The following is a 115,779-nucleotide window of genomic DNA, read 5'->3' as shown; positions in this document are numbered from 1 at the left end:
CAGCCTAGGAGACAGAGCAAGACTCTGTCTCAAAAAAAAACAAAAAAAAAGTAATGATTGAAAAGTTTTTTAAAACTACAAACCTACAGACCCAAGAAGTTTAACATATCTCAAACACAAGAAACACGAAGGAACTACACCAAGACGGAAAGCAAATTGCTTTATTTATTTATTTATTTATTTATTTTTTGAGATGGAGTCTTGCTCTGTCTCCCAGGCTGGAGTGCAATGGCATGATCTCAACTCAGCACAACCTCTGCCTCCTGGGTTCAGGTGATTCTCCTGCCTCAGCCTCCCACGCAGCTGGGATTACAGGCATGTGCCACCATGCCTGGACAATTTTTTGTATTTTTAGTAGAGACGGGATTTTGCCATGTTGGTCAGACTGGTCTCGAACTCCTGACTTCAGGTGATCTGCCCACCTTGGTCTCCCAAATGCTGGGATTACAGGCATAAGCCACTGTGTCTGGCCTCAAATTGCTTTAAATCAGTGAAAAACCTTAAAAGCAGCTACACACACACACACACACACACGAGACATTGTGTACAAAGGAACAAAGATGAGAATGATTGCAGGCTGGGTGCAGTGACTCACGCCTGTAATCCCAGCACTTTGGGAGGCTGAGGCCAGTGGATCATGAGGTCAGGAGATGGAGACCATCCTGACAAACATGGTGAAACCACGTCTCTACTAAAAATTAAAAAAAAATTAGCTGGGCATGGTGGCACATGCCTGTAATCCCAGCTAACTCGGGAGGCTGAGGCACGAGAATCGCTTGAACCTGGGAGGTGGAGGTTGCCATGAGCCAAGATCACACCACTGCACTCCAGCCTTGCAACAGAGTAAGACTCCTTCTTAAAAAAAAAAAAGAATGATTGCAGACATTTTTTCAGGAATAATGTGAGTCGGAACACGGTGGAATCACAGCTTTGAAGTGCTGAGGGAAAGGGAAAGTTCACTGACGCTGTCAGGCATCTACATTCACAAGCTCTGTGTCTGTGAATCCAACCAAGGGTCGAAATCCTCAGAACAGAAAATTCCTTCTGTACTGAAAAGCGCAGACTGCTCCTCCCTGTCATTGTTCCTGAAACAATATGGTATAACGAGTATTTATTTAGCACCAACGTTGCATCAGGTATTATAAGTAATCTCGATATGTATATATTTTAGAAACAGGGTCTCACTCTGTCTCCCAGACTGGAGCGCAGTAGTGCAGTTACAGCTCACTGCAGCCTCGACCTCCTGAGCTCAACCAATCCTCCTGCATGACTCTCCTGAGTAGCTGGGAGCACAGGCACACACAGCCATACCCTGCTAATTTTTATTTTATTTTATTTTTTGTAGACATGGGATCTTACTATGTTGCCCAGACTGGTCTTGAACTCCTGGCCTCAAGTGATCCTCCCACCTCAGCCTACCAAAATTACGGAGATTACAGGTGTGAGTCATCATGCTCACCCCTACAGATGATTTAAAGTGTATGGAAGAATGTGCATAGGTTATATGGAAACACGGTGACATTTTACATAAGGGGCTTGAACATTCATGGATTTTGGTATCCATGGGGGGTACTGGAACCCATCCCCCAGGGCTACTGAGGGATAACTGTAATTCTGTACCCAGCAAAGATATTTTTCAAAAACAAAGGCAAAATAAAGACTTTTTTGAACTTACAAAAGCCAAAATAATCCATCACTAGCCGACTTGCACTACAGGACATGTTCAGGAAGTCCTTCAGACAAAAGAAAGGTGAGACTGGATAGAAGTCGCGGTCTCCACAAAAGAATGAAGAGACTGGACGAGTTAAAGCTATTTATTATGAGCCTTAGCACAACCACTGCAATACAACAACAAAGAGTGATGGCTAATAAGTCGATAAAGGAGAGAAAATGGAATCAGACTCTCAAAGGGGCAGAAAGTGAGATATGATTGTGCCACTGCGCACCAGCCGGAACAACAGAGACTTCACCTCTAAAGTAAATAAATAAATGATACAAAATTTTAAAATGCAAGAGACAGGAAAAAGAAAAATAGAACAAAGAGCACATGGGACAAATAGAGAATAAATAGCAAGATAGCAGATTAAAATCCAACTTAAAAATCACATAAGATGTAAAAGGTTTAAACACGTCAATGAGAAAGCAGAGACCAGAATGGATAAAAGTCAGACCTTGGAGGCCGGGCGCGGCGGCTCACGCCTGTGATCTCAGCAGTCTGAGAGGCTGAGGCGGGCGGATCACGAGGTCGGGAGGTCGAGACCATCCTGGTTAACATGGTGAAACCCTGTCTCTACTGAAAAATATAAAAAATTAGCCAGGCATGGTGGTGGGTGCCTGTAGTCCCAGCTACTTGGGAGGCTGAGGCAGGAGAATGGTGTGAACCCAGGAGGCAGAGCTTGCAGTGAGCCGAGATCACACCACTGCACTCCAGCCTGGGTGACAGAGCAAGACTCCGTCTCAAAAAAAAAAAAAAAAAAAAAAAAAAAAAAAAACAGCCAGACCTTGAAGTGCCCGTAAGAAACTCATTTTAAAGAGACAAATAGTGAAAGGACGGAAAATGCATACCTCCCTAGCACTGTCGAAAGGCAGCTGGAATAGGCATATAAATACTAAAGTCAATTTCAAGGAGGCAGGTCTGAAAAAAAAAGAAAAAAAAATACTGAAGTAGATTTCAGAGCCAAGAATTTTGCCTGAGATACTGGTCATTTCACAGTGAAATAGGGGGCAGAACATTTTCCTAATTAAATGCATCTAATTAGAAAGCTTAAAAATACATGGAGCAGGGCCGGGCGCGGTGGCTCACTCCTGTAATCCCAGCACTTTGGGAGGCCGAGGCGGGTGGATCACTTGATGTCAGGAGTTCGAGACCAGCCTGGCCAACATGGTGAAACCCTGTCTCTACTAAAAATACAAAAATTGGCCAGGCGTGGTGGTGGGTCTCTGTAATCCCAACTATTCGGGAGGCTGAGGCAGGAGAATCGCTTGAACCTGGGAGGCAGAGGTTGCAGTGAGCGGAGATCGTACCACTGCACTCCAGCCTGGGCGACAGAACAAGACTCCATCTCAAAGAAAAAAAAAGAAAAAAAAGAAGCCGAAGGCTGGTTCTTTGAGAGAATCAATAAGATCTATCAACCTCTGGCCAGACTGAGAGCAGGAAAAAAGAGAAAAACAAATGACCAGAACCAGGAATAGGCAGTGACAGCACTAAAGATTCTAAATATATTGGACGCGTGGTGGCTCATGCCTATACTCCCAGCACTTTGGGAGGCCAGGGTGCACAGGTCACTTAAGCTCAGAAGTTTAAAACCAGCCTGGGCAACATGGCAAAACTCCATCTCCACAAAAAATACCAACAATTAGCCAGGAGTGGTGGTGCATGTCTGTGGTTCCAGCTACTTGGGAGGCTGAGGTGGGAAGATCACCTGAGCCCGGGAGGCGGAAGCTGCAGTGAGCTGTGATCGTGCCACTGCACTCCAGCCGAGGTGACACAGTGAGACCCTGTCTCACAAATAAAATGAAGAAAAAAGGCTTCTGTAAATATTGAAAATATATTAAGAGGCTGTTATGAACAACTTTATGGCAATAAAATCAACAACTTAGACAAAATGGGCAAATTCCTTAAAATACATAAATTACAAGAGCTCACTCAAGAATAAATAGATAACTTTGATTTCTCTCTATCTGTTGATAAAATTGAATTGGTAATTAAGGATCTTCTCACAGAGAAAACTCCCCTAACAGATGTGTTCATGAGTGAATCCTGCTAAACGTTTCAGGAAGCAGTAACACCAATTCTACCCAAACTCTTCCCAGAAACTGAACAGGAGGGGTACTTTCCAGTGCATTCTATGAAACAAACATAACTCATATCAAAACCAGACAAAACAAAACTACAGAGCAATATCTGACAGGAACAAAGATGCAAAAGTTATTTTTATTTTTATTTATTACTTTAAAAAAAATGTTTCAAGAGACAGGGTCTTGCTCTGTCACCCAGACTAGAGTGCAGTGGTGTGATCGTGGCTCACCTCAGCCTCAATCTCATGGGCTCAGGCGATCCTCCCACCTCAGCCTCCTCAGTAGCTGGGACCACAGGCATGTCAGAATACCTGGCAATTAAACAAATTTTTCTGTAGAGACAAGAGCCTTGCTATGTTGCCCAGTCTGATCTCAAATTCCTGGGCTCAAGCGATCCTTCCACCTCAGCCTCCCAAAGTGTTGGGATTACAGTTGTGAGCTACCGTGCCCAGGCTGGAGTTCAGTGGCATGATCTTGGCACACTGCAACCTCCTTTTCCTGGTTCCAGCGACTCTCCTGCCTCAGCCTCCCGAGTAGCTGGGACTACAGGCGCCCGCCACCATGGCTGGCTAATTTTTGTTTTTTTTTTTTTTTGAGATGGAGTCTCACTCTGTTGCCCAGGCTGGAGTGCCGTGGCCGGATCTCAGCTCACTGCAAGCTCCGCCTCCCGGGTTCACGCCATTCTCCTGCCTCAGCCTCCCGAGTAGCTGGGACTACAGGCGCCGCCACCTCGCCCGGCTAGTTTTTTGTATTTTTTTAGTAGAGACAGGGTTTCACCGTGTTAGCCAGGATGCTCTCGATCTCCTGACCTCATGATCCGCCCGTCTCGGCCTCCCAAAGTGCTGGGATTACAGGCTTGAGCCACCACGCCTGGCAATTTTTGTATTTTTAGTAGAGGCAGGGTTTCAGCATATTGACCAGGGTGATCCTGAACTCCTGACCTTGTGATCCGCCTGCCTTGGCCTCCCAAAGTGCTGGGATTACAGGCATGAGCCACCACACCCAGCCCAAAATTCTTTTAAAATAATGTTAGCCCTGTAATCCCTGCACTTTGGGAGGCTGAGATGGATGGATCATTGGAGGCCAGGAGTTCGAGACCAGCCTGGCCAACGTGGTGAAATCTTGTCTCTACAAAAAAATACAAAAATTAGCTGGACATGGTGGCAGGCACCTGTAATCCCAGCTACTGGGGAGGCTGAGGCAAAAAAATGCTTGAACCCAGGAGGCAGAAGTTGCAGTGAGCCAAGATCACATGACTGCACTCCAGCCTGGGCAACAGAGCGAGACTCTGTCTCAAATAAATAAACAAGTTTGCCAAGTGTGCCAGCAGGCACCTGTCATACCGGCTGCTCAGGAGACTGAGATGAAAAGATCTCCTGAGTCAGGGAGTTCAAGGCTGCAGCGTGCTGTGATAGCATCTGTGAATAGACACTGCACTTCGGCTTGGACAGCATAGTGAGACCTCACATCTAAAACCTTTTTTTAAGTTTCAAAGATTTTAGCATTACTTTTTTTTTTTTTGAGACAGAGTCTTGCACTGTTGTCCAAGCTGGAGTGCAATGGCATGATCTCATCTCACTGCAACCTCCGCCTCTTGGGTTCAAGCAATTCTCCTGCCTCAGCCTCCCGAGTAGCTGGGAGTGTGGGCACCCACCACCATGCCCAGCTAATTTTTTGTATTTTTAGTAGAGACGGGGTTTCACTATGTTGGCCAGGCTGGTCTTGAACTCCTGACCTTGTAATCCGCTGGCCTCAGGCTCCCGAAGTGCTGAGATTACAGGTGTGAGCCACTGCATCCGGCCAGCATTAAAATATTTTATGTTATGACTGTCATTGTCTGTTTTCTGTAGCTCAAAATGAATGACTAAGCCTGGGTAACTTATAAAGAAAAAGAAAGTGTTTGTTTTCAGTTCTGGAGGCTGGGAAGCTCAAGGTCGAGGGGGCACACCCGGTGAGAACTTCTTGGTGCTGGGGCTCTGCAGAGTCACGAGGTGGCACAGGTGTCCCACGGCGAGCGGGCCCACGAGGAATCTGTCAGCGGTGGCCCAGGTGCCCCACGGCGAGCGGGCCCACGAGGAATCTGTCAGCGGTGGCCCAGGTGCCCCACGGCGAGCGGGCCCACGAGGAATCTGTCAGCGGTGGCCCAGGTGTCCCACGGCGAGCGGGCCCACGAGGAATCTGTCAGCGGTGGCCCAGGTGTCCCACGGCGAGCGGGCCCACGAGGAATCTGTCAGTCTACACTTGGCACATGGCCCAGCAATGGCGGGCACTCATCCCAGAGAAATAAAATTTACATCTCCTCACACACTCACCCACAGATGTTCATAGCAGCTTTATTTGTAAGAGCCAAGAACTCGAAACAACCAATAGGTGAACAGTCAAACGAACGAACTCATCCTTACCACAGAGCTGTACTCGGCAATAAGAAGGACTGGGCACTGACACGCACAGCTCGGATGGGTCTTAAGGGCACGGAGCTGTGTGAAAAAAACACACAGTCTCAGAAGACCACATACAGTAGACGTCATGGGCTGAACCGTGAGGCCCCCCAGGTCATATATTCACGCCCTAGTCCCCAGTTCCCCAGTACCCCAGAATGTGGCTGTTTGTTTTTTGTTTTGTTTGTTTGTTTTTGAGATGGAGTCTCGCTCTGCCGCCCAGGCTGGAGTGCAGTGGCGCGATTCTCGGCTCACTGCAACCTCTACCTCCCAGGTTCAAGCGATTCTCCTGCCTCAGCCTCCCAAGTAGCTGGGATTACGGGCACCCGCCACCACACTCAGCTAATTTTTGTACTTTTAGTAGAGACGGGGTTTCACCACGTTGATCAGGCTGGTCTCGATCTCTTGACCTCGTGATCTACCCGCCTTGGCCTCTCGAAGTGCTGGGAGTACAGGCGTGAGCCACGGTGCCCGGCCTGTGGCAGTATTTGGAGACAGGGCCTTCAAAGAGGTGATTAAGTTAAAACGAGGACGTGAGGGTGAGACCTAATCTGATATGACTGGGGTCCTTGTTAGAAAGAGGCAGGAGGGATTCATTAAAAAGCCACGTGAGGATACAGTGGAAAGGCAGCCATCTGCGACCAGAAAGGGAGGCCTCGAGGAAGCCAGAGCTGCCACACTTAGAGCTTGCACTTCCAGCCTTCAGAACTGTGGGAAAATAAATTTCTCGTTTTTATTTTTTTTAATTAAAAACCTTTTTTATTTTTTTAAATATTTTTGAGGTGGAGTCTCCCTCTGTCACCCCGGCTGGAGGGCATTAGTGCGATCTTGGCTCACTGCAACTTCTGCCTCCCAGATTCGTGCAGTTCTCTTGCCTCAGCCTCCTGAGTAGCTGGGATTACAGGCGCCCGCCACCACACCCAGCTAATTTCTGTATTTTTAGTAGAGATGGGTTTTCACTATGTTGGCCAGGCTGCTCTCAAACTCCTGGCCTCAAGTGATCCACCCACCTTGGCCTCCCAAAGTGCTGGAATTACAGGCGTGAGCCACTGCGCCCGGCCACATTTCTTTTTAAAGCCACCCAGTGTGTGGTGGTTTGTTATGGCAGCCCCAGGAAACTTACACAGTATAATTCCATGTATACAATGGTATTGAAATAAAAAAATTATAGAAATTGATAACAAATTTATGGTTGCCAAGGGGAAGGAATGGGGGAGAGAAACATGGGTTGACCCTAAGGAGTAGCATGAAGGACTCTGTGGCTAGGGAGAGCTGGGTCTTGGCTGTGGCTGCGTGAATCTGCACATGTGGAAATGCCACAGAACTGGACACATGCAGCGTACCCATATCTGTTTCCAGGTGTTTTTTTTTTTTTTTCTGGAGATGGCGTCTTGCTCTGTCGCCCAGCCTGGAATTCAGTGGCGCAACCTCGGTTCACTGCAATCTCCGTCTCCCAGGTTCAAGCGATCCTCCTGCTTCAGCCTCCAGAGTAACTGGGATTACAAGCGTCTGCTACCACACTCGGCTAATTTTTGTATTTTTAGTAGAGATGGGGTTTTGCCATGTTGACAAGGCTGGTCTCTAACCCCTGACGTCAGGTGATCCACCCGCCTCGGCCTCCCAAAGTGCTGGGATTACAGGTGTGAGCCACCACGCTCACCCTCCAGTTTTGATATTGGGCTATAGTTATGTAAACTGTAACCACTGAGGGACACTGAGTGAGAGCTTCATGGGACCTCTCTGTACTATTTTTGCAACTTCCTGTGAATCTACAATTATTTCAAATTAAAAAATTTTTAATTCAGTTGTATTTCTATACAATAGCAACAATCAGAAACTGAATTTTTAAGAGATGGCATTTACCATGGTATTAAAAAAATATGAAAAAAGTTAGAAATAGGGCCAGGCACGGTGGTTCACGTCTGTAATCCCAGCACTTTGGGAGGCCAAGGTGGGTGGGTCACCAGAGGTCAGGAGTCGGAGACCAGCCTGACCAACATGGTGAAACCCCATCTATACTAAAAATACAAAAATTAGCCGAGGCTGGTGGCAGGCACCTGTAATTCCAGCTACTCAGGAGGCTGAAGCAGGAGAATTGCTTAAACCTGGGAGGCAGAGGTTACAGTGAGCCGAGATCGTGCCACTGCCGTCCAGCCTCAGTGACAAAGTGAGACTCAGTCTCAAAAAAAAAAAAAGCTTAGAAATAAATTTGACAGGCCGGGCGTGGTGGCTCAAGCCTGTAATCCCAGCACTTTGGGAGGCCGAGACGGGCGGATCACGAGTTCAGGAGATCGAGACCATCCTGGCTAACATGGTGAAACCCCGTCTCTACTAAAATACAAAAAAAAATTAGCCGGGCGAGGTGGCGGGCGCCTGTAGTCCCAGCTACTCGGGAGGCTGAGGCAGGAGAATGGCGTGAACCCGGGAGGCGGGGCTTGCAGTGAGCTGAGATCCGGCCACTGCACTCCAGCCTGGGCAACAGAGCCAGACTCCGTCTCAAAAAAAAAAAAAAAAAAGAAAAAGAAAGAAATTTGACAAAAGATGTAAAAGACCTGTACACTGATAACTACAAAATACTGTTGAAATAAATTAAAAAGATGGACAAATATAGAGTATACTATGTTCATGGATTAGAAGGTTTGATAGTGTTAAGATGTATGTTATTCCCAAAATTGATGTATGCAGTTCCAATAAAAATCCAGCAGTGTCTTAGTCCATTTGTGCTGTCATAACAATACACCTTAAGACTAGGTCACTTATAAACAACAGAAATGTATTGCTCCTAGTTCTGGAAGCTGGAAAGTTCCAGATCAAGGCACCAGCATATATGATGACTGGTTAGGGCCTGTTCTGCTCAGATGGTGCCTTCCTGTTGCACCCTCACGTACCAGAGAGAGAAAATCAGCTCCCTCAGGCCTGTTGTCAAAGGGCACTAATCCCATTCATGATGGCTCTCCCATCATGACCTAGTCACCTCCTAAAGATCCCTCTTCTTATTTTTTATTTTTGTTTTTGAGATGGAGTCTCAATTTATTGCCTAGGCTGGAGTGCAATGGTGTGATCTCGGCTCACTGCAACCTCCGCCTCCCAGGTTCAAGCAATTCTCCTGCCTCAGCCTCCTGAGTAGCTGGGATTACAGGCGCGTGCCACAACACCCGGCTAATTTTTTTGTACTTTTAGTAGAGACAGGGTTTCTCCATGTTGGTCAGGCTGGTCTCGAACTCCTAACCTCAGGTGATCCTCCCACCTCGGCTTCCCAAAGGGCTGGGATTACAGGCATGAGCCACCACGCCCAGCCATTGTTTTAAAGACCCCTTTTCTTTTTTTTTTTTTTGAGATGGAGTCTCGCTCTGTCGCCCAGGCTGGAGTGCAGTGGCGCGATCTTGGCTCACGGCAACCTCTGCCTCCAGGGTTCATGCCATTCTCCTGCCTCAGCCTCCTGAGTAGCTGGGACTACAGGCGCCCACCACCACGCCCGGCTAATTTTTTGTATTTTTAATAGAGACGGGGTTTCACCGTGTCAGCCAGGATGGTCTCGATCTCCTGAGCTTGTGATCTGCCTGCCTCGACCTCCCAAAGTGCTGGGATTACAGGCGTGAGCCACCGCGCCCGGCCTAGACCCCTCTTCTTAATGCCACCACAGTGGAGATTAGGTTTCAGTGTGAATCTTGGAGGGATACAAACTCAGACCATAGCAAGCAGGGTGTTTTTTTGTTTGATTTTTTTCTTTTTTTAATTCTTGGAAGGTTGCGCAGGGCAGGGTCACCAGACCGGCTGGCAACTGCTCCCCCTTCCTCCCATCCTCTTGTAGCTTCTTGGACTCCTGGGCCAGTTGCTGTTTCTGTGATGTGGAGTGATCAAAGCTGGTTCTGGGTTTTCTGGAGCTGGATCTTTGATTGCCTTTGATTTAAAAGCATTCGTGACCCCGTTTCCCTCAGGAAAGAGGCGCTGATAATTCATGCGAATGGCCACCAATGGGCAGAATTCACCAAGTGCCTCTGGAACCAAGGCTGCCATTGAACATTCTAGTAAAAGCGGGTGATGCTTTCGCCCAAGTGCCCTGGATAACCTGGGAAAAGAAAATGGTGAGTCAGTGCTTTATTTATTTTTAATTAATTAATTAATTTTTTTGAGGCAGAGTCTTGCTCTGTCACCCAGGCTGGAGTGCAGTGGTGTGATCTCGGCTCACTGCCACCTCCGCCTCCTGGGTTCACGCGATTCTCCTACCTCAGCCACCCGAGTAGCTGGGATTACAGGCACATGCCACGATGCCTGCCTATGTTTTGTATTTTTCTGGTAGAGACAGGGTTTCGCCATGTTGGCCACGCTGGTCTCGAGCTCCTGACCTCAAGTGATCTGCCCCCCTCGGCCTCCCAAAGTTCTGAGATTACAGATGTAAGTCACCGTGCCCAGCCTGAATTCTTTTTTCTTTTTTTTTTTTTTTAGATGGAGTCTCTGTCACCCAGGCTGGAGTACGGTGGCACGATCTCGGTTCACTGCAACATCCGCCTCCTAGGTTCAAGTGATTTTTCCGCCTCAGCCTCCCGAGTAGCTGGGATTACGGGCACGTGCCACCACGCTGGCTAATTTTTTTAGTAGAGACGGGGTTTGGGGTTTCATCATGTTAGCCAGGATGGTCTCGATCTCCTGACCTCGTGATCCACCCACCTCAGCCTCCCAAAGTGCTGGGATTACAGGCGCGAGCCACCGCGCCTGGCCTTTTTAATTAATTAATTTATTTATTTATTTATTTATTTATTTATTTTAAATAGAGACAAGGTCCATCGTGTTGCCCAGGCTGGTCTCCAGCAAGCTCAGGGGATTCACCTCCTCCCCAACAGGGCTCCCCCAGGCGTGAGCCACCGCGCCCGCCTTATTTATTTACTTGTCTGTATTTTAATCTCCAAGGTGGATTTATTTAAAGGTTTCACAACTATGTCCAGGTTTTAAGCTTATGGGAAGTAAATGGGGACACTTTTTTCCTAAGAAGAATTTCTTTAAAACCAAGCACATTGCTAAAGAACAACATTAGATCTGGCAAACAATAATTGGCAACAAAATAAGTTTATTATTCTGCCCAAGCCAGCCCCCCATGCTGTTTCTTAACCAAGATACAAACTAATTTTGCTGTAGCAAGTCTGGACCAATTTTATCAAAACATGTCTTTGGTTAGATGTCTAGTTTCCATTTAATGTTTTGAAAACTCATTTGACAGCCAGTCAAGTCCCTCATCCACACCAGCTCTGTGTTGCACAAGTGGCTTGAACATACCATGTCCTATTAGGAAGAGACTGAAGAGCTGGCTCATCTGTCGTCGCGCTGATGGCCCCAGCGCTGGGCAAACCCTGTTTGTTTGCGGAGAGCAGTGGCGCTGCGTCTCCACACTCACCTGCCCGAAGCCTTTTCTGCAGCACATCTGCCACTTCCCGAATTCTTTCATGATCGTTGCTGTCTACCAGCAAAAGAAGACCCTGGGTATTCTGGAAGTAATGCTTCCAGAGAGGCCTCATTATATCTTGGCCACCAACACCCCACACCGTGAAACAAGTGTTCTCTTCTTGAGTCAGAGTCTCGCTCTGTCAACCAGCCTGGAGCGCAACGGTGTGATCTCAGCTCACTGCAACCTCCACCTCCTGGGTTCAAGCAATTCTGCTGCCTTGGCCTCCCAAGTAGCTGGGATTACAGGAGCCCACCACCACACCTGGCTAATTTTTGTATATTTAATAGAGATGGGGTTCCACCGTATTGGCCAGGCTGGTCTTGAATTCCTGACCTCGTGATCTGCCTGCCTTGGCCTCCCAAAGTGCTGGGATTATAGGCTGAGCCGCCGCGCCCAGCCCAAAACAAGTGTTCTTATATTTTACTGCTTCCATGTTAAAACCAATGGCAAGAACTGTGGTGAGTACCTGCTCTAACTTCAGTTTATACACAATGTGAAGGCAGCATCCAATCAAACCATCCAAATGTGCACCTGCTTCTTGCTGAAGAGGTGGGAGAAGTGAGAGGAGATGGTGGGGACCATAGGTTCGTGGCACTTGTGATGGGCAGAAGCAGAGGGGTTGGGGGCGGCCCTGTACTTTCTTCTTGCATGCTTCCAGGCAAATTGAACAAGGGGGAAGAGAAAGAGCTGAGGAAGAAGGAGGGAGGCAGGGATGTCACTGGCCCATGTGCTGGTGAAGCTGTAGACAGGAATTAGCAGGACAAGGACCTGCTGGTGATGGACACAGCAGCTCCAGCTCTCGGTGCTTTAAATTCCTGGCTTGGAGTCTGAAAAGGAACCTGAAAGCCTCTATGACTGTCTTAAAATAAGTCCTTATCTCCTGTAGCCACGCGGCTGAGATTTCTGCAAAACAAACCTGAAGCCTAGTCTCCTGGACGATTTAATTACAGCATAATCTACAGTTTCGACTTTGCAGTGCCTCTTTTGTTAAATTTAAGGGAAGTTGGGAAAGAACTGGAACCTGATGTTGGAATGGGGGCATGTGGGAAGATCCCAGTGAAGCTGAGGACCACAAGCCCCGCAAGTCTGTCGGGATCTGCCCGTAAACTCCACAAGTCTTCTTTGAAGGCCCATGCGGCTCTTCCACCACTGCCTGGGGAGCTGAGACTCCTTTGCCTGAAGACCCTCAAGTGTCTTCCCTAGGGAGCTGCCCTGTAAGGCGCCACCATCCTGCCCAGGACCCACCATCACCTCTGTTTTCCTTCTAGACTTAGATCCAGACTGGAGTTCCAGCAGGCCCCAAAAGAGAAGGTGTGAAGTGTGGCCCACAAATGCTTCCCTACCAAAACCTGGGGAAAATACGTGCAAATGGATGTTGAGAGTGTGGGATCTGGGTGGAAGGAATATAAGCTTGCCTAAGTGAGACAGGGACTCAGATACGAGATTCTGGATTTGATGTGTTGGAGTGAACGGCTGGGAGTGACCACCCCTCCTGCCCCCACTTTCTTTTTTTTCTTTTTTTTTTTTTTTTTGAGACGGAGTCTCACTCTGTCGCCCAGGCTGGAGTGCAGTGGCCGGATCTCAGCTCACTGCAAGCTCCGCCTCCTGGGTTTACGCCATTCTCCTGCCTCAGCCTCCCGAGTAGCTGGGACTACAGGCGCCCGCCATCTCGCCCGGCTAGTTTTTTTGTATTTTTAGTAGAGACGGGGTTTCACCGTGTTAGCCAGGATGGTCTCGATCTCCTGACCTTGTGATCCGCCCGTCTCGGCCTCCCAAAGTGCTGGGATTACAGGCTTGAGCCACCGCGCCCGGCCTTCCCCCACTTTCTTGATCAATCACCGAAACTGTTGCCCCACAGGTAGCCTACCCTAAACTAAGTGAAATCCAGAACTTTCCTCGTATACTGGAGAGGACAGTGGAACGCTAGGATGGATTTGTCACGCAAGACCAGCTTGATGTCCTTGGGGCTTGGAGGTCACCCCTTCACCAGGATTCTGAGGAGTGAATTCACGGGGTAGCCCCACACCCTCACCCGGACCCTCACCCACACCCTCACCCGGACCTTCACCCGCACCTGCACCCTCACCCTCACCCGCACCCTCACCCACACTCGCACCCGATCTGTCACCCACACCTTCACCCGCACCCTCACCCACACTCGCACCCAATCTGTCACCTGCACCCACACCCGATCCCTCACCCACACCATCACCCGCACCCGCACCTCACCCTCACCCTCACCCACACCTTCACCCACACCCTCACCCTCACTCGCACCCTCACCCTCACCCGCACCCTCACCCTCACCCGCACCCTCACCCACACTCGCACCCGATCTGTCACCCGCACCCGCACCCGCACCCTCACCCTCACCTGCACCCTCACTCACCCCCCGGGAAGAGCTCCATGATCATTCTTTTCTGTAGGCCAAAAACTGCGGTGGGAACTGCTGCCATGCAGCTGGACTCCCAATGCAGTGGGGATGGTGGAGCTCCGGGCTGGCGGGAGCCATGCCACCGACGTGATTCCCAGCACAGCGGTGAGGGGCAGCAGAGGCGCAGTCATCTGACCCACATAGTTCCCGCGTTGCCTGATGGGTGCAGCTTCCCTACAACTGAAAAAAATGGACATCCTGCCAAAGGCGTCCCCGTTTTGTGCTGGCAGAAAGGCTGTAGGTTCGAGAGCAGGAGTCCTTCGCTCTGACTGGAAGCCCCAACACAGAGTTCCGGGCCCTCGGCCAAGTTCCAGACTCTGGACAGACCCAGGCCCCTGGAATGGAGGAGAGACTGCCGTCTCTCAGAGGAAGGGGCCCTGCTAAATGCCAAAAATACGCAGCTAATTTTCCCACCACCCCTTCCCAAATGGATCTTCCTCTGTTTATCAGGAGTCTGTGCAACGGGGATGGGAAATAATCAGGCCTTCTAGGAATTTCTAGACCCTGGATCTGAAAGGAGGCCCAGATGCCAGGCAGAGCTGTGGTTTACGGAGGCAGGTGATGGAGTTGGTTCAGGTTTTCCTCTGAGTAAGCCCACTGAGCCTCCCAGCCTCCTGTGGAACAGACGTACTCAGCCAGTGGCAGGGTCCCCACATGGGTACCCTGAGCCCATGAGTGAGGTCGGCTGGAAGCAGCAGAGCAGCCGGAGGAGGAGCAAACCCCAGGCCACAGCGTGCTCCTGGAGGGACCCTGATTTTGTCAAAATTTAGATGCAGAGAGAGAAAAAGATTAAGGAAAATACCAAAATAACGACAGCGGTGACTGCTGGGTCTGACGTTTTGGGCAGGCTTGGTTCTTCTCCCTTTTGCTGTGTCCCACAGGAAGACAGACCCAGCGTGTGGGGACCCGCACCCAGCCAGTCTCGCCCTGGCTCAGCCTGTTTACTGGCCCTGCCCTGCCACCGAGGGCTGAGCTCACTGTCCGTCTGGGCATGTCTGTTGTGGTCTTGTCTTTTCTGCCCTTCTAGTTAGGCCCCCCGAGCTCAGCCACAGCCACGGCCCCCACTGCCGCCTCCTCCCTGGGACTCACTGACGCCTGATGTGAGGGCTGGGCAGGGAAGGTGCTTGCTGCTTTGGGTGTTACCGCCTGTTGGAGGCCCCCGTGCCGAGTTCTCGAGTGAGATGGCTCTTTCCATTTTCCCCGACAGCTGCCTCGGCCTCCCTGCTGGAATAGGGAGCCACAGTTCAGTGACCCTGTGGTGCCTTGTGGGCCTGTGGGTGTGCCAGGGCTCCGGGGCCTGGGCCTTTCCCTGCTTCGTGTGACCGACCGGGCAGCGGATGAGCCCAGAGGCAGACTGGAGCTGAGTCTTCCTCGCCACTTTTCCGCTCAGTGAGCCCTTTGGCTGCACGGGTCACGGTCTGGAGCTGTTGGAGAAGACTGGTCAGCGCTGTTGCTCTCCCACCAGACACTTGGCCAAGGGGGCTGCACTGGTCTGCACGGGAACGTCCCACCAGCGTCTGCTCATGGCTGGGCTGTGGACCCGTAGGCTTGTTCAGAAGCCAAGCGCAGGCCAGGCGCCAGCTCACGGAGCCTGTCCCTGCAGCCACGCTGTGTGCAGGCACGTGGGGCACCATGTCTCCTCTATTGGCACTGCTGGGTCTGGGCCGCCAACCCCGCCTGCCCACCTGTGTCCTCAGCAGCAGCCCACGCCTGGCAGAGCCACCAGGCGCACTCTGTGCTGCAGCCCACGCCCGGCAGAGTCCGCGGGCGCACGCTCCGCTGCAGCCCCACGCCCGGCAGAGTCCGCGGGCGCACGCTCCGCTGCAGCCCCACGCCCGGCAGAGCCCACGCCCGGCAGAGTCCGCGGGCGCACGCTCCGCTGCGGCCTGGATGGGCTGGGGCTTCGGGGCTCACTCCTCAACCATGAGACCCCTTCACCACAGCTGAGGCTGTCGCGGTGGTCTCGGGCTCCCACTCTGAAAGCCCCAGGAGAGGGTCTGAAGGGGGCGAGTCCCTCCTCCCGACCTTCCTGCCCATCGTCTCCAGAGCTGCATGGCACTGAGTCCCCACAGGCAGCGAGAGAGTTGCCCTGTGACGGAAGGATGTGGGGACCCGCACCCAGCCAGTCTCACCCTGGGCTCAGCATGAGTTCAGGGAGGGGTCCAAAGGGCACTCCTGCCCACGCCCAGGCAAACCAGCAACAAGAAACTGGGTGGCCAGGGCGTCCGTGCACGACCCCAAACTTCTCGGCGTTAGAAAAAGGGTGATGAAGACCCGAGACAGAAACTTCCTGCGGCCGTTTATTCTACTGCGAGTAACAAAACCTATGTCGTTCCATGTTCTCATGTACAGTGATATAAGCCTCCGCAATATAAAATACAATTTACAGGAATCTCTATCAAGTAAACTAAAGAAACACACTTGATTTTTACATTTGTGTATTTAAATTAGAAAAATTGGCTTTATATGTTAAACAAACAAACAAACAAAACCTTCACATCGTACTAGATGTTGGAAAGTGACACCTACTTTAATGTAATTTAACCTATGGACACTTGGCTTTCAACACCAAACATCTCAAACTGATACGTTCTCAATGTTAACTTAAGAAATCTGTGCTATAAAGTGAAAAATCTGTAGTGACGTACAATGGAATAACAGACTCCAAAGGACAAGTGAAGTTCTTTAATTTTATATCTGTAAAAGTAACTTTATGAAAATATAAAAAATTATCAAAGTGTATTTGTACAAATAAATTAGCCAGATGTTTTTTACTTCACACTTCAGAAGTACTCAAAAAATACACAAGCAAGAGACTGTTTCACAGTGAACAGCTTCCTATCTCATTTGCAGTTCTTGAGCTAATAATCACTATTTCTCATCTCAGACTTTATACGAGTATTGTTCCACTTTCAAGGACAAACTTTTAAATGTATCATCTGACAAATACCAGTTTGAGGCTGACTGCACTTTTCTCGGGACACAGAACTGCTCAGAAGGTGAAACTGGACGAACAAAACGTTCCGATTATTCAGATCAAGGACTCCTCCCCGCCCCCAAAGTACACTTAATTGGTTTGTTACTTTTTTTTAGGCTGGTCAAACTTAACGTTTTTCAATAAATTGTTATTTAAAATGCAACAATTATACTAGGACAGATGTTGCTTTAAATCATGTTTTTGAAAAAATTGATAAGGTGACATACAAAAGCTGAGCTCGCTAAGAAATGTGTGTTTGTTTCCCAGCTGAAAATTGCAATTCAAATTTTATGACAAAAGAAAGATGCATTTGTAAGTTTTGTGTTTCTCAAGACTCCAGATACAAGCTACTAACGCTTCTCCCCAGCCGCAGGGTGGACGCCTGCGGGTCACACCCACACCGGCCTCCGGGACAGCGGCTAAGACCTGTAAAAGCAGCTTCTGGAAACACAAACAGATGAGATGTCAGTGAAGGTATGGCTCTAGGGTCCAATGAAATTCCCTTAAAATTTACAATAGTCAAGTTATTGGAAAAGGTAACTTTATGATCTGAAAAAGCAATATGCTCTGTAGGCAATTTCCCATTTCTTTAACTTTAAATGGAAATATTAAAGTTTAGTTTTTTTTAAAAAAGCATCAGAATTGTAAAGATGTGAAATCTAGTAAGAAACCATTTACACAAAATTACAGTAATTTTTAAGTCCAGAATATTCTATCCTGAATCTAAGATCGTGGCTATTTCAAAAGCTATTTGTTCAACGCATGTTACGAACGTGGCTTTAAAAAGGGTCTCTGCCCGGCCGGGGCGTCTAGGCCTGCGAGGCGGTACCGGCGGCGTCGGAGGCCCTCGAGGCCTCGGGCTTCGGGTCCCGAGCGCTCTCTTTGCTCTTGCTCCGGTCTTTGCGGTCGCGGCCCCGCTCCCTGTCCCTGGCCTTGTCTCGGTCCCGCTCTCTGCTCCGGGACCGGTCCCGGTCGCGCCTCCGGTCTCGCTCGCGCTCGCGGTTCCTGCTCCGCTCCCGGCTGCGGTCCCACTCCTTGCCCCGGTCGGCCTCGCGCTCTCGGTCACGGTTGGCGCTCCTCTCCCGGTTTCTGTCCCAGTCCCGGCTGGAGTCCTTGTCCCGGTGTCGGTCCCACTCCCGGGCCCGGTCCCAGTCCCGCTCTCGGCTCCAGTTTCGGCCGCGCTCGCGCTCTCTCCTCCTGTCCTCGGACGCCCGGCCCTGGGCGTCGGGCTCCTCCAGCGGCTTCTCTTTGGGGCCCGCGTCAAAGCGCTCCCTCTGCCTCCCTTCGAAAGTCTGGTTTCTGTATTCGTGGCCTTTGCCCTCTCGGAAGTCGGGCGATGCCCACTGTCCGTCGGCCTCGGGGCCCTGTCCGGGCGCACCGGAGGAGAGCGCGGAGGGCGGGCCGGCCTCCTCCCAGCGGTCCTTCCGGTGCTGCGGGGGGTGGCTGGGGAGCTCCAGCAGGGGCCTGGGGCCCGGCTTCATCACCTGCGGGGCTTGGCCCTGGAAGTGAAATCGCGACGGGGTCTGCTCGTTTTTTTCAGAAAAGGGCGCAGACCCCCGTAGTCCACCAAACTGCAGCGGTGCTGGCGCCCTTTGGTTTGTGAATCTTGGTGGTGAATGGACCCTCTGGTCTTCGAACTGCTGAGGCTGAACGCCCCTGGGACCTGGCATAAAGTTAGGGACCTGGCCTCTGGGTCCTTCGAACTGGTTGGGATGAGGGCCCCGGGTAGCTTCAAACTGACTAGGATGGGGCCCTCTTGGGCCCACGAAATGGCCAGGGGGTGGTCCTCTCTGACCTCCAAACTGAGAGGGAGGGGGGCCGCCTCGGGGGCCTTTCAGCTGGGACAGCAGCGGCCTTCTCTGGCCTCCGAACTGGAAAGGCGCGCCGCCTCTGCCTCCCAGAAACGGGGCTTGCTCTGTCCCTTCAAACTGGGCGGGGGTGCCCGAGACCTCGTTATACGGGGCGTCCTGGAACTCCCTCTTCTCCCCATGGGGATCCTTGCGTTCTTCAAATTGGGATGGTGCCACTCCTCGCGGTCCGCCAAGGTAAGAGGGTGAGGGGCCTCTGCTGTCCCCATAAGGAGGTGGCCCGTGTTGCCCCGAGAATAAGGAAGGGATGGGCCCCTTCTGGGCTCCAAATCTGGCTGGCGGAGGCCCTCGTGGCCCATCGTTAGAGGCGACACTCTCTTCTGGAAACGGAGGGGCTGGCCCCCTTGGTCCCGGGAAATTGGGGCCATGAAGTCCTGACATCCCCAAAGCATGAGGTCCAGGTTCACGCTGACCTTGAAACGGGGGCTGAGCGCCCCCCACTTTCTGTCCTGGTGTGGGGAGCGGGGTGGTGCCCTCGCCGGGTCTGGCCTGTGGCTCTCTGTCCCCCTCTGTTTCAACTGCAGGGCTGCTGCTCCTTCCAGCAGAAAGAAGACTTCTTGGGTCCTCATACTGAGCTGAGCCAAGAGCCTTGTCCTGCGACGCGAACCCCGGGCTGGTGAAAGGGTCCCGCTCACCGTCGTGCTGCAGCGGGAAGCTGGGCTGCAGGGCACCACAGGGTGGTGTGGGCAGCAGCACCCTCCGGGCAGGCCTGGCCGAGCTATCTCCAGCCATGGCAGGGCGGGTGCCCTCCCCAGGCTCTGCCTTCCAGTCGTCCTGCTCGGACCCCGCTGGGGGCTTTTCACCTGAAGCCCAGGGGGAAGAGGCTGGCTCCTTTTCCTCCAGGACTGGCACGGGTGCCTGGCCCACAAGGCTGCCCCTGCAAGCATCTCTCTCAGGCAGGGCACCCTGGGCACCACGTGCCGAAAGCCTGGAGAGAGGCTCCCCCTCCCCGTCACCGGTCTCGGCGGCCAGGCGCCTTGCCTGCCGTGGGTCTCTGTGGTTTGATGCCTGGCTGGCGGGGGGCAGGGAGGTGGGCTTGTCTGCAGGCTGCTGCTCTTGCTGGAACAGCTCCGCCTTGGGCAAGGATGACTTTGGTGGTGGAGACATCAAGGCGTCCGACACTGAGAAGTGGGCCATGGAGACCCCGACTGCGGCCCTCTGCTGCCTGAGAGCTTCTTCCTGCTCCTCCAGCTGTCTCTTCTGCTCCTCGATCTGTTTGTTCAGCTCTTCTAGCATCTTCTGTTGTTCCACCAAGGAGGGCGTGGCGGCCCCAGCCACCGGCTCAGCAGGCCTGTCCACGGAGTTCCTTCTCACGTCGGCACACATCCTGTTGGGCAAGTCATCAACGGTCACTTTTGCTTCTTCTAAGATGGTCTCATCCTCGGGGTCGTAGGCCACCTCTTCCCGCTCGGCTGCAGCTGCTTCAGGAGCCCTTTCCACCTCATGGCGCCGGCCTCGCTCCACAAGCTGAGTGTCGAAAGCCCTCTCGGGGTCATACTCCTCCTCGGGGTCGTATGGCCTGTCATCCTCCTCTTCCTCTAGAGCCTTATCTTTTGAGAACTGACCGAACTGCTGGACGATGGGATCTAACAGCGGAGGCGCCGGCACCCCGTCCTCTGCTGTGGTTTTGGGCTCCTGGGGGAGACCTGCGGTGGACCCAGGCGGCTCCCGGACAGAGGGGTCGAATGATTTCTTCTTTCCAAAGAGAGTCTGCAGGATGTGCTCCAGTGGTGACGCTGTTTTGGAAGCAGAGGAAGCGGCGGAGGAAGCTGCCGTGGAGGCTGCTGCTGCTGTTGTGGCTGCTGTGGCTGGGCTGGTGGCTGCAGGTTTGAGGGATGACAACACTTTTAGCACCGGCGGTTCTGGAAGAGGGGGCGGAGGGGGAGGCGACCCAGGGGGTGTGCTGCTGACAGCCGTGTCTGCAGAGTAGAGCTGATACTTGGAGGGTTTCTTTTCGGACTGCGGGGCTGTGGTTACTTTTGGATAGGCCGGAACGTCCACTTCTTCTTGTTGAAGTCGGGTTCGCTTTTCATCCATCTTGTCTAACTCTCCAGTGTTTGCGGGACGTTTTATTTTTTGGCAGATTACTAATCCAAGAATTATATTCGGACGTGGTGACTCAAGACCTGAAAAACAAAATATTTGCAAATTTTAGAATCTAAATCCAACTTTCACCCTTCAGAGGTGAATTTTATTAAGGGCTTTCATGGGGAACGTTTAACAGACAGAAATAAGCCATTCTGTGGCAAAATAAAATCAAGTGTCAAGATAGTTGCAAAAGCCTGGATGATTCTGCCCCAGGAACGCATCGTCCCAGGAATGCACCATCCCGAGAACGCACCAAGCCAGTCCTCCCGGAGCCATGTGAAGGGGGCGACTAACCCCTCGTCACCAACCACGGAACTGAAGGCCCAATTCACGAGGGAATTCATCCCAATCGTCGGAATTTGTTACATATTTTAAAGAAATTATCTGTAATGCTAGAGCAGAAGTGTGGAGGGGAGGGAGGCTGTGGTGGGAACCTACAGGGGTGGAAAGGGCATTGTCCCAGGTGCCCTTAACACAACAGCTCAGCTATGCTCTTCTTCCCCTCGTGCCACTGCCAGGAAGGTAACAGCCCTTTTTTTTTTTTTTTTTTGAGATGGAGTCTCGCTCTGTTGCCGCAACCTCGGCTCACTATAACCTCTGCCTCCCGGGTTCAAGCGAATTCTCCTGTCTCAGCCTCCTGAGTAGCTGGGATTACAGGCACACACCACCATGCCTTGCTAATTTTTGTGTGTTTAGTAGATAAGGGGTTTCACCATGTTGGCCAAGCTGGTCTTGAACTCCTGACCTCAGGTGATCCACCCGCCTCGGCCTCCCAAAGTGCTGGGCTTACAGGCATGAACCACCACACCTGGCCCCCTTTTTGTCTTTAACTTAGGAGTTGCAACACATAATTACTCTAAATATACTAATATTAAATGTTTGATTAGGTGCCAATTCAACTCAATTCAGAATTATCAATAAAGCACAAGCATGAGGTCATCCATTAGTCTCTGGTGTCAGAATTACAACTACACAGGAAAAACGGCATTAAATGAAATGGCTAAAATAAATGCTTTGGACTGGGCATGGTGGCTCACGCCTGTAATTCCAGTACTTTGGGAGGCCAAGGCAGGTGGATCATGAGGTCAAGAGTTCAAGACCAGCCTGGCCAACATGGTGAAACCCTGTCTCTACTAAGAATACAAAAATTGGGCCAGATGCGGTGGCTTACACCTGTAATCCCAGCACTTTGGGAGGCCAAGGTGGGCAGATCATGCGGTCAAGAGATCAAGACCATCCTGGCCAACATGGTGAAACCCTGTCTCTACTACAAATACAAAAATTAGCTGGGTATGGTGGTGCACACCTGTAGTCCCAGCTACTCAGGAGGCTGAGGCAGGAGAATCGCTTGAACCCGGGAGGCGGAGGCTGCAGTGAGCCAAGATCACGCCATTGCACTCCAGCCCGGGCAACAGAGTGAGACTCGGTCTCAAAAAAACAAAACAAAAAACAAAAAGTAGCCAGGCATGGTGGCGTGTGCGTGTAGTCCCAGCTACTCAGGACACTGAGGCAGGTGAATTGCTTGAACCTTGGAGGCGGAGATTGCAGTGAGCCGTGATCGTGCCACTGAACTCCAGCCTGGGTGACAGAGTGAGACTCCGTCTTGGAAAAAAAATAAATGTTTTAGGTTTAGAAAGAAATTCAGTGAGCATTCACATATCAAAGACTGCCTAAGGCTTGCGTCCTTGTAAACACAGGACACGGTGCTCACGTAAAGCCCAGAGGTGCTCAGCAAACGGGTGGCAAAGAGCAGAGCAGGTGAACGACGCGCACTGGGGATTTTAGGGCACAGTATTAGTTAAAAAAAAATTCTTCAAAGAGAACTATTCCCAACGTTGTAAGTTGTGGTAACTTAGATCAGGAGTACTAATATTCCAGTAACAACCCTCCCCACACTCATAATCAATCAAGAATGCCAAAGGGGAATAGAAAAACCCACATCCCAAAACAGCAGCTGAGGGAAAAATGATACACATGGGCAGAGCATTTCGGCAGCGTAACAATATATGAAACTAAACCGTAAAAACTCAATGTACAGATAATTTAACATTACTGTGGTATACAAAAGGTGCTCACGTTACAGCTTTTTTTCCCTTACAATGACAACCAGTACGATTTCCTGTGCCTCTGGTGATGTTAAAGAGCATCACAGATCGCTTCAGGTTGTTTGGACAGGCACCACCCTGTAGTTCTAAACACATTTGTTGTTAATCTCCCTAAATTCCACTGAGGAATTGATGGACAGGCTGAGCACAGAGGGTGGTGGGTGTCCATCTCGCCCTTCAGGGAGGAATACCAGGCCTGCCAGACTGAGTTGGGACCAGCTTGCTCATGGGATGCTCCCTCCCTCCTGGCGAGAGGGCCAAAGGCCTCTTCCTTCACAGGCTGCCTGGCAGAGCTGAGACTCGAGCGCGGCGAGAGGGGTGAGGTATCCCAGCACCTCACCTCCACCTCCTCTTCATTCTGTTCCCCGGATGGTAGCATGGTGCCAGTGAAAGGGCTGGGTGGGCACAGAAGGAGGGAAGCAGGAAAGCCAGCCAGGCCACACCGAAGGGCACAGCTGAGCTCTGCTGCTCAGCAAATACGAAGGGCAACCTGTCAAGTTCACGTTCTGATTAACATGAGTTAAACATATTTTTAAATAGTACTTCTCTCACCACAATAGCTATCTTTTTACTGAATAAGCTGTTACATAGCTTACTCAAATCCACTTTTCGGGTATGGACAGTTGTGAAATTGGCTATTATGGCCTTCCCGGACCATACATCTGCAGAGCCCACCATGCCCTGGTGGGAAGGGCACTGAGGCTCAGGCTGAGTTCCTGTAAGCCAGGCCCTCTCCCTGTGAACCTGACACGGGGAACAGACACAGGCCTGGGCTAGGCTTCGGGAGGGACCCCAGGCAGTAGGGCTTGTGGGGCCTCGTGTGGGGAAGTCACCTGGGGGAGCCTAGTGCTGACTCATTGACACAGAGGGGACATGCCGCCCAAGGGAGACTCTCAGCTTCTAAAGGGCTGTCAGGGTGGCGGAATGATGTACAAAATCACTGTTACGTAGTCCCGTCTTGTGGTGTGTCACTCCAACTCAAACTTTTAATGGCTAACTTGCTTGTTAATGAAAAAAATAATTAGTATATCCCAGCTCTGGCAAGATTCTTTAGTCTTGAAAACAGCAACCATCTGGAGATTGGCATCAAACACGCAGCTGGCACGTGTAAATGCTCCCAGCTCTTGGTGCTATCTGCAGACACTGGTGACTGAATAAAGCTGCAGAGTCAGATGGGTGTTCATTCTGAATTTCCCCGCCATTTAAAATTTAAATTGGGCTGTCCAAAAAGGCACACCCGTTGTGAAACAAACTTGTCACCCACTCCTGTTTGTTACTATGGTTGCATGAACATGTAAAACGTGGCCGGCACCCGCTCCTGTTTGTTACTACGGTCGCGTGAATATGTGAAGAGTGGCCAGCACCTTGGAAATCACTCTTCACGGAAGCAGCAGTGCCGTTCAGCTGACCGGACCTTGGGAGCCATCTTCCCTGGAGGAGAGGGTGCCTGGCAGTGCCTGACATGTCCAGCAGACCAGTAAGGTCAAAAGGTCACAGAGCCCCCACCTCAGGAGGGGCAATCAAGGTTGCCCAGGGGCTGTTCCCAGGCTCACCCCTCCCCTCGGCAACTGCCCCGTGGTGTGTGTGAACCCTGGGAGGGAGTGTGCCCCGGGAAGGTGCAGACTGGGGCCTGCGTGAAGCAGGCACCAGCCAGGCCGCAGGCAGCACAGGGCACGGCAGGCTTACCCACCCACCTCCCTCCTGAGGGCTACTGAGGCCCTCAGTTCATAAAGCAGGCGGCCAGGAGCAACCAGGGCCCGGGGCCCGGAGATGCAAGCTGTGGCTAAACGTGCCCCTGCACTTCCACTGAAGGGTACTGATCAGGCCTGAACAAGGGTGTGGACGTTCCCCCAACACCCTCTGAAAGGCCAGAGGGCGAAATGGTTTTCTTCTGGGCGTGTCATGTGCAAGCCAACGGGCCTTTTTAGCACCACGTCTGTGTCCTTTGCGTATTCACGAAGGAGGCGTCTGGACTCAGTGGTCAGAATCAGACCACACGCACAGGAAAAGAACGCAAGACACTGAAGACAAAGGGTGTATTCGAAAAGCTGTGTGGGCCAAGACCAAAACCAGGATCTGTGTCCAGGTGTGTCGGCAATAGGGACTGGGGGACAAGGCAGCTGACGAAGGGAACCACCTGCTTCGGAGGGTGCAGGAAGCGCCCTTGGTACTGAACCTGAGGCTGCAGGAAGACACGCCCTCTTACTAATGAACCACCTGAAACCTGACTCCTCCCAACCCCAAACTATCACAATGAGGCCTTTACCCCTAAACTCACCCACCGAGCACATCCTACTATCAGTTCTTAAAATGAAAACTCTCTCAATGGTCTGCTTCTGTCAAAACAAAATGTTCACACCTGCTGGAACAGAAACTGTGTGGAAGTTAATCAACAAGGGTTCTGAGTATGACTTGGATAGAAAGACTTGGCAATTAAGGTGGGAAGAAGTGACTTCCCCCAGCCCACCAAACACACCCACTCACACACACACAGACCCTCCCTCGTTCCAACTGGGAATCCCTACGACCTGCACAAAGCCGCTGGGTCCAGCACGCCTCAGGTGAGAGAGCGATGTCCATCTTCTTCTGGGTGCCGGGGTGCCGAGAAGGGCCCCAGGGCAGCACCAGCCTGCACCGCGTCAGCTCTAGCCCCTGCCAGGCGGGCTGCAGGGCTGGGGGCACCACCAGGGTGTGCTGCACTGGCTTATGGAAAGCAAAGGGGGGCCTAGGAGAGGTGACCAGGAGCCACCAAATGGTTCCAATTCAAACAAACAAGGACCAGTTTCCACGAAATATGTTTATTGATTTAGGAGGAGAAGGCAGTACATTCCATTCAATACTGATTACAATTTCCATGCAAAGCTACTGTTACATACACACATGAAAACTGAAGAAATGCTTACCTGACAATATTTCAAGTCAGAATTTCTCAGCTAATTTAGAAAGCAGTTAAAAGTAAATACAGAAGGACACTATGGATTCATTCTTCCCAGAAGAGCTTTCTAATGTATAAAGACCTCAGAGAAAAGAGCCCTTTCCATTGGAGCAGCTACAGAGGGCGGTGTTCCTCCGGCCCTGTACTTGGGGGGAACAGACTGTGCACCCATGTTTATGGACCGAGGTCACTCGACAGGCATTTCAGACCAAGGCTCCGAGGCCTGCGGCTTCACGTGGAAATGACGGGGGCTGGGCATGGTTTACAGGCAGGCATCTTGGCTGTGGTCCAGTCCTGTAAGGGCCCCACACAGAACCCTCCACGATGAGCTTTCAACCCGACTCATCTCCCTTCCATGAACAAGGCCCTGAGACAGGCCCAGACTCTGCCACCCCAAGTCCCTGCGGGGGGCCCTGTTGGTAGAGCTGGAACTGAGTGGGGTAAATATCTAGGTGGAGAAGGTCACCCGGACCCAGGCCTCCCAGTTGCCCCCCAGTGATGCTGAGTTACGGAGAGTGCCCCCACTGCAGGGCAGAGGGCAGAGGAAGAAAACCTGGTGTTTTTGTGGACAAATCATTAAGACATGCAAGGACAAATGTCCTCGGGGAGATCCAGCTACTGCTGTGAACTGCACGGCTCCCAAGGGTGCTGCAGGGGCAGCTCCACTCTCACTGCCCAAGAAGGGCCAAGTGTTGACGGGGCGGGTGACTTGGTTTCCCCTGAGGGCACAGCTGGGCACCTTCAGTCCTTCACTTGCTTAGATGTGAACAGCAAGCACCAACGGGGCTGGGACTAGACACCACGCTGTCAGAACCCATTAGGCCCCATGTGTGGGAGGCAGGACACCTGCAATTGTGTGGTATAAACTGAGGCACATGGATGAGTCGGTCACTCTTTTCTGCGTGAATCTCTACCCCCAACAGGACCTTCTCCTTAACACCCCCAGGGGAAGATGCTCCCACATCAGTGCCCTGATGCAGATGGGCAGCTCAAGGCTGGGGCGCCAGGTCTCCTTCAGGCCTGTGCTGCATGTGCTGCAGAGAACTGAGGCTCTGGAATGGCACTGGGCCCTGCAGACCCTCGCCCAGCACTTCCAGGGGCATGACTCTAGGCCACGCAGCACACACTCACCCCTGACCACAGCTCTGTGGAGTCACCACCATCAGTGCCCTCAGGTGTGGCCTGTGCTGTCCAAGGGCTTCTGGGCAGAGACTAACTCCATGAGGACAGGGTCCGCTGAGACAGGAAACGTGCCAAGACCTAGCCTTACACACACACACACACACACACACACACACACACGCACTACACATTTACACCACAAAGCCAGGACACACACGTACATGTTTTTATCTAGAAAACGCCAAGTCAAGTAATCAGTACGTGAAGTGGGCCAAGTACCCAATGGCCTGGCCCGGGGAAAAGGCTGTTTAGTGACCATGGAAGTGTGTGAAATTTCACACACACATATTCATGTCAACAAGGACATCAGGAGAATTCAACATTATACTGAAGCCTTAAGTTAAAACATTTCTGAAGTGTATGGAAAAGTTTCACTCGCTGTTACTTCTCTAAAGTCCCTTGCCCTGTGTTACTTTACCCAGACGCCTCTGCTCTTTATGGTGCATCAAAGTCCCCGGAGCGTTTGTGTGTCCCCGTCAGGCGGCGTTGTGGCCTCAGCGAGTGCCTTGGTGGGCGAGTGTGACGTTTCCCCAGCTGGTCGCGGAGCTGACAGTGTGGGTGGTTGGCACCATCGCACTCAACAGACAAGGTGAGTGACCCCAGCCCAGCCCTCCTTGTCCCGGTGCCATCCGGGAGGTGCCAGGAGACCTGTCCTCTCCCTCTGCCCCAGGGCTGCACCTGCCCAGCCAGCCCTTGCTGTGGGGAGAATGGGGGTGCCGCTCCTCTGGTGGCCTCCCTGGGCCCCATCACTGCCCAGTGTGGGGAACCCCATCCGAGGCCCTCCCTGGGCCCTGTCACTGCCCAGTGTGGGGAACCCTGTGCCCGGCATGTGCCAGGGCTCGCTCAACACCCTACAACCTGTGCTCACCTGACAGCTCCAAGTTTGGAGATGGAGTAGGGAGAGGAGCTCAAAAAAGGACGAAATATCGCTTCAATTTTTTTTTTTTTTTTTTTTTTTTTGAGACGGAGTCTCGCTCTGTCGCCGGGGCTGGAGCGCAGTGGCCGGATCTCAGCTCACTGCAAGCTCCGCCTCCCGGGTTCACGCCATTCTCCTGCCTCAGCCTCCTGTGTAGCTGGGACTACAGGCGCCCACCACCTCGCCCGGCTAGTTTTTTGTATTTTTTTAGTAGAGACGGGGTTTCACCGTGTTCGCCAGGATGGTCTCGATCTCCTGACCTCGTGATCCGCCCGTCTCGGCCTCCCAAAGTGCTGGGATTACAGGCTTGAGCCACTGCGCCCGGCCCGCTTCAATTTTTTTAAAAAGGGGAGGCTCGCTATCTATGAATTCACGTTTCTGTAAATAAAAAGTGCTCTTTTCACCCCAGCAGTGAGGCGCTGAGGCGCCGCAGTGTCTGCACTGACTGCACACACACTGCTGCTGCACTTGCAACTGACCAGGGGGTCTTCACAGGTGCCGGAGAGGTCAGCTTCTCGGTCTTCACCTCCAGGAGGGCCGGGCTTTTCCTCTCCCTGGTCACGTGGAGCTGGCCAGAGCTCTTCACAAGCATCACCTAGAACCTCTACTAGGGTCCTTTCTGCCACCCATTAGGTGGCATCTCTTTATCCCAAGTAGGATTTGAGGGGACACACTAAAGCACTTTGCTTTTAAAAATGTATCTGGCACTAAAATAATTTAATGCATCATGCCAGCAAATATTTAACCCTGAAATTACTGATACCAACCAATCCCTTTATGGACATACAATTCCACAACAGAGGCACAGGCTGAGCCCACTCCAGCTGTGAAATGGGCTCCAGTAGGAACATAGGCTGTGCCTGGGGTGACAGAAGCCTCGCCCAAGATGTGGAGTGGCCCCTACAGGACCCAGCTAGCTAGGGTGCGGCGTGAGGAGTGTGGGTGGGAGCACCCTGCACAGCTGTGGCAGGAACACCTGCCGAGGCCTGGTGACAGGGACAGAGGGCACTGAGGCACAGGGTCTAGACAGCACCTGCCTTTATGACGAAGCACTTAAGAGGACACTGTGTGATTCACGGACCCACTTTTAGAGAACACTGATCCTCTGAGGACTGCATGGCCAAGGAGACACTGCAGTTGGGCAGCGGATACTCATCCCTAACTGAAGTCACATCAGCTTTTGCTAAGGGGCTATGAAAGAGCTGGTCACTGACAGAGCATGTGGCCCCTGGAACCACCCTCAACCCTTGACAAAGAAGATATATTTTAGGCTATTTGTAAATAATCGTTTAAGTACAGTACTTCCCAAGGAATGTGCAAACACAAAGTAGCTGGCCAAAGATGAATGAAGCTATTACAATTTGAGCCACAGATTTGAAAGTAATTCTTTCTAGAAATAGTTTTCTATGTCATTATTTTTAAATCTCCTGGAAATCCATCCCTGTTAGAGAAGTTACCCCTGATAGAGCCACTTCCTGGTGTGTGCTGGCTCCTGAGTCTATCTGGAGGAAAGAACAAGGCAGCTGGGAGTGTCACCTCCCTTTCTGGCTGAGCCTCGGGCTCCCGGGCACTGCGTCTTCTCTGACCTGAGGCCAGGATGAGCTGGTTGCAAGCTGTGGGTTTTTCCCTCTCTAAAAAACTCTTCTAAGACAATTTATGCTGTGAATAGGGGGCACTTCTAGTGCCACAGTCCTACGCCCTCAAAGATCAATCCTATTGCTAACCACTGAGTCTGTGCTCCTAACTCCTGCTCCCAAAGAGCCCTGGGCTGGTCAGGACCCAGCGGGGCACGTCAGTGGGAAGAGGGGTGCAGGTGCAGGTGAGCCTCACCTCCACCCAGAAAGCCAGCGCTTACCTGGTCCCTCAAAGGGCAAGAGTTTGGATGGAACAGGGTCCTGGGCGCTCAGTGGGATCAGGTAGAGGTCCTTGACGTGCCTGTTGTTATTAGCTACAACACCAAAGCGGCCACGGCTGCTAAAATAGGAGTAGAGAGAGATATAGGCGACCTCCTCTTCCTCTGTGGCGGGGTGGAAGCGGATCAGACAGAGCTCCTGCAATGGAAGAGTGGGAAGCACTCATAAAGAAAATGCGGCTCAAGCATCACACGCCCGATTCACATCCTGCTTTCAACAGGAAACCTTGTAAAATCTCTCCTACTCACAGCCATGATCTCACAGAGCTCCTGTCTCAGTGAGGCAATTCACGTGACATGTAAGCCCAGCAGTGTCTGGAGCAGAGCTGGCTTTTCCTACATGCACGATGGCCCCGGTCACGAGGAACCAGCTGCATGATCTGCAATGGCTGGCTGTGCACCTCCCCAGAGGAGGGTTAAACTAGACGACAGGATCTAGCCCTTTTGTGAACCTGACGAAGACTAGAGCTTCCCCAGAGAAAACCACAGACACACACAGCTGTAGCTAAATCTCAGGGGTCCCAGAAAACCAAGACCGTTTAAGAGCCCGGGTTGAGTGCCCTGAGCCTGATCACCCCCGCAAAAGACACCACCTGCTCCTTCAATCATTAAAAAAACAAGAAAATAAAGCTTATATATTTCTTACTAAAATTTAACTGCACATACATTATAATAAATTAGAAACAACCTCCTACCACTGTATACTCAAACACCTTCACATAGTAATACAACTGTATAAACTTTTTTTTTTTTTGACAGTCTTGCTCTCCCAGGCTGGAGTGCAGTGGTGTGATCTCAGCTCACTGCAAAACTTAATTTTTAATATTCACCTGGAAATAGGCTAACATTTTAAGTGTTAACCCATCAAAATAAGAGGTTAAAAAAAGATGTGTTTAAATAAACACGATTTTCCATGGTTGCCGAATTTATACTATAAGCAGATACCTTAGACACAGAAGACTTGAGTTTGCCAACATAATCCCAAACTGTCTTCGGTGCAATCCTCCCACCAATGTGGATCGTGTCAGGCAAATCCTAAACAGAAAGCACTGGAGTAAATCACTTTGAACTGCAGTAGTCACAAAAAGATGAATGCAGTCATTTGAAGGCACATACTATCCAAGATTCAAGAAGACCACCACTATTCCAAGGAAAACAGTCATTCTTGTATTAAATGTTGTATTAAATCCAGGATTACAAGTTACCAAATCCGAAGGGGGGATGATGCCAACCTTCTGCCAAACAAGATTATGTTTAGAAATCACTGCCCAACACTTCTATGCTGTCTTTATGTACATACACAGAGAGTAACGATTCACGTATGAGCCAGGGTGACTCCTTGCATTAAAGTCATAAATTCCAGTGCTGTTTTCTGGTTAATTCTAGAACTACAAGGCCTGCCATGGGGTCATATGCGCCACCCCACAAGTGGCCAGGTGTGTGTAGAGCTGGCTCCGAACACCTGGCTGTGCTGGTGGCTGTGCGCACAGCCATCTGGTCAGTGCCCCAGCGAAACTGGTCACTGACAGGCCAGACTACAGGCTCACGTTTCTGACCCTTTCCAAACTGCTGAACCTGTGGACTCATCATAGCCATCACCACTTTGCATTTAGAGGCATTTCTGTAACCAGATAGTCAGTTGCAAGGGTGTCAGGCATTTCTGTTTCCCTCCTACTTCTTGAAAGTCATGTGTTTGACTCTAGTTTAGAAACTCCTATGAAAGACACACACACGCACACACATTTTCTTGGTTCTAACCTCACTGAGGTAATCAAAACACCCAGAGACAGGATACGCCTTAGTGACAAATTTTGCCACACTCTGCATGTTAATAAATCCTTTCCAAATGGTGCTGAGTCGAGACAAAAAGAGGGTCGTGTCTCCCTCTGGAGGGGACCGTGATTCTGAGGTGCTGTAAAACAAAACCATGAAAAAAAAGTCAATGTCCCTCTGTGTAATGAGAATTTCAAAAGTAGATTTTTTTTTTTTTTTTTTTTTTTTTTGAGACAGAGTCTTGCTGTGTCGCCCAGGCTGGAGTGCAGTGGCCGGATCTCAGCTCATTGCAAGCTCCGCCTCCCGGGTTTTTACGCCATTCTCCTGCCTCAGCCTCCCGAGTAGCTGGGACTACAGGCGCCCACCACTTCGCCCGGCTAGTTTTTTGTATTTTTTTTAGTAGAGACGGGGTTTCACCGTGTTAGCCAGGATGGTCTCGAACTCCTGACGTCGTGATCCGCCCGTCTCGGCCTCCCAAAGTGCTGGGATTACAGGCTTGAGCCACCGCGCCCGGCCTTTTTTTTTTTTTTGAGACAGGATCTCATTCTGTCGTGCAGGCTGGAGTGCAGTGGGGCAACACGGCTGGCTGCAGTCTCCACCTCCCAGGCTCAGGTGATCCTCCCACCTCAGCCTTTCAAGTAGCTGGGACTACAGGCGTGCATTATCTCGCCTGGCTAATTTTTGTCCTTTTTGTAGAGATGGGGTTTTGCCATGTTGCTCAGGCTGGTTTCAAACTCCTGGGCTCAGGCACACCTCCCACCTCTGCCCTGCAACATGCTGGGGTGACAGGTGTAAGCCACTGTGCCTGGCTTCAAGAGTACAAAGACTTTATATGTAAAAGCAAAAGTGAACTCTTGTAAGTTTTACGTTTTTGGTAGCTTACTTTTGCCAATTACTTACTTTAATTATAATGATACAGACATTTTGGTTAAAGAAAAATAAAGTGAATAGACAACAAAACTGGATGAGCACAAATCTAAATGTAAATTTCCAAGATCTCTACTTCCAAAAGGACAATAAGGCACCCTACAACTGGAACGTTCTAAAAGATGAGAGTGAAGTTGTATTCCAGCTTAAATTTCTGAGTTCAACTATTTAGTCACCAGTTATCTTTCCTTTTGTTAATCTAAAAAAAAGTCTGGCTTGTTCAGACCACACCTGAAGTACCCACCTGATATTTGGTGACGGAGGAACTGACAAGTATCTTGGGTCAGGAGATGAGGACGGCTTAGCTAGTATGGACTTGGGCACCATCACAGAAGGCAAGACAGGCTTTGGCGCGTCCTGTCTGGCTTCCACCACGTGGGTGCTGTCTGGGCGCGCTGCTGCGGAGGCCAGGGCTGTGCATGAACTGCTTGGAGCGGTCCTGGGGTCCCGGCCGGACACTGTGACGGTGGTGACCAACCCGCTCCCACAGGAGGCTGGGCAGGGGGACAGGTCTTCCAGCGGGGAGGGCTCGGGATGACCATCTCCTAGAGGCCCAGGGAAGTATGTTCTGTCCGCGTTTGGATGAGAAGCACTTTCCAGGCCTGGCTCAGAGGCAACTTCAGGCAGAGCCTCCGGCATCCCCTCATCAGCTGGATCAGGAGCTGGGTCAGGGGCAGAGCTGTCAGGTTTCGATTTTAAGTCTTCTTTCTTAACAGAAGCTGACAATTTTTGTTTTTTTGGAGCTGGCTCATCTTCTGCAGAGGGAACCTGGCCTGAAGAAGGCAAGGAAAGGCTCTGTGAGAAACCCAGCCGGCACACGACTGTTTCTCACACCAAGCCGAAAGCAACACTCTAAAGGCAGGGCAGGAAATCATTCTGGCCTTTCTGCATGTTTAAGCTTAGCTTAAGTGTAGTTGCTTTTAGAAGGATTCAGTGATATTTAACAAAATCAAGTTTAGTCTCAGCTTCAAGGCTCCATCCCCCAAACTGTGCTCACCTGTGCAAATTTTACAGTTGAGATCGAAGAGGTGTGCGCGGTGCTGACTGGTGGTGTCTTTCAACATGCAGCTGAAGACATCGAGGAGCGGCGCTGTGCTCTTCTCAGGGACAGCACGTGCTGACTCCTGCTGTTCCTAAAAGAAAAAGAAAAAAGGTGAGGTCATTTCTTCTCCAAACTCAGCTCCAAATTAACACCACCCAAGAAAAGTGGTCTCATGGGATTGAGACCCACGGGGGAGAAAAAAGGACCACCGAGTACAAGGACTGAGGAATGCCACAATGACATACACCGAATACAAGGACTGAGGAATGCCACAATGACATACACCTGCTGTAAGCTCAGTGTCCTGCCCAATAATTTAAGATAACCTCAAAACATATGGGATGGATTAATCTATCTTGGTGAACACAAAAGCTCCCAAATGCTTACCTCTGAATCTGACACTGGCGGAGAGTCCTCCAGATCGGGGATGGCCTCCTGCCTGGGGGCCGTCTTCTTGCTTTCATTGTGCAGTTTAGTTCTGGACTCCATCACCTGAAATGAAAAAGACACAACAGAGCTTAAGCCTTGTTTTCTAGGAGGAAAGCATTGCTCATGCAGCCGTCTATGAATTTGTTTCTGTTAAACTCGAGTCCCGGGTGCCTCCGCAGGTGCCCTCTGCACTCACAGATCTCGTCGGCCTCTCTTTCCACGTGGAAAGCTCTTTAGATACAAGTTCTTCTGGCTTCAGTCTCACGAGTTTTGCCAAAGAGATTTCCTCACGCAGAACACGGTGGAAGAGTCCCTATAAACAAATATTTTTCATTTACTCAAACACTATTCCTGTATCCGTCAGTACAGAGAGCTTATGGAGAACAGAGCTGCCCAGAAGTTTAGCGGGCATAGGACAAACGCCCTCAGGGCCCACTTGCGTGTGGCACTGGGCAGACCTCTCTAACTCCCCAGATGGCCTTGTGAGAGTGCGCCCTGGGTCATCCCTGCTGTGAGCAAATGGGGGCCCAGAGAGCACAAGTCATAAGGTTAAACAGTGGGTCTCACGGCCCATGCTGCACTGGCTCTGCTAAAAAAACAACACATAACACCTCACGAAAAACAATTACGTACACAAGGTGGACACAAGTCAAAAAGGTAGTGTCAGGGACAAAGGAAGGAAGAAATCATTTTTGTTTGTGGCTGTTCAATGGTGAGATGCAAAGTCAGGGTCTTTCAATATTCTAAAATTCTAAACAGGGAGGGGTTTGGAGGCCGATGGAGAGAGAACACCAGAAGGCTGTAAGCCTGGCGGCGAGAGGCCACCAGGCAGGCAGCCTATCCCTCCCAGCTGGAGTTTCTGGCCCTGTCGCATGGGCCGAGCACCGCCCACCCCACACTGCAGTGAGGAAGGACTGATTCCACAACCTGGGCATGAGCAGCCCCTGCTCCAAGTGGTGAGAACTCACTAAAGCAGCCCAAACCGTCAGGCTCACTCAGCTGGTGAGCAATATGAGAAAATAAGGTGGAAAAGGCTGTCTGAGGCCGTAATATGGACACCCTCATATACTGGGACAAAGAATTGGGACTTTGGCTGGGCACGGTGGCTCACACCTGTAATCCCAGCACTTTGGGAGGCCGAGGCAGGTGGATCACGAGGTCAAGAGATCGAGACCATCCCGGCTAACACGGTGAAACCCCATCTCTACTAAAAATATAAAAAACTAGCCAGGCAAGGTGGTGGGCGCCTGTAGTCCCAGCTACTTGGGAGGCTGAGGCAGGAGAATGGCGGGAACCTGGGAGGCGGAGCTTGCAGTGAGCTGAGATCCGGCCACTGCACTCCAGCCTGGGTGACAAGAGCGAGACTCCGTCTCAAAAAAAAAAAAAATTGGACTTTATTTTGGAGCCAGTGAAGCGACTGGCTTGTAATTTTAGAGGCAATGTTTAGAGGAGGCTAATCTGGTGATAAAACGTGGACTTCAGGGAAGCCAATAAGCAGACAGAACCCCAGTTAAGGCAGGGAAGGGAAGGACCTTCCAGGACCCTCAACACCAATAGGGCAATACATGGGCTGGCGGAAGGGTCACAAAGGAGGAGTTGTCTCAGCTTTCCTGGAAAGGACACAAACATCTCAAAATACTGTTTGGTTTATCCCTTTAGCATCCAGTGAACAGAACAGGAATACTCCAATGCACCGACACCATGCACACACCTGATTTTTAGGGTCCTTCAGGTTGAACATGATGCTGCGGTATTTACTCTTGTAGCGATTATCTGTAACTTGAAACAAGTTAAACATCTCCTTCTCAATATGGAGGGCGATTTTTCCTACTTCGTTTTCTGTCATGATCAGGTCATCGCTGTCATTGACTCTGAACAGAATAAAAAAAGGAACTACGTAAGACACCTGCGTATATTAAACCTTTTGAACAGTGAGGCAATCCTGCAGCCACACTGTAATGAAAGCCCTTCCATTTTAATGGGTAAGAAATCAAGCAGAACAGCCCACCTTTTCCACAAAATCTCTTTTAAGGAGCGTCTGATATTTTGCCGAATTTGTGAATTTGGCTGCGATGGGGCAGCACTCATAGCCCCGAGGCGTCCTGGGGCTGGCGAGGCCGTTGGAACAGAAGGTACCACTGGCTTCCTTACGGCTCCCACCAAGGCAGCAGAGCCGGGGAACTTCTTGGAGGCAGCTGCAGGTGCCGGTCCTGCCTGCCTGGCAACTGAAGCACCACTCGATGGGGTAGCGGAGAGCCATGGCCTCTTGGGAATGGTGCCCTTGAAACCTGAGGGTGGCTTTTTAACGGCTGGTGTGGCTGCTGCCACATTAGCAAAAGATTTCTTTGGCACGAGGTTTCTAGGTGCAGGCTGCTTGCCCACCGCAGAGCCCGGAGGGGCTGTTTTCTTTGAGGCTGCCGTGGCTGCCGCTTTCTCCTCGGACCTCCTGTCTTCCTTCGTGGCTACAAAGGAGAACACAGGCGCTGAGTGAGGGAGGACACCGCGGGGTGCTGTCACCTGACTCTAAACCTGTAAGTGCCCACCTGGCATTACTGAATAGGATACACATAGAGAAAAGGATTTGTAAAATCTTAACATTCAGAGGAGTGTAAGGGAAGACCGCCAGCAGCATTTATGACGGTGACTACATTTTATTTCAGAAAGAAAAATGCTTTATTACATCTTTTACCTTCAACCAGCAAACTCTGGTTATTAAAGGCTTGACTTGAGCACTAGCTAAGCTTCAAAACTGAAGGACAATCTCACACTATCAATTTTAAAAAGGCAGATTTAGAACAGCACATCATTAATTCAACTGCAAGCTTTTTTGTAAACTTCAGTGAAAAAGATCGTTTAGAAGGGTAAAACAGGTTCTCTTAGCCTGGTGGGTGGGGTTGACACATCTCACTTCATTGTCCTTCCAGACTGGAGTCCATTGGAGGTGATGCCATTAATAAAAATAAGGAAAGCTGGCATACACCTGCACCACGGGAAGAGCAGCCACACCTTTACACGAAGAGTGAGAAGCTGAGAACGCAGCAGTGCTGTTACAGGAGTGTTTCCATTCACAACCCTCACGCTGTAATTCCATTAAGTATTAATCCAAACAAGGATTATAATTAAAAGCTCAAAGATGTCAAACTCCCTCAACTTGCACAAAAAGCCTTCTATGCCAGTGGAGAATCAATCACTTTATAACCCCGTGTGAGACTGTCAGAGCGCAAAGGCCCGCGAGCAGGGGACAGACGGCGTGCCAGTGGACAGGGCTCACTGGGGTGCACCGCAAGACAGGGCAGGGATCCAGCTAGTGGGGACAAAGGAGTGAAGCGCCTGGGGAATAGGGGGCCCCCGTGAGGGCCCCAGGACAGCAGAGGCCGTCTCAGCTCCACGGCAAGTGCCTGGGAGCTACCTTGGGTGATCAAGTAAACAAGGCCCCTCCTAGGGAAAGGCTTTTCCAACGATCTGTGCAGCAGCAAGCCTCCCAAACTCCCAAAGGCCTAATGGGAGAACGTGACAGATGCTCTCAAGAGCGCTTCAGTTTTACCCAGGGATTGAAAACAAAACCGCGCTCCTCCACCGTCGTCTTACTGACTGCTTTCAATAAATGAGGGAAGTCTGAAAGCTCAGGAAAGAGCCAAGACTCTACAAATAGGCCTGATTCAACAGCCTGCCCCAGCTTGGTCCTGCAGGACGCCCTGCATGTGCTGCCAGGCTTGGCCATGTTGGCAGCGGGTGCCAGTCCTCCCCAGCAGCCAATCCATCAAGCAGCAGCCTCAGGGCTGTGAGTCTTCCCAACTTCCCAGATAAGTACAATTCCTTCCATGTTACAAAACTTGCAACAGTACGACATGGATCCAAAATATGGTGTCACTGTTAACAGATACCCCGACTTCCAAACAATGGTGTCACTGTTAACATATATTCACCCCGACTTTCAAGAGTTCCATGTGTTCTTTCCTAACCATCATTTTAATGGTAACTAAGTAAAGGCAAATCCTGTATTTTCATCTTAGAGCCCGTCGAACCTCATGGCCCCTGCCTACCCCTTGCTAGACGTGGTCCAGCCACAGGACGCCCTGCTTGGCAACGCTGCCAGGCCCTGCCTTGCTCACCCACAACTACACCCCAAAACACTCATTCCTGTTGGAGCTGGATCTTCAAAGTGCACTATAAAGCAATGGTAATGTCTAACAAAACAGGAACAAAGGTGACAGCTAGTTTTTACCTGTCCTGGAAACTTTGCTTTTAATTCTACATGTACTATTTCATCAGATCAGGTCTATACACCAAAGTAGTCACTACCTTAGTGTTTGCAAATCTGTTTGTAACAACTCAGTTTAACTCAGACTTAGCTCACAGGTCTGCAGCATCTTGCCTGCAGGGTTCCAATAGGTCAGTCAGGCTAAATAAAAATCAGTGGAGGCCCTTTTTCTTGGGGGAAGCAGTGAGGGGGTGGGGTGGGGATGGAATGAAAAGGCACAGCAGACCTAGGGCGCTGGAGGCACACAGGCAGGAAGCTGACACCAGGCAGGCACCCAGAACCAAGCCCTGGTCTCCAGAGGCGGCAAACACCTGCCAGGAAGCCAGCCCGAATCATGATTCAAACTGAAACCTCAAACCAATTCAGTGCCTGCACTAGAAAACTGTGGAGTGTTTTAATATCACGTTTAAAGAACTCTAAAAAGCTGGCTTAAGGCATTTCCAGAAACCTCAACAAAATGCCTTGGCTGTCACACAGAACGCCTGTGTGCTGTGACCTGAAAAATATCTTTAGTGATGTTTAACGTTCACCTTGTTTCAAGTTAGGGTTATATGCTAACTTTAAAAACATTAACTCCATTTCTCCAGATCCTAAGTGTTGGAATGAGATGTCCATGGCCACGCTCAGTGTCTCTGCTCGTGTAACTAGAGTACTGTCTCCCTCACTTAGGGAAAACCCAAGTTGAGACACGAATTTTAGGGCATTCCCAATACACGGGATTAAAACCACCCATTACTCAAGAGTGGGGACAGCAGATGAACGTAATTTATTTGAAAAGCAGGAGATACCTTTCCTTAACCATTGCTATTTTAGAAAATTAACTGCTCCCTTTGTCATCCCTCACCTGTGCTTTAAAGAGCATGGAAATGGGCAGTCAGGTGACTGAACGGCAGAATGTTCCAAGCTGGGCCTCCGGGAGCAGTGTCCTGCAACACACAAAGCCCCATTCCTGCTCGGAAGGGACATGTTCCATCCAGCGACTGCTCCAGGGACCCGAGCACACAGCCATTCCACACCAGGTGGGACAGCACGGCTGGTGCTCAACTTGAGTCAGCTGCTGACGAAATGGGGAAACTCACTTTTTAGTAGAGCTAAAATTCGATTTGCAAGTTCATCCAAATTCACTTTTAACTATTATGGTGTATAGCATTAGAGAGGGGCAAACAGCAACTCCAAGCAACCTGGGAAAAAACCCACTGCAGATAAACAGGGCCCTGTCAGGGCATGAGCCTCCCCTACACGCTGCTGGGTTCCCTGAGGGCAGCAGTGGTGGTGACCTGGTCACACCACACAGCACTGATGCCTGAGAGCTACCGGTTCCCTGCCCCTCCCCACACCTCTCTGCCCCTTGGTTGCAGCGCTGTCTCCTTTAGCTCCCATATTCTGGGGGCCTGCCTAGGCCACTGGCCCAGATGAAACTGTTGCTGCCGGGTCTGGGTTTCAGCCAACGGCAGAATGAAGCAGGTCGTCGTCGTGCACATGGATCAGCAGCACACTCTAATTGGCCAATTTCCCCCAAAGCAGAAGGCTGGCTGGTTTGGGTGCTACTGTGCCGCTGGCCACTGGGTGGCACCAGGGCCTGAGCAGAGACGGGGAGGAGAAAACCAGGCCCCCACTGGAGGATGGTGCTATTCGGCTCCTCTCTGTAGAACCCATCCAATTGCCCCAGTGGAAGTTTTAGCAGGACAGGGATTAAAATATGGGGCAAGAGACCCAAGTCTGCTCAGTTCTGGCCTGTGCAGAGGCCCACGTGTAGCGACCTTATGTGCTGGATGGCTCCTCACAGGGAAAGGAACTGGTTATAAAAATCACTAAAAGCCACCACTCGCCCTCGCGTAGGTGTTAACGACGAAGTGGCCTGCCCTGTCACAGTACTGCTGGCTGGTTCAGGGAAGCTGGGGCACTCAGACCTCCAACCGGCCTCCCGCGGTGTCCTGACGCCGTCCGCTACAGCTCTAAGGGCTGTTCCTATGCTATGCACCTGAAAATACACTCAAGAGACACAGGGAAGGACCCGTGGAAGTAAATTCTGTAAACTGTGACGTCAGGCCTATTTCCAGCCCTCAGTGAGGCGTGTGTACAACAAGGTTTTACACATTTTCCCGCTTTACCTGTTTCTTCACTACCAAGATTGCCCCCAGTGGGAACAATCAAGGTGACAGTGGCAAGAGAAAATGTTCTGCTTTTGCTCTTCTCAACGTGCTAAAATGTGTTCAAATGAATTAGCCTCTTACAAGTAGTTACTAGCTTGCTTTCATGTTGGGGGGAAATGGTTAATTCCCAAATAAAGCAGGCAGACTACATCCCAGACGCTCCTCAGAGGAGACCATCACTACAGCCAGGACACCCTTGCAGGGTCCACAGCTAGACTGCCATGCTTTGGAATACTCAAAGCTTTCCTTGGTCAGTTTTCTTACTAATACCCACTATTTGAGTGCCTTCCAACTTAATGGAGAGGTCATTCTCCTTAAGAAACTCGTGTGAGGGCCACGTAGACAGATGGACGTTCCACTCAACTGCAATTTCAGTTGTGCCCAGCTGCACATGGTGTGTGCCTGGCTGCCAAACCCATTTGGGAGCAGAGCTGCTGCTCTTCCCAAGATCTCCCACACCAGTAATTTAACCTTTATCTAAATTGTTTACTACTTAAACCAACATGTTAGGGGCAGGTTAAATTAGTCCACAACCCTCCCCCGTAATCCCTCCAGTCCCAAAGGGCCATACTCAGTATAAAGCCCCTAGCTGACAGCACCAAGCAGGTCAGTTGAGGATAAAGTCAGTTACCTTACGCTCTTCTTGCCGAACTCTTCCAGGTTTGCGGCAAATGAAAGTTGCCACAACCTTCGTTTAAATAAGTGCAAAAATTCTTGTCAATCTTCTAAGTTACTTCTCTAACTTTTAGAAGCTAAGAATATAACGTGTATGCTGATGTGTTAGCAGACAAAAAAAGAAAAAGAAACCCAGTATTATTCCACAACTTCATAGAAATCGACCTGAAACTTGGGTACCACACTGGAGGAATCGTAGCAGGTGTCTTCAGAGCTGACCTCTACACTCTGTGACACCGATAATGCCAAGGAGGCTTTCCTGAGCATTCATCTTTAGACTATCAGAGTAGATCCATAGCTCCAAAAGGTCCTATGAAGGTCACTGAAGAGGTGGTGAATTCAGGGGGACTGATCCTGCTGGAAACTTCCATCCCTGCACCCCACCTGCCCAAGGTGGGTGAAGCATAAGCACAAAGGGGGCAGCTGAGGGACCGACAGGGGCGCCACAGGGCGGTGACGACGTGGGGCTTCACCATGCAGGCTCACGGTTACGGAGGTGTGAAACCTTTCCCTGGTGTAATTTTCTCAACAGCAGGCTGCTTTTTAAGTTTATAAAAAGTAAAACACTTAAAAATACCAAAAGAATGTTACTACTGACAGCCCAAGAAACTTCCAGTTATATGGATAACAGAAAAAAACAACTCTCAGGCTATAGCCTTTCTCAGTCCAGATTCTGATTTTTCTAATTGGGAGGAAGAGATTGGTGGACACGTAGAGTCTGATGACTCTCTCAGCCTCATTTTATTGCCGCTGACAACTCTGGAGGAGACAGACAAAAAAGAGCTCACGGGACCAGTGAACAAGCCACCCTCCTCTCCCGGCTTTAAATTCCTGCAAAACACTCTAAGATTCTAGAATCCCCCATGTATTGTTTTATTATTGAAAACTGAAAATGGATCCTCTTAGGATTTCAGTGACATGTGCTTCTGGAGCTCACACCATGAGTTATCGTTGTGAACGGTGTTCTCCGTCCATTTCACACCACCAGGGCCATCTCTGTGGCAGCACGTGGGAACAAGAGGCAGTGCTTCCACCTGGGCACCATGCTTAACACAGCATCTGGATTTGGGTTTACAAACTGGCAAGGTTTTCCATTTTAACTCCAATGGTTAGATGAAATGAACTGTAGAATCTGCTTTGCAGTCAAAATCTGTTCAGATCCTCAGTGTTTAAGTCACTTAATGAGCCATTTAGGGAGTCCAAAATACTAGGAATTATACCCATAAATACCAGAATTCCATCTCAAAATTCTGGTCAGTCAGGTACATCTCAGAAAAAAATTTCCAACTGACTTCATGCCTGGACAATAATGGGAGGTGAACAGTGGAAATAAAGAGAAAAAAATGGAACAAGAATTTATAAAAACACAAAAGAAACATCATGATCTTTGAGAAGTTATGTGCCAAATGTTTACATAAGCTAAAGAAACTGTATATATAAGAAACAATTTTTAAAAACAAATGGGAGGAACAAGTTGAGGCTGTGAAGGACCTCCTGATACCTTAGTGGGGGGCATAGCCTCCTTCCAGCAGCAGCAGAACGTCTGTGCACACGAGACCTCGCCTGTTGCACAGGAGCCCCCAGGTCAACCAAGTACCATGGGAAGGACAGGAGGGTGCCTAGGTGCACTCTGGGGAGCAGCAGTGGCAGCTCCACCACGTGGGTCTTCTGACGGCATGTACGGTGAGGCAAGTGTGAATCAACTCATGGGACAGACCCACACCAGCCTCTCACTTCCAATCTCACCCCCTACCAGGGAGGGCGAGCTCTGTGGCCAGCAAGGGAGGTAGGGCGGGGGCCTCAAAGGCGGACAGTGGTGGCAGGCTCCCCAGTAGCTGTCGAGCCCGCGAAAGTGCAGAGGTTGTTTAGGAGACAGACAGAGACATGGTACCTGCTCTCACCAATGCCTCTAACTCTGCTCCAATCAATCACATTTTGGGAAGACGACATTTCTGGGATAACAAAACGAGCAGAAAGCTACTAGCTCAAAAGTGTGTCGTCCCCATTCACACCCTGTATAAATTCTGGAAATCCACCAATTTTAACTTGAGGTGATGTGTTGGGAAGGCTAACGGGCAATTTCCCCCACTTCCTGTCCCTGGAGCAAATCAGCTTCCCAGAGGAGCTGATCTGTGGCAAAGGAGGGAAGAAGGAGAAAAGGTCAGAGGACCCCGCTATGGGCAGAGCAGGAGCCTCCTGGTCGACCTCTCCCCACTCAAAGTGCAGGAGGCAGGCAGGAAGCAATAACCCAGGGCCGAGAGCCCCTCCTTTCCCCATCTTCCCACCAATGCTCCCTTCCCGCAATGTACTCGGACTCTTCCAGCTACACGTGTGGAGTCTCTGGCAGCTTTTCAATTCTGGTTGACACAGATGGAAATTAATCAAGCTGAAATTATCACTGTTCTACTGTAGAGGTGCTAGAAGCTGATGAACATTTGAGACATTTGCTAGCATAAAATTCTCAGCTCAAACAATGTAAGGTATCTCAAGATTCATTATAATGCAGCAATAGCATGGTTCAATTTATGTGCGGCTCAATTTCTTAGGTCTAGGCAGTTTACGTGATCAAAACGAATGACATATTTTTCTTCTTTTATTCAGTTATTCATGCTCAATAACTGCATATTTTTCGCCAGGCACAGTGGCTCACACCTCCAATTCTAGCACTTTGTGAGGCCGAGTTGGGCGGATCACATGAGGCCGGGAGTTCAAGACCAGTCTGGCCAACATAGTGAAACCCTATCTCTATTAAAAATACAAAAATTAGTCAGGCATGGTGTCAAGGGCCTGTAATCTCAGCTACTTGGGAGGCTGAGGCAGGAGAATCGTTTGAACCCGGAGGTGGAGGTTGCAGTGAGCCGAGATCGCGCCACTGTACTCCAGCCTGGGCGACAGAGCAAAACTAAGTCTCTCTCTTTCTCTCTCTCTCACACACACACACACACACACACACACACTGAGACACACACACACACACACACACAGAGACACACACACACACACACACACACACACACACACACACACACTGAGACACACACACACACACACACACACACACACACACACACACACACACACACACACACACACACACACACACACACACACAAAAGCCTATTTTTGTAAAGCACACCAGACCTAGTACAGGTCTGCCCACCTGCATAAGTGCCATCCCTTAGGGAATCTGCTCAAAGTCTGACGACGGGGAAAGCAGGGCACTCTGTGATCGTCTCTGAATTGAGGCTATTTAACCTTTCAGTGCTTTTTTAAAAAAGCACAAAATGCACTATAGACAGAAGGCATTAAAGAATGAACTGAAAATAGTTTTATAGCAGAAAACTGAGAAACAAGAAAACATTAAAGTTGCACCACAGAATCTGAGGTTTCAAAGATCTGTTTGAAATATCTTCGTCTCATTAATTCGAAATTTGGGGCAGGATATGATCTTAACACTCTAAACATTTGAGAGAGGAGGGCAAGAAAGCCAGTCACATGTAGAATACCAAGTCCAAGCCACGCGTCCTGCGGTCAGGACAGTGTTCTAGGTGTGAACTCACTTACCGTGGGGCCTATGAAGCAGCAATGCGTGGCCTTCGAAGTTCAAATGTGTTCATGCAGGTGTGTAGCATGTGAATCGGACATGAAAAAAAAAATCCCCTATCTGCCCAGTCAAAAATAAATGTACACCTGAAAAGCATACGTAAGTTGAGCATCAGATGCAACACTAACTTGCAAAGATTCCCACAACATAAAAAAGAAGTGATGCTTTCATGTGCTGGCTGTGGATAATGTGGAAAAACTGAAGCGTATACAGCGCCGTCGTCAAACAACTGATGGTGCAGACAGGGGTGGATGTGGAGTACTGGGCAGTGTGGCTATGCAATCAGACTGGCATGAAGAGAATACGAATACTTACCAGAGCCTGACAGTGAAAATAGAGATTAAAAAATCAATCATTAAGGTGAACATTCACCAGTGAGGTTTGTACAGCTTTGGAAAACAGTGACAGCAAGTCCCGACAGACTAGGGGTGGACACAGGGCAGCAGGAGGCATCCTGGACACGGGCTCTGCTTCCCGCTGATGGTGCAGCCGGTGTCTGTGATCAGCTTAACACACAGCTGCAACTCCCAGTCCTGGACAGGCCCAGGGGATGGCTATCCAGAAAGAACGGGAGGGGTCCAGGAGGCCAACCCCTAGGTGATACATACATTTATACAACAGTGACGGCGAGGGAGCAGCAGTCTTTTCTGGCTTTACTGCATTGTAATTGTGATCGCTCGCCCACGACGGCGTGCTGCTCTCACAAGCTGCTTCCTTCCCGAGTGCTTCACTCCGCGCAGGGACCACCACTGCCTTCTTCACTGTGGTCTCTTTTTTTTCTGGAGCTGGTCTCTTGTGCACAGAAGAGATTTTAATACCTGCCTGGATAATCAGTAAAACCCCAAATCATTAAGAAGGTAAGAAATTACATCTTCACTTCATTTCACTAAGAAATGAAGGTGGGGACCCAATGTCTTCTTGAGGCCATCTGAAGACCCTGCACCCATCCTGTGCCTGCTTGGCAGCCGTTCAACACACTTGCGTATCCAGTGGGCCCGCAGTGTCCCCGGGTAAAACTGAGGACTTCAGGCACTTGCGCTCCATGAAGGGCGCCTGGCATGGAGTCACCTGCAACCCTGATGAGGTGCCAGGTTGCCAAGATGACAGGCAGGAGGAGAAGCCACTGGACAGGCTGCCAAGACAGGAGGAGTGCGGCAATGAACCAAATGAGCCAAATGAGTGGAAAGGCCTGCGCGGGAGGCTGCCCAATGCCAAGGGTTCAAAAGGACCAGCCTTAAAAATTAAGTCATTCGAAGGCTAAGGAATCAATTTGAAAATAATCAAGAAAACTCCTCAAACAGTGCTAGTTATGCTTTGCCGGTCACAAACATAACAGGGGCAGTGACACAGCCACAGCCACCTGAGCCTCAGAAGGGGCTTCAAGTCTAAGACAAGAGTCTGTGATTTCTGAACATCCTTGATTCTTTCCAAATCACATGGAGTACAAACATGAGACAATTCTGAGAGCCGGGTCTTAAATGAAGCCCATGGCCTTGCCCCAAACCCACCTCCCACTCCTGCCTGCCTGCAAGTCTACGCTTTACAAACTCCACCGGGTGGTTACCGACTCTTCTCGCAAGACAGCAGGGTGTGTCCTGAAGTCTTATGCCCCCCGTGCAGTGCCACTGTCAGCATTTGCTTTACTGCACTTGTATTAACCCCTCAGCTAACGGGCAGAAAAGAGAAAACTGGTGGGAAGGTGGAAGACAAAGATCAAGGCGACACCACGTGTGCGCCTCCTACACCTGCCACCCCCACGCACGCGGTCGACAAACCAACAGGTCTGCAACAAATGCTCTCGCGCCCATGCATCCACCGCCCGGGCGGTGGTCCCGGTTCACTCACCTGAACACCACATTTTGGAAGACTGGGCTTCTCTGGCTTCATCTTCATCTTTTCTTTAGGCTTTGGCTTCTGTTCTTTACCTGAGCTTAGAAACTTCATTGTCGCTGCGGCATGTTTGAGGATACAGTCATTACTGCAGTACACGGAGTCGGGCTGCGCCACCTGACAGCACCCGGGGCCAATACATTTTGAGGCACCAGGCGTCTCTATCACCTGCAGAGCGAAACAGATGACTTCAAACAATGTACTTGCCAATTTTAAGCAGTTAAGTGTGTGTCTTGTAAAATCACCACTTATAGTACCAAGGCCAGAGTTTTAAAATGAGATACTAGTAGTACTTTTAATATGAAGAAACATTTATTTTGTTTATTCAAGCTATGAAAATCCCCTTGCTCCAGGTAAGGCATTCACACTGTCACTGCCTGTCATGCCCCGCAGGGGGCAGGAGTCTGAGGAGACCCCTGGACTCCCGCCCTCAGTTAGGTGCACCTCCGAGGGTGGGCGGGGCCCGCGGGGCCCACGGGACCTCACATCCACAAAGAGGCTCAGCTAGAGGACCCTCATGCAGGGCTTTTGCTCTAACTGGGATGACTGCAAGTCAAATGGGTCAAACTTAATCAGGTAAAAACCCTTAAAAGAGGAACTGGGTCTTTTGTGAAGAGAGAAAACTTCAGAGCTGGTTTTGAAGTAAGCTTCCCTGCTTTGAGAGGGTTACCTGTAGCTAGGATCTGAGGGCAAGGTTGCCAAGTAAAATACAGGATGCCAATGAAATCTGAATGTCAGATAAACAATGAGTAATTTTTCAGTGTAAGTATGCTCCCCAAGGCCGGGCGTGGTGGCTCACGCCTGTAATCCCAGCACTTTGGGAGGCCGAGACGGGCGGATCACGAGGTCAGAAGATCGAGACCATCCTGGCTAACAGGGTGAAACCCCGTCTCTACTAAAAATACAAAAAATTAGCCAGGTGTGGTGGCGGGCGCCTGTAGTCCCAGCTACTCGGAAGGCTGAGGCAGGAGAATGGCGTGAACCCGGGAGGCGGAGCTTGCAGTGAGCCCAGATCGCGCCACTGCACTCCAGCCTGGGGACAGAGCGAGACTCCATCTCAAAAAAAAAACAACAAAAAAAAAAACAAAAAAAGTATGCCCCCCAAATTGCATGACACATACTTTTTTTGTGTGAGACAGGGTCTTGCTCTGTTGCCCAGGCCGGAGAGCAGTGGTACAATCATAGCTCACTGCAGCCTTGATGTCCTGAGCTCAATTGATCCACCTCAGCCTTCCCAGTAGCTGGGACTACAGGCACATACCACCAGGCCCAGCTAATTATTTTTTTGTAGAGATGGGGGTCGCACTACATTGCCCAGGCTGGTCTTGAACTCTTGGCCTCAAGTGATCCTCCCATCTTGACTTCTCAAAGTGCTGGGATTACAGGTGTGAGCCACAACACCCAGACAGACACACTTATCTAGTAAAAACAGTGTGAGGGAATCCCCCGCCAAGCCTCTCGAGACCACAGCCCCCGCTGCACCGTGACTGCAGTCCTGTAAGACCTGAGCAGCAGGCCCAGGCTTCCTATGGAAATGGAGGCATAAACGTGGGCTCCTTCAAGCCAGGACTGCAGTCACTCACCACGCAGCAGGAGGACACTCACGTACCACAGGCAGCGCGACTGCTGCTGTTTACAGAGTCTGTCTCCATGATCAGGCCTCAGCACACATGAACGTGTCCTTCACACATACATAAGCAAAACCTTATTTCTCAAATTAAATATTTAACAGAATTGGTTTTCCTCCACAGAATCTCAGTTTAACTGAGAATACAATTTAGGTTTGTGCAGGGTTATGTCAAGCACATTGACAATTAAAAAAAAAAAATGTTGGGCGTGGTGGTGTGTGCTTGTAGTCCCAGCTACTTGGGAGGCTAAGGTGCGAGGATCACTCAAGCCCACTGCAGTGAGCTGGGACTGTGCCACTGAACTCCAGCCTGGGCAACAGAGCGAAGCCTCAACTGCACAAAAAATAGAATCAATACATTTAAAAAGAAAGACATAAAATCAGACTTTTCTCATGAATTCCCATTTCCACTCATCTCTGAATGCCTAGATGTGGTCCCTGACAGCGCTGCAGCATGAGCCTTCAGCCCTTCCATGCCTCCAGGGCACGCTCCTATGTGCACAGCCTGGCCTTCCCACATCCTCACGTTGCAGCTAACCCAGTGCAAGAGTGTGAAGGCAGAGATGCTTCTAGACACATCAATCTCCAATACCTGCCAGAGGACAGGTAGCTGGGTGGGGACATGTCCGGGACCCGGGAAGGCCCAGAGTGAAAACACACCAAGTCAGACCTGCCCTGTGGGGACTGGAATGGAGACTGCAAACACAAGACAGCATCAGAAGCCAACAGCGTGTGGGAAATGTCATAAACACCAGGGGGAGAGAATTAAGTCAACACAGCCACAAGACAAACCACACTCTCAACACAAACACCCCGCGGAGCCAGCACCAGAACCAGGAGGAAGCCGGAGATGGCAGGTGACCCAGGAGTACCGCCACTCCCATCGTTCAGAAACAATTCCACTAGTGCACACAAAACATATAAGCAACATCCAAATCCTCAAAGATGGGCTGATTTCAAAAATTAAGTCATTAATAGTAGAGGAGGTAGACAGGGTAATAATAAAAATAGAAAGGCCTCACCCAGGTGGAGTGAGGCAGGAACCCAGGAGAGGCACTGCCCCACATGGGTGCAGCTCCCGTCCTGGGAGGAATTCCTATTGAGAGCGAGAGCGAGGAAACCCATGAGGCCGACCGCTGAATGCTTGTCTCAGCGGACACTTACAGGTTGGAAGATCTTGAGTTTCTTCTTGCCACTTGGATTTGCAGCTTTCTCAATTCTACCCTTTATCCCTTGGTCTTCGCTAGACTTCTGCTCTATTGTTCCTATACTTGTACAATCGGTGCCATCAGCATCTCCAGGTCTCAATTTAGCTTCTTGCTGATCTGTGGTTTCTGAATTAGTCTCATCCTGCACTTGCAGAATGGTGCAGTTTGGGCAGATATAGTCTTCCCCATTCCTTTCCAAAAGCCTCCCTCGAGCCTCAGAAATGCCCACACAATCGCCATGAAACCATTCTTCACAGCGGTCACAGCAAATCATAAACCTGAAATTATAAAATAACGGTATTAGTAATGGGAAGTGACAAGCACTTTTCAACATATTAATAAGCCAATTGGTTTTAACATTATGAAAAAATGCAAATATACAAAGTAGAGAATAAGAACGTCCTCATGCCTTTCCCTTAACATTCAATCAAATTTGGTTCACCATTTTTTAAGAGTAGGGCATTTTAGGAGCGAACTCCAAGGCATTCCACCACAAATACCTCAGCAAGTCTCCCCTCAAAACTGCACCAATGCCTTTATCCCAGCACCAAGCCAACAGGCTGCCTATCACCATCTGACATCCAGTCCTAGCAGAGGTCTTTTGAGCTACCCCAAATGTTTGTACTAGGCTAGTTGCAGTCTGCACATGGCCCTCTGTTAAGTCTCCCAAGGGACAGTCTAGAGGAACGGTCTCAGACAGACAGTCGCCCGAGTGACAGACGCATTCTCCTCCGTGCCGTCTACACAGAGCCACTGGCTGCATGTGGCTCACGTGACTGGGGTGGGGAGCTATTCATCTCCTCACTTGACTGGAAACAGTCATGTGTGGCTGGTGGCAACCAGGGTGGAGAGGTGGCTCTAGGAAGTCCTTAGCCACTCTATGTTTCTTTTTTGACAATGAGTTGTTCATCGTTTCCAACTTAACAAATGGCTCATCCAGCCCAGCTCTATAGCCCTTTAAAATGAAAACAAATGGAAAATTCTGTTTGCAACCCTGGGATTTCTGTGGGAGCCGAGGCAGCGTGCCCACACATGACCTACCTGTTGTTGTGAGGCTGACGGCAAATGCAATATAGGGCATTGGGGTCATAACCCTCACATTCAGGCTTCGATCTGCCCGAGTCTCCAGGCTCCTCCTCTTTGACGTCCTGAGCCGCCTTTCCCTCCAACTTACTCTCTCTGTCGTCTTTCCCAGCCTGGGACGCAGTCCCCTGATCATTCTCGGGCTCCTGCTTACTGGGCAGGACACCCTCCACAGTGTCACTGGCCTCGGAGCCCACAGTTTCAGCAGGACCCTCCTCCCGGCGCTTCTTCCGCAGGCGACTCTGGATCCCTTTCAGGGGCCTCTCGGTGGGCTCCTGTTCCCGCTTCCTGCGAAGGCGATTCTGAAGCTCTTTCAAGGTCAGGCCATCGCTGTCACTATCGGAGGTGTCGTCATGGTCATCCCCTCCTTTCACCTTTTCAGAAGAGGCTGGTCGTTCCTTCACAGGCGTGGAAGCAGACTGGGTGCCGCTTCTGGTCTCAGAAGCACTTTCCACGCTGCCCTCGGAGGCTGTCTCAGCATCTGTGGCGGGACAGGACGTGGGCTCACCAGAATCCTCCAGGGAGACGGGCGCGCTCCTCCTGCCGCGGCGCCGCGCAATGGTCAGGAACTGCTCCACACGCTCAGTGCGCTTGGGCTGCCTCCCACTGCGCCGCAGGGACAGGCCCAGCTGCTGCTGTGGGGGCGGTGGCTCCAGTGGGTCAGCCTCTGCATCCCCTGCACCCTCTCGCTTGGCGATAGTGGTCCTTCGAAAACCCCATGTTTTCCTGAACTCTTTGCTGGTGGGTTTGATGGCCTTAGGTGCCTCCTCGTTGCTCGGGTCACCTTTGTCATCCATACCTAGTGGAAAAGTGTAAGCACATCGTGACTGACCAACCACCGAACAAAAGATGACATTGCCGCCAAACACAAAGCAAGTCCTTCCTAATGTGTGCTATGTGAGATGATTCGAGATGATTTGTAAAGATAATTTTAATAAACAACTAATGTTTAGACAAAAATACAGCTAGCAAATCAAATGTACAATTTCATCATTTAACTGCTTAGGAAAAGGCTTCACAAGCCAGGTAGCAGGGATAAATATGAAATAATGGACAGTACAGTGGGGTAGCTCAGAGGCGGCACGAGTTCCTCAGTACCTCTGCAGGCAGATGGGCTGCTCTGACCACAAGCACAGTGAACAAGACGCTGTGCCAGTTTGGACGTGGCCTGCAAGGGGATCCAAGTCTGTTCTGGACTTTGCAAGCATGGGCTGGCCACCACCATGCTGAAAAGAGGGTATGAAGAAGCTGAGCCCCGACTTTCAGCTCCCCAACCAGGGGCTGGGGCCAGGAAGGATGCTCTCACTATCTGGGACCCTGCGTGCCAGCCCTGCTGCCAAGGGAATGGCCCTCATTGACCCTCATGGGCACAACGTGAGAGAACTGCCCGACTCCCAACCCACAGACTGTGTCATATGAAACAAAGCTTGTCTTAGTCTACTGAGCTTTGGAGATATTGTTAGCAGCAACATACAACTGGGGCACTTAGAAAATATGGTCAAGGCGATCACTTTGAGACGGAGTCTTGCTCTGTCCCCAGGCTGGAGTGAGCCCCCATGCCAGGCCAATACATTACTTTTCTGTATTCTTTTTCACTTTCATTCTAATACATTATTAAAGAATCTTATTTGTGAAACTTTTAGGCTTGTTGAAACGACAAAAATCTGAAAAAGATAGTATATACTTTGATAATTCTTTTCCAAGCTGTCCAAGTTTTAATTATATGTAAATGCTAATGATGTCTCTGATTTTATGCCATGTTCCATCCTGGGGGAAGGACAGGCATAAAATGAAAGCCTTAAAAAATATACAAAATGGGGCCGGGCCTGGTGGCTCAAGCCTATTATCCCAGCACTTTGGGAGGCCGAGGCAGGTGGATCACTGGAGGTTAGGAGTTCGAGACCAGCCTGGCCAAGATGGTGAAACCCCATCCCTACTAAAAATACAAAAACGAGTCGGGCATGGTGGTGGGCGCCTGTAATCCCACATACTTGGGAGGCTGAGGCAGGAGAATCGCTTGCACCCGGGAGGCTGAGGTTGCAGTGAGCCGCGATCACGCCACTGCACTCCAGCCTGGGCGATAGAGCAAGACTCAGTCTCAAAAAAAAAAAAAAAAAAAAAAATACAAAATGGAAAATTACTTGCAACCTGTGTTGTTCTTTTTGCTTCCCTCTAAATGCTGTCACTTCTCATTTCCTGTGATGCTGCCTGGCCATGGCCTCCATGCTCTGTAAATGTGACCCACACCCCCAGGTCACTCCACAGAAGCCTTGGAGATAAGGGACCCATCACTTCTCTGCTCGCCTGAGCTGACCCCATTGTTAAAGGACACAGCTAAACTCGATCAGGGTGCCAGCAGCGACTCCAAGTCAGGGTGCAAACTCTGGAGGCTGCTGTGTGAGGGGGGCACTAGAGATGGTGGTAAACAGAAAGGGGGCTTCCTTCACCAGCCAGGTGACTCCAGGCAAGTCACAAGGAACTGCTCTGATCCAGGAGGCAACGCTGACCTCAAAGGTTAAGGGCAAAGCAGAGAATACTGCTTACAAATATATATGGTAGAGCAATTATTAAACCACATCAGTTAAAATGGCTTATTCATTCTCATTGGAAATTTTACATTTAGGGAAAGTTTTTCTGCTTGTGCAAGCCAAAATATTTGCAAGAAATGTGACAGTCATCTCAAAAGAGGGTCAAGCCCATGTTTTCATGCAACACTTGGAGTTTCTATTGAAGATGGAGTTTGAAGGGCTCGCACCAGCCTTTGCCCAGAAGGGCACAAAGCTGCAGTCCCCCCTGCCTCTGGGCCTATGAAGTTCCAACCCAGCTGAAAAGGGCTGGTGCCTCCATGCTGGTAGCTTTCTATGGGAAGAGCTCTAGTTTATAAAACTGGATTCTCATTAAAGAGAGAACAGACTATTTGCATATGACCTATGTACAACCTCTCAAGTATTTAAATCACCTCTAGAGTACATCATAGAAACAGTTGCTGTACTACACTGTTTCATAAAATTTTTATTTTTTATTGTTATTTATTGTTTGCCCCCCAAATATTTTCAATCGGCAGCTGGTGGAATCCATAGATGCAGAATCTGCTGCTACAGAGACTGCTGATACAAATGGCTGAGTGTATTTCAAATAAATACAAGTACTACATTCCATCAGTTTCTTTACAAATGCCACTTTATAAATAGCAAACACAGACTTATTCAGTTAAAATTTTGTTGCTACTGACAGTATTGATACCTTACCTGCTCCAACACTGAAAGCTTGGACACTTTTCCCTGAAATCCTAAATACAACCAAAAAACCCTGGCAGACGAAACCTCTTGGTCCAAGCAGACAGCCAGGCTCACAACAACACTGTTGTCAGCCACTGTTCACGAGTAACAGGCTTCGTATTTTCAACAACTCGGATTATCTAGAGGCTGTTCCCATGGAGTAAGCTCCTAAAAGAAAATAAGAAAATATTTTACATATCTTAAGTAAATTACGTACCAACAACAATTAAAAGGGAGCACTGAATTCTCGAGTAACCTATTATTTGAGTTATACTGTGTGACCCACAAAGACAGCTAGGGGGTTGAAAACAAGCATGCGAGCAGTGTCCTTAAGGACTTCTACCCAGGACAGCAGATGCTACCAACCCCCGAGAGAAAGGGGTTGGGGCAGCGCAAGAAGGAGTGGAGTCCTAGGCCTGCCCCAGAGAGACAGGCAGAGGCACAGCCAGACCAGGGCCAGAGATGAGTTGCCAAGCATCAGCTTCTTTTCCATTTGGAGCCTATGTCCGAGATGGACCCCACTCAATAAAATCCACCACAAAACAGAAGAACAAGAACAAAAAGTGAAAAGACTGAATAACGAAATTATATACGAATGTAATTATTGAAAATTCTTAATATCGTAGCTGTATTATTTTAATTAAAAACTCAAGAAAAATTTTAGAAGACTAATGTTTGACTTACTAAAATCAGCACGATACAGTTCACCACGTGTATTTAAAAAACACTTCTCCTGTATCCTCTTTCAAATAGTCATATCAAAACACTCAAAGGTTCCAGGTGCCTGGTTTCTAGCTAGCTCCCTGCCCCAAAGCCCACACTCCCAAGCCGAGCCCCCGCTCTCACCTCTTCCTCAGCCTCAAGACCAACTGCCTTCCCTCTGTGGTCTCCCTGGCAACCTCAGAACAAGGGACAAACATTCCAACTCCCCTCCTTGTAAAGGGACAGTGACAACTGGGCACAGTATTTCGCATCTGAGATCCCAGCTGCTTGGGAGGACTGCTTGAGCCCAGGAGTTCAAGACCAGCCCAGGCAACATGTCAGCATGTAGACACCATCTCTACAAAAAATAAGACAAGGATCACGTAGACATTCCCTCTGATGAGCCAAATGGCATCTTCATAGTCACTATCTCTTCAATGTGGTACAACCATCATACTCAAAACAACTACTTCAAGAATTCAGAAATGACTGTTCAGGAAACACTGGAAATAAACTTATATTTCGCAACACTGAGCATTTAATTTATTTTATTTCACTTTTTAAAGAGTTGGCATCTTGCTTCATTGCCCAGGCTGGAGTGCAGTGGCCCGATCATGGCTCACTACAGTCTCAAACTCCTGGGCTCAAGTGATCCTCCCAGCTTAGTCTCATGAGCAACTGGGACTATGGATGCGTGCCACTATGCCCAGCTAATTTTTGAAAAAATTTCTTTTAGAGACAGGGTTTTGCTATGTTATCCAGGCTGGTCCTGAACTCCTAGCCTCAAGCAATCCTCCTGCCTCAGCCTCCAGAGTTTTGGGGATTACAGGCACGAGCCACTGTGCCCAGCCAACACTGAACATTTATAAAAGCAAACAAATTAAGAAGTTCTCAGGAATGAAAACTGATTTCTAAAAATTCAATTTAAGTTAATCTGCAAAATAAACACGCTACTAGATTTGAGTTCTGAGTAATCAGAAAAACGTAGTTATTTCTGTTAAGTAGAATTCAATGAAGGATATACCTTCAGAAAAGATCAGATCACTTTCCATTTACAAAACTGATTTATTTTCATAATGTCTTCAATAAAGAAAACGTACTATAACATTTCAGTCAGCTTGTAAAATAAAAACATGTATATCAAGGCACAAGCAAAAAACACCGTGTTCTAACATAACTTGTGGGTGTGCGGAATTAGTGTGTGATTCTACACAGCACACAGCACATCGCAGAGGGAATGTGCTCAGAAAACTGCAACCACATTGTATCAGTAACGACTTTTCCCCAGAAAGAAAACTGTGTGTATCCTTGAAACTGGGAAGTGAACAAACGACACGTTAAAACAGAATGTACCAAATTTAGTATTTCTCTACATTTCTAACCACATCTTTTCCCCCAGCTGAAAACTGCTTCATTTCCTATTAACTGGAAGTAGCTGATGAGTGGTGATTCAAGCAGAGGACACACACTGATTTCCGAATGCTTGAGTGGTGGCTCTCAAACCTTTTGCCTCAAGACACCTTTACCCTTACAAGTTGAGAACACCAAAGAGCTGTTGTTTATGTGGAATATATTGCTATTTTCAAAATTCTAAATATGTATTAAAAACAAACCTATTAATACATTAACAGTATCTTTAATGAAAGTTACTTCTAAAACAAAAACGTACAGGAAGGGTGGCCCTGTTGTATATTTTTGCGAATCTCTGGCTTAACAGAAGATAGCTCCACGTTCATGTCTACTTCTGCCTTCAATCTGCTCCCACAGAGTGTTTCAGCTAAAACACGGCATCAAAATCTCGCCTCACGCAGACAAGTCTTTAGAATGGAGTATTGTAACCATGTTCACATAACTGTGGATGTGCACTGATACTACACCAACTCTCGCCAAGTAGCAGTTTCTTACTCGAAAATTGACTGCTGTGTTTACTCTGAACACGTCCTTGCACTCTGGACCCATGTGCATGCTGGTCACCTGGATGACACGGGTTCAAGTTGCAGACAGAGATTCTCAATGTCCACACATCTCATCAGATAGCATAAAACAAACATTTCTTTTCTCTGCTGCCCAGGCTGGAGTGCAGTGGTGCAAGCAAGGCTCACTGCAGCCTCAGCACCTCCCCCACCCACACTGCCACCAGGCTCAAGCGGTCTTCCCACCTCACCCTCCCCAGTAGCTGGGACTACAGGTCATGCCACCATGCCCGGTTAATGTTTACATTTTTTTTGTAGAGACAGGGTCTTACTATGTTGCTGATGCTGGTCTCGAACTCCTGGGATCAAGCATTTATCCACCTCCACCTTCCAGAGTACTGGGATTACAGGTGTGAGTCACCTCACCTGGCCGATAATGTCAGGTCCAATCTCCACGAAGACTTTAGTTACTAGAAAGCCATCAAGTTTACGATGGCAGATACAAGTTTTCTAAACTTCCAATTTTCACCCCAAAGCTCAAATTTTATCCTTAGCAACAAATACTGTTCGTTCTTTCTTTGAGACATCCTTCGTTTTGGACAAAACGCCTGCCACATGCCAAGTCTGAAAACTGTCCTCCGTCTGTTGTTCTGTCAGCTCCCAGCTCAATCCCCTAGGGCTGTGCGTGGACACTACCCACGTGGGGATGCAGCAGGAGCTTTATATGTGACTTGACATTTAATCACACAGAAAGTTAAAAAGATGTATGTTTGGGGGTTCCAAATGAATAAAATTAATATTTACTGCATCATCAGGGACATTATTTGGGAAAATTGGCATATTCTAAACATTTGGTGCCCATGCACGGTGCTGAAGAGGCTCCAATCTGCCCTGTGCCACTGGCGCAAATGTCAAACTCAACAGAACAGGCCTGTACTCTTAAATGACTATCATGCAGAAGTCATCTTCACCTCTTAGCCCCAGAAAAGTCTTCAAGGACTTCCCCCTCAGGGGTCCGTGGAACACAGAGAACTGTGGCAACATGCCATTTCTACCAGTTTAGGAGCACACTGGGTATGTGCAAAGCAATAATACATATCTATGCTTCAGACATCAGAAGAGACTTTAAACATTTCCCTCCACAAGTGTTCTATAACTACCTGTTAATCTCCCCTCAGATTCCCCAACTCACCAAAACAGGAAGCAGCCAAAAGTGAAATTTCTTAAAAACCAAATAAAAATATCCTCCCGAAAGGTCAGCTCTATGTTACTTTAAAAAGCCCAACTACAACTATTACAAAAGCATGGGTGTGCAACCACCGCAAATCTGTGCACTCAACTTGTACTACTCTAAAATCTGCTTGGAGTAATCAACTCAAGCATGCCCACTTCCAGGTTGGGGTGCAGCCACATGATCAGGGCGCACTGCAGCCTCCACCACACAAGTTCAAATGATCCTTCCAATCCTTCCGCCTCCACCTGAGGAGCTGGGACACCATAGATGTGAGCCACGGTGCCCAGCCCCCACCTAAAGATTTTCAGTTCCAAAAACCTGAGACTAGTTTCTGAGTAATTAATCTCCAAGACACTTTAACATATGACATATGACCATAATTAAGTTTCTATTTTCATAACATCACACCTCCAAGAAAAGAGCTCTGACTTCTAAGCAGAAAGATAAAACAAAAATGCATATTTTACCTCGCCTGGTGGCAAACATTCTGTTTCTTCAAACCTCATATTCCCCTGAAACAATACTCAAAACAATTTTAACCCACCAGTCAGAAATTATAACGCTACAGTAAAACCTCACTATTCTAAACTTCATTATTTTGTTAACTCTCACAGGGTAGAGGCCAAAGTTTCCGTTTATTTCTATTTTGCCTATTAAGGGCCTCCTGGCTCATCAATCTGTTTATTATGCAGATGAGGAGGGAAAGAGAAGACACTAACTAAAAGTTCTTTAAACTACCACAAATGAAGGAAAGATTACCCAATAAAAGACTCTTGATAGCTCAGTTTTCATTAATAGAACAGTCACTAGGAGGATATACCTAAAAACTAGACATCCCCAAATGCGATGTGTTCTCCAGTCACCAGCAGCAGCCGTTGCTGTACCACGACGGCCCACTCAAAGCTTCACCAGCTTGCAGCAGGAAACTGTGCCGCACTCACCAAACCGGGAGAGAGAGAGATCTGGGCCCACAAGGAAACGGAGAAGCCCAACTTTCATTTACTTCAGTATCTATGCAGACTCTGACTCAATTGCAGAGATTACATTTAAATCCTTCAGAAGGCAAATTCAAAGTTTTGCTGCTTACCAAGTAACACTGTCATTATAAAAATTATTCTGGGCCGGGTGCGGTGGCTCATGCCTGCACTTTGGGAGGCTGAGGCAGGTGGATCACCTGAGGTCAGGAGTTTGAGACCAGCCTGGCCAACATGATGAAACCCCCATCTCTACTAAAAACACAAAAATTAGCAGGGTGTGGTGGCGGGTGCCTGTAATCCCAGCTACTTGGGAGGCTGAGGTAGGAGAATCACTTAAACCGGGGAGGCGGGGGTTGCACTGAGCTGAGATTGTGCCACTGTACTCCAGCCTGGCCAACAAGAGCAAAACTCCCTCTCAAAAAAAAAAAGCAGCGGCCGGGCGCGGTGGCTCAAGCCTGTAATCCCAGCACTTTGGGAGGCCGAGACGGGCGGATCACGAGGTCAGGAGATCGAGACCATCCTGGCTAACATGGTGAAACCCCGTCTCTACTAAAAAAATACAAAAAAACTAGCCGGGCGAGGTGGCGGGCGCCTGTAGTCCCAGCTACTCGGAAGGCTGAGGCAGGAGAATGGCGTAAACCCAGGAGGCGGAGCTTGCAATGAGCTGAGATCCGGCCACTGCACTCCAGCCTGGGCGACAGAGCGAGACTCCGTCTCAAAAAAAAAAAAAAAAAAAAGCAGCAAGGGTGCCACAACACAGTATGTTTTTCACAAGGAAAATACAGAGAAAAATCCAGAAACAACCTATATTGTTGTTTTACATTTATTGGGTATTTGTGTTTTTATAGATACACGGGGACAAAAAGCAAAACTTGTTACTGAAAAACCTGCTGAGGACTAACGCTTTGGTCAGCCCTGGGCTACAGCCAGGCTGCCAAGCTCCCAAGCTCCCCGGTGTGAGCTTGCAACAATTCTGCCATTTCCCTCTATCCACTTTCTCGTGCAAAACACAGGCTTGTGACCTTGGTGGGCAACTCAGGTGGGAAATTTCAACTCTCCAAATGAATGCCAGGAACCAGACACAGTCACATAAAATCATTTATCGAGGTTAAGGAGAAGTGAGGTTTACTGTTCTCTAGTTAATGGCTGGACATAAAGTCTCCTAAACTACTACCTTTGATGGGCTCCTCTTGCCTCTCAGCAAAAAAGAAAATATGGTTTCAAACACTAAGATACAGCCCCAATTCTATATACCAGGATTCCGGCTGCCTAATAAAAGGTTACCGCCCGGGCCTTGGTGAGGACCACAAGGCACAGGTTCTTGTCCCCATGAAGAAATCCACCTCATGCCACATGTGTGGCAGTGTGAGCTCTCTGGAGACCATGCGGGATAGGGTGCGCTTCGGGAGGTCATCCCCGCAGGGTACTGCGTGGGCTGCTTCCCCTCAAGCGCATCTGTTTATTACGGGTTTAAATCACTGTTCCTTTATGTCTTCCTTGGTCCACACCCTTAGAGACCTGTGTAATTCCATGGCCCCAAGCACAGCCTACTCTTGCCTCCTACCCAACCCCTGATTTTCACTGCTGCAGGAGTTGCTGCTGAGGATTCAGCAAGCGGATGTGCAGGGCACTTTGAGGGAGAGGTGTGTACTGGAACAGCTTTACAGGTGACAGCGAAGACTGATTCCACACTTGCCCCAAGTGGCAAGCACGTGGTTGAACCACTAAAAACTGTTCAAAGACACAGCTTATCTTCCTAGAAGTCATCAATTTCCCCAAGTGTTTACAGCCAACTATTTTACAACTCCTAGAGAAGTGGTTCTCAAAAAGGGTGGTCCAGGGGTCCTTTTGGGAGGCCCCCAGGATCAAAGCAGTCTGCACAACACTAACATTCCGTGCTGTTTCCACAGTCACTCTGAGTATATGCTAGAGCATTTCAGAAGCTGAACGAAGATGACACCAAGTTTGAATTCGGAAGGAGATGTGCAAATCCAGCAGCTGTCAGTTAAGCCAAAGAGATTTGTGAAAACAAAACAAAACCATCTTTCTCATTAAATTGTTTTGGTCATTGAAAACAGGTTCCACAAAACGCTACTTATGTTAATATATAATGGTTTACAATTTTACTTATTTATTTTGAGATGGTGTCTTGCTCTCACCCAGGTTGGACTGCAGTGGCACCATCTTGGCTCACTGCAACCTCCGCCTCCTAGGTTCAAAGGATTCTCCTGCCTCAGTCTCCAGAATAGCTGGGATTACCGGCGTGTGCCACCACACCCAGTTATTTTTTGTGTGTTTTTAGTAAAGAAAGGGTTTCACCATGTTGGCCATGCTGGTCTTGAACTCCCGACCTCAGGTGATCCGCCCACTTTGGCCTCCCAAAGTGCTAGTATTACAGGCACCAGCCACCGTGCCAGGCTGGTTTACAATTTTAAATAGAAGGCACTTAAGCATTTAAATGACTCATTTTTAAATGTCAAACATGGTGACTATCAACAGATATAACAAAAGCTCTTTGGAGTCTTCCACGCTTTTTAGGAGTGTAAAGCAGTCCTGGGTCCAGCCAGTCTGGGATCCACTGACACAGAGCAGCGCCTTCCATTGCTGGAGCCAGAAAGGCTGCTCCCCGACTCACAAGAGCAACCCCGAGGCCGTTCCGGTTCAGTCAGGATCCTCATTGCAGTGACAGGTACTGCTTTCACATTCGGTTGTTCCAGACACCCCGTCTATTCTCATTCAGTTTCATGTGATTACTGACAAGGCCAAGTGAGATGATGTCCACCTAAGTTCAGGTGGAGAGAATGCGGTTTCTTCTTTGAAACCCCTTCTCTCACATGAATTTGCTTCTCAAATTGGAGCTGCAGCCAATTTTTTTGTTGTTGTTGAGATGGGGTCTCTGCCACCCAGGCTAGAGGGCAGTGGAGCGAATGATCAGGGCTCACTGCAGCCTCAATCTCCCTGGGCTCAGGTTATCCTTCTACCTCAGCCTCCCTGGTAGCTGCCGACTACAAGCATGCACTACAGTGCCCGGCTATTTGTATATATATAAATTTATAAATTAATGTTGTACATCTATATATTACATACATAATATAAATTATATGTAAATATATAAAAATACATAAATTATAAATAAGTTATACATATATGTATAAATTATATATATGAATATATATATATATATATTCCCCCCCCCCCCAACCAATAACAGGGTTTTGCCATGTTGCCCGGTCTGATCTCGAACTCCTGGGCTCAAGTGATCATCACGCCTCAGTCTTCCAAAGTGCGTCAGCCCTCACACCCAGCCTGGAATTCCAACTCATGAAGGTCACAGCCTAAGGGGCAAAATTACTGCTTGGGGACCTTGTAAACTCAAAAGTCAAGAATTAACTTTGTATTTCAGCTGGAATCTTCCTTTCTTTCCCCGGGATTGAGAGGCCAATGTCTAGTTCTGTTTTAGGGGGTAGGAGGACGGTCCCAGCTGAAGACAAAGAGGAGTTTTGACATAAAAGGGTTTTTTTTTTCTGTATCCATTTTTACATGTACAGCTGGATTCGACAGAGTCAAACATGTATGACAAGCAACTTCCCGGGCCCCCAATCACTGCTGCACGGGTAGGAAGAAGTGAGCAGACATGTGAAAGGGAAAACATTATCTTTTAGTTACAGTCTAGCAAATCCAAAGAGGCCAGGCTAGTGTCTACCTGGCCTGTGTCTCCAGGGTCTTGGGAGTATCTCTGGGGCCCACTCCCCTTGGTGCAGGTTCCGCGTTCCCAGTCCTGACAGCTGCAGCCAGCAGTGCCCACCCCCACCCAGACATTTACAAACAGGACAAGTCCTCAGTTAAGCAGATGGGAGGTTGGGGGGCTCAAGGGGGAACCTGTCTATGAATGCAGGGTTAGACCCCAGCTGCAAATGGTAACAGTGGCAGTGGGGCAGCAGGGGGGAAGGGGCCCACAGGGTACCAGGCAGTGCATCTGTCTACAAATGCAGGGGCCACAGGGTACCAGGCAGTGCATCTGTCTACAAATGCGGGGGCCACAGGGTACCAGGCAGTGCATCTGTCTACAAATGCAGGGCCCACAGTGTACCAGGCAGTGCTTCTAAGGGCTGCACTTTCCTGTCTGTGAAATGGGGATGGTAATGACCTCACAGCTTCCTACAAGGTTTTCTGAAGCGACATGTCAAGTGCCAAATCATCTGTGGCAAGTGTGCAACAGATGGTAGGTGTCACCTGAGAAAGTGACACAGCCTGTGCTGGCGAGGGTTTGGAGAAATGCCCTCTTAGGTGAGTCTATTTGTCCGACATATTTGCCAACAGCCCCATATGGGCTTGGCACAGGGAAGAGAGCAGGAGACATACTGTTTTCATGGAGGGCAGGGAGTGCTTCACGGTGACCCAGAAGAAATAAGCAGGAAGTACACACAAACTTACGAGGTTTTTTTTCTCAAAAAGGTGACAAACTGAATACAAACTAACACACTACTTTGAAAAATCAAGAAACATCTATAGAGTGAAATTCTTTTTTGGGGGGGGGTGGGGGTAGACAGAGTCTTGCTGTGTCACCCAGGCTGGAGAGCAGTAGCACAATCACAGCTCACTACAGCCTGGAACTCCTGGCTTCAAGAGATCCTCTGGCCTCAGCCTCCCAAAGTGCTGGAACTACAAGAGCGCATCTGCACGCTTGGCCTAAGGGAATTCTTTTTTTTTTTTTTTTTGAGACGGAGTCTGGCTCTGTCACCCCGGCTGGTGGGCAGTGGCCGGATCTCAGCTCACTGCAAGCTCCGCCTCCCGGGTTCACACCATTCTTCTGCCTCAGCCTCCGGAGTAGCTGGGACTACAGGCGCCCGCCACAATGCCTGGCTAGTTTTTTGTATTTTTTTTTTAAGTAGAGACGGGGTTTCACCTTGTTAGCCAGGATGGTCTCGATCTCCTGACCTCGTGATCTGCCCGCCTTGGCCTCCCAAAGTGCTGGGATTATAGGCTTGAGCCACCGCGCCCAGCCGGGAATTCTTTTTTTTTTTTGAGACAGTCTCACTGTCACCCAGGCTGGAGTGCAGTGGTGCGGTCTTGGCTTACTGCAACCTGGACCTCCCAGGTTCACGCGATTCTTCCACCTCGGCCTCTCAAGTAGCTGGGATTACAGGCAGGTGCCACCAAACCCAGCTAATTTTTGTATTTTTAATTAGAGACAGGGTTTCACCATGTTGGCCAGGCTGGTCTCGAACTTCTGACAAGTGTCTTGGCCTCCCAAAATGCTGGGACACCAGGCATGAGCCACCATGCCCGGCCGGGAATTCTTTAAGGGTGATGAATCATCACATGCACAGCCGTGAGAAAAACTCCCTGGCACGTGATTGAGAGCCGGGGACAAGCTGGCCAGGGCAGTGGCCACAGCCTCCAATACATCCCGTTCACCAGTGCAAAACAGCTGTAATGTGGAGCTTTTCAGGACAGTGCCCTTTCTGGTGTTTTTACTATTTTTACATAATGTTTAAGTTTCCCGTATGTGTATTATTTTTGTAACCAAACACATTAAGGTATCTTCATTTCGGAAAAAAAGTTGATCTTATTAAAAAGGTATATTAAATACCACTTAAATGTCTCTATCAGTATATGCAAAACAAAACCACGGCATCAAAATGTGATACCCAAGGAGAGAAATGCCTCCTTTACAATTTAACACACAATTATTACCACCTATTAAGTTTTATGGTCATGGTTACAGAATTCTTATCAAAATATGTACAATTACCTATTCACATAACAACTTACCCTCAAAATTACTACTCAAAAAATAAAATGAGGCCTACACAACACAGACTGTCTCACAGATGAGTGTCTACACATACATGAAATAAGCAAATCGGACTTTGTTCTTTGACCTCCTCTTTCCCAATTAGTACATTTCCATTAACTGTTTATCATAGAACCTTTGTAATGCAGTTAACGTACATCATTTGATAGTAGCCATAAAGAGGCTGATCTTAGTATCCACCACTGTAAGGGACCCCATCATTTAAATAAGAAAGGTAAGTGAGAAACTCTGTTTACAGAGAATTTCCTAGTGGTCTTCTAAGCCTGCCAGACAGAGATGAGACCTCTCAGGCAAGTGGAGAGTGCAGGGACCACGGATAGTAGGGAGTCACCTGTTAAACACATTCAATCTTTGCTCTTCAAGAGCCAAACAAGCCACTTGGTATCATGGGACAGGTATACAAAAAGGAAAAATGTGCCTTGTTTACAGAGATTCCAAACAATGAAGACGTGGCACAGCTTAAAAATAAACACCAAAAAGAAGCACCCCACTGGGCTCCACAGAACTGACCTTAAGAAATTATGACCCTAAGGCTGTAGAAAAACTCACAGTATCAACAGTAGAACCTGCCAACTTCACCGCGAAACAAAACGGGAGCCAATGCCCATTCCAATCATTCCCTCCTCACATGAAGAAACTCCACCACCCTTCAAGGCCCAACTGATGATACACACGTCCTAGACAAGCCATTGTGATGCTCACACATACACATGCAACATGGGCTGGGCTGTCTGGTAACCATGGGTACAGCTGGGCAGTCAATCACAAATTATCTTATTTGTGCCCTGTCTTCTCATCACAGCACAATTTGCTCTGCTTGACATAGTCTGAATTCAGCCACTTACTAATAAGGGTCAGCCTCTGGTGGAAAGCCTGAAGAAAATTCAAGATATACGCTTTTCCAAAACAAGATAAGCAGTATCGTACTCATGAAACTTGTTGAAACAAGTCTACAAGAACAGACACCTCCTCCCCATGTACACAGCAAGTAGGAAACCAAGTGTGCATCAGGCAGGGAGTTTCACAACAGGGCTGTGTCTGTCTTCCTGGGTGACACTTCTGAGATGTCTATACTGTATTTAAAATAGAAAAATAGTGGAATAGTCACAGACACACATACAGACACAAACAGCAACCCAAAGGGCCACTAACGAGCCCTAGGGTCCAGGGTAAATGGGTTGGCAACACCTGATTTAAAGGAAGGAGGTGGAATAATCTCTCAAGTTCCCCACTGAACTTGTCTCCAGGAGGACTGGGACAGGGGCCACCTTGGTCACTGCTGTATCCCTCGTGCTAACACAGTATGCAATGAATGTCCATTAATAAAACGACTGTATTTACTCCTTAAAACGCACTGCTAAGGACCTTTTCACTGCTGAGAACTGTATTTCAACCAAGTCATACGTGGCCCTAGGGAAACCATGCAAAACGAGGTATAGCTAGGCTATGTGAATATACCGAAAAGGCGTTCCCATCTGCCTTTCCCTTCTCTAAGTCCCTGAGTACACTAAGCTCAAATCTCATTCCATCAGCAGGCAGATGACATGGATATCGATGGCCCAGGCACAAGTTAAAGAGTATTTTCAATAACTGGTAACTCTGTAAGCTACTACTACCTATGGCCCAAACTCTAAACTTAAATATTAAGGTGCTTTATTCACAGCAGAAAAGCCGGCCCTGACCTCCACTGTCTCAGAACCGCGAGGAGGAGCCCCGGACGCCGCAGCGGAGGCAGTACGGGCACCCCACCCGCCGAGCGCGCAGGAACTGGCCTTTTCGGCTTCCAGGGTCACTGGAAGGCAAAATGTGTCACAGATACGGCCAGTACACACCAACGCAACAAACGATTTCACAAAAAAACTGAAAACCAGCGCGGGGAGGTAAGGACACATTCTTTAGGAAGCGAAACCCCGCTCTTCGCGCTTCCCGCAGCGCCAGCCGCCCCGCAGTGCCGGAATCCCCCGAAGGCACGCCAGAAGCTAAGCCGGCCACGGGGTGGCCGCACCCAAGGCCCGGGAGGAAGCGCCAAGGCTCCCGGGGATGCTTAGGGAAATCAGCTGCGCAGCCCCCCGAGCCCAGGGCCGCACTCGCCCAGGCCAGTCTTGCGCTCCTCCCCGCGAGCAGCCTCCCCGACTTCCACCCTCGAAACCGTTCCTGCCGCGACCACAGAGAGCTCGCCAGTCGCCTCAACCTCACGCAGCCCACCAGGGCCGGCGTCTGAGGCCCGCGCCCCCTGCCCGGGGCTGGTCTCACCGGCCCCGCCCGCCCGCTCGCCCCCTTCCGCGGCCGCCATCTTCTCGGCGGGAGCGGCCTGTGAGGGATCCGCGGCTCTCACCGGCCGGGCTCCGATGCCGGCCCCGTCCCGCTCCCAAGGGCGGCCCAAGAGGCAGCCGGCTCCTCTACCCGGCGCCCGGGACGCCACTTACCGCAGGCCGCAGGCCTGTAGGGTCTCGCAGCCATTTCCCCGAACGCCGCGGAGTGGGCGGCCGGCCACCGAGACGGCGCGGGGCTAGAGCGGCGCCCCCGCGCGGCAGGCGGAGGACGAGGCCGGCCACCGAGACGCTGCGGGGCTAGAGCGGCGCCCCAGGCTGGGAAGCCTAACCCCGTACTGCGCGCATGCGCCCGCCTTCCCTACCTGCACTTCGGGTGCGTCCTTTGGGTCTGCACTGACGATGACGTGGTTGCATCCTTTGTGGATGCCTTACTTCCCCGACCCCAAGGGTGAAAGCTGGAGCGCTGCCCTTGCGGGGATCCCTCGGAACAGCTCGGGCAGGGCAAAGGCGGAACGTGGATGCTAGCTCTGAGGGACTGCACTCCGCCAGGATTTCGCTCTTAAGACCGATAAACCCTTCAAGTCGGTGGGGATAGGAAGCTCCTGGGCTAAATTTTAAGAGGTGTGGGGGGCGGGGACAGAGGATAATGGAAGAAAAGGCCCAAGTTTTCTCTTTCAGATTGTATTTCTCAAACCGCAAGCCCCTGGGAGTGGCAGGGAGCGGCGGGGTCCAGGCGTGGGCGGGGTTTCTCTCCAACTTGAAGACCCTACCCAGCTGCCTCCCCACCCCAAGCTCGGCGCCAGAAACCAAGAGCGTGGGGTGCGGGGAGCCGAAGGAGCACAGCGAGGAAAGGAGGCGGGCACGCTGGACCTCTAGGCCCCAGGGACCTTGGCGGTGTCCCACCATGTCAATCCTACACTCAGAACTACTGACCAGTAGCTAGAACTCAGAAAGAATGCATGGATATGTTTGCCCACAGGGGTTGGAGGGAACGATTAGACATTTACAATCAGGAGAGGGGAAAGTGAGGTATGGTAGATGTTAACCTTCCATGTGGATTTTCTTCAATTCGCTCAATAGTAACTAGTGTGACACCCCATCACCTGTCTGTCCCCAGATACTGCAGGAAAGAGACTGGGAGGGGGCAGGAGGGGCAGCTGCTGCCTTGAGGCACCATGGGCACTGGCCACTTGCTCCGAGGGCAGGGACTTGTAGGGGGAGGTGGCCCCATTGCTTTCGCTTCTGTGAACCACTAGTGATAGGCTACCTGGAAGCATGCACCATCTAGCCTTTGGCGTCGGCCCTGGTCAAGAGCAAAAGGGGCCCAGAGTGCCGTAAAGCTGCCCCTAATACAGAGAGGCTTCTGCGATGCTTCCGTGGATGAACCAGGGGGCTTTGAGGCAGGTGTGCTTTTTAAAATACTACCTCTGAAGATTACAGGGTCTGCCAGTTTCTGAGGCGGACTTAGTTTTCTTCAAAGGAATACAACGCAGCTTGTTTCTGCTGGTGTGGCCCATTAGGACCACATTAATGGAATCTGGCAGGGATGGCCTTGACAGTCTTCCATCTTGAGTGTGTCTTCAGGTTGCAAAGAGGGGTTTTTGCCCTCAGACACGGGGTAGTGGGAAGCTTAGACGGGGTTGAGACCACCTTTAACAAGCACTGTGGTCTTGGGAGAGCTCTCTGTTAAAGGAGGGCTCACATGCTGAGGTCCAGGTGAAGACCACATGAGGCCTCCCTACAAGAGGCTCTCTCTGAATCCTACTGGTATGGGGGAACCTCAGCCCACTCTCTTTTGCTGAGGGTCTTTAAACCAGCCTCAATTTCTTTCTGCAAGACGGTGAGATTTTAAGAGATTTTAACTCTTGGGTGCAGTTTCAGGTTGGGCACTCGGGAGAGATAGATGGAAAGGCACTAAGGGAATAGAAAGAGTGGACAAGGCGGCTCAGGGACAAGAGAACCAAGAGAAAGAAAAAGGCAGGAATACATGAGTAAACGGAACGCTCACCGCAGTGCTCAGCGATACGCAGAATGCCTGCCTTCCTGCAAGTCCAGAGGATACTGGAACCTGCCTCTCGTTCTCATCTCCCCCGCCACCCAGAAGCTGGCTCAGCTGTGGAGGCCTGGCCAGACTATCCACTCTGGCCTTCCCCACCTACAAGGTGATGAAGTCAGCCTCTCCCAGCTTACCTGCCGTCACTACACCTGGGAGCTGCCCTCCCTGGTGAGAAAGGCATTTGGAGAATCTACAGTCTGGGTATTTGAATTTGAACTCCACTAGCAAAAGAATGCTTTTTCCTAACCGAATTTATGTAAAAATTAAAACCCAAAGGAGGAAACAAAGTCTTCAGTTGTTTCGATAAATTGTTCCTTAAATATTCCCAATCCACAAACAAAACCCCACAAGTAGCACCGATTTACAACAGGATGTGGCCCCGAAAGCAGGAAGGGGGCCAAGAGCGCTCCAGCAGGAAGTTTAATAGGTGGTCCATGGAAAAAAAAACACGATGGGTGCATCACAAATAGGTGTAGACAGTACACTTTTGTAACGTGTAGACACCAGTTTCTGCAACACACACGCCACGCAAAGTTTAAGGAAAGTTTTTGAAAGTACAATCCGGAAAACTCAGCAATTCTTTAAAAAAAAAAAAAAATTGCTTTCCGCGGTTATAAGCCTCCTCCATTGGGACTCGGGGTCCGCAGCAGAATACCCTGATCCCAAAATAAAAATACTATGACAAAAATACTCCAGCAGGCAGCCGGCTTTACTTGGTTTAAAGTCGGATTTCGCTTAGTGCCGTGAAAGCGAAGGAGCGCCAGCGCTTCCTGGCTGCGCACAGTTCTCTCGGCGGAGAGTTCCCGCCCTCTCCAAGAACCGGAAGCCGGACAGCGTCAGGACGTTTCATTCTTCTCACTTGGGATTCAGAGCCGCTAAGCACAGGGCCCCCGCCGAGGCCACCGGGCAGCGTCCAGGTCTCCCCTTTGCGAGGGGAGCAGCGGCGGAGGGGCACGGGGAGGGGCGACGGCGCGGCGCGCTTGGGCCTCGGCGCTGAGCTCCTCCTCTGCTCGCTCTGGAGGACGCCCGCAGGATTCTTGCAGACTTCCGCCGAGGCAGGATGGAGGCCTGCAGTGATGCATCCTGGGCCCGCGACCCGCGCGGCCGGAACATAGTTCTTTCTGGCCGGAGACCGACCTGGGCCTGAGTCGTGTCTGCGCCAGGCGCCCCACGCCGTGCTCCAGGGACTCAGTGCCCGGCGCGCTGGGGCTGTATCGCTAGCCACTTGGGGCAGGAAAAAGGAATCACAAAATACAACCCTCTCCTTTACCCAGGAGGAGAACGTGGATTCCCGGTGGCGGGGAATATATATGTGTGTGTGTGTATATATATGCATATGTGTGTGTGTATATATATGCATATATATATATGCCTACTGTTTTCTTATTGCTAACAACTTCAGCCACTGTGTGCTGTGTGTGTGGTGGTGGTGTTGTTTTGGAGAAACTGAATTTTCATTACTTTTACATTGTATAAGGCCAGCTAACTTTAACAGTTAACTTTAGATAAATCAAGTCACCAATGCTAAAAGGTGTCACAATCAGATCGGCCACTACTTCCCCTCAAAGCAAACAGTAAAGCACTGCCTTTGGCTCCTTTAAAGAATATTAGCCAGATTTGCCGGGCGCAGTGGCTTACGCCTGTAATCTCTGCACTTTGTGAGGCCGAGGCGGGCGGATCACCTGAGCTCCTGAGGTCAGGAGTTCAAGACCAGCCTGACCAACATGGTGAAACCCCATCTCTACTAAAAATAGAAAAATTAGCCGCGTGTGGTGGCGGCGCCTGTAATCCCAGCTACTCAGGAGGATAAGGCAGGAGAATTTCTTGAACTCACTGCACTCCAGCCTGGGAGACTCTGTCTCAAAACAAAACAAAAAAAACCAAACCAAACAAAACAAAACAAAAAAACCCAGATCTTTGTCTACCAAAGGGCAAATGCCACGTTTGTGCATCACTGAGCAACAGCACTGCCAGAAAAGGCAACTTCACTAGAATTCACCCACTCAGTGAATTCCGCTGAATGCTGTTTTGAGACAACCAACACAGAGGGGGAGTATGGAGGACAGTGGGTGGTAAGTTAAGGGGAACTGACAGGATGGAAAAGGGCCAGGAAACAAAAGAATTCAAGGAAAAACAGAAACAGAAGTTACACTTCGTGTTCCAACCCCGAAGACCTCTAGAAAGCCGTGGGATGTGATGGAGCTACATGTTCTATGCAGCATATGAGAATCATACCAATTTTCTGTCTTTTAGGCAAAAGAATAAATGTGAAATACGAAAAAGGGAGGGAAATGAGATGGGAGGAGGGCATCATCCCCCTTAAATGCTGTACCAAATTACTATACATACTGCATTTTTGTAATTAGCATTACGGACAGTGTCTTATCATTTGAATGTTACTAGAAACCTGTGCTATGACTTTTAACTAGAAAAACAAGGGATGAATCTTTCTTTGATCACATTAGCCTCTGTACGTTACTCAAGGCAGCTGCAATGAACTTACAACAATATCCACAAACAAGGCAAAAGGAACTTCTCATGGTAGGGAACTGAATCTGGATGTGTTACTCTCTCTTTTGTCATTTTCCAGATATCTTTAGAAAGAATGAGCTGCAGTTTATGGTGTTGCTTTCCTTGAGACAAGGTCTCACTCTGTCGCCAGGCTGGAGTGCAGTAGTGTGATATTGGCTGTCTGCAACCTCCGCCTCCCAGGCTCAAGCAACCCTTCTGCCTCAGCCTCCTGAGTAGCTGGGACTACAGGCGCAGCACGCCTGTGACCGCACCTGGCTAATTTTTGTATTTTTTGTAGAGATGGGGTTTCACTATGTTGCCCAGGCTGGTCTCGGACTCCAGGGATCCACCCGCCTCTGCCTCCCAAAGTGCTGGGATTACAGGCATGAGCCACAACGCCTGGCCTGAGCTGCAGTAGTTCTATATCCTCTGCTAAGGAGAGAACACATTAATGCAGAACCATGCTCATTACTCCTTCCTCTGAGAATGTTTCATGTTTCTCTTAGTTGTCTAAGTTTTCCCTATGAGGTCAGTGAAAAGTAAATAAAGACAACTTTGGAATAAATTAATATTTTAGTAAGTATAAGGCAAAAAACTATTTATTTTTGAGTGGTTTTATCTCAACCGTCTTTAAAGGAACACAGCAAACAAGAAAGACGAAAAAACGCTTTCACAGATTCTGACAGAGTAAGAGTAAAGTGGTTGTACCCAAATAGGGTACTTGCCCTTACAGGCTATTCACACCACGGAATATAGACCACGGAGAAAGGGGAAACGAACCCATGGATGGCTGAATACCTGCACCTGCTGGTGAGCACTAGGAAGAAGGTGCAGGGATGTCCATGAGGTCAGAGGTAGCCATCAGTTCCAGACGCAATGGGCCCTGGCCCCATTCCTGTGCCTTCTGCCTAACCTCAATGCCTCCAGAGTATGGGACCTCACGGGGAGGGATAGGGCTACAATTGTGCAGACTACAATTACAGACTTTTTTCTTAAATGAAAACACTTTAAGAAGTGAAAGAGACTTCAGTAACCTTCCAGAATTTGTCCAGATAGGATTAACTGTATAAATTAATTCCTGTTCTTGCTTAGTTCACAAAAACAAAATGGTAAAACTGGGAGTGTGTTTGGAGAAAATACCAACAATAGCAACAAAGGCTGAGCTATCAGCAGTTTCCAAAAGATACCCCAATGGGCACTTGAGATTTTTTCCCTTCTTTTAAGAAACAGCAGGGAGGTCTTGCTTTGTTGACCTGGCTAGTCTCAGACTCCTGGCCTCGAGGAATCCTCTTGTCTCAGCCTCCCCAAAGTGCTGGGATTATAGGTGTGAGCCACCCTGCCTCTTTCATTCCAATAGGAAAGTATTTAAAGAGTAAATGTAGAGCCAGGCACGGTGGCCCACGCCTGTAATCTCAACACTTTGGGAGGCCCAGGAGGGAGGATAACTGGAGCCCAGGAGTTGAAGGCCAGCCTGGGAAACACAGGAACTCTATGTCTACTTCTACCTGCCCATCAGACGTGTGATCACAATAGCTGCATGCATACAAAGAACTTAAGACACAGAAAGAACTATCCACATGGAGGTGTGTATATTTATATATATAGTTAATTTTCATAAAAAAAAATCCCAAACCAATAACTGTCTATCAAATCCTAACCAGCCAGGTTCAAAGTGCATAATCAAACTCAAATGAAATCGTACATACATGATGCTTTGACCATGTACATTGCTACTCAAAACACTCTTTGGCCTTTCCCACTGGTCTGCAATGGCAGGACTGTATCACCTTCCCTCCCGCCACGTGTGTTTCAGGTAACAGTATGCTAGATAGCTTATGTCTCAACCTCAGCAGCAGTTAAAGATTTAAAAAAAAAAAAAAAAAAATCAAGAAAAGATTATTCTTGCTCTCACCCAAACAAACTTACAAAATATTCAGTGCTTTCTGACTGAGTGGTATAATCTAGAAAGGGAAATAAAATCAGGCAAATAGAGGGAGGGGGAAGGGCACCTGTATCAAACAATCGCCAGTTAAAGATGCTCTACAGGGTCTGGGTTCACCAAACACATGGTGTCAGAATATGTGCAGCAGGGCAGGGGTGGTGGCTCATGCCTCTCATCCCAGCACTTTGGGAGGCCGAGGCAGGCGGATCACCTGAGGTCTGGAGTTCGAGACCAGCCTGACCACCATGAAGAAACCCTATCTCTACTAAAAATACAAAATTAGCCGGGCGTGGTGGCACATGTCTGTAATCCCAGCTACTCAGGAGGCTGAGGCAGGAGAATCGCTTAAACCGGGAGGCGGAGGTTGTGGTGAGCCAAGATCGCGCCACTGCACTCCAGCCTGGGCAACAAGAGCGAAATTCTGTCTCAAAAAAAAAAAAAAATAATAATAATAATAATATGTGCAGCAGACTACAGGAAAATTCTTCCTTACCCCTTTCCAACATGTCTAAGAATAATTGTTTAGGCCGGGCGCGGTGGCTCAAGCCTGTAATCCCAGCACTTTGGGAGGCCGAGACAGGCGGATCACAAGGTCAGGAGATCGAGACCATCCTGGCGAACACGGTGAAACCCCGTCTCTACTAAAAATACATAAAAAACTAGCCGGGCGAGGTGGCGGGCGCCTGTAGTCCCAGCTACTTGGGAGGCTGAGGCAGGAGAATGGAGTAAACCCGGGAGGCGGAGCTTGCAGTGAGCTGAGATCCGGCCACTGCACTCCAGCCTGGGCGACAGAGCGAGACTCCGTCTCAAAAAAAAAAAAAAAAAAAAAGAATAATTGTTTAAAATACTGTGAAAAGTGAAGTCTATGAAAATTGAGGTCTGCGTGTTTCCTTCCTACTTGTGCCAATCATTCTGAGCATCAACAATGGATGGGTTTATCAACTATCCTGAAAAATAAGGTGGTTTGATTTGCCCAATCTCTTTGAAAGCCTGAAGTCTCCAGTATGTAGGGGTTTGATTTTATGCTTTTGGGTTTTCAGAGTAAAACAAAACATCCATGGGAATAATGTGGTTTTGAAACACGGCTGATATCCTGGTTTTTTAAACATTCTATGATTTGAGTACAGGAAACACTCTACGTAATTACACCTGTAATCCCAGCACACTGGGAGGCCGAGGCAGGAGGATTGCTTGCGCCCAGAAGTTTGAGAACAGCCTGGGCAACATAGTGAGAACTCTCCTCTACAAAAAATAAATGAAATTAGCTGGGTGTGGTGGCTTCCGCTTGTAGTCCCAGCTACTCAAGAGGCTAACATGGGAGGATTAGCTGGGAGGTGTAAGTGTAGGTTGCAGTGAGCTGTTATCACACCACTGCACTCCAGCCTAGGCAAACTGCTTTCCCCTTTTTAAAAACTCATTAATGTTCTTTTACAACTAATATACCTTTAGCACTCCTCTTTCTGTTCATCTCTTTCAATATGAAAGAACTCAAGTTCAAAGCCACCACCTCAGCTTGCAAGACACTGGAAGCTCTGAACACGTGGTTGCCCCTCAGCTGACGGTAAGGGCCAAGCCTGTGGTTTCTCTAGTCCACAGGCCCACCTCTGTCACAGGAAAGCTCAGGCAGTTGTGACTGTGATTTCAGCAGGCTGAAATCCTTGTCACTGTCCCAGATGTCAACCGGTGTAGCCCTGCACCCTCTCGAGCTGTCCCAGGACCCACCTACCTCTTTCCTGCTCTCCTGCACCCTTGGTGACCCTCCATGCTGGTGTCTTCAGAGCTCTGGCCCAGGCTCTCCTCCTCTCCCTCCACCCATACCTTCTCCACGGAGACTTCATGCACACCTGGCTGTAGGTGCCTTTATCTCTGCCTGGATCCAGGCACCATCATTCACCTGCTCCCCTGGCATCTCCACGTGAATGCCTCAAATGCACTTCAAAACCTATCTAACACAAGCAAAATGAGCTTAGGACTTCTGACCTCCCTACTACATACATCCAGACTCTTCTCTGGCGTTCCCTATCCAGAGGATGGTCCCACCACCCTATACATTCATAGGCCAGAAGCTGAGAAATGATCCTTGACCCCCCTCCCTGCTCCTCAGTCTCACCTGCTGCTGCAGCATTTGGTGGCATCTAGCTCACTGCTCACTTCTCAGTACATATGTGTGTGGCCCAAATGGCTTCTGAACGCCTTCAATATACTACGCTGTCTTCACCTCACCCCTGTTCAACACACTCCAATGTTTCCCATTCCCATCACATCACTCAACTTCTTGCTCTCTCACCAAAAACTATCAAAAGGCGAGTTATGGCAGCTTCACCCTGGACTTCCCTGCTGGAAACTGCTAACATAGCTTCTTGAAACTCAACACCCTGTGGCTTCAAGGAGCACCTTTGAAGCCCCTGGGTCTTGTCAGACCCCCCTGGTCATCTTCTTGCTACCGTTCATAGGCAACTTCTTCCTCAGCAAATACAGCCTGCAGCTCTGCATTCCGGACTTGATCCACTCCTTGTCTCCACAGACTTCCTCTGAATACTGTACCCATCAACTCTCAGCTCTCACCCTGCTCTTCCCCTTGAGCTTTAGATGTGTCCTACAGGCACCTCCAATTCAATGAGGCCCACGCTGAACGCACCACCTTTCCCTCGTTGTTGCACCTCCTTCTTCCTCATGATCATTCTCAGTTGGTGCCACCACCTCATCAGCTGTGCTACTCACCTGCATCACTCTGGTCTTCCTTCTTAGCTCCCACAAATTAGCAGTCCCACCAAGGACTGCTCATTTCCCCCCTGACTGAAGATCTCTTTCCATTTTTGCTAGTATTGCTTCTAGTTAAGATCCTCATAATCATTCTCTCATTTATTCCTTCATCACTCAACAAATAAATATTTATGGAGCTCCTATTACGAACTAGACTTCAGCCATAATCAACTCGCATGAAGCTTACCATTTTACGGTGAATCATGACATCCCATCAGGTGGTAACCACACGGACCGTGTGCTAAGAGCCACCAACAGGTAATTTAGGATTGTGTGCAAGTATAAAGGAAAGGCACTCAATCCAGCTTTGTTTAAGGAAGACTTCCCCAAGAAAGCCTCGTCTCTACTGAGGAGGTGAGCAGGAGTTAGCCTAGGGAAGTGTTTTACACGCAGGGCCCAGACTGAGAGCACAGCGATAACAAAGCTTGCTGACATGAGAAAACCTCCAGTCGGCTGGGATGGCTGGAGCAGAGAGTAAGATCAGGAGTGCAGACTTACAGCTGTGCTAACTTTACGTAGGCAATTTGGGAGTCCCCAAGGGATGTTAGGAGGCTAGAGTCAATGAGTGATGGCTTTTGGAGAGATCATCCCGTCTGCTATGTGAGAGGTAGTGACAGGACTTCTGGAACTCAACAGGAGTTATGGAGACGCCCTGGCAGTCCAAAAAGCAAAGATGATGGTTTCCATTTATGGTGGAAGAGGCTGGGAAACAACACAAAGGAGCCAGTTTCTAGAGAGGATTAAGGAGGGGGCTCAAGTAGGACTTGGTAACTGGCTGGCTGCTGGGAGGAGAGGTATTAACCTGTGACCCACAGGCAAGCACTGAGAAAGCCTCTTTGACCTGGAATGTTAAGGAATGTCCCCTGAAGGCGCTAGCACTCAAGCTTTCTGCTCACGCATCCCCTTGCACACTTTTTCGTTGACGTTCAGGCTGGGCGTGGTGGCTAACGCCTGTAAACCCAGCACTTCGGAGGCCGAGGTGGGAGGATGGCTCGAGATCGAGACCAGCCTAGGCAAGAAGGCAAGACCCCGTCTCTAAAAAACTTAAAAAATAAAAATAGGCCGGGCGCAGTGGTTTAATCCCAGCACCCTGGGAGGCCAAGGTGGGTGATCATTTGAGGTCAGGAGTTCGAGACCAGCCTGGCCAACATGGTGAAACCCCGCCTGTTCTAAAAACACAAAATAATCAGCCGGGCGTGGTGGCGGGTGCCTGTAGTTCCAGCTACTCGGGAGGCTGAGGCAGGAGAATCACTTGAACCCAGGAGGCGGAGGTTGCAGTGAGCCGATATCGTGACAGTGCACTCCAGCCTGGGCAACAAAGTGAGACTCCTTCTCAAAAAATAAATAAAATAAAATAAAAATAGGCCGGGCGCCGGGGCTCGCGCCTGTAATTCCTAGCACTTTGGGAGGCTAAGGCGGGCGGATCACGAGGTCAAGAGATCGAGACCAGCCTGACGAACAAGGTGAAACCCCATCTCTACTAAAAATACAAAAATTAGCTGGGCGTGGTGGCGCGCGCCTGTAGTCCCAACTACTCGAGAGGCTGAGACAGGCGAATCGCTTGAACCCGGGAGGTGGAAGTTGCAGTAAGCCGAGATGACGCCACTGCGCTCCAGCCCGGCGACAGAGTGAGACTCCGTCTAAAATAAACAAATACATAAATACCAAGAACTGTTGACCAGAGGGTTAGGTAGTTGCAAATGATGTAATTACTGGCTTGTACTGCCTCTGTGTATGAAGCATAATGTTGTCAAGACTTTAGACCTGTAGATTTAGCTCCTTCGATTAACGGAAAATGTCCAAAACCAGTCTTCCTCCAAACTATTTGCCGAACTGGACTTACTGTCGCTGAGTAGACAGACGGACATAGCTTACAAGTTATTCAGCTCACTTGTAAGCAAACACACGAAACCACCTCACCCCCGACTGCTACTTTAGAAAGAAGCCGTCCCGTGAATTCCTCGCAGATGAAATCAGGGGCTGCCCCTCAAAGACTCTATTTCTTCCTTCGGCTCTATTACATACTTTAAGTTACTTCCCAGCAACAGAAACATGGGACCCTGCGATGACGGAGTTTGCAGTCCTCCCGAGCGGACAGGCAATAAGCAAGCAAACGCGCAAATACCCAAGTGCGGCCTCAACCCGCGCTCCTGCCCGGCGGTCTCCAGTGACCGAGTACCCCCGGCCCTGCCCCGCGCCGCCGCCGGGACTCCGCCCCGCAAGCATGTGGGGGTCTCCTTTGTCCCGCGCGCCCTGGCCGCGACCCGCCCTTCGGCGCAGCCCTTGGGAGGCGCCCTGAGGGCAGGGCCCTTCTGATTCCCCACCTGGCCTCGAGTGAGGACGCGCTCAATAACATCTCGAGTAAAGCCGAGGAACTCGCTTCAACGAGCAAAGAGCACAGCTCTCGCCCAGCCCGGTCTCGGGTCCGCGGTCTCTCCCTGGGCCTCAGGGACACCAGCCCTGGAAGGCCGCCGGTCGGGAGGGGACTCCTTCCCCGTCTCAGGGGCGGCCGCGGACACCCGGCGCCTTTCCCCCGCCCCACTCCGTCCAGCCTCACGCAAACGACAGGAAAAGAGCTGGGACCTTCGCCTCCGACTCAGTGTAGACGTCGCCATCCCGGCTCCAGGTTTCCGCACTCCAACGCCTCCGCAGCAGCCATCTTGCCAGAGGCGGCCGACGCCTTTTGACTCTCGCGCCAACCCGTAGCGCGACGACTCCGCGAGGGGAGTTCTGCGCAAGGACGGAAACTAGGTCCGCGCTTCCGGGAGGCCGTCCGCCCCGCCTCCTCCCGGGGGCGCTTCATTGGTCATCGGCTCGCGCTCTCGCGCTCTCGTGCTGTCGCGAGAGGTGCTGAGGGGCGGCCGCCGGTGCGCCTGCCCTCCCGCTCCCCGCCCCCGCCCCCGCCCCCGCCTCCGCCTCCGCCGCGGCCCCCGCCTCCGCCTCCTTCTACTCGGGCGCCCCAGCCGCCGCCACCCCTCCCCGGCCCAGGAGAGGCTGCGGAATCGCGGCCGCCCAGACCGCGCAGCGTTGGAGGCAGGTTCCGCACGGTAAGATGGCGGCGGCGGCGGGCCCGGGCGGCCGGGCCGAGCGTCTCCCGGGACCGAGGCGGGCGGGCAGGCGGGATGCGGCTGGGGTGCGCGCCGCCCGCGTTTTGGGGGCCTTGGAAGCGCCGGCGCTGGCAGGTGCGGAGCTGGGGCTTGCAGTGAGTCCCGCTCCGGACGGCCGCCCCGCGCCGGTGCCCAGGGGGCAGTCAGGGCTCAGCCTCCAGGCGCGCGGCCTCAGGCGCCGGTGTTCAGGGGCGGTCCTTGCCAGCCTGAGGGGCGGCGGTAGCTGTCTCTGTGGAGGAGCGACTTCTGTAACGAGGTCTTTTAAACAAAATCTGCTGCTTTAAAGCAGAAACCGAGCGGGTGAGGACGTAAAGTGTGGCATGGAAAGTAGGGTTTTCTTCTGTTGAATCTTGTTATGCTGGAGTCTGAGACTACCGAGCTCTTCCTGCTAACAACAGGACGGGCCAGTTCTACAAAGTTGTTGTTTTTCATGGGCGCATGTAACTGCCCGGAGTGGAAGCGCTGTGAGTGCCCAACACCGAATGGGCTGAGAGAAAAAGGTGCCTTTTAACCTTAGGGACCTCTTAACCTTGGTCCTAGGGCCGTGCGCGGTGGCAGAGGTCGAAGTGGGAGGATCGCTTGAGCCCGCGAGTTCGAGACCAGCCGGGGCAACAGCGAGACTCCCGTCTCTGCTAAAAATAAAAAAATTAGCCAGGCGGGGTGGTGCGCTCCTGTTGTCCCAGCTCCTCGGGAGGCTGAGGTGGGAGGATCGCTTGAGCCCAGGAGGTCGAGGCTGCAGTGAGCCATGATCGCGCCACTGCCCTCCAGCCTGTCTCAAAAAAAGAAAAAAGAAAGAGAAAATGGGTCCTTAAGTTACCTTTAATTGTCGTGAATAAAAATTTGGTCTCAGTGAGTTTTGCAATTGATTATGAGAGAATGGGTGTTCGTGTGTGACAGCGACTGACTCCTGGTTTCTCCTCCACTTTACCTGCCGCTCCACAGCAAGTTTTCTTCTGCTGGTGCCACTTTCTCTGCTTGACCTTCAAGGATGGCATCCTCCAAGTAATGACGATTCTCATTCCCTATCTACACTCACTCTATGGTCTTTGCTGAATTCTTGGTTTTAAATATCCCTGTGCTCCCACCCGCCCCCCCCCCCCCGTTTCACTAATTCATGTTTTCAGCAGTGAGCTCAGGATCTGTAATCCAGGCACCTGCTTGATTTCTCCAGCCGCATGTCTAATAGTCACGTCAAACTTGCCCTGCTCCTCAAACCTGTTCTTCTTCCAGTCCTTCCTCCTTATTTGTGGTCCCATCTTGCAGGGCCTCTCATGCTTGAAACCTGTGACCATCTTCGATTCTTCCCTTTCTTTTGTCCGGTAATCTTCTGTCCAGCAGCAGCCATTGACTCTGCGGCCAAAGCATCTTGATCTCACCTTGCTCCCCATCTCTTCTGACGATGTTCTCTCTCACTTGGGTGTCTCCCTAATGGACCTGCTGCTCAGCTCTCACCACCCTGCATTCATCCCATTTTCAGCCAAGAGACCAAAGTTTTTTAATTTATTGAAACACCTCAGCAGTACTTTGTATAAAGTGGCATCGTATAACATATGTATCAGTGACAAAACAGAAAGACCGAGTGGACTGTGGCGTGCCCCTGCCTGTCTCAGGCACCTGCTCATTCTCCCATAGCTGCAACAACTGCCTCGGGCTTCAGTCATTTGCCCTTCCCACAGATAACCCCCTCCTGAGTGTCAGCTTTCATGCCCTTGTTTTAAAAAACAAAATAGGTTTGCCACATATTTGTTGCTAAAGCACATATCATGTATTTTGTCTTCTTGTTCCTAATAAAACTCAGGCCACATTTTGCCTCTCCCTCATCTCTCTTTTTTCATTCAGATTGTTTTATGAGAGTCATCCATGTGACTTTGTGTGATGTTCATTTATTTTAACTGCTTTATGAAATTCTCTTGTGTGAATACATGACCACTGTCCCTTCTCAGCAATGCTGAAATCTAAACATCTCTAAAACCAAAGTTTCTGGTTTTGTTTTTAACCTGTTTGGTGGCCAAAACCTCACCAGGTGAAGTTTAATAGCCTCTACTACTTAGTATGGATACTTAACACATTACACTGAAGAAATAATGTCTGATGATGGGGAGCTCCCCCAAACTCCAGTGAGGCTGTTATATGGTAAATTGTGCCAAATAATCGTTGTACATTGAAGAATTCTGAATTCTAAAACCCATCTGCCCAAGGGTTTTAAACACACAGTTGTTCTGTGTGCCACAGTCCCTTGGTCCATGCTGCTGTTGAAGGAACGCTCAGGTGGGTGACTTCCACATTTCTGCCGCTTTGAACAGTGCTTCTATGAACAGCGTTGTCTGTGTTTGGTGCATCCTGATGAGTTTTTCTAGAATATAAATGTATTAAAAATAGAATTCCTGGGTTGTGAGGAGCACACATATTCAGCTTCATAAGGAATGCCAGATTGTTTTCGTAGTATAGTCCATTCTCCTGATAATGCAGTAGAAAAGTTCAAGTGAACTTCTTCTTTGCTAAGCACTGGCGTTCTCAGTCCGGTGGGTGTCCCATGGCAGCGTTCTCTTTCAGTGCATGCTCAGTGTGGGATTCTCTAGCTCACAGCTCTCCAGCGCTACCCTTTGCACCTGGAGGAGCATCTAAACCCCTCCCTCAGCTGTTATTTTTTTCCTGTAGAAATAAATCAGAATGAGTTATGCAGAAAAACCCGATGAAATCACGAAAGATGAGTGGATGGAAAAGCTCAATAACTTGCACGTCCAGAGAGCAGACATGAACCGCCTCATCATGAACTACCTGGTCACAGGTAATGGCTTACAGCAAGGATGTTGTTGCGCGAATGTGATTCTCCCTTTTTGAACACATAAGGAGTGCTGTAGCCGTGAGGTTTGATGACGTAGTTATTTGTGTTCAGACATTATAAAAACACAATGCTAACCTGATAAGTTTGTAAATTATCATGTGAAAAATAACCTTTTCTGAAGATGAGATTATTCCAGGTCTCTGAGCCCTAACACAAACCCATTTCTCAGCCTTTGACAGTTTTATAGTTAGTCAAGATAACTGAGACTGTTGTGAAGTAAGTATATTTAAAGCCAAATTGTTGATCTCCTCTGGCCAGTCTGCTTGAGTATGGTGGCCTGTTTCCAGAAGGTATGCCCAACTCAGGACGAGAATGGGGAAGGGCAGAAGTGTGCAGAGGGAAATAAGACTCAGGCTGTTCTTGATGTTGGCTGGAGGAAGGGCAGTGCTTTATATGGCGAGAAAATAGATGTTTTTAAAAGGCATGACATGAAAAATCTCCCTCCTGTTAGTCCCCATTTCGTACTCCCAAATTAATCTCTGTGAAAATTTTTTAGGCCAAACATGGTGGCTCATGCTTGTAATCCCAGCACTTTGAGAGACAGAGGAAGATTACTTGAGCCTAGAAGTTGGAGATCAGCCTGGGCAACATAGTAAGACCTTGTCTCTACAAAAACAATTTTTTAATTAGCTGGGTATGGTGGCTTGTGCCTGTAGTCCCAGCTACTTGGGAGGCTGAGGTGGGAGGATCACTTAAGCCCGGGAGGTGGAGGTTGCAGTGAGCCAAGACTGTGTCACCGCCGTCCAGCCTGGGAGAGTGAGTGGGACCCCATCTCAAAAAAAAATATTTTTGAAAGGTGATGAGGAAATTTAGGCCTATAATTATGTCGGGGGCAGGGGAAGGGGCACACATGCTAGCTTTAAAAAATTGTAGACACTCTTAAGAGGTGGGAGTCACCAGGCCACTGCAGGTGGAGCTGGCCATGGAGGGCTCCTGTGCTGTGGAGGCTGAGCCGGCTGTGGAGGCTGGGCCGGCTGTGGAGGCTGAGCCGGCTGTGGAGGCTGGGCCGGCTGTGGAGGCTGGGCCGGCTGTGGAGGCTGGGCCGGCTGTGGAGGCTGGGCCAGTGTGACTTGCCTAATCTGGCACCAGAGCTGCAGCTGCTGGCATCTGGACCTATTATCTGTCCTCTCAAAGGAGCCCACACCAACACACTAGGTCAGCAGCCATTCTGACCCCTTTGCTAACAGGTTAGAGTTTTTGGATGGGATAACAAGGTATATTCTTCTCATTTTCTGTATGTATTTTGAGAGCATGACTTGTAAATTACAAAGATATTAATACCGGGTTCCTGAGAAAGTGTGGTTCACATTAGAGGTGATTAATTGAGGCAGTTGGAGTTTCTGGAGATACAAAGTCTTTGCCTTAATTCCTTGCTCACTTTCCTAGCAGTGAAGATGGTTTTTCTTTTCAGAGGGCTTTAAGGAAGCAGCGGAGAAGTTTCGAATGGAATCTGGGATCGAACCTAGTGTGGATCTGGAAACACTTGATGAACGAATCAAGATCCGGGAGATGATACTGAAAGGTCAGATTCAGGAGGCCATCGCCTTGATCAACAGCCTCCACCCAGAGCTCTTGGACACAAACCGGTATCTTTACTTCCATTTGCAGGTAAGTTTCAGGAGAGAGCAATCTGGTTTGTGGATACTTGATAAGTTAAAGTTATTTGCAATGATCGAGAAATAACTAGGCTAATTTGCTTTAATGTTATTTTAATGCATGTGCGGGGGAGGGGTTTGAGTTTGCTCTTTTATGTAGTTCAGAAGCTATTTTTTGTTTTAAAAATGTGAATTTGATAACTCAGAGATGCAAGAAAAGTCTTCCCTCTGTGATGTACTTTTGATGGGGACCCTGGTACCACCTGCCCTGAGTCCCTGTCTTGGGTGTGTGTGGGTCAAGCTTGTCTGTCTCTGCCTCCAGCAACAGCATTTGATCGAGCTGATCCGCCAGCGGGAGACAGAGGCGGCGCTGGAGTTTGCGCAGACTCAGCTGGCGGAGCAGGGCGAGGAGAGCCGAGAGTGCCTCACAGAGATGGAGCGTACGCTGGCACTGCTGGCCTTTGACAGTCCCGAGGAGTCGCCCTTCGGAGACCTCCTCCACACCATGCAGAGGCAGAAGGTGGGGCCCACCAGAGGGAAGCTTTCTTCCACTCCCAGGGTGCTCCGAGAGGGTTTCGCAAAGACACCAAGTGTGTGGCTTTGTGGTGTGGACTGAGGTGGCTTCTGTGCCTGGGATGCTAAGTGGTTCCCTCATGACTTTTTTTTTGGAGATGAAGTCTTGCTCTGTCGCCCAGGCTGGAGTGCAGTGACGAGATCTCGGTTCACTGCAACCCCCGCCTCCTGTGTTCAAGCGGTTCTCCTGCCTCTACCTCCCTAGTAACTGAACTACAGGTGTGCGCCACCACGCCCAGCTAATTTTTGTATTTTTAGTAGAGACGGGGTTTCACCATATTGGCCAGGCTGCTCTCAAACTCCTGACCTCAGGTGATCCAGCCTCCCAGAGTGCTGAGATTACAGGTGTGAGCCACCGTGCCTGGCCCGTCTCTGGCTTTTAATCTTTTGTCAAACTAGGGGCAACAGACTTGGTGTCCGTTGCAGAGTATTCACACCCTTTGCTGATTTCTCATGTTTATCTGAACCTTCTTCCTGTTTAGGTCCCAAGTATTTTTCATTTAAAATCCTGTTTTCTGAAACTTTTCTCTCCTCACTGCTGTTTTTGTCTGGCAGAACATGACAGCTCCTCATCTTCCCAGACCCAGGTCCCTCTTCCCCCAGGTCCTCTCCTAGGGCTCTGTCCTCCCTACACTGTCTTGGAAGGATGGCCTGTCCTAGAGTCCACTTGAGATGTTTTCTTGAGGCTTGTGAGGAGGGTGCTGGTATGTCCTGCTACGCTGGTCTTGCCTCTCCACAGTCCCCTCAGCACTTTGTTCAAGCCTTGCTCATGGCACTTAACTGCCATCGAGGCTGGATGTGACATTTGCCGACCAGACTGTGAGCTTCTCCAGGCAAGGACTATGTGTTTCATGTCCCGAGAGCGTCTTGCAGTTAAGGGCTTAATCTTTGTTTAAACTGCATATTTTTAATAGACTCTACTGGTGCTCTGCGTGTGTGGTGGTTTTTATCTGATGTATTTACATTCTAGGTGTGGAGTGAAGTTAACCAAGCTGTCCTAGATTATGAAAATCGCGAGTCAACACCCAAACTGGCAAAATTACTGAAACTACTACTTTGGGCTCAGAACGAGCTGGACCAGAAGAAAGTAAAATATCCCAAAATGACAGACCTCAGCAAGGGCGTGATCGAGGAACCCAAGTAACGCCTGCGCTTGTGTGGTGGACCCAGCACCACCCCTGCGTCGTGGGACTTGCCTCAGATCAGCCTGCGACTGCAAGATTCTCACTGCAGTAGAGAACTCTTTTTCTCCCTTGTACTTTTTTTTGACCTGGCATCTTTTTTATAGGGAAAAATGGCCTTTGTAGGCAGTGGAAAACTTGCAAGGAAAGCTGCCGTCTCTTTGGCAGTCTGATGCAGAGCCTGCACTCTGGCACTCGCTGAAGAATCTGGAAGGCTGCGGTTTGCTCTTCCAGCGTTCCGGGGGCCTCTGACTGCTGAAGGATTTGGTTGGCCACGGAGGGCTGTGCTGTTAGGCTGCATCCCACTCAAAATACAGGAAAAGCACGAATCATGATTCTGCTTTCTGTTAGCTTAGGCAGACATTGGGCCTTCACCTACAAGTTTTTCCTTACCCCAGTGGTTTTTTGTGTGTTTTTTTTTTCTTCCATAGGAAAGAATATATAAATTTGTAAATCCTAATTCAAAGACGGCGTGTGTGTGAGGGCATTGAGTTTGATCTGTTTTCCCTTTGGTCTGGGTTGTGTGGCTTTTGGGAGATGCGTGTGAGGGGCTATGTGTTTTTTAATTTTTTAAATATATATTTTGGTGCTGTGTATGGTGAAAGACTTGTTCATAGTGGATCAATGAACCATCTCTTCTGGGCAGTTTTGTTGAAAATAAAGGTTTCTCTTTGATTTCAAGAATGACCAAAATGGCCTCTAAAAGGTGTTAATCATCTCAAATGACCTTTTGTCTTTGGGGCATTCTTCCCCTGTGTTAGTGGCAGTGGCTTTTTCTGGTACCTGCAGCTAGAAAGGCCACTTGGCCCTGTGCTGAGTGAGCAGCCTTCATTAGAACGAGGCAGCCCTTGGGCAGTGGGGACGCAGGGCCCCAGCTGGTGTGTGCGACTCTTGGCAGAAGGAACGCGTGTTCAGCCTCAGTGATCTGCCCTTCAGCATCTCGGCAGCATCTCATCTTCCATCGTCAGCCGGCTCTGTGGATGTCCTGCTTCTGTTCACTCACAGAACTGTCCCCTGCTCCATGGTGGGCAGGAGGGAAGTGGTGCAGGGCCGTGTGCATTGCCTGCGAGTCGGGACAGTTGATGGGCACATGGCCATGTAGCTCTGGGCGCAGATGTGTTTGGATTCGTTGCAGCAGACCACGGGCACTGTTGATCCCACTGAGCAGTGCTAAGTGTTGGTTTTGTGGATGTTCATGGAATTGCTGACCCATCCAAGGGCGTCCTTTGGAGCCAGTGGAGCCTGCAGGTGCATCTGAGGGGCGAAATGCTGCTAGCACTTGAATCTGGGATCTTGCCTTATTTTCAAGGAGCAAGGCATCTTGACAAGTGCAGTCTGGGTGTGGTAGCCAGCTCGCCAGTGCCTGAGCCGGTCAGGTCGTCTGCCTCTGAGGAATCATCCTCACTGAGCTCCTGCATCCCTTGAGTGTTGATCACGAGGTGTCCATAGCATTGTTCTCATCTCTGAATGATGCTTCCTTCTCCGTTGAAGCCTGTCGAAGTTGTGTTTTCAAGCCCTCTACTTCTCTTTCCAGTAGGTGGGAGCTTTTGGCAGTATTTACTTTTACCTAGATGGCTTGTGTAGTCCAGTAAGAGATGCAAAGGTAAAATTGCTGCAGTTGTTACAGAAACCTGGTGGCCTCCAGACCGACTCATTGGCTGCCCTTTGGATTTTGTGAGGATGCAGTACTGGGGAGGTGGTGCTTCCCTACCCCCTAGAAATGCTGCCTTCCAACTACCGCTCTCCCAGACGTGACCTTTGCAATTATTTCCTCTGAGGTTTGAGGATGAAGAGAAGTTGGAGAGAAAGAGAGTAACTAATAGGTGATGAAATATAGCGGAAGCTAGAAGAAAACTGTTAGGTGAGAGAGATACATCTGCATGTTTTCTTCAACAACAGCAGATGATTCAGCATATTCCTAATTACCTTTTACTATTCATGTATATAAGATAATTTACTTGCATAATATATAATCAATTTGACATATTCTTAAAACTAGAGGGTGTGAGAAGCACAGCAATGGGAAGTCTCTCTACAAACTGGGGGACACGAGTGGGGTCATCACATGCCTGGACTGTCACTCTGGCTGTCACGTGAAGTGCTCGTGTTGATTGCCAGTTCAGCCAGTGGGTAGCTGATACACCGGTGCCAGCACCCAGCGTGAGCAGCCGTCGGGGAGCCTGGGAAGTCTGCGAAGTGACTGCCTGCCGTCCCTTCTGTGAGGGACACATCTGATTTTCTCGCGATCTGTTAGTGGACTGGAGATCTTCCAAGGAAGTGCTTTGCACGCTTTCTCTCTCTGCTCCTTTTTACAGTCTTTGTCTTTGCAGCAAGCAAATGAAATTAAGCCACTTTGGGATAATGAGCATTCAGTATAATTCTACTTTGTCTCATTTTGGATCTCACTGTTGTGTTTATAAAAATGTAGTCACATTTTACAGAGTAGTTTATTCTTTTCATACTTTCTGGTGGAGAGTGCCTTGAAATAAAATGTGAGAATATTCTGGTACTCTGTGTTCCTGATGCATGAAGTTGGGTGAGGAATAACCCCTAGTCTGGAATCTTTGTGAAGCATAGGGTTATTGCAAGGCAAATGGGAACTAACAAATCTTGCCATTTGAATCAGGGTCTCCAGTTTCTAGAAAAGGCAGACACTGGTTGGGACCAAAGTCTCCATGGTGTGTGACTGAAGACTGGTGGTCGTGTGTGTGAGGAGTCCCCAGAAGCCTCGGGGAGGCGGAGCTGCTCTTTCCATTCCATCAGGATAGGATCTGAAAACATGTAGAGAAGATGAGTTGAGGACAGGTTTTCTAAGGCAATGTGATGTCTTTGCTTTCTTATTTCTATTTCTGTATGTTGTTAGTTTGGAAGAGTGGAGGAGCTAGGGGCTCCAGAAAGAATCTTACACATGTGTTGAAGACATCGATGTCTTAGGGAGCGTGGAGCTGCATTCCCTTCTGGGCTATTACTGCTAAATCTGAGTGTGAACAGACCGGGCGGAAAGCATGGTGGCCAAGTGGTCTGTGTGCTTCCCCGCTGATGGAGAACGTTGCGTTGTTCACAATAGGGCCTCACGGGTGTGGACACACAGCAGACCCATGGTTGGTGCAGCTGCCTGTTGCCATCTGTCTTCAGTAACTGCTGCTCTGTTGACTGTTCTATTCTGATACTATGCGTGTTATTTTTTATAACAGGTGTGTTTTTGTTTCAGAAATATGTATTGCTTTTCTCATATTCTTTGCAAATTGTATTGTCAACATTGGTCATTTAAAGTCCTGTATGAACCATAACCTGCTGTGGTACCTTTGTACATGTTTGATTCTGTATTCTTTATTCCAGCGTGGCATATGTGCCCCCCAGTATCTTCTGAGAAGTGCAGAATAGGTTGCTTCTACTGCCTGTTCTTAATGTAACAGTAAAAGTTTTCACATTTTTCTCAGAACTGTTATCTGGAAGCTCTCTTTTTTCCTAAGGATATTTTAATAACAAATACTAATGCATTTGTATTGAAAGTTGGTATCTTGGAATGGAAGGACAGAAGAAAGCTCGCCTCATGGAACTGTAGTTGGCTCTCCTCCCGCTCTGACAGTGCCGCGCCTTTTAGTTTGTGAATCTGTACTTGTGTGTGTTTAATTTGAAACCTATCAGCTGCTGTCTAGACTGGGGCACTTAATGTTTCATAAACTAGTTTCCTTGGTATGAAGGAAATAGAACTTTTGAGCTACCCATTGCATGATTTTAAACGGATTTGAATAGCCTAAGTAATTATTCTTTTTTTTTCTTGCTTAATTAAAATTTCCAAGCATATTAAAAACAGAGGGAATATGCCAGCACACCCCAGTATCCACCAGTCAGCCTGACACCTACCACCGCCTGCCTGAGCCCCAGGTGGGAGATAACCACAGGTGTCTGTTCCTGGGTGGCTACCATGCTTTCAGGTCCATGAGTGCTTTCATGAGTGGAAGGCAGTTTTAGGGTTCTTGGAAAGGACTCAGACGGACCACTTCAAGGGCCTGAGGTGAAATTCAGAAACTGCCTGTGCACAGAAGCTGAGCAGTGGGCATCATGGAGCGAGGCGTCAAGCACTTGGATGTTTGTTGGGTATCAGAGAACAGGGAAGGCCTCTCCTCACCTGCTGCTCCTCCCTGTGTGGCAGTGGCATGTCACAGTGTTCTGCCAGTCCGTTAGCCTCACGGGTCAGAAGGCAGCACGGTAGTTCTTGGTGGACGTGGGCGTCACCAGGAATGCTTTAGCGTGAGCTCCCACACTACAGTCTGGAGGCTCACACCATCCTTGCACACGTGACCTTCCTGTCTTGGATATTCTGCCTTATTTTGGAATGCCATCCTTGCCTGTAATTTTTCACTTCTGTAAAAGTAGAACATGGGGTTTGAATGGGCCTTTGGTGTAACTAGCTATGGCAAGAATCTTCTAAGAGATGTGCTCCTTGGAGGTACAATGTCCTGAGCTTGTTTGCCTTTTCCAGAAGCCACAGAATGGCTTTGGAGAGAAACAGGCCAGTGCTACAGAGCCACCGGCACGAGGCACCTGGTGCGCAGGAGCTGAAGTGCAGCCTGTGGTTAATTGGTAATAATCATGTCCCCGTGTCTGTGCGTTGGGGGCTGTTTCTCTCATTTCACACCCCGGTATCCACCAGTCAGCCTGGTGCATGTGTGTGGGGAATATTTAAAGGGAAGTGACATTCTGATTTGTCTGCAACATTTCAGTGTCGCCTAGTTGGAAGGCCAGGTTTACGGGTCCAGATTGTCCGTAGTACAGAAGACCATTTGTCAGGTGAAGCCCGTAGACCCATAGGCACAGCTATAACCAAAAGAATTCACAAAAGGAGTAACAACCGAAGGTGAGTGGGTTTCCTCCACAGGTTTTCCCACGTTTTTAAATGCAGGTCACGTTGCAGGCTCTTCCACCGGCTGTCCACCCAAACAAGGCAGTTGCTCACCCCACAGGCTCACTTTGGAGATGAAGAGTGCTGGGTGCAGCAGTGCCTCCTGTGTGGGTCTCTGTGTATTTGAGATGGAATTGATGAGCTTGGGAACCAGGGAGAAGCGGTGGAGTTGCTGTTGCCTTGAGCTGCCCTGTCAGGCAGGGTCTCTGCCTGGCTGTGACTTCTGCTTCCTGGAGACACATCCGCAGGCGTTCCTCACACAGACGAGCTTTTCTCCCTCCTGTGGATCACGGTGTGTGACTGACAGCTTTGATAATTTTCCCAGCTGGCTTTGAAAGTGAAGTAGGCTGACCCGTCACCAAGGATTCTCTGCCACAGAGGGTCTTGGAGGATCGGGAAGAGGTGCTGGCGGTCACAGCAGCCCAGGGTTCGTCCCTGCTCGTTTATAGATTTGTGTGCCCATTCCAGTCCTCACTGGGCCCTCCAGTTTTAGAAATGTTGAACACTAGCGCTTGTAAGATTCGAACAGTGAGTTTACAGTGCTGAAAAAAATGAACTGCTCCAGAACCTTGAGGAATGGTTCTCTGTATAGCACCCACATTGCACTGAGTCCATTTATCGTCATCACAGAATTCATCTTCTGGTTTCGAGCACCATCTTCTGGTTTCAAGCACACAGTTCCTCATCTTATTCCAGTCTGCTGTTGACAGGATTAACTCAGCCTGAAAGGTGCCCCTACTTTTGAGGCAGTTCCTGCATGTGATGTCCAGTGCCGCGTTCTCCCCTCTTGCTGCCGCCTGTCAGTCATGGCGGAGGAAAGTGTCATCTGTCAGTCTCCTTTTTACGGACTCCTTGTCTTGAGAATTGTAGTTGGGCTGGAAGGGTGCAGGGCTAAGTGGGGTGCAGGGAGGAGCCCCAGGCCCAGGGCTGGCTTGTCTTGGTTTACAAAAGGCTGTGCTGGGCTCTCCTGGGGCCTCTGCAGGGGTGAGTGTAGGCAGAGGCCGAAAAACGGGAGCCACGCATGTAGTGAGGCATAAATTTGCTTTAAAAAAAAAAACTCTAGCATCGTCTCCCCTTAGCAGCACTTGAATAAACAAGTGGAAGTTAGGTGGGCCAGACCAACGAGAGGGAGGAACGCAGCCCTCCAGAAGCAGAGGCCAGTGGGTGCTGGCTGTGACTGCCCTGTCCACAAGGTCACCCACTGTCCTTGAAAACCCAGGTGTTGACTGTCTACTGTCCGTATGTAATTTTTCACCTTAGGCCTCAAAGGTGCTTGGGTGCGGGGCAGCTCTCAGAATCAACCAGAAGCCTGGAGAGCCTCCATCTGGCCACCACCAACACCCAGCTTTATAACGTCCCTGTGAGATGAACCCTTCGCCCACCCACCCATCCCTGCACGGCCCGTTCCTTCAGCTCATCCAGCCTTCACTCAGGTGTCCAGGGGTGCCTCCTTAGCCCAACCTACTTGAAGTAACACCCCTTCCCTACCCCTTTCACTTCTTTGATTTTTGTCTACCGGCCCCAGAACATCAGCTCCAGGAGGAAGGGGACTTTGGGTAACCAGATGGCAAATGTCTGCTGCAGCGTGATCACAGATCTTGGTAGGAAATCACCATCACAGAGTGAATGGAAGCGAATCACTGCAAAGAGGATGCTGTTGACAGTGATACGTTCAGCGACAGTTTCCAAACTTTCTGACTGTGGGCGAGGGCTGTTTGGGGCGATAAACCTCTCTCTGCCACCATCTTTTCACCCTACCCTACATCAGGATGGATGAAAGCATGGCCTTGCTTTTTAAGGCGCTTGTGTCTTTAAAATCTGTTCGGCACTAGGCTCTGGGAGCAGGCTCTGCAGTGCAGTGGGTTGGGCTGTTGGAGACCTGAGGGCTGGGGGGTGGGGGGAAGGAGTCCTGTTGTAAGTGCAGGGCCCCACCTTAGGTGTGTCTTCCTCGGCCCCTGGGTGGTGGCTGCTGCGTGGAGGTTGGACTGAGGTGGGCCCTAGTGGAGGTGGGGGTGACGCCTGAGGAGCAGGCCCTGCCGCCTCCTGGGGAAAGGCTACAGGGTCGAGGCCTTCCCCTGCCGGCTTCGTCCTCGGCAGGGCAGCAGGAGCATGCAGAGTGGGGGCCCCACCCCATCACCCCTGCGCCTGAGCCCAGAGCCTGGCCTGTGATCACCCCATCACCCCTACGCCTGAGCCCAGAGCCTGGCCTGTGATGGGTGCTCAGGGCACCTTTTGTCCAGGATCCCAGGGGCCAATGACAACCTCACAGGCATCTGCTTGAAGACACTGGCCAGCGCTGGATTTGCCCAGCTCTCCCAGGCTTGGTCCAAGAGCTCAGGAGTGGACCCATCCCTGCCCCGAGAGATCCATTTTAAAAGTCAGTCACCCTGGACTTCTACTCTCTTTACACTTGGTTAAGACTTTATTCCTGGCTGGGTGCGGTGGCTCACACCTGTAATCCCAGCACTTTGGGAGGCCGAGGCGGGCGATCACGAGGTCAGGAGATCGAGATCATCCTGGCTAACACGGTGAAACCCCGTCTCTACTAAAAATACAGAAAAATTAGCCGGGCCTGGTGGCGGCGCTACTCAGGAGGCTGAGGCAGGAGAATGGCGTGAACCCGGGAGGCGGAGCTTGCAGTGAGCCAGGATCGCACCACCGCACTCCAGCCTGGGCCACAGAACAAGACTCCATCTCAAAAAAAAAACCAAAAAAAAAAGACTTTGATCGGTGAGGTAGGGACTGCCATCACCCCCTATTTTATAGACAGAGGACAGACAGCTCCATGGCTCCCTGTGGTGTCCAAAGGATGGGCTGGCACCTCTGGGACCAGACTCACCACCAGGGCCTTTCTCTGAAGCCCCAGTCTGAGCGGCCTGCTGCTGGGAACCCCCCCTGCTCCGACACTAACTTCAGCTGGGGCTGAGCCAGGGTGCGTCAGACCAGCCAGGGCGACCGTCGGCCCCGCTCCTATGGGGCAGCAGGGAGGGACGTCAGCAGGGTGGGGCGGGCGCCCGAGTGGTATGCCCCGCCCTGCCCCGCCTGCCCGCCCTGGTGGCCGTCTGGGGGCGACAAGTCCTGGGAGAACCAGACGGAAGCGCCGCTGGGACTGACACGTGGACTTGGGCGGTGCTGCCCTGGTGGGTCGGCCCGGGCTGGGAGGCAGCCCCGGGACACAGCTGTGCCCACGCCGTCTGAGCACCCCAAGCCCGATGCAGCCAACCCCAGATGAGGCCCGGAGGGACAGGGCCGGGGACAGCCAGTGGTCCAGGTGTGGCGGGGGTGAGGGGAGTGGGGGAGTGGGTGGGGGGGAGCAGTCGGGGTGGGGCTGTGGGGAGGGAGCTGAGATGCTGCTGGGTGGGACTATGCTAGGCAGGGAGCGCTGAGCTGGGCAGGCTCCTCTGGCTTTGGGGCTTCCTGTATTCCTTTTGGGAGGTGGAAGGAGGTGAGTGCCCTGTCCTTCCTCCCTGCCATCAGATTCCAGGACCGGACCTGGCAAGTGCCCTATGGCAGCCAGTGTTCCTGGGGCTCTTCCAGGCAGGTCTGTGTTCCCCAGGCCAGGGGCATTGTCCTGGATGGTCAGGAGGCATAGCCCCCGCCAGATGGGCCCACCCTGTGTGTGCATGACCCCGACAGGCAGGTGCCGAGACAGGAGGCTGGGTATGGGGCACGAGCTGGAGTCTGCAGCTGGACGGGGGGTCCTGCCACCATGTGCCAGCTGTGTGCTGGGGACGAGCTCCCCGCTGGCTTCAGCGCTCAGAGCATTTGGTGGTGGGGAGAAGCAGGGCCTGGGCAGGTTGCCTGGCCACCAGCACTGCTGCCGGTAGGAGGCTCCCTGGGCAGGTGATGCCTCAGAAACCGGGTGAGATGGTGACCGCGGGCCGTTGGCCAGCTGGGGAGGGCCTCTGCCAGGGCTCCTGAGAGCAGCCCTCACACTGCTGAACCCCCTTGCTCTGGGTCTTGGGCTGAGCCCTCAAGTGGCTGGACCCTGGGCCTAGACTCAGGCCCTGTGGGTTCCAGAGCAGACTCCCGCACTGAGTCCCCAGAGTACCTACCCCGACCACGGCGAGGTAGTGGCACCTTCTGGCCTCACCAGTTCCCAGCTCTATGAGGGCTGAGGACCCTGGAAGTGCTGGGAAGAGTTGCAGGAAGGCCCAAAGGGGCAGTGCCACCATCGGACATTGGCACCCAGATGAAGGGAGCGCTGGCTGCGTGGGAAAAGCTGGCAGCCCAGATCACAGCCCGAGAGTCTCCCTGTCAGGCGCCAGTTAGAGGGGCGGGCCTGCCCCTTGCTCTCTTCCTCCTCCCCCACCCACGTTCATCCAGGCCTGCCAGGCAGGGCCAGCTCCCCGGGGCTTCGGGGCCTCCTCACTGGTGGTTTGAGTGGCTCCGCCTTCACTGCGTCCCTCCCGGGCTTGATGTTTCAAAAAGAGCCCTTGCCACAGCTCTGGCAACTTCCTTTGCAGGCCCTTACTGGGTAGCGCCAAGGATTCTGGAGGGGCCTGTGGGTCAAGGCTGCCACGCCCACGCCTTTTCCTAGCCCTCTGCGGGGGCAAGAGCCCTCCCTCCTGCAGCCACATCACGGAAGCTGGGCCAGGCGAGAACAGAGCTGGAGAGGTGGCACCCACACTCGAGTGTCCTCTCCAGCTTGCTGCTCTCCTGGCCTGGCCCCGGCACAGTTCCCTTTTCTGAATCAGGGGCCATGTGACCACCTGTTTGCTCAGCCGTGGATGCTGCTTCTGCACAGGGGCGATTCGCTCTAGAAAGTTCACAGGAAGCAGCCTGCTGGGCTCAGGGAGTGCAGAGTGGTGGGAGGAAGCTGCTCAGGCTGCCCAAAGCTTTCCGGTTCTTGGCACCCCCCGCCTCCCGCGCCCCCAGCAGGATGGAGGATTCCTGGCTTGAGGTCCTAGTGAGCCCTCAGGCAGCTGACTGTATGGGTCAACCTCTCCAGCCTGACATCCTTGTCTTCCCAGCGGCTGTGGAGGGTGCCCTTGTGCCCCCCTGGCCAGCACCACCTGCCCAGCTCAGAGAAGGGGCTGTGGCTGCCGCCTGCAGCATAGGGCAGATTGCCTGCCTGGAAGGGCTGTTCTTGACTTCCTCCTTCCAAGGAGGCCAGGGAGTGGCTCTGTGTTCTCAGCACTGTGCTGGCCTCGATGGGGGTGAGAATCAGTGCCACTGAGCTTTCTGCCATTTCTAGCTGACAGCCAGACAGTGCGGGGCAGGTACCACCTGGACACAGGTCCCTCTCCTTCCCCCCCCACCCCCACTTTTTTTTTTCAAGACGGAATCTCTGTTACCCAGGCTGGAGTGCAATGGTGCAGTCTTGGCTCACTGCAACCTTGACCTCCTGGGCTCATGTGATCCTCCTACTTCAGCCTCCCAGCTGGGGCCACAGGTGCACACCACCACACTCAGCCACTCAGCTAATTGTTTTTTTGTTTGTTTTGTTTCGTTTTTTTGTTTTTGTTTTTTTGAGATGGAGTCTCACTAGATGGAGTCTCACTCTATCGCCCAGGCTGAAGTTCAGTGGTTTGATCTCGGCTCACTGCAACCTCTGCCTCCCAGGTTCAAGTGATTCTCCTGCCTCAGCCTCTGGAGTAGCTGGGATTACAGGCACCTGCCACCACGCCTGGCTAATTTTTGTATTTTTAGTAGAGACGGAGTTTCACCATGTGGGCCAGGCTGGTCTTGAACTCCTGACCTTGTGATCCACCCTCCTCAGCCTCCCCAATTACACATCTGGGATTACAGATGTGAGCCACCATGCCCAGCCCTGGCTAATTTTTAAAGTTGTGTTTTTCTTTTTGTGGAGCCGGGGACCTCCCTATGTTTCCCAGGCTGGTCTTGAACTCTGGGGCTCGAGTGATCTGCCCACCTTCGCCTCCCAAAGTGCTGGGATTACAGGCATAAGCCACCGTACCTGTCCCTAAAGCTCCTTTTTAAAGGCACCTTTGGACTGTGTGACTTTTAGTGGAAAGTTAGTGGTGGGGCCCCCATGTCCCTTCTGCAAGCCTCCTGCGTTAAGTCAATGAAAACTGTTTACAGAGAGCCTGGGGCCAGATAAATAACAGGGCTGCGGGTATCAACCATGCCAGGGCAGGGCGTGGAGGCCAGGGCTGTACTGGGTTAGGCGGGCTGGCAGTGAGGACTGTGTCCTTCTGTGGTAACCCAGGGAGCAGACCTGGTCCCCAGACCCAGGCCACAGCCAGATATGGGGCAAGCCAGTTGTCCCCAGAGTGGAAGCTGGCTGCAAATGATGCTGGCAAAACCACACTCACAGCCAAGTTCCAGGACAGACAGCACTTCCTCCCACATGACCTTCTCCAGACTTCAGGGGTTAATTGTTGGCCCTGATGTGGGGAGGGGCTGGAGCAGGACAGCCTCTGGCAGAGCGGGAGGTGTTGGAGCGAGCTGTTCTTGCCTCTAAGATCTCACTGGGCCTCCCTCACCGGGACTGGGAGTGTGAGCTGGCCGGCCTGGCTCTGACCTCAGGCATGGTCAAGGTCAAGCTCATGGTCAAGACCGCCAAGTGCCTGACTTGGTGGTCTTTTCTGCTGTGGGAAGCGTCCAGGCACAGACTTCCAGAGAGCACCAGATACCTGCCCCTCTGTCCACGGCACACCCTCGTCCACTCTGGCAGGTTCTTGGGAGCACACCCCCGAGTGCAGCCGGCTGCCCGCACGGGCAGACAGGACCTTTTGGGAAGGGTGGGGTGAGACTCTCCAGTGTCCCACTCGTCTGCTGGTCACCGTCTGCCCTGTTCTCTTTGAGGCCCATGCGGCCTCCTCCTCCTGGATGTCCCCCTATCCCTGGCTATGCTGGCTCTTGGCTCCTGGCTACGCCTCCTCGGCTGACTCCTGCCATTCTCTTGGGTGACTTTGAAGTCCACAGGGGCTGTCCATATGGCACCCTGGCCCTCACCCTTGACCTTCTCCTCTCCTTGGCCTGCCGGTCCTCAGTCCTGCCCTTCATCAAGACTCCCAGCACTAATACCTCGAACCCCTTTGGTTCGCTGGCCAGGACTCAGGCCCCAGGCTTGGAGCCCTGGCTGGACCCTGGCATCAGCTTCCCCTCCCCACTGTGCAGACCCGGCCTCCCAGGGGTGACCAGCACCCAGCGTGCCATCAGGACCTGGCCCCTACCCCTACCTCACAGTGGCTATTTGTCCTTGTTGCCCTCCTGACAGCCTGTACTCTCAGGGGGCCATCCTCACCTGCTTCACAAAAATCGGAAGTGGCCAGTGGGAAATCCTCTAATTCCCCTCCCCCCGCTCGAGGCAGGGATGGGGGAATCCTGCCTCCCAGGCCCTTCCCTCCTCTGTGAGAGTCACTGCTGATCCAGTGCTGACCCTGCCCAAGCCCTCTCTCCAGCATCTGACTCAGCAAGTTCCAAACCCTCTCCCCATCTGGGGCCCCACTCAGTGCCCCCATCCATCTCAGGGCACAGAGAGAAGTCTGCGTATCTAGCGGACTGTCCATGTCCAGCCGTGTGTGCTGCTCTGAGTCCTGCTGACCCCCATGGCCCTGCAGCCTGTGCACCTCTCCTCACACTCTGCACACCCCAGCAGCCTCCCAGCTCACCCCCAACGGGTGCCTTTGGCTCAGCCACAGGACCCAGGGATGGAGCTTCCCTATAACTCTCTTTAATCAGGGACAACGGCAGCCAAGGAGCCTCATTTGCACAGGAGCCAGAAGCCATGTGCAGAATTCAGAGGCCCTGGCTGGGAAGGCCTCACCCCTGCCCAGCTTCCTTCAAGGGGCCAACCATCCCCCGGCACTGTGTCCTCTCCTGGCCACCCAGCCCCACCTGCCTTGAGGTTCTCAGTGAAGACCTCCTGTGCTGCCTCAGCCCTGCCGCTCTGGGGGCCCCTTACCCACCACACCCCACCCCTACAGTCAGTGGGCTCTCAGCCATCATTCCTGCCTGGTGCCTGTCTGGTGCTCGCCTGGGCCGAGGGAGGCTTGAGAATGTGGCACCACGTACTACTGGTCCTTGGCTTTGGGGGCCTGGTGGCCTGGTCGCCCATCGTGGGGAATAAGCGGAGCCCAGCCCAGGCACCTTTTGTGGGGATGAGTTGTTGCTGTGACCTGCCTGAGTGCTGGCCACTCGGCTGCTCCCAGCCGTCACTGTGCCTCATTTCTGGCTGCCTGTGTCCTCCCAGGGGTCAGCAGACAGGTGTGATTAGGCGTTTGAATGCTTGCCAAGTTGCCTTCCATCGAAGCTGTCTCCATTCAGTCCCACATCCCCCAGCTCTGGGGGAGGTCTCTGAGTGATGAACTCGAAGCAGCAGGGCTGTGGGGCCTCCCCAGGGCCTGACCATCTCCTCTCCCTCAGGCCCGAGTGCCAGGCATGGACAGGGACGCTGCTGCTGGGCACGTGCCTGCTGTACTGCGCCCGCTCCAGCATGCCCATCTGCACTGTCTCCATGAGCCAGGACTTCGGCTGGAATAAGAAGGAGGCCGGCATCGTACTCAGCAGCTTCTTCTGGGGCTACTGCCTGACGCAGGTTGTGGGCGGCCACCTCGGGGACCGGTAACTGCCCCTTCCCCGTCTCCAGGCTGGTGGGGGCTGCTCCCCTGGGGCCTCCAGAGGCCAGTGGGCTGGCTGTGCTGTGGGCGGCCACCTCGGGGACCGGTAACTGCCCCTTCCCCGTCTCCAGGCTGGTGGGGGCTGCTCCCCGGGGCCTCCAGAGGCCAATGGGCTGGCTGTGCTGTGGGCGGCCACCTCGGGGACCGGTAACTGCCCCTTCCCCGTCTCCAGGCTGGTGGGGGCTGCTCCCCAGGGCCTCCAGAGGCCAGTGGGCTGGCTGTGCTGTTGCACACAGAGGATGCGACTCCCGGGGAAGGAGCTTGGTGGATACATTTGGGCAGAAGACACACCCAGGGGAAGATGGGAGCTGGGAGGGGAGAGGCCAGGCGTGGCAAGGCCGCAGAGGAGGCAGGCGGCTCCCCTGGAGTACCTGGTCTCCTCACGAGGCAGCTCTGGGGTCATGAGCAGGCCCTGTAGAGGCAGATAGGCCAGGCCCATCTCCAAGCACCCACTCGAGGGCAGCCCTGAGTCAGGGTGGTGCTCCTTGGTCCTGCGCAGCCACATCCTCACCGCCTTCTGTCTCCCCTCCAGGATTGGGGGTGAGAAGGTCATCCTGCTGTCAGCCTCTGCCTGGGGCTCCATCACGGCCGTCACCCCGCTGCTCGCTCAGCTGAGCAGTGCCCACCTGGCCTTCATGACCTTCTCACGCATCCTCATGGGCTTGCTCCAAGGTAAGGGGCACTCAGGCGCTTCCCTCACGCTCTCTGGCACCAGGTGGGGAGACAAGGGGAGTGTGCACGGATGTGTGTGCAGGTGCATGCGTGCATGCAGGTGGTGTACAAGTGTGTGTGTATGGGTATGCCTGCGTGCATGCGTACACCAGTGTGTGTGCGTGTGCAAGTGCATATGTCCCTGCAGACACGTGTGTGCAAGCAGTATGCACGTATGTGTGTGCTTGTGCTTGTGTGTACATATGTGTGCATGCACACGTGTGAGTGTGCACGTGTGTGTGCAGGTAGTGTGCATGCCCATATGCGTGTGTACGTGCGTGAGCGTGCCCGTATGCAGGTGTATGTGTGGCCATGCATGTGCCTTCTGTAAGTGCACCCTCTGCAGTGACACACAGGGTCACAGGGGACACCTGCGTAGTGAACTTGCTCCTGCCCCTGAATTTTGTTACCAAACACCTTAGTTCAGTGGTGGATTCCAGCTGCAAGGGACCTGCTGTGGGACTCTGGGTTTTGTGAATTTTGGTCACATGTATGCCGATGATGCCTCCAATACTAGGGCCTTGGAGCGCCTTAATTGTCAGGAGAACAAGGTGGGTGAGGGGCCAAGGGGGCTTTGGGGGCCCCTACTTGTCTGAGGTCCCCTGGAGAAACAGCTAGGCCTCCAGCCTGCAGGGGCCTGCCTGCCCCACCCCAGCCTGCCTGGCTGCCCCATCCGTTGGCAGTTCCCGGCCGGGCTACTCCTCCCCCAGTGTCCTGGGCCATCCAGACTCCCCACTGAGGACTCCCCCTACCTTCCTGAGCCGGCCTCAGGTTCAGATCCCTGGCCATGGCTCCCCTAGAACCTCTGCCCTACCTCTCCCCCAAGTCCAGAGACTTTGGGGAGTTCACTCCCAGGTCTCTTTCTCCTCCCTCTCCACACCCTCACTCCCCAAGGTGACGCCTGGAAGGTGCTGCCTGGGACTCTCTCTATAACAGAGGAAGGGGGTCTGCCCAGGAGAGAGGCCACTGTCATGGTCACAGGGTCTCACATGAGAACAAGGGCCCTACCACCAGTGCCCACCGGGCCCTGTGCATGGCCCACCTTCAGAAGAGGGTGCAGTGAGTGCGACTGAGGACTTAGGATTGTGTGTTTACTGTGAGACCCCATCCCAGAGCCAGACCCTCCAGCATCACCACCTCCCCAGGCACTGCCCAGGTCCCACTGCAGGAGCTGGAGGAGGAGGGGAGGAACGAACGAATCGCAACCACCTGGAGGGGAGGACAGGCCTGTCGGGGGGTGGGGACCCTCATCTTTGTTTACTGGAGGGTCTTTGGGGTGAGGGAGGAGGGTCCCAAGGCTGAAGCTGTGAAGAAAACAGTGGCACTGCCTCAGACTGGGCTGACCAATGCCTCCTAGGTGTCACTGAGAAGACCCTCGGCCCTGGGGCAGGCAGCTGTCCTCGTGGGCAGCTCTGAGGACCCAGCAGGCAGCCAGACCCTGTGGGCTCGCTGCCAGCTCCAGCTGCGCTTCCTCTGCGGGGGTCAGCTTGTTGTGCTATGATGATTTGGCACCTGTGGCACATTCCGTTTTCTAGAAAACTTCAAAGTCTGGCACGTCTCAATGTCAGATGTCATCCTGTGCCCACAAGCCTAATCTGGGGGTCTGGGGGGCAGCAATGGCGGCCGCATGGTAACCATGGGCACCACCTGCGGCTGGCTTTGCCGTGTTTGTGCACACTGTCCTCGGGCAGAGTAGAGACGCCGGGTGTCCCAAGACTTGTGGCTCTTGCTGTGGGGTATCGGACTTCTGGAGGAAACCCCACGGAGCCCTGCCAGGCGGCCCCCAGCCTCCCTTGAGGGAGTGAGGGATGGGCCCTGCCTCTGAGCCATGAGCCTGTGAGTGAGCGCTCTGTGATTAGAAGTTACAGGCACTAGCCAGGCAGGCGCTTCCTGTGTGTGGCCGTCTGTTTGACGATGCCCTCCTGCAGGGTAGCATCAGTGCCTTGTAGACAGGGCCCATGGGTTTGGGGGACAAGCTTCTGTTGTCACGGTGGCTCCGTGGTGCCTCCCTTCACAGGGCCAGGCTCAGGGCCCTCTGGCTGTGGGGCCACATGGGGTGGTAAGGTGGTTTCCAAACTTCTAAAGCGGCCGAGAACACTTGGTCCAAAAGAAATCCCGGGAGGAAGCTCAGTTAATACAACAGGGAAAGGCAGGTTTCCTGGGGGAAGTATGTGTCTGTGCACGCGTGCGGCAGGTTTCTGTGCATGCAGGTGTGTATCTTCGTGCGTATGCGTGTATCTGCGTCAGTGTGAGCACCGTGCAGCACTGCCGAGAAGTGGTGTGCTGGTGGACCCGTGCATGTGCAGGTGCGTGTGCACATGCCGCGTGTGTGTGTGTTGGTGCCAGGACTCTGTAGAGCACAGCTGGAGGCCGGCGGTGAGAGTGTGCACATGTGCGTGTGCGTGGGGTGGGAGGGCTGGCTTCAAAGTAGGGGTGTTTCCCACAGCTATGCAGGTGGCACGACCCTGAGCGAGCCTCGCCCAGAAGGAGTCTGTTTCCTCAGTGGCACAAAAAACCCTGCCCTGCTGGTCCCTTGGGTGGGCGAGGTGAGCGAGAGGGACAGGTGGACGTCCTCTGGAATCACAGCCCAAACCTGAGCAGATGGGCCGGGATGAGCCTCCCTGGCTGGACCCCGAGAGACTCTCTCTCCACTCGTTGCAGGGGTTTACTTCCCTGCCCTGACCAGCCTGCTGTCGCAGAAGGTGCGGGACAGTGAGCGAGCCTTCACCTACAGCACCGTGGGCGCCGGCTCCCAGTTTGGGTAAGTCCTGGCCTCAGACAGGGCCCAGGAGAGGCCACCAGATGAGCCCCTTGCCAAGTGGCCCCTGGTCTGGGTGGCGGATGGGCCACATGGGCCTGCAGGGCCACCATGGGTGAGGTGGGTCCGGCAGGCGCCTTTTGGGCTCTGTAGCCCAAGGCTGTGCTCTGCAGGTGCCAGCCCCGGGCACCTCGCTTGCTTTGTGCGTATTTCTGCCTTTCTGGAGTAGCTGGCAGGTGATGAGGCTGGGACTTGGGGACAGGGGTTGGGGGAGTGGCCATATCCTCTCATTGTCTTTCATCTGTGCTAACGAAGCCAGATGCCATCCCCAACCTCTGCTGGCCCCCACCCCCGACAGGAGAGTCTGTGAGCCCTGGGTGGGCTATCAGCTGGCTGGAGGGCGGCTTGTCCTCATCCACAAGGCAGTAACCCTGTGCCCATCGGTCCTCCTTCCCAGTGCCCACTCCTTGGGCAGCTCCAGACCCTCTAGCGATGCTGGCAACCTGGATCAAGGCCAGGCCTGGGGTGGGAGACCTTCCCAATGGTTGTAGCAGGGTGGATAAGTGCAGGAGCTGACAGGGCTTCCCAGTCGCTGGGCTCGGGCCCTCATGTTACTGTTGCTGAGGTTCAGAGTGCGGAGGCGGCCCCTGTAGGTGGGGCCAGGAACAGCCCCAGGCAGGCCCAGGCTGACCAGATTCATCAAATAAAAACAGACTGCCCAGAGGAACGTGAATTTCAGATAAACCAGAGGGGATATACTTCTACTAAAAGAATGAATCCTCACTTCTCCAAAACCTGGTTTCTTTGGGTGTCCTGCGGTTTTTCTGCACGCAGGTGGGGAACAGAGAGAGGGTCAAGTGTGGACTGGAAGGGGCAGGAAGAGTGCTACCCCAGCCTGCCCTGGCGCCCAAGGCCAAGCCCTGCTGCCGCAGGAGCTGTGTCCACCCCGCAGAGGCTCAGCGGGAGGAAAGAGGCCCCATCTGGATGCCAGGCCCGGCTTTGGGTCTCTCTCTTCCTCCTTTTGCCATGATATTAACTGTTCCCGCAGGTGCCAGCGGAGGGGTCTCTGCGGCAGATGGGGGCTGGGCTACCAGCCAGGTTGCACCCAGAAGGAGCCTCTGAGGAGCTATTTGGGACAATGAGATCATGGGGACAGGGGATGGGGGCTGTTGGATTTGGCCGTCGTGGTATTTTTGCATCTAGAAATCTTTGTGAATTTTATCCTCAATGAGGTTTGAAGCACAAAAACCGTGTGGAGTTTCACTGTAGTATACTCTCATCACCGTCTCCTCCTCGGTGCCGTTTTTAGTTGAAAAGGATCCACATGACAAATTGTAGGCCAATGTGAAGGCCTAGAAGCAAGATGTGAAAAACAACATGAGTTCCACAGCAGCCGCCCGACTGGCCCCACTGGCCCCGAGTGTCCGGAGTCCTTAACCAAACAGGCCGGGATGGGGGCTCTGAGCTGCCGCTCTGAAGGCCATGAAAACACCCTTTTCCAGGGGCTCAGCCTGCACCAAGGTGGGGTTTCTGAGAGGCCCCTCCTCGCCCAAGGGGTGCCGCTGAGGGGCCTGGCCACGCTCCCCCTGTCTTTGCAGGACGCTGCTGACCGGGGCAGTGGGCTCCCTGCTCCTGGAATGGTACGGCTGGCAGAGCGTCTTCTATTTCTCCGGCGGCCTCACCTTGCTTTGGGTGTGGTACGTGTACAGGTACCTGCTGAGTGGAAAAGGTAACGCAGGCCGGGCGGGCTAGTTCCAGGCACCCACGGCTGCCCAGTGCCTCCTCCCTTGGTGGCAGCCACTGAGCAGCCTGGAGCAGGAGCCCGGAGACAGCGGCCTTGACCTCTCAAAGAATCCACCAGTGAGGCAGAGTGCTCAGGTGCTGAGCTGTCAGCGGCTCTGCCACCTAATTCGGTCTAGAAGGTTCCATCTAGGGCTAAGGCAGACACCCAGGGAGACTTGCTGGGCAGGTCAAGGCAGGGTGCAGGAGCAGCCGAGTCTTTGGGTGGCCAGGAGGGGGCTCTGGAGGAGGCTGTGGGGAGGGTCGTTCAGAGCACGGTTAGGTGCCTGGTAGGGAAGGCCACAGGAGGCCGGCGCCCGTGTGCAGCCTGAGGGGTGAGCGGGAGGCCGGCGCCCGTGTGCAGCCTGAGGTGTGGACGAGGGCTGCTGACCCTCTGGAACCACCCCCAATACCCAATCCTTTGGAAATAGACGGCACCTCCCGCCCTGATAGCCATCACTTTGAAACCATTGCTCCCTCAGATCTCGTCCTGGCCTTGGGAGTCCTGGCCCAAGGCCTGCCGGTGTCCAGGCACAACAGAGTCCCCTGGAGACGGCTCTTCCGGAAGCCTGCTGTCTGGTGAGCTGGGACCTGTGCCGCCCCTTGGAGCAGCGGCAGGGCCGGTGACCATGGGGGTGTGAACCTGGCTGGATCTGACAGCCCCCGAGCCAGCAGGGCCTAGGGCTCAGAGAGGTGGGACTCTAGCCCCCAGGGGAGGTCTCTCAGGGTGGGTCCCACAGGCCCGGCCAGCTTGCGCAGCACCAGAGTCATGGTCCACCGTTGGGCCCCGCAGGGCAGCCGTCATCTCCCAGCTCTCTGCAGCCTGCTCCTTCTTCGTCCTCATCTCCTGGCTGCCCACCTTCTTCAAGGAGACCTTCCCCGACGCCAAGGTGAGTGGGGGGCTCCTACAGGGTGAAGGAGCGCCCAGAAGGCACGAGGCTTGAGCTGCACCAGGCACCGCGGGTCCTTGGCCTGCAGATGGTGGAACCCCCGGCTCCTCCTGGGCTCTGAGGGTCCTGGCACCGCCAGGCTTTTCGAGGACCCAGTCCACGCTCGGGGCAGGTTTCTGTGTTTGAGGCTGGAAACGATGTGGGCGCTCGGTGCCTTCTGGCTGTGGCTGCAGCCCTCCCAGCCCTCACCGGTGACCTGCTGGCCTGCAGAGCCCGACTTCAGGGCCCGAGGAGGCCGGTGCAGGACCCGGGATGTGGACAGAGGGGTCACCTGCGGTCAGTACGGTTCCTTCTCTGAGGTTGTCTTGCTGCCTCCCCGGGTGGTGGTCGACTCCAGAGCTGCACATTCCCAGGAGCAGGGCTGGCCCTGCGGAGAACTTTCCTGGGCAGCGGTGGGCATGTGGGGGCTGTCCAGCCTGAGTATCCTCTTCCAGATGGCCGGGTGCTAGCCCTGGCCCCCTCTGAGGCCACACTCCCCCCTGCAGGGTTGGATCTTCAACGTGGTGCCTTGGTTGGTGGCGATTCCTGCCAGTCTATTCAGCGGGTTTCTCTCTGATCATCTCATAAATCAGGGTGAGCCCTGGGGCGGGGACCGGGGCTGGGGGCCACACCCTGATTCACCTCACTTTCAATGCTCTTCTCCTGGGGGTGCAGCTTCAGCACATGGAGAGCTGGGACAGAGGGGCACTTCTTTCCAGGCTCGGCCTCCTCCTTAAAGGGTGGGGTTAGACTGTGGTGAGAGGGTCTGGTCTCACGGTGACCGTGGAGCTCGCCCCTGGGGGCCAGATGCAGCCCCTGACCCTCTGGGAAGGCACCTGGTGGGGCCAGAGGTTGCAAACATCCTTGAACCTTTGGAAGAGCTTCTGTCTTTGTTCCATGTGCTCCAGACCCACGCTGGGATGAGCCCCAAGTGGGCTGCGTGTTTCTTCCCCTAGCGCAGTGTCCTCACAGACAGGTGCAGGCAGATGCACACGCGTGCCCACATGCTCTCTCCACACACGTATGCCTATTCCTAGAACATTCGTGTTTTTCCTAATTGCAAAAGGAATACACACGCGTTGTGGAAAAGTTAGAAAATCTGGAGCAGCAGAGGAAGTGGGGCCACTCGCCTGTTTTCACCTCTGTAACTGCTGTGTGGCTGTTCTGTGTTTCTGCCCAGACCCCCACCTTGGGAAGCTTCCAAGGGCACAGGCGCTGCCTCATAGCTGTGCCACACACACGTGTGTGCACACGTTTTTGCCCACAGCACAGGATAGCTGTCTTGAGCCCCAAGCCTCCTCCTCCCCTGCTGCCCCTCTGCAGCTGTTCAGGATGGGACCCCTCTGGGCGCCGTCTGGGGTGTCAGCATGAAAGGCCTAATGGGAGCCCCTTCCTCAGCCTCCCCCTGTAGGTTACACAGCCGACCCTCCCCTGTAGGTTACAGAGCCGTCCCTCCCCTGCAGGTTACACAGCCGTCCCTCCCCTGCAGGTTACAGAGCCGTCCCTCCCCTGCAGGTTACACAGCCGTCCCTCCCCTGCAGGTTACACGGCCGTCCCTCCCCTGCAGGTTACACGGCCGTCCCTCCCCTGTAGGTTACACGGCCGTCCCTCCCCTGCAGGTTACAGAGCCATCACGGTGCGGAAGTTCATGCAGGTAGGAGAATCATTCCAGTCATTCTTTCTGGATATCCCTGCTTTGTTCAGGGTCTCCCAGGACCACAGGCTTGTGTCCCCAAGTCCCCTGATGTCTGGGACCAGGCAAATGCCAGGCCTCTCCACGTGTCCAGCCCCGGGGTCCAGAGGGGGCTGTTTAGACAGCTGTTGGGGGGCAGGCTGGGGTCAGCATCCTGTGCCCCTCTGGGCCCAGGCCTGGGCTTGCCCACGTCGAATAGGGCCTCTCCGTGGAGCAGGGATGATTCTTGGGGAGCCTCCTCCCAGATCTCCTCTAGGGGTCCTGGTCCGAGAGAAGTTTTCGGTCCCAGCTGACCTGACCCTTGTGCAGTGTGCCCAGGGCAGCTGTCGGGCGGCCGAGTCAGGAGAGGGCCCAGCTGCAGGCAGGCCGGGTGCCTGCCCGTCACAGTGGTGCTTTCCTGCAGGGCATGGGCCTTGGCCTCTCAAGCGTCTTTGCTCTGTGCCTGGGCCACACCTCCAGCTTCTGTGAGTCTGTGGTGTTTGCATCAGCCTCCATTGGCCTCCAGACCTTCAACCACAGGTGAGGGCGGACTGCTCCATCCACCAGAGCCACCATGCTGCCCGCATGCCCCAGGGCCGCGCATGTGAAGAGGGGTCACTGTCCGCCTCTCTCTGAGTCTCTTCCTCACACTTCACCCCCTTCCCAAGCTGCTGGGCAGCTACTGCATCGAAGACTCAATAGGAACCAGCGCTTCCCATCAGTGAGCAGCACGTGTGCGTGATTGGTGCGAACGTGCTTTCCCCACAGTGCTTTACTCTCAGGAGACGCTTCCTGCACCAGGTCCTCCATGAAGATGGGCGGCTGGGGCTCGGCTTGGCGTGGTGTGCAGGGCTGGAGTGTTTTGGCCAGGGAGCAGGCCTGAGTGTCTCCCAGCCCCTCCCGTGGCTCCACTAGACCTTGTTTCCCCGCTTCCCCCTTGACAGCCCTGGGCCGCAAGCTCGGCGGTGGCCAGGGCCGCTCACCACCCTCTTTCCTCCCCGCAGTGGCATTTCCGTTAACATCCAGGACTTGGCCCCGTCCTGCGCCGGCTTTCTGTTTGGTGAGGACCTTGCCCACCCCAGCTTTGCCTCTCCCTGGGCCTCCGGGTGGGTGGGCCTTGGGAGATCCCAGAGGGCTTTCGCTGACCGTCCGTATTCTCTCTCGCTCCGGCCTGTTCACAGGTGTGGCCAACACAGCTGGGGCCTTGGCAGGTGAGGGGCGGGGCTCTGTGCCCAGGAGTTTGCCTGTCTGTGGGGTTTGAGCCCACCGAGGTGCTGCAGGGTGGGGGTGTGCTTCCCTTCAGAGGGGGTCCCAGTGTCAGGGGAGGGCGCAGACCCCAGAGCAGGCCCAGGAGAGGAGGATGTGGCTGCCTTCCAGGTTCCACTGGACCAGATGGCTCAAGGGTCGCCATCTGCCCTGACTCACAAATACGTTCCAATCCTGGTAGCCCAGGGTCCCCGGGACACAGCCTGGCCCTGCTGAGTGCCTTGGATGGTGGGGGCTCCTTCTCCAGCTCAGCCTCGCCTGGGTCGGCCTGTGGTTCCCATTTCCCCTTCAGCGGGACAAGGGGGACTCATTACCAGGCCATTTCCTGGATGGCCTTTGAGATCTCTGCCCCTCCAACACCCTCCAAGTCTGAGCCTGACCCACAGCTGGGACACCGAATTCAGCCCTGGGAACCATGGGGGCTTCTATCAGGCGCTAGACCCCCAGCCCTTCCCCGGCACTACCCTGGGACCTAGGGTGGGCGTGGGGCCTGGGCTGCCTGGGAATGCTCAGCCCGCCTGGGCCTCTCTTGGGCAGGTGTCGTGGGTGTGTGTCTGGGCGGCTACTTGATCGAGACCACAGGCTCCTGGACCTGCCTGTTCAACCTTGTGGCCATCATCAGCAACCTGGGGCTGTGCACCTTCCTGGTATTTGGACAGGCCCAGAGGGTGGACCTGAGCTCCACCCACGAGGACCTCTAGCTTCCAACCCCACAGCCTCTCCGAGGACCCAGGCACCAGCAGCCCCGGGACAGAGGGGACTCAGTGTGTGGGACTTGGTCACTCCATGTCAGATGCATGAGCAGAGAGGAACGCAAACCACTGTAGAGCCTGAAGCTCCTTAAGGAGAGTCCACACCAGCTGGTGGGAGGGTGGGGTGGGCCTGGGTCCAGACCAGGCTCGCTGCTCTCTGGGCCTCAGTTTCCCCACCTGCCAGCGGGCTCGGCCCTGTCTTCCTCACAGGCTGGTGTGGCCCTTAGGGTGAGTGGAGTTATTGTTAGTAGGCGCAGCCTCATTCCCACCACGATCTGTTCCGCGTGGTCCCGCCAAGCCTCCCACAGTGCCGTGGGTCCCGCCAAGCCTCCTGTGGCTGCTGTGGGTCCCGCCAAGCCTCCTGCAGCCGCCATGCTCTCCGCAAGCCTCCTGCAGCGCCCGCCTGCCAATGTGGGGCCGGCACCAGGCTGCAGCCTCCCCAACCCCAGCCCACTTTGCTGTGTCTCTGGCGGACCCGCCCTGTGCGCTGTAGGATGCTTAAAGGCATCCCTGGCCTCCACCCACCCCTTGCCAGCAGCACCTACCCTCCCTCCTCCCAGTCAGACAACAGCCAGAAATGTCTCCAGACTCTGCTCAGCCTCCCCAGGTAGCCACCCTCGAGACACGGCTTCAGAGTCTGTGCGTCTCCCAGCAGCCTGACAGAGACTCCCAGGGCGTGGGTGGGTGGCGGGTTAGAGACCCTGGCCCATCTCTGGGACCCTGGCGCCGCTCTCTCCTCCTGTGGATCCCTCCACACTAGCAGTGTTCTCAGTGGGCAGATGCCTGGGCACCCCTTGGGCCCTGCCCAGCATTGCCGTGGCACAGGCTCTCGAACCCGCATGGCTTTCCCAGGCCTGGTGATTCTGCTCTCCAGGGACGGTTGGCACCTTCCTCGGGGGTGGGCCCCATGCACCAGAACACACAGACCCACCTTTCTGGCTTCCTTCCTTCCTTCCTTCCTTCCTTCCCTTCCTTCCCTTCCTTCCTTCCCTTCCTTCCCTTCCTTCCTCCCTTCCTTCCTTCCCTTCCTTCCCTTCCTTCCTTCTTTTCCTTCCTTCCCTTCCTCCCTTCCTTCCTTCCCTTCCTTCCTCCCTTCCTTCCTTCCCTTCCTTCCCTTCCTTCCTTCTTTTCCTTCCTTCCCTTCCCTCCCCTTCCTTCCTTCCCTTCCTTCCTTCCCTTCCTTCCCTTCCTTCCTTCCCTTCCTTCCTTCCCTTCCTTCCTTCCCTTCCTTCCCTTCCTTCCTTCCTTCCTTCCCTTCCTTCCTTCCCTTCCTTCCCTTCCTTCCTTCCTTCCTTCCTTCCCTTCCTTCCTTCCTTCCCTTCCTTCCTTCCCTTCCTTCCTTCCCTTCCTTCCCTTCCTTCCTTCCCTTCCTTCCCTTCCTTCCTTCCTTCCTTCCTTCCTTCCTTCCTTCCTTTCCCTTCCTTCCCTTCCTTCCTTCCCTTCCTTCCTTCCCTTCCTTCCCTTCCTTCCTTCTTTTCCTTCCTTCCCTTCCTTCCTTCCCTTCCTCCCTTCCTTCCTTCCTTCCTTCCCTTCCCTTTCTTCTTCTCTCTCTCTCCCTCCCTCCCTCCCTCCCTCTCTCTCTCTCCTTTCTCTTTCTTTTTTTTTTTTTAGACGGAGTCTCGCTCTGTCGCCCAGGCTGGAGTGAGTGGCGCCATCTCTGCTCACTGCAAGCTCCGCCTCCCGTGTTCACGCCATTCTCCTGCTTCATCCTGCCTCAGCCTCCCATGTAGCTGGGACTACAGGCGCCGCCATTACGCCCGGCTAATTTTGTTTTGTATTTTTTAGTGGAGACGGGATTTCGCAGTGTTAGTCAGGATGGCCTTGTTCTCCTGACCGCGTGATCCGCCCGCCTCGGCTCCCAAAGTGCTGGGATTACAGGCGTGAGCCACCGCGCCCGGCCTCTGGCGTTTTTTCTACCTCCCTTTTCATTGCCTGACGAGCTGGTGGTTACATGAGTTAATGATACATCTTGCAAGGTGTACACGTAAAGAAAAAAACCTAAAAATGTGGAAAAGCACGCCAAAGCCTTATTTAAATAGCAACTATTAAACTATTCAAAAAGAAGACTGTTGCTTTATTTAACACCTTTGTTTTTTAAGAGTGAACACCATGTTAAAGACTTTTTATAACTAATTCTTTTTTTTTTTTTTTTTTGGAGACGGAGTCTCGCTCTGCCGCCCAGGCTGGAGTGCAGTGGTGCGATCTTGGCTCACTGCAAGCTCCGCCTCCCGGGTTCACGCCATTCTCCTGCCTCAGCCTCCCGAGTAGCTGGGACTACAGGCGCCCACAACCGCGCCCGGCTAATTTTTTGTATTTTTAGTAGAGACGGGGTTTCACCGTGGTCTCGATCTCCTGACCTTGTGATCCGCCCGCCTCGGCCTCCCAAAGCGCTGGGATTACAGGCGTGAGCCACCGCGCCCGGCCTAATTCTTGAGGAAACCTGTAACACGTTGGAACCAGGTCAAAGGAGAACCCCAGGAACAGACTCGTAGGCTGGGAGTGTTGAAATGAGTGTGCCAGCAGAGCCAGGCTGGGTTTTGGGGTTCCTTTGCCAGCAGGGGTCCTGAGTGTCTCAGATGACAGCGATGTGCCCTGCTATCAGCTGTCCACCCAGCTTTCCCAAGATGTGGGGCCCCCATGGAGTCAGACAGCCCAGGTGTGCTGTGGAAAGACAAGGTGGAATTTTGCACTTGAGCACAAATGTTCCCCTACAATCTCCCCAGTTTCAGTCAGCCCTAGCCCTGTGGCACCATCAGTTTCTGTCAGCCCTAGCCCTGTGGCACCATCAGTTTCTGTCAGCCCTAGCCCTGTGGCACCATCAGTTCCCGTCAGACCTAACCCTGTGGCACCATCAGTTTCAGTCAGCCCTAGCCCTGTGGCACCATCAGTTCCCGTCAGCCCTAGCCCTGTGGCACCATCAGGTTCGGTCAGCCCTAACCCTGTGGCACCATCAGTTTCCGTCAGACCTAACCCTGTGGCACCATCAGTTTCGGTCAGCCCTAGCCCTGTGGCACCATCAGTTTCGGTCAGCCCTAGCCCTGTGGCACCATGGGTACAGCCCAGAGCATCACCCCCACAGAGGCTTGGGGACGGCCCTGCTGGACGCCGCTGGGGGGTCTCGGGGCAGGAGGGGCTTCCAGAAGCCTGGCAGTTGCTGTCTGGAGACCGGGAAGCCACGCCCAGGAAACTACCTTCGGCTGAGTTCAGAGATGGGGTCCGTGCATTGTGAATGAATTCCTCTCTCTCTCCTCCTCCTCTTGCCTACATCCACATAACATAAAATTCACCATTTTAGCCATTTTTAAGTGCACGGTTCTGTGGCATTAGGTACATTTGTGTTGTGCAGCCACCGCCACCCTCCGCCTTCAGAACTTTCTCATCTTCCCAAACCGAAGCTCTGTGCTCATTAAACGCTAGCTCCCCGTTGCTCTCCCCCAGCCCCGGCAGCCCCATTCCACTTTGTGTCTCGACTTGAAGTGTGGCTGCTCTGGGGACCAGTGCGAGTGGAGGGCTGCTGGGTTTGCCTGCATCTGGCTTATTTCACTCAGCAGAGCGTCCTCCGGTTTTGTTCGTTTTGCAGCAAGTGTCAGCATTTTTCTCATTTTTAAGGCTGAATAAAATACTGTGTGGATAAGCCATGTTTTGTGTATCTGTTCACCCACTGATGGACCTATGAGCATGAGTGTGCACTTAGCACCTTTTATTTTTATTTTATTTATTTTTTGGAGACAGAGGCTCACTCTATCCCCCAGGTTGGAATGCAGTGGCTTGATCTCGGCTCACTGCAAACTCTACCTCTCAGGTTCAAGAGATTCTCCTGCCTCAGCCTCCCAAGTAGCTGGGATTACAGGTGCCTGTCACCACGCCAGGCTAATGTTTGTATTTTTAGTAGAGATGGGGTTTCACTATGTTGGCCAGGCTGGCCGCAAACTCCTGACCTCAGGTGATCCACCTGCCTCGGCCTCCCAAAGTACCAGGATTGCAGGCGTGAGCCACCACGCCTGGCCCCAGCCAACTTTTATTATTATTATTTTTTTTGGAGACAGGGTCTTGCTCCATCACCCAGGCTGGAACGCAGTGGCACAATCACAGCTCACTGCAGCCTCAACTTCCCTGACTCCAGTCGATCGTCCCACCTCAGCCTCCCAAGCAGCTGGAACCACAGGTGCACACCACCACGCCCAGCTCTCGCTGTGTTGCCCAGGCTGGCCTTGAACTCCTGGGCTCAAGTGATCCTGTCACCATGGCTTCCCAGAGTGTTGGGATTACAGGCATGAACCACGGTGCCCAACCAGTTAGCACCGTCTAACATCCACGGCCAGCTGTAAAATCTCTGAGAGCCAGGAGGCAGCCCTGCCCAGGGAACTGGAGTGGAGAACCCGGAAGGGATACAGGACTAGGTGGGCAGTGCGGGCCGCCCCTTGGGCTGCACAGTCCTGCAGGACCAAGGTTCCTAGGCCCTCTGGATTCTGTCAAGTTTCTGTCACTTCCTTGCAGAGTGGAGGCCGGGGGAGGCTGTCATGTGGGATGTGGGGGCACAGGCCCAGGCACAGCAGGCAGGCCCATCCCCTTCCCGCCCAGCGGCTTCTGGTGCCACTTCCCAGGCCTTTTGTCAGGCGGATGTTGGGACCCGAGACGGTCGGGAGTCCGGGAGTTTGTGGGTGGTTTGCTGTTCTCCAGCTCCAGCAGAGGGGATGGTGGGGTCTGCACGTTGCTGTCGCTGCAGACAGGCCCGGATGCCCTCCGCACCCTGTGGGGCAGCTCTGCGGCATCTTGGTGCAGGAGCTGTGGGAGCCCCGTGGTTTGGAGTAAGATGCACCATGGGATGGAGGCTCCTCGGCCGCAGAGTGAGTGCTGGTGGCAGAGCCTGCTCATCCATTCACCCATGTGCTGGCTCCTTCTTCCATGAGCTGTGCGGCCACAGCTGCTGACTCTGCTTCGGCCAGGTCAGCTCCAGGCTTGGGTGGCAGTCCTGCCACGGGCTGGGGCAGAGGGGCTGGGACGTGGGCGGGAATGAGAGGGAACCTGCCTGGGAAGGCTGGGGAGGAGCGTCCAGGCCCTGCGGTCATTTGCGGAGGGAGCGTCAGGGCCTGCTTGGGTGGATTCTGAGCCTGGAGGCCTCTGTGCAGGTCAGCACAGGACAGCCTGGGGCAGGAGACCCCCAGCCGCACACAGGCTCCTGGTCCTGGTGCTTGGTGCCTGCCGCCTGGGACCTTGCTAGAAGGCAGGACGTGCTGTCAGTGCCGCATCAGACCCGGCTCCCGAAGCCCACCCACCTCAGATCCTGATGCTGGCCCACGAGGAGCTCCCATTTCTGAGTCTGGATTTTCTGAAGCCCCAGGCAGTTCTTGTGCCACCCCCAGGGTGACCCAGGCCCTCACTACTGTTCTGGGGCCCGACAAACCACTCTGCTGCTAGGTTGGAGCCCTGCGGGCAGCTGAAAGCCAAGAGGACGCAGCAGGCCCACAGCACCTCTCCTCGGCGCCCTCGTGCCCTGGAAGCAGGGGCTCTGGCCGGCTGGGGCTGCGTGTGGGAGCATGTATGTGTCCGTGTGTGCATTTATGAGTGTGACCCTGTGTCTGAGTGTGTGTGGGAGCGTGTCTGTGTATGAGTGTGTAGCCCTGTGTTTGAGTGTGGGAGCTTGTGTCTATGTGTGTGTGGCCCTGTGTCTGAGTGTGTGTGTGGGAGCGTGCGTGTCGGTGTATGAGTGTGTGGCCCTGTGTCTGAGTGTGTGTGGGAGTGTATAGTGTCTGTGTATTTATGAGTGTGTAGCCCTGTGTCTGAGTGTGTGTGGGAGTGTATAGTGTCTGTGTATTTATGAGTGTGTAGCCCTGTGTTTTGAGTGTGGGTGAGCACGCACGTGTGTGCACGCATCCGAGTGTGCATGTGCCTGAGTGTGCGAGTTGCCGCATGTGCGTGTGCACGTGAACATGCGCGTCTGTGTGTTCATGTCTGAGTGTGCACCTGCCCGTGCGCCACAACCTCAGGACCCGGCCGCGGTGGTCATTCCCGGTCGGGCCGACAGAGGGCGCCGTCGGACAGGCCTGTGCCCGCTCTCCGCGCTCCCAGCACAGCCGTCTCCTGCCCGGGACCCCGCGTGGGGAGGCGCCCGCGTGGGGAGGCGCCGGCCGCTCTGCTGGCAGAGGAGGGACGGCTTGGAAGGGAGACCTAGGAGGTGGAGGAACAGCCTGGGGGACGGCAGGGGGCAAAGTGACGTCCAGTTTGGGATGGGAGGAGGGAGAGGGTGAGGCCCACGAGCGGGACGTGGCGGGGGACAGGCGTGGGCATTGGATCCTCGCAGGACTGCTGGGGGTGCCGCAGGGGCCGGATGCACCGAGGGCGAGAATTTCACCATCGCCTCCGTCCCCAGCCTGGGTGCCCAGCGCGTCCTTCCCCTGGGTGCCCGGCGCGTCCTTCCCCTGGGTGCCCGGCGTGTCCTGCCTCCCCCTTAAAGGACAAGGGGCAGAATCCTGGCCCAGGGCCGAGCTACAGGCCGTCCTCGCCGCCCTCCCCATGCCCAGCTCGCCCCCGTGCCCTTCCCCTCACAGAGCACAGGCTCAGCAGGGCCGGGCAGGGCTGCAGTGTGGACAGACGGCTCGGGTGGGAGTTCCGTGGCGGGGGCTGCAGTCCCGGCCCCATCCAGGACGATCAGCGTCTAAGGAGCGGCTCCGGGTCCGCGGCGCTGGGGAGGCTGGCGAGGCACAGGGCTGTGGGTGCAGCACCGGCTCCGGACCACGGGCTGGGGCGGGGTCACGCGCGGGCGGGGCCGGCTCTGGTGGTCCCGGAGCCGCAGTGTCACCCCCAGCTCTGCGCTTGCTCTTTCCCACCGGACTTTGCACGAAGATTTCGAGTCCCTGTGACGGGAAGTCCTGTTGGAAATGTTGA

The 115,779-nt window shown here is 51.9% G+C and overlaps 3 protein-coding genes and 1 pseudogene across 8 annotated transcripts; 2 read left to right on the top strand and 2 right to left on the bottom strand.

Annotated features, from left to right (window-relative positions):
• Positions 1 to 11,424: 11,424 nt before the first annotated feature.
• On the bottom strand, positions 11,425 to 12,258 carry LOC126964092 (ADP-ribosylation factor 4-like; annotated as a pseudogene).
• A 4,134-nt stretch (positions 12,259 to 16,392) lies between these two features.
• On the bottom strand, positions 16,393 to 78,974 carry DIDO1 (death inducer-obliterator 1). 5 transcript variants are annotated; one of them, XM_050746508.1, is made up of 17 exons: positions 67,114 to 69,959; positions 54,890 to 55,103; positions 54,014 to 54,211; positions 50,724 to 51,564; positions 49,639 to 49,960; positions 46,803 to 47,015; positions 45,566 to 45,779; positions 36,273 to 36,726; positions 35,976 to 36,135; positions 34,461 to 34,577; positions 34,223 to 34,327; positions 33,791 to 33,926; positions 33,038 to 33,566; positions 31,852 to 32,005; positions 31,039 to 31,128; positions 30,037 to 30,232; positions 16,393 to 21,081 (listed from the first exon to the last, which is right to left on the bottom strand). In XM_050746508.1, the coding sequence occupies exons 4-17, from the start codon at positions 51,560 to 51,562 to the stop codon at positions 17,897 to 17,899; spliced, it is 6,714 nt and encodes a 2,237-aa protein (XP_050602465.1). In that variant the 5' UTR covers positions 51,563 to 51,564; positions 54,014 to 54,211; positions 54,890 to 55,103; positions 67,114 to 69,959; the 3' UTR covers positions 16,393 to 17,896. The 5 variants fall into 5 exon arrangements, with proteins under 5 accessions (XP_050602465.1, XP_050602463.1, XP_050602461.1 ...); XM_050746506.1 differs by lacking the exons at positions 54,890 to 55,103; positions 67,114 to 69,959 and adding an exon at positions 78,816 to 78,974; XM_050746504.1 differs by lacking the exon at positions 54,890 to 55,103.
• A 71-nt stretch (positions 78,975 to 79,045) lies between these two features.
• GID8 (GID complex subunit 8 homolog) lies at positions 79,046 to 88,975 on the top strand. Its single transcript, XM_050746510.1, has 5 exons — positions 79,046 to 79,279; positions 81,998 to 82,127; positions 83,596 to 83,792; positions 84,102 to 84,299; positions 85,323 to 88,975. The coding sequence occupies exons 2-5, from the start codon at positions 82,010 to 82,012 to the stop codon at positions 85,494 to 85,496; spliced, it is 687 nt and encodes a 228-aa protein (XP_050602467.1). The 5' UTR covers positions 79,046 to 79,279; positions 81,998 to 82,009; the 3' UTR covers positions 85,497 to 88,975.
• A 4,491-nt stretch (positions 88,976 to 93,466) lies between these two features.
• SLC17A9 (solute carrier family 17 member 9) lies at positions 93,467 to 110,047 on the top strand. Of its 2 annotated transcripts, none has more exons than XM_050746471.1 (13): positions 93,467 to 93,710; positions 98,774 to 98,971; positions 99,560 to 99,699; positions 102,400 to 102,499; positions 104,095 to 104,225; positions 104,758 to 104,854; positions 105,069 to 105,165; positions 105,711 to 105,798; positions 106,824 to 106,858; positions 107,301 to 107,416; positions 107,881 to 107,936; positions 108,058 to 108,087; positions 108,680 to 110,047. In XM_050746471.1, the coding sequence occupies exons 1-13, from the start codon at positions 93,652 to 93,654 to the stop codon at positions 108,841 to 108,843; spliced, it is 1,311 nt and encodes a 436-aa protein (XP_050602428.1). In that variant the 5' UTR covers positions 93,467 to 93,651; the 3' UTR covers positions 108,844 to 110,047. The 2 variants fall into 2 exon arrangements, with proteins under 2 accessions (XP_050602428.1, XP_050602429.1); XM_050746472.1 differs by having other exon boundaries at positions 93,537 to 93,710; positions 106,798 to 106,858; positions 108,680 to 109,068.
• The last annotated feature ends 5,732 nt before the right edge of the window (positions 110,048 to 115,779 follow it).

This window comes from Macaca thibetana, chromosome 10, assembly GCF_024542745.1.
Source record: "Macaca thibetana thibetana isolate TM-01 chromosome 10, ASM2454274v1, whole genome shotgun sequence".
In the NCBI taxonomy this organism is placed as follows: Eukaryota; Metazoa; Chordata; class Mammalia; order Primates; family Cercopithecidae; genus Macaca; species Macaca thibetana.
The sequence above is the reverse complement of the archived record's forward strand: the minus strand, read 5'-3'. Positions and strand labels throughout refer to the sequence as shown.

Bases quoted from the DNA above. Each gene is read 5' to 3' on its own strand.
- DIDO1 (XM_050746506.1), bottom strand. From the start codon at position 51,562: ATGGATGACAAAGGTGACCCGAGCAACGAGGAGGCACCTAAGGCCATC. The intron at 34,328-34,460 runs GTGAGTGCAGAG...TTTTCATTTCAG, and splicing joins AAGAGAGGCCGACGAGATCT to GTGATGGAGTCCAGAACTAA. The intron at 30,233-31,038 runs GTATCTGCTTAT...CTTCCATTGCAG, and splicing joins TCAAGTCTTCTGTGTCTAAG to GAGCTCTGTCTGATCCGCTT.
- SLC17A9 (XM_050746471.1), top strand. From the start codon at position 93,652: ATGCAGCCAACCCCAGATGAGGCCCGGAGGGACAGGGCCGGGGACAGC. The intron at 102,500-104,094 runs GTAAGTCCTGGC...CTGTCTTTGCAG, and splicing joins GGCGCCGGCTCCCAGTTTGG to GACGCTGCTGACCGGGGCAG. The intron at 106,859-107,300 runs GTAGGAGAATCA...GCTTTCCTGCAG, and splicing joins CGGTGCGGAAGTTCATGCAG to GGCATGGGCCTTGGCCTCTC.
- GID8 (XM_050746510.1), top strand. From the start codon at position 82,010: ATGAGTTATGCAGAAAAACCCGATGAAATCACGAAAGATGAGTGGATG. The intron at 82,128-83,595 runs GTAATGGCTTAC...TTTTCTTTTCAG, and splicing joins CATGAACTACCTGGTCACAG to AGGGCTTTAAGGAAGCAGCG. The intron at 83,793-84,101 runs GTAAGTTTCAGG...CTCTGCCTCCAG, and splicing joins ATCTTTACTTCCATTTGCAG to CAACAGCATTTGATCGAGCT.